Source organism: Pomacea canaliculata, linkage group LG9 (genome assembly GCF_003073045.1).
Source record: "Pomacea canaliculata isolate SZHN2017 linkage group LG9, ASM307304v1, whole genome shotgun sequence".
In the NCBI taxonomy this organism is placed as follows: domain Eukaryota; kingdom Metazoa; phylum Mollusca; class Gastropoda; order Architaenioglossa; family Ampullariidae; genus Pomacea; species Pomacea canaliculata.
In genome coordinates, this window is record NC_037598.1 from 2,071,677 (window position 1) to 2,215,855 (window position 144,179).

The 144,179-nt window shown below is 44.3% G+C and overlaps 5 protein-coding genes, 1 long non-coding RNA gene and 1 other non-coding gene across 11 annotated transcripts; 2 read left to right on the plus strand and 5 right to left on the minus strand.

Moving 5' to 3' along the window:
* Nucleotides 1–3,550: 3,550 nt before the first annotated feature.
* Nucleotides 3,551–15,617, minus strand: LOC112571783 (phosphate carrier protein, mitochondrial-like). Of its 3 annotated transcripts, none has more exons than XM_025251063.1 (9): nt 15,511–15,617; nt 15,235–15,388; nt 10,351–10,392; nt 7,834–7,955; nt 7,372–7,551; nt 6,512–6,693; nt 6,064–6,236; nt 5,801–5,911; nt 3,551–4,262 (listed from the first exon to the last, which is right to left on the minus strand). In XM_025251063.1, the coding sequence occupies exons 2-9, from the start codon at nt 15,380–15,382 to the stop codon at nt 4,105–4,107; spliced, it is 1,116 nt and encodes a 371-aa protein (XP_025106848.1). In that variant the 5' UTR covers nt 15,383–15,388; nt 15,511–15,617; the 3' UTR covers nt 3,551–4,104. The 3 variants fall into 3 exon arrangements, with proteins under 3 accessions (XP_025106848.1, XP_025106849.1, XP_025106850.1); XM_025251064.1 differs by lacking the exon at nt 15,511–15,617 and adding an exon at nt 15,468–15,491; XM_025251065.1 differs by lacking the exon at nt 10,351–10,392.
* On the minus strand, nt 5,285–5,498 carry LOC112573026. Its single transcript, XR_003101135.1, has one exon. It is a non-coding gene; the product is annotated as a small nucleolar RNA SNORA53 (small nucleolar RNA).
* A 4,924-nt stretch (nt 15,618–20,541) lies between the features above and the next one.
* On the plus strand, nt 20,542–22,913 carry LOC112572066 (the record flags this gene model as incomplete). The annotated part of the gene is made up of 2 exons (XM_025251587.1): nt 20,542–20,799; nt 21,395–22,913. Coding segments are annotated over 2 exons (540 nt in total), but the record flags the coding sequence as incomplete, so codon positions are not given.
* A 914-nt stretch (nt 22,914–23,827) lies between these two features.
* LOC112571785 (protein rolling stone-like) lies at nt 23,828–62,386 on the minus strand. The gene is made up of 5 exons (XM_025251066.1): nt 61,975–62,386; nt 61,473–61,783; nt 47,708–47,936; nt 33,312–33,440; nt 23,828–26,077 (listed from the first exon to the last, which is right to left on the minus strand). Exons 2-5 carry the CDS (start codon nt 61,590–61,592, stop codon nt 25,602–25,604), a joined length of 954 nt encoding a protein of 317 aa, XP_025106851.1. The 5' UTR covers nt 61,593–61,783; nt 61,975–62,386; the 3' UTR covers nt 23,828–25,601.
* A 2,698-nt stretch (nt 62,387–65,084) lies between these two features.
* Nucleotides 65,085–76,347, minus strand: LOC112572288. The gene is made up of 3 exons (XM_025251895.1): nt 75,280–76,347; nt 69,430–69,606; nt 65,085–67,060 (listed from the first exon to the last, which is right to left on the minus strand). The coding sequence occupies exons 1-3, from the start codon at nt 75,344–75,346 to the stop codon at nt 66,825–66,827; spliced, it is 480 nt and encodes a 159-aa protein (XP_025107680.1). The 5' UTR covers nt 75,347–76,347; the 3' UTR covers nt 65,085–66,824.
* Nucleotides 76,348–77,236: 889 nt separating this feature from the next.
* Nucleotides 77,237–88,831, plus strand: LOC112572290. Of its 3 annotated transcripts, none has more exons than XR_003100967.1 (5): nt 77,237–77,281; nt 79,418–79,581; nt 80,045–80,144; nt 80,832–80,862; nt 88,814–88,831. It is a non-coding gene; the product is annotated as an uncharacterized LOC112572290 (long non-coding RNA). The 3 variants fall into 3 exon arrangements; XR_003100966.1 differs by having other exon boundaries at nt 77,276–77,347; XR_003100968.1 differs by lacking the exon at nt 77,237–77,281 and adding an exon at nt 77,607–77,629.
* Nucleotides 82,462–87,528, minus strand: LOC112572289 (G-protein coupled receptor moody-like). Its single transcript, XM_025251897.1, has 3 exons — nt 86,453–87,528; nt 86,051–86,254; nt 82,462–85,716 (listed from the first exon to the last, which is right to left on the minus strand). Exons 1-3 carry the CDS (start codon nt 86,640–86,642, stop codon nt 84,833–84,835), a joined length of 1,278 nt encoding a protein of 425 aa, XP_025107682.1. The 5' UTR covers nt 86,643–87,528; the 3' UTR covers nt 82,462–84,832.
* Nucleotides 88,832–144,179: the final 55,348 nt, after the last annotated feature.

Here is a 144,179-nt window from a genome sequence, read left to right on the forward strand (position 1 = left end):
AGGGTGTCAGTAATTCCTCCGGCGATGATGTTCTTTAAAATGTAAAATGAAGATCGTTGCTGCTAATAATTCAGTCATCTTGACCTTCTGACGTCTGCAATATCTGGGAGTCTAATCCTACTTCTAAAAATACCCCTGTTTGTGATTTAACGGCATGTCACGCGACCTGACGTAGCTGGAGTGGGGTTGGGTGTGGTTTTTGGTGTCAAATCATTGCGCGCTAGACCTGACATCATCTGCCAGCGAGCCCAGCCAGCCAGCCAATCAGACATGCTATTAGATAATTTAATAAAGACAGAGTTGAGGCAGCTTGCATGAAGGTGGCGAGCCAATTGATTACTCGCATCAAGAAAGCGGAGGCGTGACGGGAATGTCACGCAGTGTGGCCCGCTGCTCGGCCGGAGTTGTCGACGTAGAACTAGGGCAAAGTGCAAGTTCAGCCAGACTTTGGTTCTAGGGCTCAGCAAGTAGCACTGGGCACACTCCCGGGGACAGTCGAACTCGCCGTCTAGTGGCGCCCCTGCGTGATGGCGGGGACGGCAGGTGTCGCTGCTGGCGGTTCGCTCGGGCAGGTTTAGCCATCCGCCGTGGGGTCGTTGTCATGGTTACAGGTGGGATGCGATTGGTGTGTCGGGGGGGGTCGGGGGGGGGCAGCAGCCGGGGTGGATCCAGGGTGTAGGGTGCCGGAGAGCGTATTTTTATTCCTAAAGGATGAAGCAGCTTTCGGAAGCCTTCGGAACTTCGGAAGCCTTCGGAAGCTTGCTATTCATGTCAGCGACTTTGCCTATCACGGATTTCCCTTCTAAGCCAACCTCCGATCTTTGACAGTAGCTAGAAACTTGTTCTGGGGGCTAATTGTACAACTTTTAAAATACTGTGAAGGGTGGCACAAAGTGAATTGTGACAGGCAAAATAGTCAAGGCTTAAACTGATGACAGGTCAAGGTAAATAATGAGGGCCCATCCAACCAAAGCGACACGATGTTTCTACAAGTACGTTAGATTGCAAAGCTTTGTGAGCGTCGCCTCTGTAGTCTAGTGGTTACATGTGATGCCTGATGTTTAAACGTAGGTGTGTTCGAAACTTGGGGTGGCGATCGTTTTTAGATATGCGCCCGGAGACCGGTGACGAGGAGTGGTGTTTTACGCCGCGCCAGCAACTGAGGCTATATTACGGCAAGGCAGCCAGCCCTGTAAACAGATGCCACGTGCAGAGAAAGAACAGCGTGCCCGAGACGAGAAATGAACTCTGGGCAGCCAACCTTCACTGTATGATGACAGGCGCTAACCGTTGCACCACCGGACCGCTTGACGAGGAGAGGAAGAAGATAACGGAGAGAAAACAAAGAAGCGGATGGGACGGGTGACCATACGTCTCCACGTCAGCATCCGCACTAGTGACGTCACTGAAACACAGAATGAAAGCTTGACAATGGGAACAGTTGACATTTGTAAACTTTTCATAAGATTACCCGACTCTTTTTACAGCCAGAGCTCTTTCTCACATCCGGGTACTTCCTGTCTGTAGGGCTGCTGTAGGTCCTGTTACCCTGCAGCGAGGAAACTGGATAACAGACCGCAGTGGTGTGACTGTTGTGACTGCCGTGACTGCTGTGTGTGGCACGATATGTGGCAGGGCTAGGGGCCATTTATATTTTTGGTTTTTTTCAGATCATTTTTTTAGCGGATACCAGATTATCAAGAGTCACGTGACCCCGCTGTACGGGGTCAAGCCGTAGTTTCGGTCTTTGACAGACCACAGCAAAAGATTTCTGGGGTCTTATGTGGCCCGCGAACCAGCCACTGGCCACCCCTGGGGTAGGACAACAGACGGTGTTATTATGGTGATGTATGTCTATGTAAGTGTATGCGTATGCATGTGTGTATGTGTACGTGGTATATTATTGCAGTTATTGCTGCATGTCTTCTTCATTGCGTGTCGCTGGTAGTCACGGCGGAGTCGTAGACAGTCTACACTGTACAGGCTACAGGAATTAGCAAACAGTAGAGTCTGACAATCGCTCCCAAAGCACTCTTTAATAGTTCGTTTTCTGTAATCAATATAAATCTCATGAATAATCCTATGGTGAATAGATTAAAACAGCCAACTTCTTAAGTCGCGTGTTAATAATAAAAATTCCTGTTAGATATTCACTGTTATAAACGTGACGGTCACAGAGTCTTTTGCTTTAGTTCAGTTTATATCCTTATAATCCCACTCCAACCCTTTCCGTCACTCTGAACTTATGTATTCTTACTGGCAAGTACGAAGTGTGCAATAATAATTCTATCGTAAATGCCGTTGTAGAATGGTGTTTATGGGGTTATTGCTATTTTTGGCGCAAAGGAAGTTCTTTTATTCGCTCAAGGTTGTGAATTTGCTGTGCACGGGAATGGAGACTGGGTGGTGTGTAAGCCGGGTGATGTCGCCACAATGTTGATAACATACTATAACCGCTTAACTGACGATGGAAGCACCCTTCTATAGATAGGTCAATAGATGCTTGACAATATTATGATTTTTGAAGATTAACCCATTAGCTATAGAAAGCTACAAGAGATTATTACTGTCGTTAAGTATAACCACCTATCAACAGATTTATATTCGTTAATATTCAAACAGTATGGGTTTTAAAGTCGCTTCGCTCAGTGACATTAAGAACTGTATGGAGTGAGGTGGGCCTTACTTCGAGGCGGGATCCTGCGAACTCCAGACTAGATGGAAGATCCGACTTTATGAGGAATTAATTTGCGAGCTGCGGTTTTTTGCCGACCGAAGGGGCCAACACCATGGTAACATAATTAATCTGTCCAGAAGAGGCTGTTCGGAGACACGTGAAAGGTAATGTAAAAAAGGTCTTATCCTATGCAGGAACCCATGTCAGCGGCTTGACGGTGTATGTCTGCTACCATCATAACATGTTCACATGCGATGTCAAGCCCCGAAGGACGGCCAGTGGCATGGTGCTAGCTTTACAGTAAGCCAAGCGCTGCTTGCTTTGTGACTAAGTGGTCAAGAAATCGTGTCTTAACCATTTATAATGGAGGTGAGGTGAGTATAACATCTCAATTTAAAGAAATTCATCAGCAAACTGCTGGCTTTTTTCTGTAGATCAGACTCGAAAGAGGACCGATATAGCTTGTCCGATATTAATCCACACACCTCGATCTGTATATTTGTATTTGTTAGCGAGTTGAAAGCCGTTCAATAAATTCAAATTCACACCTATCGCCACAATGCGTTCTTCACGGCGCCTGTAACGTTTCAAGAACCAAATACACACTGCCATGTAATATTTATTCCGTGTCTTTCAAAGGTTAATAGTAACTGGAAAAAAAGTGTCACTGTTAGGGCTGTACAGGTCAGAAATATAGGTTAGCAGCCTGCAGCATCTGGATACCTGATAAAGAAATACAATTTTTGCAAGATTTCAATGTCAACATGAGAATGCAGCTAAACCCCCTTCCCCCACTAAAAAAAAACAAAAAAAACCCAACCTGAAGTAAGGTCAAATATACAACTTAAAAAAATAACAACACCCAACCAACTGTGAAAACTTTCCTAATTTATTTTTATTCAATCAATCTTACAAATTTGTACAAGCACAGCATAACCTGCACCACACATGCAGCCAGTGTAAACAGTTGCATGTAAAACGTTGCTGAACCAGCAAAACAACTTCCAAAATGTACATTATCGCTTGGAATAAATAGCCTACAGGAAATAAAACCTCTACAAAATGACCACAGAGCTCTTAGGCTCATGGATGAGCAGACTGTTTTATCACTATCTTTTAAAGTCCATAACTGACATTGTAGACAACGGTCAACATAAGACAATTGCTCGGTTTTCACACATCTGGACCCAGTCAAGATTTCCATGCCATTCAACCCAAATGTCTTTAATGCTCTATGATTAAGGTCTTGATGTGTCTCCAGCTATGTTTAAAACAAAGTAATAATTCAGACACACACACACACGCAAACTGTGGCCACAGGTCCTGGAATACAACTACTTGCAAAGAACTTTGTATGCATTTTCTTCATTTTCCTGATAAGACTTATGAAAACTGTCATTTTATTCCAAGCACTAAAAGCTTCTTTGCTACTGTACACCTAACTTAGCCTTGAGTGAAGCTGGCATCTCTGGGGGTGGTGGGCGCGGTAAACGGAATACAACCTTGACAGAGTCGTAGATGAACCACTGGAGAGCTGTAAGCGTGCCAATCATGATGATTCTGGGGAAGAGACCCTTCCACATGGCTGAAACATAATAGATAATACATGGAATTTCTGCCCTTTGGAAAACTGTTAGCACATACGACTTATTTGAATAAATCCTCCACTGATTCTTAAAGGGAAAAGAAAAACAGTGACTCCGAATTAAATGACGCCAATGTTCTAAATCAATAAACATTTCAGGCTGAAATGTTACTTACAATTGCATCTAAAATAGCTTTGGACTGATTTATGGTGGCTGCCATGTTTGTGTACTCTTTTTGAAAAAGAAATGTACCTTTAGTGTGTGGCTTAGAGAAGCCATTAGCAAGAAAAGTATTGCAGGATGCTGCAGTAATGTTCAGCTGTGGACCCACTCGACAAGTGTCATGTGATTCTGTTAGCAGTTTTGTCAACTGGCAATTGTGACCTTATATCTTGCAATCTGAGAAGCCCATTCCATGGAAAAGTACAGTTTCCAGGAGAGATATTAACAGACTTGTAAGATGTGTCCTACCGGTGTGTGGATCATTGGTTCTTTTGCATGCAATGATCTGCATTTTTATTTTTTGGAGAAACCACTGGCCCAGTAATTTCTTTTATGTTTGATACATCAAAAAATGCATTAGCATCACTGAAATATTATTGCTGTTCATAACATTATCTGGTCACCATCATCCAGTTGCTCAAACACTAAAATCTGTTTAAAATGTCACTGCATAAATTATAAATTCTAAATCCAGGACTGCAGGGTTCTGATGACCTAAATTCAGGAGACTGAAAGCTCTCATGTGCATTGGTTAAGCAATGGCACCTGACAAACATGGCCTACTTGAAATGCCTTAAAATGTGCTTTAGATGTGATTGCAAATAATGTTATCGTTTTGAAACTTTGACTGGACATATTCAGAATATCCAAATCTATTATTTCAGCTTAACTTACCATTTCCCTTCCAGTCTACCATTAAAGATCAGATTCAGCAAACCATCCAACTTAACCAAAATCATCTTGTCACAGTAAAAATCTCACCCATCTATATCATAAAGATATTTTATTAACAAGATAAATTGTCCGAGCCTGCAACTTGAATATGGCAGAATGACTCGCAGAAGACCAAGCACCAGTCACATTCAAAAAGTCACAGGCTCAGGTGTATTGCTGTCACACACTTATGACTCAAGCACCCCCGATAGAGCAGGCACAAGGCTGCCGGCCTAAAGAGCACCGCCAGAGCTGGCTGATGCCCTCTAGCCCCAGAGGTGGATCTAAGGGAGTGTGTCTCAAATGGCTTAAAGCCTGCACATCAAGTCATAACAGTACAGAAAAGGTTACAAGTTCAAAAAAACAGGAGACAAATGCAAATTTGCTGTGGCTAAGACATTTTTCCTAGCCCAACTTTTTTCACTGTCTGAATAATCAGTGTCCAGTTGCCAGGTAAACAGCAGCTGTAGTCATTGGATCGATAGCAACTTTATAAATAACCAGCCTTTATAAATAGCAATGAAAAAAAGAAATAATGCATGTTTAAGTTTTGTCACTGACTGCAAGTTATTAGCAAATGATATGAGTGCTCTTCACTTACCCACAAAGCCCAGCCTCTTTGCAATCTGAACAAAGGTGGAACCCTTGTCTTGATTCAGCTTGGACACAATTGTGTCAGCAGGATGAGACACAATAGCACAAAATACTCCAGCTGTAATTGAAACAAAAGTAGTGAGTCTCATTACAATACTTCATACAAAAAATACTTAACATTCAAAAACATGTTCCAAAGTAAAAGTAGCAAAGTTGATATATAAAATAAAACCAAAAGAAAATGGTCACAAAAAAAATTTTAATACCCACCAATGTAGCCAGCAGCAAAGGTGACCACTAACTGTTCTGGTTTTGAGCACTCAGAGCGTGGTTTAGGTACAACATGTTTGTAGAGGATTTCAACTGTCCGCTCAAAGCAAGCAAACTTCATCATCGTGTAGGGAATCTGACGACCCCAGAGGGGTACAAGGCCTTTGTAAAACCTGCATAAAAGGAACTTGATAGTTGGTTCTACAATGTAAAATAACTTCTTGAATGAAATGATCCAACTTAGGCAGCAGAGAATTTTTTGCTGGGTTTAGAGAATATTGGACAAGGTCCATGCATTCAAGTAAATGCTTCTAACTTCCTGGCCTTTCCAGCAAATCAACCACCCTATCACACAAACACAGCCACTCATAGAAATAAATTAAAAAATTCCAAGATCGTGTGGTGCTTAACATAACATGAAGTTGGATTTATTTTTGATTGAGCATACCCAGAAACTCCTTCCTCCTTTAAGATGCGAGGAACTCCTTCACGCAGTGTAGTTGACCATCCAGGTTGTGTCTGAATTCGAACTTTCACAGCTTCCATGGGGCAGAGGGCAATATCAGCAAAGAACTCTGCTGATGCACTGGCTGCTAGATACAGTGAAGTTCTCCACAGGTATGCATTTTCCTGTAATGATGACAGATTGTGTCTTAAATATTTTGCAATCTTAACATGCAATCATAATTGTTCTCAAAATATTGCAGTACCAAAAATTATTTATAAAATAAATTATACGTTGGATTAAATCTTAGAGAACACAAAAGCGTCCAGAGTTTTCCACATTTGCCTGTAAATAGTTAAGAGCTCAGGACAGACTAAGGAATTATTAGATTTTGTTTCACATTTTTTTTTAAAGAAAAGAGCTGACTTTTATAAAGATTTTTTTTTTAATTGGGAAAATTCTTAAGTTTCTGAAATATGGTCAAAGTCTTGTTGCATTATTTAATATTTATTGGTTGTTCAAGAATAACATCTGTGCATTGCTTGAAAGCATTTCAACATTTTTCAAACCATTTTACTATCCTGTTAGTTGCAAAATCTTTTATAATCATGCTCGTAAAAATTGTTCATGGAAAAAAACTAGTACAATTCTAGTTGGTACCTAAAGTTATACAGAATGAATTTTTATCTGTTGAAAAAAAAAAACCAAAGGGAGAGAAACAGAAGGGAAGAAGCTAAACATGGCATGGGAACCAACCTTGAGACTTTATGGCATGTGGTCATGCTGGTTCAACTTTATACTTTAGCACATCCCTTACTTGGCCTTATGATTTAAAAAATATATATATACAAACACATACTAACCTCTCCAAGCATGTTGCCATAGAGGATTTTGAAAACCTCATAAAAGCCAAACTTTCCCACTCCCTGCATGGAGTAGCCAAAAAACGTTGGTGCCCATCCTTTCCCAAGAGCTCGCACACCTTCTTCGGCAAGGGTGACTTGGAATCCTTTAACAATGTTTCCATACTTGCCAGGGTTAACCTGTCACATAAGAATGCAGCCTATTTAAACCTCTATATATTATATATTTCGTAAAGTTAAACTTGTAAATACAACATATATGTGAAAAAAAAACTAGGACTGAACTCCACAAGACTTCTAGCTTTTAAATAAACATGAAAGAAAAAATGTTAACATTCGGAACACTGTACTATCTTAAGTGACCAAAGATTTTTTTTTTGGGGGGGTGAATAGACAAGTGAACTAAGAAAATGGCAGACGTGAAAAAAGAAAAGATAAAAATCCTTGTATATGTGCACCAACCTGTATACGGCATTTGACCAAGTCAAGGGGCACCACGGCAGTGTGTGTCAAGCCACAGCTCAGAAGACCACCAAAAGCGCAGTAAGCATAGTAAGTGCCAGAGCCAAACTCACAGCTGTAATCTGTCACATCAAGAGCAACATGTTTCCATCACTTAGCCAGGTGGTCATTTTCCTATAAGGTGCCCTTAAAGAATGAACACTCATAAACCAAATATACGATTGAGATGCCAACAGCTTAGTTTCATACACCAACAAACGGTTCACTCTACTACGACAAACAAAATATTGAACTTTGTAAATAATATATAGATTTTTGAAGTCTGCATGGACAAACAAAGCAATTTTTTGACCTGGAAACCAGGCTTCTCTTGTGATGTTACACTAACATTCGACTGTTTAGTTCTCCTTTCCTCACTCTTCAGCTTTGTTCTGTAATAGCCCATTTGCTGTGGCACTTCTCACAAACAATAAGTACCATTCATTTTTTGTTCCGCATGATATTTCTGGTCTACAACTTTGAAATGGATTTCCAAAAAGTAATTTACCAGCTCTCTAAAAAGCAGTTCTAAAAGTGATCTGTGTACCACGTGTGGGCCGGACGCATAAGTCGGTTCATATGAGGCTGACAGTCATCATATGTCAGCAAAGTAATGTTTAAATCACCAGATACGCTAATTAGCCTAGCATTGATTTTACACGTTTTTCAAATTTATTGATGCCCAACAGCTCATTCGTATAAAACGCTCGCCTTTAAGTACAATCATAGTGTCACTTAACCGTGTCATCCGTTTTCCCTTAAATTTTTTGTACCTTGCAAAGTATGTAATTTTATTAACTTATTGCTATAATACTGTCACAAAAGTAAATTATTTTTGAATTGAAATAAAACAAATGAAGCAATTTAAATTATGATACAGTGTAATTTTAGGCCTTTGTGGTCCACGGTCCCAAATTCCTTGAGAACCACTGCTCTAAAATACCCAACAGCATACTTATTAATATATGACACCCATCAAAACAAATGAAGAAAAGAATACAAATAACAAAGAAATTATAATGATTCAAACATAAACATTGCCTCAAAAGTCTGCTTCCAACATTGACATTTTACATTTTTGCAACAAAAATTACTTCAGATTTGAATAAATGTCTTTGAATGTTTAAAGTGCATAAAGAAAGCCATGAATTTTTCCATGCAGTCAAGATGCCTTGGACCACATTTGGATCCAAATGATACCCACATGCACGACTGTTAAGACAAACACAGTATGTTGGCTGCTACATGGTATAGACAGAATGCTACATGACACTGATAGTATTGCTGAAACAATTTAGCCTGCCAACACCTTGAGCCTCTGAAACTGCTCTTAAAACTGTTGTCATCGCTTTCACAGCTGTCTTAGTTTAGAATAGCTGTTTTAAATTTAGAACTGAAAATCTTTCTTTGCTTCTACCAATGATTTTAAGTTTTAATGTGTTGTGCACCTGGCCTAAGAACCAATTCAAGCCTGGTAAATCAACTAGTGTCTAGTTACTTTTGATGCTGAAATGGGTTTACTTTTTTCATATAGGTCACAGTATGGAAAGAACTTAGCCCATCTCAACAACTGATCTCTCATTGTTTCCCTTTGACCACGTGGATTATTTTGGGACTTTTATCTTTGAGAATTACTCAAGAAAATGAGAACAATCTATCATAAGTAACTCTTGACACCTTTCAATCTTATACAACAGGGATGCACAACCTACGGCCTGCGACGCGGTGCCATCCGGCCCGCGAAACTTCTGCCCACAGTGTAGGAAATAGGCATGTTAGTAATAAAAGAAGACCTTAAAAACGAAAAAAAGGAAGAAGAAGTATTTATCCCCACGTAGGGGCGTCTCTCAATCTTTTTTTCAATAGACGAACATTTCGATTCAGTGCTCCGACTTGGTGTCTCTACGATGCAACCGGACATTCAGAAGTTGGTTTCGGGAAAACAACTTCAAATATTCCACTAATTACTACATAATTAATGGTAAGTACAACTTGTTTCTAATAAAAAATGGTATCTGCTCTATTTTTTTCTTCCTTTTTGTATTTTTGCGGCGAAGTGGCCCGCGACACGGCTGTCCGAAATGGATATGGCCCGCAGGCCGAAAAAGGTTGGGCATCACTGTTATACAACATTTAATCATTGTGCATTGTTACAAAAATGGTTTTGGTCTGGTGACAGTTTTGTCCAGACACTTCTAATTGTCAACTTAAGCCACAAAAGCCATTTTATGTAAAGCTTTAAAAAAGCATACAAATAAAACAAGTTTTAGGACAGTTTAGGAAAAAAACCCCAAAAAGAATCATGTTTGTCACTAGCCAGATATTTGTTTATCCAAGTTCACACTAAACTAGAAAAGTCTCCTGTCAGCAGTGGCAGCAAAAGGCAAAATTTGCAGTGTAGAATGAGTTAAAAACCAAAGAACAGCAACAGATGTAACACAAATGTAACCCAAACATTATTCACATTTCTCTACTTGCCCTCATCGTGGACTTTGGGACGTGTCGAGCTTTCTTCCCCGTCTAAAACGTATGTGGACTAGGTTGAGAACCAGATGCAGTCACACCACATCAAAAGCACTAAATCAGCAAGTAAGCTTAATACTCAAACTAATGCAAAATAAATCTGTGGCAGAAATGTTCCTAGCATCAGCAGGAAATTGAGGAATGTTGGCTACATTAGTCCATATGCACTAATGAAACCACATGATCCAGCAGTTTTCTCAGTGGCTACAAATGCAGGCATGACAAGTTTTAGGGTCTACTTTAATAAAAAGTCACAATCTCGCCCAATGCATGTAATATGCCCGCCCCTCATTCAGTGACATTAACGTAACTGAATTCAATGTATACTGACCAGATTAACTGTTTTATGTTCAATAAGATGGGTGTATTCCCCAATTTTTAAGAAAAAGTCGTTTAGAGGGTGAATGGCATATGAAATGCTCAAAAATTGTTAGATTATATTAATATAATTCATTGTATTAACACAAATGAAGCTTACATATATAAGAAATGCAGTTATTTTTTTCCTTTGGAATGGCTTTTCTAGCAGACACTTTGCTCTCAGATCTTTACTAGTTTTACTAGAAAACATTAGGGTTATTGAGAATATTTAGGATTTAGGTTTAAGTCTTTAAATGTTGTGTTTCCCAGGATGAACAGCTAAAGAATACAGCAGGGCTTCTGCTTATGCAAAAAATTGCATACTGTACGCATTAAAAGTTCGGAGGACCCCTTCAATGGGTCGTTTTCACTCACGTGATACACACGTTAGCAACGAGGCGCTGTCCGCCATCTTCCTTCCCTAACGCTTCGCGTTTCTTCAGCGGCTCTATATCGGCTTGTGTCACGACACCGCTAGCGTCTCTCGAGCACACCAGCGGAGTCGGACAATTGCGTGCTCTTTCACTCAAATAAACAAAACGATTTTGCCTATACGAGTCTGCCTATGTTTATTAATAAAAAAAAAAAAAAAAATAAAATAAAAAACTCTATGAAAACACAGTCACTATAACAATGGCTCTTCCTTTCGTCAAACACATTTACCAAGTCCACCGAACTCCTTGCACACTATTAAAACTCACTGTCTTGGCAATGTCTCCTCTAACACAATCACACAAAATCCTGTATCTATTACTATTCAAACTCACTCTCTTGGCAATGGTTCTTCTAACACAATCACATATCTCCACTGAATCTTCTACACATTATGAAGCACACTGTCTTGGCAATGGCTCTTCTAGCACAATCACAAAAATCCACGGAATCTACTATTAAAACTCACTGTCTTGGCAATGTCTCCTCTAACACAATCACACAAATTCCTGTATCTATTACTATTCAAACTCACTGTCGTGGCAATGGCTCTTCTAGCACAATCACAAAAATCCACGGAATCTACTATTAAAACTCACTGTCTTGGCAATCACACTTCGACTAACACAACCTCCAAACTAAAATGTACTCGATCTCTTACACACTAGTGAGACACACTGTCTAGCAAATGGCTCTCTACTCTTAAACAAGCGTCCACCTCTCTCCGAATCCTTTTCTCTTCTCCCTATTAAAACACACTGTCCCGGCAGTTGCTTCTCCCTTCAATAAGAAACACAATCCTCCTCCCCTTCATTAAGTGTCCAGTTTCACCTCCTCTCACTCACTGCTTGCTACCCCAATCTCCAGTCACACCTTTTCTTTCTTTCTTCTTTAACATCAAACAAGAACTTTTGCACATTCAAATGCATATTTATTAATTCTTTTCAGAAAATTTTTGTGTCTGCTGACAGAACATAGCTTAAAAAAAATCATTACAGGGTAAGAAGGAACATATCAAAATCCCAATCTAAATAACATCACTGATATGGATTACAAAGAAGAACTATTGGTTAGGTAATCTAAAAAAAACAAAGAAGCTCTGGCATCAATATTGCTCTGAATTAGCTTCTGAGGAAGCAAACGGCATTTGCATTCAAATGACAATAACATTTGATTCAATTATACATGTTTGAGTAGCCTGTTAATAAGCAAAAATTATTAACAATATTCTGTCAACAGCAAATATTTTGATCAACATCATACAAAGCATGACATCTCCAGCAAAGAACAAATTCTATATTGTTCACAGTTTCACATCAATTTACCAAGAAACTTATCTGATCAGTTGGATATCGTCATGCTATTATAAATAAAGTGCGAAAGAAAAAGAACTACAGTAAGGTAATTGTGCATTTTATATCTGAGAATAACTTCTATGGTAATGTAAACATATACAGATTGCAAGCATGCAGTCTGAAAATAAATGCTGATTTCAAACTAAAAAATTGCACTATAGCTACTCAATAGGCACTATGGATTTATGTAAATTTACAATGCAGCAACAAAGCCGAACTATTTAGTCTATGACTGGATTATCATCACCAGGCTTTGTTGCCATCAGGTCAATAGGCACTTTAGACTGCAAAATTCCAAACTTTCTGCGAACAAAGCCTATAACTCTCTCAACATGAATTCGTACAGAGGCTATTTTTCTCGAAATTTCAACTTGTAGTGGGTGAAGTTGCTTTTTCCCATGGGTAAAATCTGGAATTATTAATTTAGCTTGATAAAAAAGAACTTCATCTTCAATGTTGAAACCTCTGTCGGCCATAATTACATCTCCTGGTAACAAGTTGGACAACAAAGAAGTATTTTCAATGATGTGTTCGTCTGAAGCCCTGCCACCAAATGCATCTGAAATGTAGCTGATTGAACCTTGTGGTGCGATCCCAATCAGATATTTGGCAGAATGATATTTTTTATAGTTGGAATAAACTTGGATCTGATTGGTTTGGCCCAAGGGTTTCTGTGCTTCAAGTTCAAAACAGTCAACAATAACAGCAACTTTATCTTTAAAGTTTTCTCTAAAGCACATAGGCATAGACAGTTTCAGAGCTTCTCTTGAAGGCCAGTGCAACAAAAAAGACAACCGTGCTATAAGTACATCAAGAGTTCTATGAAAACTCCTTTGCACAGTTGACACGGATACTTTCAGCTGATACCCTATATCCTGGAATTGGTAGTTCAGTCTGATCTTAATTAAACACAGCAGAAACTCTTGCTCTTTGGACAGTGACTGTGTTTGATTAGACATGTATGGCTCTACCGTTCTGAAAATAAGGTCCATTACTGCCAATGAAGGAAGTCCCGTGTAGAATGGAACTTTAGCTTCATCTTCAACATACACCTGTCTTTCATAAATAGAACAATGTTGTCTGTTTTTAACTGAATCAAGAAGTCTGGTCTCAGAGTCTTGCATGATTGCATCTACATTTAGTCCAGTCAAATCTGTTTGAGTGTTCTGATCATTTGAACATGAATCTTCTATGCCACCATGTAAACTTTCTTCGCAAGCACTTGAGCAACCAAAATCTGTTTGAGTGTTCTGATCATTTGAACATGAATCTTCTATGTCACCATGTAAACTTTCTTCGCAAGCACTTGAGCAACCAAAATCACTTTCACATAATTTTCTTCCTGCTTGTCTCACTGCTGATTGATTTTCGCTTCTTGCTTGCAGTATGTAGAGTAGGACAGATGCATTACTTCTTTTGCGAGACACAAGCCTCAAATACCTGTTTTTCGAAGTCTCAGCTTCTGAGCAAGTACTTGATCGCTCATGTCCCAAGTGTAGAGTGGGAAGCCACAAAGGGCTGTTCCGGAAATTCACATATGCTGGCTTTCCTAGACACAAGAATAAAACAACCCATAAATTACATCTTTGTGATATTAACTACCAAAAAATAATAATAATCAGCACTGAAACAAAATAAACCAAATACACGTCTAAAAAGAAAAATAATGAAGTAGAAATAACATTTTTTATCCTCTCTCTCTATAGCTATAGTTTATTAGTTGTGGTCATGCATAATGAAAGTCTTGTTTTGATGTTCACTCAAATCACGTGAACTGTCACCAACCTACAATGAAGAGAATATTTATCGCAATGTGTACAACATGCAGAACAATGTTAAATACTTTAGCAATTTGGTTTCTTACCGCCAACAAAGTGTTTCGAACAGATAACTATTTTGTTCCACTTCTCTTCTGTTGTAATATCCTCTCGGTAAAGCAGACGACGTCGTTCTTCTGTAAGTTTTCTTGTTTCGTCGCCTTGGTTCAAAATAATTTTGGGTATCTTATGAAAAGATACATCTAGATTCTAGAGGAACATTTCGTTTACTGCAGGGCTTGTTTCCGCATCCTTTTATACCGCAGACGACCATGATAACCGATCAGTTGCCAGCAAGCTTCCGTAACCACTGCTTCTGTAGGGAAAGAAAAATGGCCGCTGAAGCAGCTCGCAAAAACTGATGACGTCACGTGAAAACCACCCATTTTCGTCAATGGGGTCCCCTCCAAAGTTGGACGAAGAACAGGGACCCCTTTAAAATCTGAAGAAGGGGGCCCTGGGACCCCAAAGAATTTAGCCTTAGCAGAAGCCCTGAATACAACAATTATATTTTACCTAAACGATGACGGTATGAACAAGTACAAATGTTCAGTGAATGTTTTATTGACGGGAGTCATTGCTGTGCAGAAACAACGTGAAAAAGAAAAATGAGAGCCAGATTGCTAACTTAATGATCAGATGATTGTGGTATGGATGTTTTCCCCTCACTCACTAAATTGTTCTTACACTTATTACGGCATAATTTTCTATCACTACAGCACTTCTCTAGAACTGGACATCATTTATAGCACTCATGGCAAATGACCGCTTTAACCCTCAAACTCGCAAGCTATGTCAAGACATGTCAACTTGTCGAACACAACCCGTTTATTTCATTTTATATAAAAAAATTATTTGTAAACATTTGTAGTTACCTGATGAATCAGCAGCAGCAATGGATCTTTCTTCGTTAACACTCAAAGTTTCTACCGGCTCTTGACTTTCCTCTTCGCCCTCGCATCTGGCTTGAAACGGGCTGGAGAAGATATTTTTCTTCCACGCCGCTAGAAGTGAAGCCGACATGGTGCCCTGTAACAGTGATTCAAATATGAAAAGACCTAGCTACTTCTGGCGATCAAGTATTTTCAAATGCGTTTACTGATCTTACTTTACAGTGAAATGCTAAGCCGATTTGACCGAATGTCCTCTACCTTACGAAGATGGCGTACACCGTGGTGAGGCCGTGTGGGGTCACGTGGACGAGAGTTCAGCCGCGTGCGACGTCACAGTGTCGCTTAAACCTAGTAAAACACACAGGCACAAATCGAAAAGCAGAAAACACATACTTTTTTCAAAGTGAAATATCTAGGAATATATTTTTTCTAGAAAAACATAATCTTTCGTAAATTTCTTATTATAAAAATTAGATTACAAAAAAAAAAAGTCAAAAGACAAAGCACAACAAAGAGCTACCTCCCTTGAACTTTTCGCGCATGTGAGACTTGCGCTTAGCGTAACAGTCAAAACTACTTTATTAATATCCCAGAGGACAGTTAGGAAACAATTCACACGTCAAAGGGATTAGGATCAAAGCTTTTAAAAATTCGTTGGAAGTATCTATTCCTTGACTACCATGCATATTTCGTTATTTCAGCTCTTGCTAACCATGCACGTCGACGATCTGGTAAAGCCAGAGTTCTTTTTCTTCCTTTCAGCCAATCTCGGAAAGTGAGCTTAGGCCTATCATACTCCAGTCAAAGCCCACAACTTGTCCACTGGATCCAGTTCCCATCCCACTACTGGTAGACTGTCTCGACATCGTACTCTCTGTCGTTACAGAAGTAGTAAATGATAGCTCCATATATTCATCATACCCTGTCCATCCAAACCACCAAAATTCTCATCTGTTCATTTGTTCTGTCTAAACTAGACTACTGCAACTCTCTTCTTGCTGACTGTCCACAGTAACCTCATTGATAAGATTCAGAAAGTCCAGAACTTAGCTACTCGTCTCGCTTTCCAAACTCGCAAATGTGAACATGTCACACTACTTCTTCATTGGCTACCAGTTAAAGCTACAATAGATTACTAGCTCTATGCTATGGATTCGTTGAAGGCCTCCCCCCCCCCCACAACTACTTTCCTGAAATCTTGTCTGTCCTCACTTCTGCCCGAAATATCAGACTCGTATACATTCTATCCTCCTTCCCATAAAGACAGTCACATACGGACAACGGACAATGGACGTCCTCCCTCTGTGCTGCTAAGCAGTGGAACTCTCTTCCACATCACATTCGCCACTCGGACTACAAGGCTACATTCACACGCTCTCTGAAAACAATTCTGTTCACAAAGTACTATCCCTGAATTATTATTCTTAGTTCCCTTGTAATAATGTCTGTCAAGTTAACCGTCAAGTATGGCTCGAACTGTTTACGCTATCCTTCATACCTTCATTGCTTTACATTCTGTTCCTGTATCTCATCGTCCACTAACTGAATCTGTACGTCACCTCTCATTTTGCTAGCAGGCTCTACGACCACGTCCGTCGGTCCCTCTGTCCAGACTAGCCGTTGCCGCCGTTGTCACTCAAACTTCAGCATAAACTTCGACCCAACAAGATAAAAGTGTCTGCGGCCAACATACATGGACCATAGCGCCTTGTTGGAACCAGCCTCCTAGAAAAAACGAGGCTTAATATATAAACCGTCTGTTTCGTAACCCTGACGAAAACACTTCCGAAGGAACATTACTATAATATAGGGGGTTGAATGATTACTGACAAATATACAATTGAGACTGCCAGACTAATGCAAATAAAACTAACGAAATGTTATTCATTGTTAATTTCCTTTTGAGTTGGTTTTTGGTTGAAAGACGTAGTGTCTTTTGTGGAGCACAGGTACACAGGTCAGAGGCGATTTTGCCCGTGTTACTTCAAGTTGTAATCGTGGAATAGCACATGAGGCAACTCGATATAAGTGTGTATCGATTTCTCCCGATACCACGTTTAACTTGGAAACACGATAGTGCCTAGTTGAGCGCATGAGTGTAGTTTGATAAATGGATGACTTGTCAAGCTTTAGGCTTGAGCAAATGACATGTGAGTCAGAATGCAAATATTTCTTACACGTCTCTGAGGAGTAATAGTAATCCTCCACTCTGGTCTCTCGGGATCAGCAGTGACATATTTGGCAGATGCAACATCTCTTAGTGAATGTCGGCCAGTGATCGACCTCGTTCCATGTTCCAGTAGCTATATTATAATGCGTGGAAAGTGGTGGCCGCGAGCCAAGAAGATCCAAAGAGCACACTGTTCTCTGGTGACACGAAATGCAATATGTTGGTGACGCACAGTTGTTTCTCTTTATCTTTCTGTCGAATGACGGGGGATTAGGGGCTACATCAAGAAAAAGCAGCCATGCAGCTTTCTAAACAGGTGTCAGACCTGTAAACACATGTCACATGCAGAGAAAGATTGAATAACGAGGAAGGTGATGGCAAGTGCTGCATAAGTGGGTACTCTTTGGAAGGACTGTTATGCTTTGCATTTTTGCTAGCACTATTCATTTTACGCACACACGTCATAGAAATATTTAAAATGTTATATAATCTGGACATGTATCTCCTGGGCTGATGTGCATAAACGAGCTTAAACATGAACTTAAGCTTAAGCTGGCTGACTTAACTTTAAGTATAGTACTCTGGGAAGGAATATTTAGGGGGAAAAAAGCTCAAATTACGTTTGTGTTTTTTGTGTTTGTTGTTTATTCCTTGTTATATTACTCCTCGAGGAGCATAGGGCAGCAACAATACCTCGCCATTTGTGTTTTTGTAAGTGCGATGTTTTATGTCATCCTGCGATGAACGACGATCATATTCTTATCTTCTCGGTATCTTCTTTGAGGGGACTCTACCTCCCACAACCATGCACGCAACTGATTACAAAGTCAAATGTACATTGTCTAAGAACACACACCCACAGAGTGCTGACCTCGCAGTGGTTTCTTCGGGGTTTAGAAGGTCGTGTTGACATCTATTTTATCAATTATATCCTCCTAAGTTTTGATCTTGCCCTGAGCGACTACCTTTGCCTGAAGTCCAAGGCCCATCCTGGGTGTCGTGCTTACACTGGTGACGACACACTCGAGTGCGCATCAACGTGTCAGAGGAGAGTGCGCCAGACATGCTGTAGGTCACAATATGGAAGCCTTGCTAGTCCGAAGGCACCAGCACACATTGCAATTACTGAAGGGATGTACAGCATATCGTCAGACTCAAGGACACGTTGAAATCGTAAGTCATTGATCTGTGATCATCAGTATTTTAACCCCCAAGTAATTGCTTCTCTACAGTAGCTCCTTGCCCAAGTCAAATGTTGAGGCTGAGTGTCGAGTTCAACCGATACGTCAGTAAACTAGATTACTCGTATAATTAATAAATTGTGTTTACATATATATATAAAATTAATAATAGAAGACGTACTTTGTGGTGTGAGGTGGATGTAAGCAGTTATACCAGAGTTTATTACTTAAGTGACACAAGTAACGTGTCGCTTGTGAGCTGCACAAAGTTCGCGCAAGGGAAGGAAACGTGACAAGAGTTGCATCCCTTCCCTCGAGCCGCTCTGCAAGCAAGACAAAACTATATTATGCTGTGCCAAAACCTTTTGGACGCAAAAATAACATAAAATAAAATATTAAAACCAGAAAAGGAGTTTAAACAGAATTTTTAATTGAACGTTTTTGTGTTTCGTAAAATTAATAGCTTAAACTAGTGTTAACACTGACTTTAGAAATAAAACTACAGGGTTAGTCAAAGTTCACATTTAAATGGCAGAGACCATTTATTCACACAACAAATATCATACGGGAAAGATGATTTACAGGGTGGTCTCAACCTGTTCGCCATCATGTTTAACACAGAAACCAGCAATCAACAGTTCCTATTTTGTGGGGGGGTCGAAAAGATGATACTACAGTGTTATTAGTATTAAGATAATTTTGACAATTTTGTAATTGTGGTTTCCCCAAAGAGGTGAAAAAAGAGATAATATTAAATATACCTAACTTAGTAAATCCACACTGAGCAACATTTTTAAAATTAAAAAAAGTTACATTATGTGGTAAACAAACAACTACAATTAGTTGTCAACTGTCAACAAATCATATAAAATCAATATATCATTGAGGGTAAGGAGGGAGTGGATGTACTGGATAGCATTGTTAAAATAATGTATTGGCATTAGAAGAATATCATTAGTACCTTGTGTAGCAATAATTATAATTATCAATATATTTAGTGTAGTGACTTATGCAAGCTGTAGCTTAAAGTGTAATGTGTGTGGTTTAGTAGTTTGACAAAAACTTGAATGTAACTATATTGCAAGCTTGTTTACTTAATATACAGCTATCGCAACCTTTAAAATAAAATTGATTGACTTTTGAAACTCTATTTGTGGTGAATTTTCAAAAGGAGGAGTAATTCTGTATTCTACGACATATGAGTTAAGAATGTTGAGGTTTAGCTAATATCAGAATATATACTGAGTGCATATTGGGAATGCTCAGAAAGTAGGAGAGTGGGGACCATATGTTAATAAGGTGCATTCCTTAATATTTGTTGTGTCATCATTTGACCATTTATTCTGGGCATGGTATGAGCTTACTCTTTTATTTATGGGGTTGGCAATGGGGTGGACTTTTTTTTTTTATACTCTTATTTGGGGTCATAGCTGGACAAATAGCTATATATTTCCTTTAGACCTTTAAGTAATAAACTTTTTATATCTTTCAAAATGGGCTGCTAAAGAAAAGCTTCCCTTATAAACTGTTAAGGGGAAAGAAATAAATAAAAAATATGTTACAACGTAGTTGCTGAATAAGCAATAAGATAGGCGCATGGGCTGTAACTGTAAATAATAGAACTGCTACGTGCAAATGGCTGACTTTTGATTCTAAACCTCAAGACTGGCATGGTTCTTACTCAGGGCATGGCGGTAACTTCTGACAAATAAGTCGTTGCAACCGAAACGGACATATGGCCGACGACTCACTCACTTGGCACCTGCAGCCTCACCTGAGATCGTCCGCCCCCTCCACAAGCCAGGTCAACTCCGCTGGAACCCAAGGAGGATTTGACAGCCCCTCGCTTGCACTCAGCGACGCCGGCGATCACATCGCGCAGCATAGAGGCGCTCCACAACACTGGGAGCGCTTCGATGAAGACGGCGACGACGATGACCCGGCGGTGAAAGCCGGCGGCGCAGAGCTTTCTGGGACTACCCTCCTGCCACCGCCCCGGGCAGCAACATCGAGGCCAAGGTGGAGACAAAGGTGACGTCACATCCGGTGTACTTCGACTGCCGTAGCGGTGAGGCGGTGGTGGTGCCTGGTGACATTGCGGGTGTGGACAGCTCAGGGACCTACGTCATCGCCACCCGAAAGATCCCAGAGCGATGGCGTGACATGGAGCGACCTCTCCGTGCTCGGGAGATGAAGGTGGGACAAGGAAGTGTCACTCCTCTTCTTCCTCTCCACACCCCTCCCCCCACACCACTTCCTGTTAATCCATAAGATTTAAATAATGATACAGTTTATCAGAAAAAAATCTCTTGGACCAAAGTTTTAAGGTGTTGTCCTGCCTTGAACTTAAGTTTACATGATGCTGATAATTTTGACTTGCTCCTCTAGTGGGAAGTTTGGGTTAGCTAAATCGGTCAAGACCTTAAAAAAAGGAGGGAGTTCATTTAGGTTTGGAAGGCTTTGGGAAGCATGGTTGCGGAGGGACTAAGACCCCTGTTAGCACGACAGTAACAATCGGGTGTCGCGGGTTGAAATCTCGGCTTCAAATACCTCTCTCTGAATCTGACACTTTTTTACAGGGTTGACAGTCGGTGGTTTTCTCCGGGTACTACGGTTTTCTTCACCCTGTGTGCGCAAAATGTCTTGAATTTGCAAGACGCATTTGATAATGATAAGTGTGTGCGTAGGACTTTATGTATGTATGTACCTTCAGTCCGTCTTTGTTGGTGGGATGGCACTCTATTAATAATAATAATTATTAATTTTCTTCTCCTCTTTCCTCGTGTCGCAGCTTCTCAAGATCTTCAGCATCGTCGCTGTCTTCCTCTTCTTCCCCACGGGGGTGGCCGCCGTCATCTTTGCTTGGCGCACGAGGCGTGAGTTCGACGAGGGCTTGAAGCGCGGCAACATCGACGGCGCGTTGAAAGTGGCTCGCCGAACCAAGGCCCTCATCATCCTGTCGGGGGTGCTGGCCATCACCACGGGGGTGCTGGTGTACTCGCTGGTGGAGCGCGCGGCACAGGGCTACAAAGTGGACACCGGCTACTTGGCCCATTCGTCCGCTGGTGGTTGACGGCTGGCGGTGTGGACTGGACAAGCTAAAACTTGGCAATGACGATGAGTTCCTGAATGGGAAGCTCTGTGTGTGTGTGTTTGAAGGGGGTGTAGCGAGAGATGTATAAATAAAGTAAATCGACAGCCAAGATGGGTGAAGGTTAGTGACTGGTTTAGGGTTAGTTACGGAGTACATATAGGTCCTTAAGTAGAATATCGGTGGGCTCAGTTTAGATGTAAGGGTAATGTTAGGAGTAGGTGGAAGCATGCGTGAGTGCCTCTGTGTTTCCTCTGATGTGTAGTTTGTGTGTTGCAACACGCCTAAAAATACCAATGTGCAAATATTTCAAATGCAAGTTGGATGTTTAGGAGGGATTGAAGTGGCACGCTTGAGAAATCTGTGTAAGATTTCTAGACAAGCAAATGGGTGGTCCTAAATCCTCGCTAAATGGTTGGGGCCCGACTTGGCATAGGAGTGTTATCCTTGCCGCATAAGTTTCTAGTGTGGCAGGACATCCAGTGTTCATTTGTTTTCATAGCAGTCAGCGAGATAAAAGACTACTTCTGACAGTCCTGTTATTCCATGGAAAATGTAGGGCGAAAACGCAGATTTGTGATATTTCGAAAACATTCCATTTTATGATATTGAAATTCCTGATTCTGGTTATGAATGTCTCAAAGTCTGGTTGTGGTTAGTCTGTCTAGACATTTAATAGTGTACCTGACTCAGTGTGCACTTTTATTGATGTAACTTGTTCCCTTTACCTGTAACGGACGAGGTAGGTGGATAGATTGATAAGCAGGTTACAGTGGGCAAATGTAACTGAATGTTTTTTACCAGTTGGTGTCAAAAACTGGTCGCGCCATTTGCCTGTTTGACCCGTCACATGTTAGTCTTATGGGTGGACGTTGCACGTCCCTATTTGCCTGTTGGCCATGTTACCCGCACCATCAACAGGCGATGCATGACATGAACACCAACCTAGTGTTTAATAGTAATAATAGTGAGATTTATGTAGTGCGTTTCGCCACAAGGAGGCGAGATCTTGACAAGATACAAGATGATGCCGTATAGTCAGGCATACATACACACATGCACAGTGAACATTGTCAGGAACATGAACTTAGGTAGAGAGGAGAACTGGTGAATGTAACAGGATAAACCATTGCACCAGGTATTTCCGAATGAGATGGGTTTTTAGGTCCAGACCAGAAAACAAGTAGCATTCCCCACTGTATGGAGAGACTGGCAGGCCATGCGAGTGAGAGATGGCCGAACCTCTCTCGTCTGATACGTGGGACAGGAGAGCGAACTGACCTGCCAGGCTTTCAGTAGTTTACTATTCCCACTCGCCAACCATACTTTGTCTTGAGGTAAGAAGAGAAATAAAGAAGATCTCAAGTCTTCTGCTGACTTGAGCAACATACTATTTTTGAGAAATAACTGCTGGCTTAGTGTTTGACTTACAGACACACGTCCACACTCACACACAGGGTAGACAGGTCTTCGTCCTGGAGGACATTGATAAGAACACTGCAATATTTTCACATCACAACATACGGCAACATGTTGCATTCTTGTGTACAAGTTTATTTGATGGTTTAAGCTTAACTGCTTCTTTCGAGCTGAATTATGCGCATCGACAGCCTCTGTGTGAGAGGAAATGCATTTTACAAATTATTATTCTGATATTATACAGAGGCTGTATAATTTTGAGATGAATCTCATGTACTGGAATATTTGAATAGTATTTTTCTGCCCACTAAACAGGGTCTGTTTTTTAACCACATTTTTGCAAGCAGGGCTTCATTTCGATTTTTATTTTTCGAGGTACGTGGGCCCAAATTTTGTCGAGAATATCTGTGCAAGACAGTGTCAGTGAATATTTTTGTGATGAATTGAATTCGTTTGAAAAGAACTTGTCATTTTACATTTGAGAGAACATGAAAATATTTAAAGGATTCTGACATCATCGTTGTTCCGTGTTTTTATGTACAGACGAAATGTGCGGAACTCCCTTTTCAATAGCCCTGGTGAAGATCCTTCGAGCCATGCTACGAATGCAGCCTCGTACACACACACACACACGAAAATGGACGCACGCACACCACACACACACACACATAACACACACACACGCACATATGAATGTCAACAAAACAAATTGAGTGCTTTTGGTAATGGTAAAGATTTTACCATCGTCGTCTTATGAGTCCAGTAAAAGTCTTCCAGCACAGAAGATGAACATGCACCTAAGGCCAAGTTTTCTAACAATTAGGGAAGAAGAATAATACAAGTTGAGGGAAGAAAATCTGGAACTCAGAAAAAAATGTCTGCGCCCCGAATTTTTTAATTTACACATTAAGTAATCCAAAAGAGGATTTAATGGCAATATATACAACATCAATTTTAAAGATGCAGACGTTACATTGAAATGTACCAAAACAGTACACACCGACGAATTATTCTCAGCAAGAAGAAGGAAGGAAGGGGGAGTGTGGAATGTATGTTTTGTAAGCACCGAGACATGAAGCACTTGATGTCAATGAGGCTGGCTTACCGACAACCTGCGTACCACACACACACACACACACGAACGAAATTTGGAATGGAGCACCGAAGCCTAACATGTACAGACTGACGCACACACTCACACCAAACATGCGCACGGCCCACATTCTAACTTTCATCTTCGGTCCTCTACCATCAGCGGACCCTCTAGCCATACTCAGTGACCGTTGAAAGGCAAAGCAGATAATGTGTGAAAAGGCAACGTAATGCGAAACCGAAGGCAAGTGGCAGAATGGAAGATCCAACACAAGGACAACAAATATTGAGTTTATCCTACGGCGACTACACACAATGGAATATCTTACTCGGCAGTTGTGGGGCACACCATGGTCCCTCCTCACAAAGGGAGGCATTACAAACTGTAGCTGGTTTAGAGCATCTTCAAAGCTGCAAGACCTCATCATAAAAGTTTAGAATTTCTGTTAGTTTGTCGTTGACCTTTGTTGACGAAAGAAAGTGTTACTGACCACATTATATGAACCTCTGCTAAGTACAAGGATATACTGAGTAAGCCATTGTTTGTTTTCATTGAAAGCATTTCCTCTAGCAATAATAATGCAGTTCAAACAAAATAAACTTTAACCTGGGAATTCGGCATGCCATGCACATTTTCACAGACCTTTAACAAAGCTCGCAGCTCAAAGTTACAGTTCAAAGGTTGAAAGTTCATTCGGTAAGCTAAGGGGCCTCTATGGGGAGTGGGAAACAATCACAGGTAAGAAAAAGGTTAAACGTTTATGAAGTATTTGAATATCCACACTCTATCCTGTACTGGTGATATATCCGTCGTTGTGCATAGCTACAAAAAGAAAAATGTTTTGGTATTGCTGCTTTAGTCTAATCAGTAAAGTTGAACAATTCGAAGCAGGAGTATTACTCTAAAGATAATTAGCAAGGCTAAGGGAGTGCTCCTACTGTCCACTCAATATTTGTAGTCCTCCCGTTAGCTGGTCAAAGGTCATGGCTACTTTCTGCTGTATTAATAGTTTTGCTTCTTTCTCTTTCTCCGATGTCTGTCAAACAAATGATAGCGTGAATAACTATTTAAATAATCCTTAGTTTTTTCGTGTGTCTTCCTCGGTGCGACTGTCGTGGTGTCTACTCATTTTGTAAGCTCGACAAGAGGGATCTCAAAGGGAACCAAGGAAGGACGTGTACTACTGTGAACAAGCTCGATTTCTGTAATCAATACACTCTGACTTTTCTGATGTATGAACGCATACAAACTCCGCCCAAGTAATCTGTCCAAGGGGACATTTTTATGAACAAAAAAAAAAAAAAAAAAAAAAAAAGAAAAAAGAAATGGATATTTTTAACACAGATAGAGGAGAAAGATGCGTTTTCCCTAGTGTTAACTTTGTATACGTTATCATCAATCTATCGTCTTCTCGAAAACGGTTTTTTTGTCTTCGATGGCGTCGTCAATAGTGTTGTAGCTGCTAGAATGCGACAAGACTATATTTTGCAATTCCGATTCCATCCTGGAGGCGTCGCCATCACAGACTTTCTGCCAGATGCATACACGCAGACGGAAGAAGAGAAAGAGTGTGATCTGAGCAAGAACACTCAGAAACACGCCCAGCACGCACGTGATAATCGCTTCAACAGGTTTCTTCCAGTTCATGAAGTTGTAGGCGTACTTGCTGGCTTCCGGTGGCGCATGCGCCATGTAGATGGTGCCTTCCTGCAGGAAGTAGAGGGAGTTGAAGATGACGTAGCAGGAGCCGAGGCCGATAGGGTAGAACATGTGGAACAGGCGGACGGGGGCTGCGATGACCATGAGGTCCACCAGGACGTACAGGGTGTTGGCCGAGTGTTTCATCTCGCTCATGCTCGTCTTCAGGAGTGCTGCAACAGACAAAGCCAAGCTGTATCCCATCCTCATCTTCAGGAGTGCTGCAACAAAGTCAAGTTGTGTCTCACTGGTGATCAGCCCTGGGATCAGGAAGTCTGAGGTTCGACTTCAATTAAAACCTGACCAACCGCAAACTAGTTTCGTGTCCATCGGAGAACTAGGTTTTGCTTCTCAATTTGCTCAAACCTGCAGCTGATGCATCGAAATGTCCTAATGGCGCTTGTGTGTGGGTGGTCAATATTTGTTTTCATCTTCAGATCTCGAATTACAAACATAACGGCGCTTACACGAAACAGTAGTTTTCAAAGATGGTGCTTGAAATAAAATACGATGGAAAACGCCCGAAGCATCTGTCCTCTCACTAACGAAACGCAAATTGAAATGAAACGAACAAGAAAGTAGTAAAGCAATATGGGGAAGAAAAAAGAAAAGCAAAGAAGGAGAAGAGAGAGAGAACATGCACCCTGCAGCTTAAAACATACAAAGCCTGACGCTGTTTGAAAGCCATTAGCAGTGTTGTTCATCTCTGACAAAAAATAGTCCCCATAGCCTGGGGTCGGTTAGTTCGCTTGAAGTTGGAGCAAAGATCGCTGCTCCGGGGTCTGTTGCTGGAAAACTTCCTTTTCCCCATTCAGCAGACGGATAACTTACTTATCAGGAAATGTCAAAGGAAGCGAAGGGAGAAATTCGGAATGCGTCTTCTAGATGCCGTACCCTTGACACGCTGAACCACTTGCGTAAACTATCACCTAGCTTGTGCATGACGTCATACTCTTTCTTCCGACCATAGCGGACTTCCTGGCTCAGGGCGTAGATTACGACTATACGGAGTCTGTGCCAGTGATGCCCGCTGGATATTGGTTGACAAAGTTTGCTAAACTCTGTGAGAACACTCAAGTCGATTTTTCAGTCAACGGCTGCCCCACAACACAGGACGTGAGAAGATAAAGATGGAGACAGTTGATGGGGGTCGAACTACGGCCACTCGCATTCAGGGGACTCGCGGCGGGAGGATCAGAATTTTTTTTTGAGCGGAGATGTGCTCCACCACCCCCCCACCTCCCCCGCTGCCCCGTCTTTTGCTGGCTGAAAAAAAAAAACCCTGGCATCTAAGGGTTCACGAATGAAGTGTTTCCTAGACCCCGTTCAATATACTGAGAAGAAACTGTGGTATGCCTGCCAGACTTTAGAGCAGGGAATTGTCGGTTCAAGGCTCACCAAATTATATGACTAGATAAATACCCTCGCCAAGACAGCAGCAGGAGAAGGGAAAATGGAAATAGAAGGATGGGATCTAATCTCCACATGGCATGCCCTAAACACGTTGAACCACTTAGTTTAAGGTCCGTGCTTTCACTATCGGACCTTTATTTGTGTGTGTGTGTGTGTTGCTGTAGAGAAATAGCGAAGTGTAGAGCTATGGCAAAGCTAAAGACGAATTGTCCAAAGTGTTTCTGTTGGCCTCCATAATCTTTCGCGTATTCCCTTCACCTCCAACCCCGTCTTTTCTAGAAGACGAACGTGACAGTTTGTAATCCAAGGGCATCACTGTCAGATGACAGCGCACAGTCTGTAGAAAAAGAAAGATTTTTTTCCTTTTGCGAGTTTAAGGAGCATTATCCGTCCATAATGGGAGGGGACGGGAAAGGAACAGAAAAGGAGAGTTATTTAAATGTACCCGACTTGATTTCTTGTGAAAGGTATCTAACATCCACCCCAAGACACGTCAGAACATATTTCAAAAACGCGATGTGAAGGGCGATGTTAAGGGCGAGGTATTTTTTTTATTTTGGTTTCCCAGACTAGGAGTAGGCGGCAAAGAGGGAAGGAGGGTTTTTTCATATCCGCCGGCTCTTGAATTAGGCATGAGGCGTGAAGCGTCACTTTGATAAGCACTGATGCACGCAGTCCATCCTGGTCGTGCCAAACGGTTCCAGTCGGTCAAGAGCGACAGAGCCCTCCCTCTCCCTCCCCTAGTACGATCAGACAACAGGACTGTGGTCGATACCCGACAGTAACTGCGGGTCTGTTCTCTCCCCAAGGCTAATCACAACAACCCTTCCCACACAGCATTAGTAGAAATCAACTACCATTTTAAAAGAGCAGAAAAAACAGATGGATTGAGCGAGGACGGACAATAAAGGTTTGTGTTTTGTGAAGATCGATCGGTCGTCACAGCATGAGGGGTCGGCTAATCAAAAATATGGTATTTGGTTGACGTCATCACTTTTGTGGGTGCGATCAATCAGGGTGCAGGGCTTGGGTCTGCATACCCTGGTTGGCGTCCCAGAAATGCCGAGCAGAGGGGTGGCCGGGTGGGTGGTCGTTACCAGAGAGCCGCTGAGTTTTTTGTGAGGTTTGTGGAGTGCCACAAACTGCAATTTATCGAAGGAGTCTGTGCTCTAAAAGAGTTCGTGGAAGCACGCGTGTTGGCAAATAATCTCTGGCCCCGAGTTGTTCTGACCTGCGAAAACCGTCGTTATGCGCAATCAGGGACGCTAACTGCGCAGCGGCATCCACAGCCACGGGTTAGCTCCCTTTGTCATGCTACTCGCGCACTGGAAGAGGCGCGCGCACACACACAAGGAAATAGTCTCGTGATAACTAAATACAGTGATAATGCAGGTCACGCGTCCTGTCTGTCCTGTCTGTCCGGTCTGTCCGGTCTGTTATGTCTCTCAGACACAAGAACCACAACAAAGGACCAAGAGGCGCCATCAGGGTTCACACTCCAATCACACTCCACAAGTTACAATTAATCTCGACCAAGACGTCCAGCAGACAGATTACAAAATGAGTTTATCACAAGAAGTTCGATTGAATGAAAAGAAATTCACGCAGTGGTTCAGGGGTCATAGGTTCCTGAGGTCACTGCTTTAGTTTAGGGGTGGCTAATGGACAAAGCGGGAAAGATTAATGGTTTTCATGCAGCACCAAGTCTTCGACATGGTTTGCACATTATCACACAGGTGAGTTGTTGATTATCGATTCCTTGTGATCGCGGCAAAGACGGAGGCAAAGACAAGGAATAGAGGTAAGTGGGATGAGAGAGAGAGAGGGTGAGAGAAAATGAGAAAGAGACGAGAAAGGTAAAAAACATAGTGAGAGAGCGTTTTCACCCGGCTGTTTGCAATATTTGAGGAAATTTCCACTAATGGATTCTAAAAGGCTCAAGACAAAAATCAGTGGAAAGATGCGACCACTTAAAGTTGATAACACAAACGCTTTTAGTGTGCATAAAGTTTGCTTTTGCTCGTTCAGCCTGATCACAAGAATAGCGAAGGGACGAAGAATAGAAGAAAGAAACAGAAGCTCCCCGTGTTAAATGGAGAAGTTCATAATTAGAGCGAGATTATTTAGACGATCGACTGTTTACGGGATGGAAATGCTATTACGAAGACAGGATGGTCGTTAAACAGAAGGATAATAGTTAAAAAAATGATGAGGGGGTCCCATAACCTTAGAAGGAGGGAAATGTAAGTAATCCACCGTTTCTAGGTGCACCTCGCGAATTAATGCGGAGCCCAGCCAGTTCCACCCCTTTATCTGCTACCATCTGCATAATAACTCGGGTACCCAGTGGACAGGAGGAGGTTTTTTTATTGACACTCATGGGTAAGCCGGTAACTGTTCAGTTAAGCTCACTAACCATCAGGTTACGGGCGACTACCCTATCCCCTCAACAAGTCTGGCTAATGTCCTGGTTTATTTGACAGAAAGTGTTTTCCATTAATGACAATTTGACAAATATAAATTAAAAGATGTTACGTACAGGTGTCACGTATCCGAGACGAGATACGAACCCTGTGACCATCGTCTCTGCAGAGGTGACATACGAGTGTTTGTAATGACTGATGGACTGGACCACAGGATGCCGGTGTGCAAGTTGTCACCTGGTCATTTTCCCCAACGAGCAACAGCAAGCATGGAGGACTTCATGTCAGATCCTTACTTTGCTTCAGAAGTAGGAAGGGAGGCGGAATTCTAGGAAAACTCTTAGCAGACGAAGACAGGCGAACAAACATCACCATCGTCCTTACTATTATATGTATGAGTGGACGAAGGATAAACAGATTTCATTTCTTTTTTGCAAATATACCCAGTACATGGTGTTTACTTATTTATTTCGTCACTTGTTTATTCTTTCTTTTTTTCCATTGAGTACGCACGTGCAGGTGAAGTGAGATCAACGAAAAGCATTTTTCTCCTCTAACAATGCTGTCAGGGCTGTAGAATTATTCCGATCTTTTTCAACAAAATTAGCTTTTCACCGTATTCCAACTGCATTTCAATCAATGACCCAGGTTGCACCAAGTTCCGATCAACTCATTTTTCACTCATTCCGTCAGCGACGAACACACGAGATGCACGATTGTAAAGTCTTCAGCATTTCTACAAACAGCAGACGTGGCATTGTTGGAGAAAGTAATGGGCAGGAATCACGTGACCACAAAACCTGTAACAGAGGTCAGGGTGGTGAAGGGGACAAGTGGGAAAGTAGCAGGGGGGTGGGATAATATATTGTGGATATTGCGCCTTCAGTTCCTCTTCCATTTTTGATTTTCTCTTTTCTACTTCTAATGTCTGTCCATTTTTCTCTCTGTCCTGCTTGTGTTTCTCATCATCTCTCATCATATTCACTTTATAACTGTGCTCTACCTCCCAACGGATTATTCAGACACAAACCGTCCAAACTGGGGAAGCGGTAGAACGCGCCGGTTCGACACCCACCCGTGTGGCGCACAAAGAGAGAGAAGGAGAGAGAGAGAGAAAGAAAGAAGCGAGGTCTGTAAAATCTTCTCACCAAAATCTTCCCTAACCCAAACGACCGGAAAAGGTTAGTGGACGACCGTTACTTTTTACTTACGAACTACGAAAAGAAATTTTACTTTACTGTGAACACAGTTACATCCTTTTAACCGAAAAGATTGTGAGGTAATTCGTACTTTAAATAAAACTCCTCTACATTTATTAAGATCCCATTTTAGATAGATAAAAAAGAAAGAAAATGGCCTGAGGTCTCATGCCAACCCAACAGCCATGTCTTTGGACTCCTTCCACACCCGACGACAGCACGCGCCACGTTCTCTCACTCCGTCTTTGTGAAGGTGCGAAGGACTAATGACATAAATTCAATCAGTTGGGGCAGGTTTTTGCACGGGAATAAATATGCAGAAGAATCTATCCTAGATGGAAAATATGGCGGAAAAAACTCAAGCATGTTCTCCAAATGCCAGAGGGTGTTCTCCAGCAGAATCGATGATCTGGGGACTTGGGGGCTGCTCCGCTGCAGGCTTTTGATAAGAAAAATCGCTTCTAAACAAAGGGACTTTGGTGAGTCGTTAGGAAAGAGAGATTTCTCTTGGTTAAATTCTTTTCTGACTGAGGGCTAAAGAATTTCCATAAGAATGAAGAGAAGAAAAACTGTAGCTGATCAACTTCTTTTCATCTTTATTAGTTTTTTTGTTTCTTTGCCAGTTTCTTGTCCTCTGTGTTGAACATGGTCCTTCTTGTTAAATATGTTAACTCATAGAATGTTGAGTTTCTGGCATCTGTTCAAGAGACTGTTGTTAACTTTAGAGATTTACGACATCTTAGCTTTTCTGCGCTAGTTCAGTCCGCTCTACTTATTGCTGATTCCGTGACCCCAGGTTGACCCTGTGGTCGTTAGCATTTTGATTCCTCATCTTGACACTTTTTTCCCCTGATGTCAGAATGAGGACGCAGGCACTCCACAAAAAATAGTGCAAAGTGACAATTTTTTTTCCTTTTCACAACAAATATCCACGCAAGTAAGCACACGCACATCAGCATATTTTCTGCACACGTCACCAGTAAGGAACTTTCTGGAGATGAAGTCGTCCTGAGGGTGTGCATGGAGTATTTGGCATTGAGATCTGACATTAGTCTACTTACCAACTAATATATACCTATAGACGTCCGTGGTCTACTCACGAGATCTTACTTGTCTACTGAACTGCCGACTCGGATCACGTGATCTAGCAAGCTCCAGCGCAGGCGCGAGAGAACCGCTACATCCGCTCCCCTCGCACATCCGGTCTGGCAGGTTTGCCCCACGGAGACGGAATTTTAGGTAACGCAGATCTTCAATTGTTCTACCAAAAGTGCTTTCTATCAATTGCTATCGATTACAAGATGTGTAGAGAAATGTAAGAACTCGACAGTGCACGATCCGACATGCAGAGGGACGCAGCAATCCTTGCGCCAAGTGCCTGACAGACTGGGGGAGCGGCTAGAGAGAGAGAGGGAGGGTGTGCCACTCAACTCTCAACTCCAATATCTCTAGGGTGGCCGTTGAGTGGATGACATATCTCTTCTTTCCCAAGAACCCCCTTTTTTTTAAATCTCCCTGGCAGCAATTACAATTGGGATTCAACTAATTTTTCACGTGTCAGTGGCTGACTGATGTACTTATTTATTTGCTTACAAAAGAAAACAAACATACTTCTGAGCTAAGAGTTTACAGGCCACAGTTATAAAATTAACTCATTTGCTCTTTTTACGCCGCAATTTAGCATTTTTAAGGTTATGCTTAAAGAGAACCAGTCGAGGGCACGTGAATTAATAGGCTCGTTAATTCGATAAGTGTTTCTGTTTTTTTAAGCCTCTTACAATAACAGAGACACAACTGTGCGCTATAAAGAGCACGACGATGTAGCTCGTCGTAACACTGAGGCTACTGACCCGCTGAAAGCTTTTTAATTCGGCGGACTAATGGTCTGCGTGGGTCTGGTGTGTCCAGTCGTATGTAGGGGAACTAGGGGCAGAATTAATTGTCCTCTGATTGAGAATCGATGCTGCTGGTTCAATATATGCCTTGCTGTATTGCCGTAGTCGGACCGTAGTAGGACGTAGCACCAGACTACACACAAAGCCACTGGACTGGCAGCAGCGCCTACAGATGGCGCTTGACCACTGAGGGCAGATGTCATCTCTCTGCTGCCCAAACTCGCCAGAATTGATGTTTTTCTCCGAACCCGGCTCCCTTCACTGGTCTTTTCTGCGTGGCCCATTCCCCTCCCCAGACCCGATTTTTTTTTCGTGCCCTGCCCTTCACCGATTCTTTCAGTGTGCCCTGTTTTTCATCATCTGCCATCCCATGTTCTTTTCTTGCCCTGCTCCTTCCCTGCAGTGATCTACTTTTGAGTGGAGGAGAGGTGGAGTGGAGAAAAGGTGGAGTGGAGGAGAGGCGGAGTGGAGACTTACGCTCGTCAGCGAAGAGGGAGATGAAGAGCCAGTAGGCCGCGGTGACGACGACAGCCGAGTTGTAGGCCAGCGCCTGCATCGCCCACTGCATCCTCAGCACCACCGGCATGCTGCGACAGTATTGAGGGTCTGTAACAGCCAGAGTACATGGGTGGTGATGCTGGCAGACACTACACAGGTTGTGACACTGACACATAGTACATGGTGCTGACACTGACACATAGTACATGGTCCTGACACTGACAGTACATGGGTGCTGACACTGACACATAGTACATGGTGCTGACACTGACACATAGTACATGGTCCTGACACTGACACATAGTACATGGGTCGTGATATAGTCAGCTGACCTGTGGTACTGTCCAACCCATATCAGTGATGGATAGTACTGAGGGTCAGCTGACTGAACCAAGTGCGAAAGCAAAAACATTTGGCACATAGTGCTTAAACAAAACTACAGGTGGATGATGGACGACGATGATGATGATGATAATGATGATGAAGATGATGATGATGATTTCGCCAGTGCTCGAGTCCAGTAATTTGTTGGTAACAAGATTAGCATCTGAGCTATTAGGTGTACCAGGGACATTAACCGACATTTTTGCCCGAATGCATGCACGTGGATTGTCCGGCCAGTCCGCCATTGCGGTAGCAGCTTCTCCACGCGGAGATGTGACTTTGTTTCTGCACGCGATGGAAGTACTGGGGACCACTTTGGTTTGTCATTGTCGGCACATTATCTATGTTTTACAAGGATCGCTTTCTCCCACGCAAGTGAGCGCTTCCCTCTCACATTTAAAAACGACTGTTCTTGGCCATCGTAACGATCGTCACGTGATCATCACGTGCCGCCATTTTGTTCCCTGGTCTCAGTCGTCACGTGCAGCGTCTGGCCACAAGCTCCCCTTAGCTGCTGGCTCGGCGTAAAACACCAATTCTCACCCTCAAGATCAAACTATGTTCACTGTTCACACGTGCAGGGCTTTGCCCTCATGAACTTGCTCCCCGCTGAACAGATGCAATAAGAGTGCAACTGATGGTGCGACCGACATTTTGAGATAAACACGACAATGGATGATGCGAGGTAAGGAGACCATCGTCTTGGAAAGAAAAGTGAAGTTAAGATCATTAAATGCTTCCTCTAGCTTACCTAACCTTCTGTATTTTTCCCCGATTGTTTCTTCAGTTTTTAACGAAGTAAGCGTTGGTGTGGTGTCACACCCTGCAATTTCTTATTAAAATGGTCAAACTCTCGTCCTCATCCCGACTTGTGATCGACACTTGTCGTCAGGCAACTCGCGTGAACCTTCGGAATTCGATAAGATCGTTTGACCCTCATACATTTTAATGCCCCGGGGTCGACAGAACTGGCTTGGCTCTTCTCACGAAGGGGTCAACGCTTCTACTTAACCTTCCATCTGCTCGGAATGTCGGACCTCGTCTGTTGCGGGGCAACACATCAGCAAGAGGATGCAACAGTTGGTGGGAGTTCCACAGTGGGCAAAGCCGAGATTGTGGAGGGCTTTGGGGAAAACAGTCAGGGTCGTTATCACGAAATTGCATTAATTATAGATCGGCCGTGGGTGCTAGCAGACAGGTGTGCTCCCAGCCTCCCACTCTCTGCCCCACATCAGAGTGCACCAACACACCATCAGCCTCCCTGATTGAGGAAATTAATAACAGGTACTGCAGTTAGTGACAGGTATTGTAATTAGTGACAAGTATTGCAATTAGTGACAGGTATTGCAATTAGTGACAGGTATTGCAATGAGTGACAGGTATTTCAGTTAGTGACAGGTATTGCAATGAGTGACAGGTATTTCAGTTAGTGACAGGTATTGCAATTAGTGACAGGTATTGCAATGAGTGACAGGTATTTCAGTTAGTGACAGGTATTGCAATGAGTGACAGGTATTTCAGTTAGTGACAGGTATTGCAATGAGTGACAGGTATTGAAATAAATTGAAGGCCAGGGAGGATACTCTGTGGTGTCGTGAGATCACAAACATCAAGAAGAGTCCACTTCACAGCTGCGATACCTAGTAACCCATGGAAACAAGTTATCCGAAACAGAAAAGAAAGACAGCCCGGCAAGTTATAATACCTAAAACGTCCCTCAAAAAATATGAAAACCGGGAAAATATTGAAAAGAAAAATTAGGAAGCAAAGAAGAGGAACACGACCGAAGGACAGGACAGAAAGTTGAGTGGCGACTGGATGTCCGCAAGGCACACAACAGTTTCTTTGTATCCATCCCTGGATTCTTCTCCGTGCAAGTCTCATCCTTCCTCTGTCACACACTCTCCCCTTCTCGGCTTGACAACAAAGGAAGAAGGTCCGCAAGGAGCGGAAGCCCCTGGAAGCCTGGCTTGGGAGGTTCATCCATCAGTTGTGAAGCTCTACCCGACAGTTTGCCAAATGACATCAAGGTCTCCTCCCTGCTTGCCAACGGATGTGAGGCGGTCGGTGGCTGCTTACCAACGGATGCACATCTCTCGGACTTCTTGCCGAGTTCCCCTCCATTCCCTGTCGACTTTGTGGGGGAAGCCGACTGTGTCTCCCGTCTGGCTTCCTTCACACCCCTTACATGTCACCCTGGCTTCCCCGTGCTGCCAACAACACTTCTCCTTCTTCTGTGAGGGTGGAAGGAAAGACGGAGGAGAAATCAGACTGGTATATGGAATAAAAAGAAAAAGGTCGCTCCATCAACGAAGACGGACATGTTTGTAGACGGTTGGACAGTAAAAATACTGAACATCTTTTCTCCAGTAACTTTTTTATTGACAGTCTGGGTATTTTCTTCTTCTTTTTAATTTGTACTTTTTTGTTTCGCACTACCTTTTAGGATGTGAACTGACCCGCAGACACCAGATATTGAGCTTTCCCTCATCCTCCCCCTGTCGTTCTCCAACACCCATCCCCCAACCCTCCAGAAATATGAAACAGTATTTGCTGTGACATGTGGAAAGTTCCAGCACTGGCAGTGTGGGGTCATTTCCCAAGACAGTATTGCAGGCAAGGAGATGCCACAGGTTGGTGTCTCGCCACCTGCCGACTGGAACCCACAGACTTGTTGCAGACGACAGCCGCACGAGCAGGCAGGGTGGGGGTGGTGTGGTGGAGGGGATGGGGGCTCAGCGAGATGATGGGTCGAGTGACCTTGACCGTGTTGCGGGTCAGGGGGATGCCAGAGCCAGGGGGAGGCTGGGAAGGCTGTCAGATTGAGGGAGAGATGCATTTCTTGCTGATAGCAGACAGAACTTTGTTGGCGAGATTAGCAGACCGCGGTAAGTAGTTACATTAAAAGTTTGTTGCAGATTTATTTATTTTGTGGACGGGTACATTACAGATTTTATTCATTCACCCCTTGAGGAGTATGGAGAGATAAACATTATACACTATCAGCATTTCACCGTGAATTTTCCTCTTATAAAGCTTGTACAGATATCTAGATAGAGAGAGAGAGCTTGAATAAAAGTAAATATGAGACGGTGTTATATAAAAAGGAAAACATAATAATAGCCTAGTATACAGTGGTAACAGTTTCTCACCTGTTAAATACTCATTTTGGATGGTAGGCAGGTAGAAGTTTTAATTACAGGCAAAAGCAAATGTCGAACCGGCAACCTTCTGTTCTCACAGAAACACGGGGCACGAACCACGGAGACATTCTCACTGACCACAATGGCACCGACTGATGTGCACATTTAAATAAATCAGGGACAATCTACTCTCGTCAGTTAGAAAAGAGAAGCAAATATCTCTACAGAGCCTGACATAGGAGCCGGGAACGAGGCAAGGGACTGGCAGATGAATGCAACACCAGCAGTTATGTTGGGTGTGCCCTGGGAAGGGGAGGATGCTGAAAGAAGCAGGTTTCCAGAGGCTGATGTAAGTGGTCATGTCTGTAACTAATGCCAGTCCTCCATGGAGGGGGAGCTGCAATGGGTGAGCACACAGACGCCGAGGTGACTGAACCCCAGACGATGGAGGCGGACACACAGAACTTAAAGCCACAGTCTCCTGCTAATGAGGCTATGTCGGGGTAGACACCCCGTGGCATTAGAACCTGGCCTCAGCACCGTCCTATAATTTAGCCTTGGGTTAAGAAGAAAGACGAAGTGGGTGGGCAGAAAAAATGGAGGACTGCACGCCCTGGAAGGACGGAATGATAAAGAGAGATCACTATCACAGACGGTTCTGAGGGGCGTCTGGCTGAAAATTAACAGCAGGACAGGGTCCGGCATAATCACAACACTGAAATGGCAAAGGGGAGGGAAATGCAAAAAAGGAGAGAAATATTAGACAACGTTTCACAATATTTTTCCTCTTCTTTCTCTCCCTTTCCCATTTTTTCTGTACAGACAAAATGTCAAACAATGCAGGGTAGACAGGTAGTTCGACAGCTAGACAGGCGGACAGCCATCCAGCCAGCCAGACAGAGAAAAAGAGAGAAGAAGTACAAAAAGGGCGAAGAACTAAGTTGGTCACGAGGTCACCAAAGTACAGGAAGGTGTGCGATGCAACATTTAAATCCACGGCAAACACCTGTCTTGAATTATCAAAGGAAGGCACAGAGTTGTATTGCAGTCTAAAAGATCAACCAGTCCCTTAATTGTTTGAAAGGCAACAGACTGGCAGATAACTGCCACCTACGTCTTCGACCAAAGGGAAAAGCCAGGAGTTCAATCGAGTTTCCAGCAACTTCCCGAGAAGTCAGTCAACAGGCCTGGAGCTCATCCTAATAGCAGGACGGGGGGAGGGGAGAGGTGGGAGGGGAGGCTGTCAGGCAGGTGCTCAATAATTCACACCTCGGCGACCCAGCAGCTTCCTCGTCAGCAGGAGGCAGGGAGATGGGGTACAGTGGTCCTGGGGTGAGCACAAATAATCCTTCGTAAAATATTGACACCCAGTCAGTCACGCATCATGGTGCACGGTCATGTGACACGCACAGGCATCGCGACTCCATCACGGCTTTGCTACGTCACCAAGCAGTTTCCTGCTCACGTGATGCAAACCGCCCCCAAACAAAAACAACCGACTGACCGCCTATAGCTGATTCTTTCTCACAGAACAATATTGTGAAAACCTTGTATTGGCAATAACTATTGCAATATTGATGTTTCTGAGATTGCGTAAGCTGCCTGATGTCTTTTAGTTTCTGAAATAAAGATTTTTGAATAATATTTGGCAGTTCTGTTGTTTCTGTGGTAGATGAGAGCAAGAAAAGCTCACGAGGGTTACATAACTGACTTTTATTAATTCGCGCAATCTCTTCCTCGCAAGACACAGCTTGTAGAATGAGAAGATGCTGCCTGTCAGACAAAAATAATGTTAGCAGCCAGCAGCAGCTGAAGCCATATCAGGGGAGAAAACTGCATTTTTCTGAGATGAAGAACTTGAAGGGATGTCCCAAGCTGCCCCACGTGCCAGGCTGGGGCTGGTCCAAGACCTAAAAAGAAAGATTTATGTGGAGTTAGCTGTCAAAACTGGTGAAGATCAGGCGATTGTATTGATTGCCTAACACAAGATGTCGCTGCAATCCAACTCCCAGGCTGCATCAGATGCTGGACTTTCTTCCTCACCTCTCAGCCTGATGTTGGTCAGATGCTGGCCTGTGCAAGATTACAGCCCAGTGGTGACTGCTAGCACACGGTGCACCAACAAGGAGTCTTTGACTTGGTGCGGCAGGCAGACTAGAGACGGAAGTTCTGTCACTCAGCCAAACAAAATTCAGACGACAAAACTTTTGGTTAAATTAACGGACACAAATCTCAAGCGAGCCACGTGACAGACGTCTTCCTTCCTTTCTGACTTCCTTCTTTTTCTTTCTGTCAGGAGTAGTCTGGTCTTTTGTTGTTTCAAGCGCATGGATACTTGGATGTGCGATAAACTGGGATTGTGAGTGGGTCTGGCTGGTGTCAGTCCGTGTGATGTGATGGTGGTGTTGCCTCTGACCTGTGTGGGTGTCTCTAGCTTCTCAATTATGCGCTTGGAGAAATAAAGATATTTTGTATTGTAAGACTTTTTTCTTTCTTTTGTTTTTTATGCATGTCTAACTACCAGCTTTTCTGTCTGTCTAGGAGTTAGACTGTGTTCTTTGATGTTCAAACATCTCGCCCTGCTCCACTTTCCTGTGGAGTCCCTCAGGACTGAGTATTCGGCTCGGTTCTGTTTATTCTGTACACAAACCACTTTCATCTTGCATCCAGTCTCACAAGGTTTGTCATCAATCATATGCTGATGATACACAGCTGTACTGCTCCACTCCACCGGTCCTCAGTTGTCCTTTATTCGTCGTCAGTACTGTTATTTATTCTATGCTAAGTATGCGCTCTACACATTTTTTATTTATTATCATATGTTGGTCAAGAAGTTTCAGCCTCCATTTCATCCTGACTCGTATATCACAAAAAGATGTTGGAACAAGATGACAAGCATCAGTCATATCTCTTGTTGTATCCTGTGGAATCTGACAAATACCAAGGGAACAAGACCCAGCACTCCGTCTTCACAAGTAGCGCTTTCCGGTCGGTGGTCTTTGTCCTCCCACAAGATGGCGGGACGCCCCCCTGCGAGGTGCAATCAAGGGGAAAACCAATTTCGTGGATAAATTGTGCGGACGAAGTGGTTCTATTGTCAGGCCGTGTGCCAACCTAATAAAATCAGATTAATTAAATTAATCGGTTTAAATAAGATTTTAACTGTCTGTGGGTGATGGCAGACCGTTACGAGCGTTGCTAACGCTGTGTTAAAACTATGAAGAAAAGCGTTCGGCCGCAGGAGGAATAATGGAGGTAGGGGAGGGACAAGGGACTGGAGGAGTTAGCCAGTGGGGTTCATCAATGCCGCGCTTCCTTTTCATTGCTACATTGAATTAGCGGTCAGCGGGTCAGCCTCCAGAGGATGTCGAGGGTCACCCGTTAACGACCACTTTCTTTTCAGAAGAAATATTAGTGGTAGTCTGGACGAGGAGGATGCTTGGAGGGTGCAATCACTAAAGTAGGTGCTGAGTGCAGCTCAGATGTCTGTAGATGAATGGAACAGGGACAAGTGGGAGCGGGATGAGTCTGGATCGACAGACCGTAAACACTCGTCTTTTTGTTCGTCCTCCCAGCTGGCAGTTGTAGCGCCATCTTGAAGTCTCGGGGCTTATTGTGTTATTCTCTTAACTCGTTTGTCTCGTTATTTCACGAGGCAATTTGATCGGTCCTCAGTTATCATCGAGCCTTTCCTCCACATGAGTATCCTTCCACACATCTCCGCTCCCCATAATAAGCTCACCACTGTCTCTTGTGCATCATTATTCCTCTCTGTGCCAAGTAAATGTTTAACGATCTGAGTAAATATGGCTGCTGCTTCTCGTGGACCAGAAAGGTCTCTATTCTGACGTCACGGCTATTAACCAATCACCACCCTGGGTTCTTGTCCCGGGTACCTTGTTTTTGTCTGTATTTGATATCTGACCGGCTGCCCTGGTGTGATAGGGCTTTGGCCGCTTACTACGCAAACCTTCCAAATCCTCTCGCTACTGAGGGGAAGTGGATTGCCGAGAGGTCAGAGAACTGGCGTCCTAACCGGAAGGCGTACGTGTTCGATTCCCGTATGGCGCAGCAAGCTTTCTCAATCGAGACAACTATCTGAAATGAGTCGTGACTCTACAGTGAGTTAAGGAAGGTAAAGGAGCTAGAGGTAGATGGGAATCACCTCCATTTAAAGCTGACCTCGAGAAAGCGAGGTCACTAAAACCTAAATCCCGGACCTTTACTTTGACTTTTTTTCTTCCCACCCAGTGTAATTCTAAGGTTTGGTGCAGCTGCTAGGCTAAAGAATGAGAGACATGACGGTAACGGCCATCTGAGAAAAGACAGCAATGTATTTTGTGTCTCACATCAATAACACCGCCATATAACTAGTCTGTAATCACAACGACTTCCGCTCCCAGAATTCTAGCTCTGAGCTCTGTTCCCGTTTCTAGTTATGCCTGATCACGCCGTTCGAGGATATTGCCCTCTGACCTCCACGCCTGTCTCCATGGTGACCTAACATCGCTTATGACTATTGTCGATAATCGGACCACCATGTCCGCGATGGCGGGACAAATTGACTTGTCAATAAGGACGAGGCGGCGCCAGGGGCTCAGCGTGGCACAGGGACAGGGCACGTGACTGCAACACGTAACTCCAGCACGTGTCGCGTGACTGCGTCAGGATACAGCAGCAGCATCACACGCCTCAGTGGAACTGTCTGAAGACCGCTCCACCGTCCTTGTCTGTGGATGTTGCCCGGTGCTTGCCCCAGCTGCACTGGCAGATGTTTCAGGACCAGCTGCTTCGTCGGCTTCCTCATCTACCGCCGTCTATTCGCAGACACAGTTTTTGAACAGAACATATCCCAGGGTCGGGTCGAGGGCAAGAGCACAAAAAGTTGTAATATGTTCATGTCTGGAGAAAAACCTAGTGAAAGGCGAGTGTAGACTTCCTATTTCCCGTCCCGTCTGCAGTATAGCATCGATCTTACAGTCGGGACGAGCACCTGGCCTGGGAGGGGGTGGTTCAGTTTCAGGCTTGGGGGGGGGGGTCCAGGGCAGCAGACTGCGGCAATGGGAGACCAACCGTGAAAGAAGAAAAACAACATACCAGCCTGAACTCTTGTAATTGTGTCAGGTCATGACCCTGCCATCATGGTAAGGGAAGCTAGTCTGGAGTTTTGTGCTGTGACTTCCAAGAAGCAGGCTGGACAAATGTTGACAGCAAACAACGAGAAGTTTGACAAAAAGTGATTGCAAATCATAACTGTAGGCTTTTACAATTGGTGAAAAAATAATTGGACAGAAAGGAATCTCCTCAAACGTGGGATGCAGCCCCCGTGAAATCACTCGTGAGAGATTCCTCACTGAACTACGTGGACGACGATGATTACGACGATGTGAAGCCCACCAATAACTTGCTACCTTTCTAAATACTGAAATACCACGTCTAGCACTCTTCTTCCTAATCCAATCAAATGCTGAATAAAAACATTTATGGCGTGTCAGCTGATGTCTAGCACTGAGTCTACTAAATACAATTAGTGGCAGCCATGCTGAATACCGCCAGCTGCGCACAGAATATATCGCAAGCTATTCGTCTACTGGACTGTTGGTCTGCGGATGGACAGTCTGGGATGACCAGCAGCAAATTGAGCTTTTGTTGGCCTCGTCGTCGTATCCAGTCCTCTACAGGAGAGGAGACCCAGACCCTCCTCTTTACACTGACTGTCCACACTGTGGGCGACATCGTCTTGAAGAGCACGTCCCTCGGCCACCCAATGACTCCTACTTGTTCGGGGTACACAGCTATTCGTCAGATCAGTGTCATCAGACCGACCCACGATTGTCAGGCAACAAAGAAACTGGTTTATTCACTGGCTCTGTCCAGACTTGATTAGTCCAGCTCTTTCCTCACATAATTGACAAACTACAGAGAATTCTTCAGTCCGCCGAGCGCCTCGTTCTCAAGAAAGTGTCATCATGTCACACTTGCCCTCGGAACACTCCAATGGCTCCTCTTCACGGTTGAGTGGATTACAAGGTGGCTGTCATGTGTCATGGCTTCTTCTGTGGTTCCTCCTATGCCTTCATACTGTTATTGTTTACTTTCCTTTGATACACACTACACTATCTTGCATGTGACAAACTTTCGCACCCAAATGTTGGGGGAGCGATTCTTCTGTTTCTCTGGGCACAAACTCTGGAACTCGCCGACATTTTCAGTCAAAATTATTCCGTGCGATACAATATCTTTTAGCTGCTTGATGCTTAGTTTGCAGTCCTCCATGGCTTCTGGTAAGTTCTGATTGAAAAAAAAACCCCCTGCATTAGCGTTGCCTTAATAAAGTTCTCGATTTTTTTCTTCTGTCTTCAGCTGACCATCAGGCGGACAAGCACGTTGGCCGGTCCAGCACAAGTTTGCGAAGGATTGCAGTTTATTATGGCAGACCAGCTTCTGGACCAGGAGGGCAAATACTTGGGAAGAAAAGTCGCCTGGGGATCGATGTGACTGCAGGAGGGAGGAGTGAGGGGAGGAGTGTGGGGAGGAGTGAGGGGAGCATTGTGGGTGTGGCAAGGGGGGGTGAGTGCCAGAGATGCCAAGGTTTGTGAATCCCAAGAGTCTTCTCGCTAGAAAACGCGAGGAACTCATCTTCCCCAGATGAGATTTGTGAGAGGCTTGTACACGAGGACCCCCGGTATCTGGAGTCAGTCTGGAGATTGGTTCCATTAGTCATCATCTGGCAAAACAAACTTTATACCACGCGCCAGTTTGTTATATCGTAGGCTGGTCAGTTTGCAGGAGCACTTTGCTTCTTTCCACTGTTTGAAATATGTCTTGCCATTAATCAAGCCTACCCTACACATTAATTACTAGGGAACTTAAAAAAAGAAAGTAGGGGCCATACATCTGCATGGCTGTCTGGAGGAGCTTTGTGTCAGGGTGACACAGACGACGGGGGAGGAGGGAGGATTAAAGAAGATTACTCTCAACACACACAACTCAAAAGCTTGATAGTGGGGGTGGTGGTGATGTTGATGGTGGTGGTGTTGGTGGTGGTGGTGGTAGGGGGAGGAGTTTGACTACCCAACAGGAAACAAAAGTCGATAAGCGGAGGTGCTCAGAAACAGTTGGATGCGAGCAAGTGTCGCCGAGCCTCTGTGTCTCGTACATGGAAGCAGCGAGGACCATGATGCATCAGAATCCCGGTTGATTGATACTCTCACACACTCCTAGTCCTGAACTTCTCCCTGCATGCCTCGGGAACATTATTTCCAGTGCTGTTACACTTTCATAACTATATATATCATGCTTAGCAGTGTTCAGGCATAGTACACCACCAGGACATAAAGTGAGGGTGATGATGTCAAAAGAACTAATCACTAATGACTTATAAATATCAAAATAATTTACACGAGTTCTCAATAGTCATGGGGAAGCAAGCTACCTGTCTCCATAGAGGGCTGGGGGAGGTAGGGGGGTGAGAGAGGAGATAGCCACTGTCCTCATATGAAGGTGATCAGCAAAGTTTGAGGCCGAAGAACTTGTGCTGGACTTGTTCAGGGTAACCCTAACCCAGATGAACCACAATTTATTTTTAAAGATAAATCTGGCTAATGTAAAATCTGTCTACAGCTTCATCTTGAAGTCGTTTCTAGAAATTATCGCAAAAGAAACCGTCGCCTGAATCCCTTTTCCTAAATGAACTCGCAGACATTATTCCAGGCTTTCTGTCTACGCGTCCGTTGGACTGTCCAGCCTGTCACACCAGCTTTGTGCCATCACTCACAGCTTAAAGAGGTGTGGGTAACACAGAATTGCGGGTGTGGTAATAGGAAACAGAGTTAAGAACCATTGTCTGATCATTATTTTCTTTTCCTTCGCTTTTCCTTTGCATGCCCTGCAGATTTAATCCTTATAATTACCTCTCTCCTTCTCTCGCTCTTCTCTCTTTCCCTTTCTCCTCTCTCATCATTCCATTGGTTTACACCGACACAGATCCCTCACCTCGTGGCCCTCCTTTCCCCAAGAACTCCCTCGCTTACCAGGGGAGGGACGAGCACCGTGGCAACACGCAAAAGGGATAAAGTTCGTTCAATCTCAGGCTAATTGAATGACGAAGGAGGAATGGAGGAGACAGAAATGAAACTCGACACGTGACCCTGGTGAGAGGCTTTCAAACCCTGCGGCCATCTTCCTGCTGTTGAATAGTCGCATGGTGACCCAACCCCTTAAAACTCCTTCTCCTCGTTCTCCTCCTCCTCATCATCATCCTCATCGTCGTCGTCGTCGTTGTCAATAGTTGTGATTATAGTCAAACGACTAGTCCGCCTGCTCGTCTTTCTCTGCAGGCTACTTCACATGTTTTATTGTCATTATCACAAAGCAAGACAACCCTCTTGGATGAAAAAATAAAATAAAATATAAAATAAAAATAAAATCGGGGTGTCTGAGTGACTGTCGCGCCGCATCCTGCTTACACTTTGTACACTTGACACACAGGTGAACGTTACTGAGCTCGTATATTCTCTAATATAAGAAATATTTAAGACACCTTTCTGAAAGGTGCAACAGAATCACAGATCCTGGAGCCCAGCAGAACACAGATAGGAGGCTGAAATTACAAGCCTGCATTTTAGTGACTGACACTAAATGACACTATGATTCCGAACTTTTGACCCAGCTGTTATCGCTTCCTCACATAGGCAAAATCCAGGCTTTAAGCAACAGGTTGTTAGGGGAGAAAAACATTTAACAAACATGTTAAGTATACAATCAGCCATACATATTGGTGTTTTCTCTGCATGGGTTTGCGTCTATGCAATATTGTCACACAGTGTTTGGTGTTCTACACATACCTATTTACTGTCACTTACAATGTTTTTACACACACCTATTTAATGTTCTGCTGCTGAAATTACAATTAATAATCTTTTTCTGTGGGTAATGGCTGTCTAAATTTCTCAGCAATCTTTTTCTGTGGGTAATGGCTGTCTAAATTTCTCAGCATTACATGGTATCTGATTAGGACAATTAGCATAAAGTTGAAGGACAAGTTAATTCCCTCGTATTTCATAAGAAAACAAATAGTGTGGAAGATACGAAGCTATGCTTAAAGCTAAATCAGTCACTCAAACTGTCAAACCTCTAGCTTCCAATTGGACAAGAGATTCACCTGCAAGTACAATTTTTTTTTTTATAAGCTTTGCAGCCTCTCAGTCTTTTCTCTTTAAAATTTGTAAAATGCTTACATGAACAATAACTTTTAATCTATCGCTGATTTTTATTCCTCTGTAATAATTACACGGCATTAGACTTTGTGCATTAATTCTACTTTTGTCTTGAAACTACGTCTACAGTAGCCTTGTGAACACAACAGTATGTGCTTTTTCTAGTTTTATTTTCAGGAGCCTCCAGCAACGGCTGCTGGGGCTCCCAAGGGGCCAGGAGGTCAATTCCCTGTGCGACGGCACCCATAGCAATTTATCTGAGTAGTCATTCAATTATGACTGAGCATAAAAGAACTTACGTTCTATGTCTATGAAGACTTTTTTCCATCAAGAAACTTCTTGATGAGTTCATGAATTTGAAAATTCAATTGTTTTAAGTCATCATCTGATAGTTTAGCTGTAATGGCTTGAAAATAATGATATATAGGTTCACTCCTGTACATCTTGTTATGCGTTGCTCTGCCTCTTTTTGGCACAGGATATGCTAAAAAAAAAAAAAAAAAAAGATGCAAAAAGACGATAATTTACGTCATCCATAGGTTACCTCCCTTGACTGAGAACTTCAGTGGTTCAGACCGCGGACCCTACACATAAAAACTAAAAAGGAAGTGCGCACTGCTACTTCTATGCTGCTATATTCTACTTGTTTTATAACCATTTAAATAACCCATAACAAATTATCTGAGTAGTCATTCATCTACCCAACCAACCCACAGACCATGTAACAACCCCAGACAACCATAATCTTTGCCAATGATTATACACAATTGGAACTTACATTCCATGTCTATGCATCCTTTTTTCCATCAAGAAACTTCTTGATGAGTTCATGAATTTCGAAGTTAAGTTGGGTTAAATCAGTGATGCCCAACCTTTTTCGGCCTGCGGGCCATGTCCATTTCGGACACGCGTGTCACGGGCCACTTCACCGCAAAAATACTTACAAGAAAAAATATAGAACAGATACCATTTTTATTAGAAACAAGTTGTACTTATGTAGTAATTAGTGAGATATTTGAAGTTGTTTTTCCGTCATGGCCGCTAACTCTTCTGTAATTTCAAAATCGGTTGGTACCGCGAATAAATACCAAGAGTTGAGCGGTGTCAGACGAGTCGGTGGACTCCTCTCTGTAAGAACCCCATTGTATTATACCTTGCTAGAAAGCCCAGATTCTGTATTTTCAATCTCTTTAACGACTGATTCAAATATTAAATAATGAAAAGATCACTAATCCCCTGTGGAATGCGGCGTCCCTCGTTCTCAAACACTGGTTTCCGCCCAAGACGAAAATCAAGAATGAAATCCATCGAAAGATTGAGGGACGCCACTACGTAGGGATATATACTTCTTCTTCCCCTTCTTTTCGTTTTTTTTTTAAATTTTTATTACTAATGCCGATTTCCTATACTGTGGGCAGAAGCTTCGCGGGCCGGACGGCACCGCGTCGCGGGCCGGATATGGCCCGCGGGCCGTAGGTTGGACATCCCTGCTCTAAGCTAAAGTGGGTGTATGTTGTCAAGGTAACAAGCATGAAAGTACAAATAAACATTGGTCAAGGGGAGCTCACTCTCGCAAAATAAAAAAAACCCAAACAACTACAACAACCAACGCAGATAGATTGCAGCTCACCTACAATCCAATGATGTTTCCACGCAAAGATGCCGCTGATGAGGGCCTGGAAGATGGTAGTCAAGGTTAGGAGGAGGAAACTCCAGTTGGTGGCGAAGATGAACCAGCGGCCGATGGTCCCTCCGTAAAACTCGTGAGTTTCGTACGCCACGTCCCCGATGGCCCAGCTGGTGAGCAGGACGCTGGCCACCACCCGGTACACCAGGTACCACCGCTGCCTGCAGGGCCACTGTGGACACACGGGGGGAGAGGTGGCAATAGACTGACAGGGTGAGTGGGGGACAGACACGAGGAACACACCATGTCCTCCTGCAGACAGACACGACGGACATCACACACCGAAGCTACTGATGGAACACACAGCAAGCGATATACAGGTTCATTCGGATGTTGTTATTCATCAAAATGGACAAATATTTATTTGGTCATATATTTGCGGGGCTTAATTTGAAGCAAGGTCGTTAATAAAGACCGTCTTTAACACTTTATATCCTGTTGATTTGACCTCACTTCATTTGGTCCGACTTTATTTGGTTTCTCTTTAGGTCGACATTAGATGATTTCATTTTAGTGACTCAGCCTAAATCGGGTTTGTCTTTTTTATTGTATTAATGTCGCTTCTTCAGTTGATAGAATAATATGATTTGACTCCGATCCAAATTAAGATTTTGCTATGACCCCTGCACTGTCTCCTGAGAGATGAGACCAGGAGGAGACAAGTATTGACACCGAGAGTCAGACTCGCCGTCGTCCCCGTGTTGTGTTTAGTCGCACCGTGTGACGCCGGCTTTAGTGCCAGCTGCGGTCAGCCATGAACTTTGTTCTTCCACACTTCCATGAGTCCTGTGGGACTGCCACGTGGCCTTGACTGCTTTAGGGATGTGCCTAATGAAAATGGATCAGCCTGGCTTGTTGGCATTCCCATGGCTTGGCCTCTTAGGGATTGCATTCAATCTTTTTTGTTTATTCTTGCGGTCTTTCCTTCAATGAATGGACGCCACAGACATGAGACACAAACCCTATATCAGCAAGTTGCTTTAACTTTGTGTTACAACACAACCTTAGGACAGGTAATTCACTTGAATAGTTAATAACAATTACAATATATTGCATAGATAATGACAGCGTGTTTGTATTATTATTGTTTAGTATGTGACATGACATTATTAATTACACTTTGGACTGTTGACATTATAATGGCAGTATGCTATCGTCACAACAGTAATGTGACAATGTTTTATGTGAAATGGTATTGATTGCCTTAATACATATGTACATTTATACACACACATCCTAACTTTCTCTTTGTCGCCATCTTTTTCTCACACAAACTCTCTTGTATATCACAAGCATCCCGTAATGCAAACTTCTATGTAAGAAAATTAAAATTAAAAGCTTTCTTAAATGCAGAAATGTGTTTGAGTAGTACATAGAGGTGCGTTCAACGATGATAGAAAAACAACCTTCAGTTTAGAAAAGACATACAAGCAGTACACACCCCCTACACACCAGCAATACACATGCACACACAAGCAGTACACACACAAACACAAACAGTATACACACACAAACAGCACACACTAGTACACACACACACACAGTACACACACACAAACAGCACACACACACACACAAGCAGTACACACACACACAGGCCAGGCTGCCCCCCGTGTTGCACGTGCCACGTGTGATGTCCTGACGGTTGAGGTCCTTGTCGCTGGCATTGTTCCAGACGCCAAACAGCGAAATATCGAGCGGCTGGAGGAACATGGCTGTGGCAGACCTTTGTTCTCAACCGGTTTGTAGCTTTTTCTCTTTCGCCTTTATTTGTACATTGCCGTATACATCTTGTCCTACCCACGCCAACATTTATACTGGGTGCATACCTCAGGACATGATTGCGAGATCAATGACGAGCTTTCGCCATGCAGGATGTATAAATATATGTCAGAGAGACAGAGAGAGTAAGAGAAGGAGAGAGACAGGGACAGCGGGGAGAGAGAGAGAGGGAGGAAAGAGAGAGCAAGACGACAGGACGAGATGAACTTCTGTTTGTGTCGTGAAACCAAAATAATATATAATAAAACAGGTAAGGGTTTCACTGGTCAGGGATCATCACTACCCCTCTACCCCACAAAAGCAGGGTAGCTTCACCACCAGAGCAGCAAGTCGCACGATAACATCAACTGTCACTTGACGGGTGTGCCGACGATTTCGTTAGGGCGGTCAACAAACAATTTCAATGTCAAGAAAACATGGAGGGACCAGCAGATCCGCTCACTCTGAGGCAGATGGTGAGGAAGATGATGAGCTGAGTGCTGCATACAGCTTCTCCTGACAAAGTTAGGGTTAGACAATTATTAGACTAGAAATGGAATCGCAAGATATTAAGGCCGGAAGTCAGGGTTTGGAGAGCTAATGCTCCAGAAAGCGAATGACTGCATTAGAATAAATGTAGACTTTTGTGAACATGAAAAAAAAGACATATCATGAAAACAAGCCTTAATATCTCTTTTAGAGCAGTTTAGTATAAGATCCGGTCTTATTTTCGGGGAAACACGGTATTAATACAACACCCTTTCCCTTGCATTCAGCAAACTGAATGAATGAATAAATGATGAAAGCCATAAGGGATGGAGAGAGAGAGAGGCAATGTCAATTGCAATTATACGTGTGAACAGATAAACAGATCACAAAAGCGAGAAAAATGTTCAGCAATGTGTTTGTTATCTGGTTTGGATGTTCACACGACACCCTGTCTTGTAACATTGATTTCTCACGGATATCCACCCTGGGTGTCTAGGGACTGATCAAAGGCAGCAAGTTTGTCCTATAAGCGGGCTCTAACTTTACTTCCGGTTTCGAGGAAGTGGACGAGACTGGCCTGCGCAGTCAGTCAGGTGCGCAAAACACGACTGCGCATGTCTAAGATGGCGAGCCAACTCAAAAAAGTCAGGTAGTATGGATGCCGATGGATATTTCTCTCAAAAGGGTCTTGTCCTAAAAGTTTGTTAAAAATTTATATATATAGGTATGAGTCATCATATTCCCTCATCTGTTACCTCTACACAAACTCTCTCTCACACACACATTTGCAGACTAGAGATGAAAAGACGATGAGTTCGCCCTGTGATCATGTAGGACACTCACTAGTTCTCAAGGTGGATGGGAGGAACTTCAGAGTTTGCTCCACTACTCCTAAGATTTATAGGGTAGAGGTAAATGGCCCATCGTCTTGTGACCGCAGATGCAATGAAGGGAAAGTGATTCAGTGTGTCTAGGCCACAGAACCCAGCCACCTTCTCTGCCTCCTCCCCTGCCACCTTTTGTCTTCTCCGATAAATCTGTCGGGTGGCAAAAGGGTAGGCTACTCGCACAGGTCCAAGCGGGCCTCGAATCAGCGACCTTTGGCTCAGCAGTGTAGTGAACTAACTAAATAGAGCTTTGCATGGGAGTGAACCGGTGGCAGCTCTCATCTTGTCTCTCGAACAATTCTGACTGTTTTTTTTTTTTTTTTTTAATCTCGAAGCTTTATTTTCGAAAATTGACCATGAGCACAAAATGTAACTTTAATTTGCAAAGGTGCATATGCAACATGTTCTGACTGCTTAAAAAGTATAAAAAAGTGTGTTTTACAGCTAACACGAAGTATGTGTTGACTGTCGACAAAATATATGTTTTCTTTTTAAAGGAGGGTGTGTCAAATGCTTAAATTGAAATTATGTGTTGTTGTTTACAAAAGTATGCGTTGACTGTTGACATTCAAAATGGGTTTTGACTGTTTACCGAGTCTTTTTAGCTCCGAAAGAGGTTTGTTTCTTTGTGTGGCTTCAATTCTCATTTCTCTATGCGGTCCCCCTTGTGACATAGCCACGCATGCGCATGCGCACTCAGCTTTTCTACAGACAGGAAGTGCTCTCTGAGGGCCGGACACAAAGACACACTCAGCTACCCGACACCAAGATTGTCCTCTCGGGGCCAACACCCAGTCTATAAACAGAGACCTTAACAGTCGCACGCAGGCTTTGAACTCACATCGTAAAAGCTACAAATCGTCGTCTGTCTTCGGAAGAGTTGATTTATTTTCTTGGGGCACCTTACTTTGAAGTCATCGTAGACGCCATCTTTTTTTTTTTAAAGCGCTTTCGGGATGACAGGAGGACAACAGTTTGTCGTTGATGGTGATATGTCATATGTGGCCCAATATGAAGGCAGAGCATCTGTAACACTATCAGTAATACTCACAGCCTACAGCATCTTTGTGTAGACATCAGTGTGGCTGACACTAGTACTCACCGAGACCATTGCACGTGGAGATATTCAGGAGAGGTTTATGGAAATGCTAGAAATCGTTAACATTTATACTGAGGTAATGTAAAAAGACAGATAGACAGACAGAGGCAGGTAGACAGCATGTGAAGATGTACTTGTTGAACCTAACAAGACAATTATCAGATGTTTCAGCAACCCTCGCACCATCCAACTCCCTTCTGGCGAGAACAGGTTCTTTGTGCTTGTCTCTCTGCTTGTGTTTTGTGCACGAAACTTTGGTCTGTCATACAAACTGTCTTGGCTTGAAAATGATTATCCCCGGAGAGCTAACTCGTGCTCGCTCTTTGTGTGCTGCATTGATTTAAGTCCCCCTGACGCTGCTCACGGCCCCGCTAAACACGCAGTTATCTTTCTTGCCTCCTCTGCCTGCAGGAAGTCCTCCACAAGACAGATTACCCGTAAAAATCGTATCATCCCTAAATTGCATCTCTTTGCGGTGAAAATTGATGCCTTCCACGCTCCACCCTGAGAATCAATTTCCCCGTAGACATTCAGCACAGAACTGCAGGGAGGAGGGAGGGACACAAGAAGTGTTAAAGTGCACAGAGTTGGTGGAGGAATACAAAGTTTGTGGAGGAGAACAAGGAGTGTATGGGGAGTGCAAAGAGTTTGCCCAGGAGGACAAGGAATGTGGAACAGGAATTTCTTCTTTTATGTCTTTACAGCAGACGGTAGGCGCTTGGAGATTTCTACGATGTCTGGAAATGTGTCTGGAGGTTGTTGCTTTCTTTTGATCTTTTGTCCTCTCTGTGATCCTTGATTGGGTGAACCAGGAGGAGACTGGCTGAACCAGAGGAGACTGGCTGTGGTTGTTCTCGATGTCAGTAACCCAGACAACCAGTCGCTACCCATCAACACTCGTAAACTGTTCGAAGGAAAGTCGCCGCTCGCACTGTGTCTCTCTCTCCTGTCTCCGAGCATTGATGCTATCACAGAACAATCTCGAAATTTCAGGTTTCTACTGACACATGCATAGCATGCACAGAATGGTCTGGTCACTGTCAGTACCTTCCATCTCGAGTACTCATCTTATCACAAATGTTGTAAACACCAAAACAACATCAGCGCCTAAAGCCGTTATTAATGGGACATGTCTCAGGAACATTGACCAAGTTTGGCAAACTTGTGTAGGAAGGTCACAGGAAACCAACAGTTTTGGGGTGGATTTTCTGGACTTTGAAAGTTTGGTTAACAAGCCGAGCTAAGTTCGTGTAGGTCTGCGAGCTTCCCTTAGAAAAATAAACTTAGGCAAAATTTGGTTCAGAATTGAGGTGAGTGCAGCTGGTCTCATGATTGGTAGAGATGATAGTAATATCATTACAAACATCATCACGAAATGTTGAGGTACAACCATAGTTTTCTCAAGATTGTTTACGTTGTCAGGACTGCAGCCAATGGGAGAGCTGGAACAATAATTATGTTAATTAGTCGTAGATACGGACAAATGTTTCTTGACGAGCTACACCCTTGCTAGTCATGGTGATGTAGGTAGCTGTGTATTTCCAGAACCCAGACTTAGGCATCAAATTGCCATTTACATATTTACACATTCATTAAAACAAATTGGACCCTACTGGAGCTTTAAGATTGTACAAATAGTGTCGATCCCTCACACTACCACTCTACCAACAAGATTTGTTTACATAGTCAAAAGCCCCAGTTTACAGCAATATGTAATGGTGTGTGCTCTCAGGCCATTAGCTATGGACTGCACTTGGCGCACTTAAAGTAAAAAAAGTGTATTTGATAAAAGCAATATCTAAAGTAACAGACTGTGCTTGTTTCACGACCATCATCTAGATATTAAAATGTCTTTAAGGCAGGATGTGCTGTGTACTCGGCAAATCTCAAAAGGCCTTTGGCATCACCCCACTCAGATACCTGAAGTACACTTTCTTAATACTTCTTCTGTAATCAAAGAAGTTTCTCCCCTCTCCCTATTTCGCAAAAAGCAAAGGTGACTGGTATCTGGAGTGAGCAAGCTCCCGTTGTTTGTTCAAGATGGCAGGAGTATTACAAACATTGATTCTCACCTGCCAATGTTTTCCGACTCTCCGACATGCACCTTGTCTCGCTGTTTGTAAGACATGGCAAAGACATCACAGACACAATACTTGGACTGAGGGCATGGAAAGTATGGCTTACATACATTCAGTGCTCTTATTTATAAACCAGAGGTAATTCAGTACCCCCGGGGTTGCTGTACCACCTCTGTATGGCTACAACCCTAGTAAACCTTCTGTCGCCGCAGTTCTGGACCGTCCAACCCTTGCAACCCTCGCAACACTTTAGACTGTGACCATTGAAACTATGGAGATACCAATGTTAAGCTGAGGTCCAGAAAATAATACTCAGCTGGAAGAAGTAAGTCACATGACACTGACAATATTTCAGCTGTGTTCACCCAGGGTGGGGAAGCAACAACAAAGGCACTCACAACACAAAGCCATCAGCCTCATCACCTACCCAGAGTATGCTGACAGCAATCCACAACACCACTTGTGAGGAACTTCGAGCAGAAGAACAGGCTCGTTGGAAGGAACGCAAGAAGAATAACAGAATTAAAGAATAATAATTTAAAATAATGCATCTTTTAAATTTCATTTGAAGTCGCTACTTCCATCCCTTCCTCTACTCGCTCCAGGCAGCCCCCCCCCCTCCCTGTCAGTGTGTGACTCGCTTTGGCTGAATTATTCTCGACAGCTGTGGCTTCGATTACAGCAACGCCTTCAACCATTTGCACATTCAGAGACTTGAACTGTTTCGAGTTTCACAGAAACGCTTTCTTTTTACCACTGGAGCCAACTAGCACACCACGCAATTAATAAAAAAAGCCACAAGCGAAGGGAATAGAACAGTGGGAAAAGAAAGGGAACATACACGAAAATGAAATAAAAAAGGAAACAAAATAAGCGGTGCAAGTCAAGATGAATTTTCTGTTCCTGACACTGGCAAGTGGTTAGGAGCGGCGACTGACGAAAATTCGTACAACGAAAAACTTTATTTATATACAGCATTGCTTTAATAGCAGGGCAATGTTATGTTGGACTATACATCTGTAGAAGGCTTGGACAAGTACAAGGAGGATCATCATCCATCCTCATCCAATAATCGTCATCGTCGTTGTCGTCGTCAAGCCGCACTGGTTGTATGCCTACCACAATTAACTCTGGCCGCGCGCACAACCAGGTCAGAACCCAGGAAATCAATCAGCGATCATTTGTAGTGTCAAACCTCGGGGTCAAGAGTCATGAACTCCAGACTACTTTCAAAGAAGAAACAAACAAACAGTACTGACAACACCTCCAGACACAAAATAATACACACCCCCACAGATGAGCACAGATACACATAGCCACACATCAGAGTAGTACACACAAGCCCCCTGTGCGTGCACACACACATACACACATACAAACAAATACAAACAGAAGGGATGACCAGACGAGGTAGGCAGAGAGGTGCGATACAATTCTCGCACGTGCAGCGGACAAATCCAATCAGTTTTAGACATTAGGGAGGGCGCGTGGGAGGAGTTGTCACCACGTCTACACCAACCAGTCCCCCTGTTGTCTGGCAGATGGGAGGATATCCAAACACTCCCGACGACATGGGGAGCCTTATGTGAAGTCCCCCTTCCCATCCTGCTCCGCGAGAGAACGTGGGGCTACCCTGACCCTCTCTCCTTGTTCCTTAGTGTGGCAGGCCCCGAACAGAGCAATACGCAATCGTCCTCCCTGGAGAAAATAATATTCGGGTTCAAAATCCCGAGGCGAGGGCTCAATCAATGGCTCTGGAGAACAAACGTGGCATTGACCATTCTCGTGCTATCCAAATTTAATCAACGTGTCAAAACATCTAATATCCACAGCAAGGGATCAGCGGCTTCTCCAAACATTCACAGTTAGCCAGCATCATCAAATTAGGAGTCGACACTTCCTGTCAACATGCAAGGTTGCAGGTGGTGGTTGTAGTGGTGGGTCGCCTCGTACAGGCGGGCTGGAAGTATGCATTCACAGAGACAGGCTATCCCTTGCTCAGGGTTGACCCAAGGCAGGGTACATCCGGCTCACAGGTACAAAAGCCAGAAGGTCAAAGTTCACAGGTCTCGTTGCCGTGTCTCTGTTGACCCGCACGTGCCGCTTGCATCACATTCCCCAGCGCAGCATCCTGGACACACGAGCTGTGCTCTAGGAATATCAGCCTGTGGATGTCAGGACTGTCACAGCTGAGTGACGGACAGACTGGCTGACAGCAACTCAAACAATCGTTCTCGTTAGTGACGAGATCTCAGAATCTACGTCACGTGACAGGTCGGCCATGACTGGTCAATCGTTCCCATAGTCATTTCCACTGATTGGAACGGTCACGTGGGCTTTCAGTCCTCCACCCGGACTCATCTCCATCTTCACACCCCCACTCCACCTGCCCGCCTCAGTCTCCTTCCCCTTTCCCCGAGAGGCTGATCAAAGGCCTGCTGCCGCCTCCCTGTCTGTGATGCTGACAGCGAGACGTGGTCTGGTGCCGAGACATTGCCTCCTGCCTGTTGCGTGGGCAGTGTGAAGGAACCCTCTCGCCATCTGCTGAGCAAAGGGGCAGCAGGATGTGTGAGTGTGTGGGAGTGAGTGAACGAGAGAAGGGTAAGGACTCTCTCTCTCTCCCCCGCCTCCCTCCTCCTTGTGCCGCACGTGCTGTGCGAGGTGAACGTGCTGACCTGGCTAATGGCGGGTGATCAATGTCGCCTGCTGTCCGTGCTCAGGCCTGCCTGCCATTGCCTCCTTCTAACTGAAACGTGCAACGTGTACAGGCGACTGTGGTGGTGGTCGGTAGTAGTGGTGGTGGTGGTGATGGTGGTGGTGGAGGTAATAGAGAGGTTGTTACAGTGTAGTAACAATGGTGTGGGTACTGAAGATGGTATGGCCAGACTGCTGGTGATGTCAAGAATGGTGTAGCTACAGGGTAGATTGTGTGTAAGTGTGGTGGGATGGGGGTGCTTAGAATGGTATGGGTGCTTGTCAAGATGCGGGTACAAAGGTGAAGGTAGTGTGAAGCAGACGACGTTGACCACAGAAGGTGGTGCTGAGAGCAGTAAGCTATCACTGTCGTATTTTCCAGCGGTAGATGAGTTAGGTGTTGTAGTCATCGTCTCTTTTACTCGTTAAGCACCCTCCCCACCTCCACACACCCGCGCAGGCACACACACACAAACAAAGCACACAGACATAACAACAGACACACAACACCCACCCAGTGCCCTATGACCTCGTTAACATCCCCTGTCCCCCAATAACACACCCTATCACCCACGTGCACACGCACACCACAAGCAGAACACAACACACACAAACATACACAAACACACATACAACCACGCCTCCCACTCCACCCTAACCCACCCACCCACAACTGACTTTAAATGAAGATGTTAGTTGCCCGAATGATGAGAACAGCAACAAAAGACATTAATTTAAGAAAAACCTTGGTTCTCTCAGAGAAAGCTTTTTTCTGTCTTGTTACCTGATACCTACAAAATTAAATATTTAATCCCGGAATGTGTTTGACCTTTTCTGCAATGATTAATATTCTTCACCTCGACTTTTTGACCTTTGGCCTACTCAGATGGCCTTTAGTTTCCCCTTCACCCGCGTTCACCCAGCAGGCCAGGAGGAAACAAGGGGATGGCATCGACTCCGCCAACAAAATTGAAAGAAAATAACTGGAGGGGCGTGTTTTCTAAAAGTTGTGTTTAGACTTGCAGACAGGAAGTGTGACAAGATGATGGAGTCGGGCTCTGAACTCTCTGTAAACTTGTTGTACAGAACCAGAAAGCAGTGGTCACATGTGTGCACCCGTCAAATGCATGCTCGCACGTGTAAATGTTCAACATTTGGAGATGGCGAGGGCAAGCCCCGTGTAGACTGAGCTTCACCATCAACACAAAGAAGACGAAACGATTCTTGTTCTGGAGTGGACGAATGTACAAAAGCTGCAACATTGTTGTCTGTAGTCTTTTAGTTTACTTCCAGGGCTGTGCACGCTGTCTGGTGTTGCCCAAAAGAAGTAAATAAAAAGTTATGGCAAGTATACACATTTTGTGCAGCTGTTTATGGTGGCTTTCAAAGCCTTACCAACCAATGAACTCTTTTGTTGATGGAAAAGGGAGTATGTCTGTATTATTACTCTCCGTTGCCATCAACAAAGAACTTGTGGGTTGATTATGGAAGTCCTTGCACTTTGAGGCAATTTCGCACTATAAGGGAGAGGTAGGGGTGGGGTAGGAAGCCTAAGTACCGTGAGGAAATAACCGACGACTATCCCTGCAAACACAGAGTGTCGCGACACGAGATCTGAACTCCAACCTTTTAATTGTTGTGGTGAAAAGTGTCTTCGCCACTACATTAATAGGCGCCTAGTACAAGAGCTCACTTTTGTGTCTGATTTTACAATACTTTATTTTGCTATATTTTGACCTGATTTCAAAGATGCACCCGTTTATCATGGCTTGTCCGAGTTCCTCGATTCACGGGTATGCATCAGTTTCTCTTCTGAGATTGTGTTCTGAGACACACCATCAAGTTCTTACGACCTTCTGGTATCCGACTTTCCAACAGGTTTTTTTTTTCTTTCCATCTGTTCTTCGGTTTGTCGTGCCTGTTTCATGTCACAATCTCTACTTAATGTCTTCTTCAACCACGAGCAACATAATCTCCCTGCAGGTGATTTATCCCAGTTACCACTGTTTCCACATTTGAACTTTTTTCTAACACCTCCCCTCCCCAGCATTGCTCGTGCGAGGCTTTCAGAAAACAGAGGCCACCCGAGGTACAGACATCTTGAAACAAATACCTATCTACAGAGCAAAATTTCCTGTTTCTAGTCAGCCGCTAGAGTTCAAGCAGGGCAAGAGCCAGTTACTGCAAGAAGCTAGTTGAAGTGAAGGACAAATTTACATTTCGAGATGAAGCTGCCTGCCACTCGGGTGGAGATAAACCCTCCCATCCTGCATCGTGCAGGTCTAGATGTCGCTAGGTGAGCACAGAGCACGGTGATGGAGAGGAATGTCAACAGATACGATCACCTGCAGACTCAGCCACCCGCCTGTCTTCTTGTCTTGTGACGTCAGCGTCTGTTGTCTCACTAACCACTCACACCGGCAGATGCACTGAGGTCAGCGCGTGCAGGTGCATGCACGTACTCACAGACACGCTGATGCACGCTCACTCGCCTACACCTGTGTCTGAATATCTCCAGACTGCAGCTGCTTAGATGAGATGATTGAATGTAAACAGGTAAACCTTGCTTTGCCAAGTGAAGATGTCGACACGAAAGGTTCGTAACTCACGTAAACCAGTAAACTGTCTGGCTGCTCCTGCATCACCACGGTACAGACAAACGAACAGTAAAGTCGTCTGCATACTACTGTCAGCAAACCCTACTTCAAGTAAACATTTGTAATAACTCTCGGAACGGGTACAAATCACAGACACACACATTTCTTGGATGTATGTCCACAACATGCCGTCCCCGTCGGCCCCACTGGCGGGCCCAATATTTGCAATTTCAAGGAAGGGGAGATCAATAAAGACGAGAAGCAGAAGTTCGATCCAGGAGGAGGTAACTGCCACAGCACGTGGGGTCATTAGTCCAGCCACACAGGCCGGTCAGCAAGTGATCACGTGCTTCCTAAGTACACCCTTGATTAATCGCAAGCTTGTCTAGCAATTAACTCGGTATTGGCTGATGTTTATGGCATCAAGTGGTCGGCTGTCGGACCTTCACAGCATCTGCTGAGTGCTTGACCCTGGTCACCTCTTGCCCTGACTCTCAGGGCGCGGGTGGGTTTATGACTAAGTGAAAGAAATGGAAAAGTCTGGAAAAAAGGGACAGCGGGACATTTTGTTTGCTTATTGCTTTTGGGCCAGACCATAATAGTTGTGTTGCGAGAAAGCCTGGACCGTTAGCCCTTGCCGCCAGCAACAAATACAAACGTGGGCGGCAACCCCGGCTACAACAACAAATTAACCCGAGTGCATTGCCGTTAGGTTTGGAGAAAAAGGTTTACACGTCATTGATAAAGAGGTCTGCTTTCAGGAACCATGGATACGAGGACGACAGCTTGGAACACTGGAGTAGATGAGTGTCACGAGAAGCACAGTGGTGTAATCAAGTGTCACTGAGTATACACTGGTGTAATCAAGTGCCACTGAGTATACACTGGTGTAACCAAGTGTCACTGAGTATACAATGATGTAATCAAGTGTCCAGTAGGGGCCAGCACCCTGCGTGTCATGTTGTCTAGTGTGCGGCTACTCTAACCACCGGGCTACTAGTCTAACCACCAGGCTAGTCGCTTCTCAGCTTCAAACCCACTCACATACCTCACTCAGTTGTGGAGGCCATATTTTCTCAATCATCAGCAATCTGTTTCTCCTGTGATCACGTGATCGATGACCACGCCCCTACCCGATCTATTCTTGTTCCTTGCCGTTGATTGGCCTGATGCTTGACCCGCGGAGTGACCGGGTGTGGAAGTTGCATCATCGTCAACGGGTGCGACGATGACGCGTTTGCCAGTGAGTCATGATGACGAAGTCAGAAGGTTCAGTGCGTCATGTAGGGGTTCCCGTGACGTCATCAGCTCATTGTATATCAAGCCATTCATTTTGTGTGAAGGACAAGCAGCGAGACACGAAACTGTATTTTCCTGCAATCGATGATTTTAAATGCTGAGCCAGGACGGAGCCAACGTCGGTGTTGTTTGTTCTTGTTTCCTCTGTTGTGTTTATTTTGACTTGATTTCGCTAGAAACACCGACTGTCATCTGAACTGATGTTGACTGAAGATCGCTTTATCGAGAACATGTGCAAGGCCTTCTACTAGCTTCCATCGATTGCACTGAACTCGCGCACTTGCTGATTGTCCATATAAATTGACGGTAATGGCATAGTGGTCAGATAATGACATCATACGGTTAGGAGATGATAATATGGTAAAGACATAATAGATATTGCCAGAATAATGTGGTAGTGACACAACAGTGACCTAAGCATACAGGAGTAGACACAGACTAATCTTACGCTAAAGACTAAACATTATCAGATGTTTGAACAGAGAGAGATGAGAACAAAATCATTGAGGCATCAGTATGAACGACATGTATCTCCACACAGTATAACTGTGTATCATTATCAAGAAGATATATTCCCACACAGTAAAACTGTGAATGCACCAAGAAAAATGACATGTCATCTTTGTGACTTGACTGACAGTCTCATTGCTGCCATGGCTCATTGATGCCGTGATGTTCTGTGGTGCACGTGCTGCTCGTGCGTGTGCTAATGTGAATGTGCGTGGGTGGGTGTGTTTGTTTGTTCAGCAATCGTCACAACACTGCCACTGAACACGACGGGAAGAACAAAGGAAAGCACCTTACCTGACAGGTGACAAAGTCTGAAGGGCGGTTATACGTCAGACCCACCCTGTCCGACTGAAACTCTTCCAGAACCGCTTGGCTGCAGGACATCGCAACAGGATCGTCGGCCACGCTGCTCATCTTGACGACACCAACACCGACGATGTTCACTTGACTGATTGATTAAGTCTTTGTCCTGCACCTGCTGCTGGTGCTCGGGGCCACCCACGAGTCTAGACGGTCCACAGGTAGCGGCGATAGCGCTGACGACCGATGAAATGAAGCAGGTTGCTGGCAGTCACCTTAGGGCGGATCCCCGGAGCGTCCTTGCTCTGAAATACAGCAACAACAACAATTAATATCTACCTACCTAACAACGACAGCACAGAAAACACCACAAACAGCTATAATACATAGCCATTGCGTGAAAATGACAAATGTTGATACAGGTTGCTACTAGTTTGACTCTTGTAACAACTGCAGCAGTCAACGGCGACAACTGCCATCACTCCAGGAGACTTACCTCGTGACGTCACTGGCAGACGGTGGGTGCGAGTCTGGCATCCCCGGAAAGCGTAGGACTAGGGGATGTCCTCGGTGCTGGGTGCCAGGAGGCCAGGAGGGATGAGGAGAGAGCCGCTGTACGTGCGTGTCACGCCGCACTCTCACAAGAAAGTGCCGGAGCCCTGACGGTGCCACCGACCCGGCGTCGCCAGCGCGCACGCGCAGTTGCACGGTTCCCACGCGCAGTCCACAGACAGTCTCACCCACTGATCTCCCTTCTCGCAAACCTCGTAGTAGGGACGGTAGTAGCAGCTGCAAGAGGAGAAAGAGAAGGAAAAGAGAAAGAATAGAAGGAGTGTGGTGGAAATTCCAGTTCCGCCGCTTGTCCAGTAGACTTGCCCTCCACCGGCTGCTGCACGAGACGAGACGGGAACCACGGGGGCAGGAGTGAGCGTGGGACGACAATCGATAAACGGGTGGACTGCCTGACATGCGTGCGTGTGTGGGTGGTGCGTGCGTGCGTGTGTGTGTGTGTGTGTGTGTGTGTGTGTGTGTGTGTGTGCATGTGTGTTTGGTCCGTGTGTGTGAGTGCAGAGTTTAGTTCTGTGGGCGAATATTGCGCCATCTTGTGCCCGTTACGCCGCGTTGCTCACCATCTAGGGACAAATAACGTTTGTCTATCAGTCTATCAGTCTATCAGTCTATCCCATCATCTACGTGCAAGTCAAGCTGCTGTCCACGATATCTCCCTTCCAATCGCGTTCTCTTTACAACTACCTACAACCAGATAATTTTCAACTATGTATGCTGTCTAACCGCCTCTCTTCTTACCCACGATCCAACACGTTACAGACAGCTCGAGGTGTCAGTTATCGATGCCTCAAGACATAGGTATAGATACATCAGTACCTCAGAACTTACAGCTATAGATACATCAATACCTCAAGATATATGTATAGAAAGATCGATACCTTAAGACATAGGTATAGATACATCAGTACTTCAAGACTTACAGGTATAGATGTGTGAACTGTTGTGATGACATGTTTAAGTGGGGAAATATCATTTTAAACTGTTTTCTTCATTAAACACTGGCGCACACCAGGCAGTACCCGCACTGAGAGGCAGAGAAGAGGTAATAAAACCATTTCAGTGTTAATAACAAGATGAACAACTACAGAAACAAGAACATTACAACTCGTAGGTTCATTGGTATATTGGGTGGTAAACAGAAGAACAGTTGTAGCAAAGTGTTGATGTGAAGACCTGGGAAGGCTACAGTGGGTGACGTGCATGTGACAAGAGAGATAACTGCGGAAACCTCACAAGAGTTTAGTCTGGACAGGGTTGTCTGCCCTACTTGCTTTTAGTTTTAATCTTTCTGGTGTTTGTGTGTGGATGTGAACGTTAGTGGGAAATCGAGTTTTATATATATATATAGTGTATATGTGATGGTGAATCTGATGTACACTTAATATTTTCTTGTGTACATGTGTTTATACAGATAAACATACACATGTGTATGAGTTTTCTTTAGCACTTATAGAGGCTTTGCCCAATGGGTAAGACATATCCCGCTCAAAGATTCCTTTCACATCACTTATTAATTACTCGAATAAGAAGTACGAATCTCGAGAAATGAAATACAAACTCTGTTCCAATCTGTATTTGACCCTAACCGTGTCAGTCAGCACTGACCGTGACGTCAGAGCCGGTGACATCTGACCCCAAACAACATGGCCGATACGAGGTGCTCAGAAAATAATCCTCTACCTACGTCTATGACCTCAAAGGTCCTGGAGATGTAACAGCCACGTGTGCACCGAGGGACTAGTAAGACAGGTTGTCGCTAGAGGGCGCTGCAGCACGTCTGGTTCGTGGAGACGTGACGCAATGGCGGAGTCTGTTCAGGGAGCATCGATTGTGCTCTCCACTCTAGTTAGGTCCAGTGCATGATGGGATTTTTAGACAGCATCCTCATTCAGCAGCAATTGAGTGTACTGTATTGGCTGTACATCTAGTGCTCGCCAGACATGTCTGTTGTTGTTTAGCTTACTTTATTTACCATTAACCTAAATTACTGCCAGTGTCAGCAAATGACATCCCCCAGTCCCTCCTGGTGTGTATTTAGAGAATCATGCCGAATCACGGATTACGTTTTTCGTAATAAATGTACATTTGACAGATATAGTTATACTTATAGCTATAGATATAGTTATAGTGACTGACAGCACATGATGACGGCAGCTTTAGCTTTGGATAAAGGCGTGTGTTGTGTATTGTGATTACATAATCGTGTGGATGGTGCACGCATGCATACATTGTGGATAAATGTTTGTGCATTGTAGATACATGTGTTTTATGATTTGAGATACATTCTTTTGGTATGTAACGAAGACACATAGTGCTTTATGTGTGCCTGTATATATATATAGGTAAAAGATTATTTATTCTGATATAAAGTTGCTAGTATGTATTGTAGATAGAAGCACGTACACATTGTGCGTACCTGTTTGCGGTTATGAATACACGTCTGTGTATTAATGCTACATAAATATGTACATGTAAATACATGCGTGAGTATATTAAGAGAGCATGCTTGTTTGAGAACTTAGGATACATGCTTGTGTCATTGCTCATACAGGCTACTATTACTTGCATTGTGAATACTACTACGACGACGACGACGACGACGGTGTAACTTGGATAAACTAAGAGAAAGGCAGGACGCTATGAACTCGTACACTGACGAGTACATCCTTCTGTTTACCGTTTATTTACCCAAACTCCAGGGCGGCTTTGATGTGAGAAACACCATGGCAACTTATACGCGACCTCGAAGATACCCGAGCAGCAAGTGCTCTCAGCCTCTTTCCTCACCTTTAACCTTCTTTGTGCTGTAAGTCTGGTTAATAATATATTATAGTCAAGTATTTTATACTTCACGAAATATGTTGTTTACATTTGTCACTCTTGTAAGTGAGTAAGTCTCAAATTGCGAGGAGTATAACTGTGGAGGTGCTTTTTCTGACTAAAAATCAGTTATCTGAATCATAATAACAAAGCAAAGGAAATCATCACCAAATGCCGCACTCGTTTAGTTAACACCGTAGAACTCAAAAGAAAATGCACATTGTATGAAGATGTATTTCAGACTTTCTTTTCTTTCCGAGGGAACCAATAATGAACACAGCAATATGGAAGTACATTGTCACACAGCGCGAAAATATAAACATTCCGTAATGACATGAACAATAATGAGGTTGAATTAAACATAAACTAGAGGTTGACAGAAGTCAATTAACATGATTTATAATGGCTGGTTTTTCCTGCGCTCAGTTGATGTCTCTGACATGTTCTGGCATCAGCGGTGTCAGGGTGGGGCAGGACTGACCAACAGATTTGCGAGTTGTTTTTGTTGTCTCCTAGTGGCATGGAACTCTAACGCCTGTGTTGTACGGTGACATGGATGTGCAATGGCATCACAATCTTGTGTCCACTGTGTACAGTCATGGACTGTCCAATGGTGTGAAGGTCTCGTGTTTGTATTGTCCACTTATCAGCCAGTACTTGATGTCAAAGTCTTGTTTGTGTTGTGGGTATCCAGGGGATGTGCAGGGAAAGAACACAAGGCTTTGCTAGGAGTTCATGATGGAGTTCTACCACCCATCATGCCACCCCCTCGACCGGCATTCCTTCGTCATCGTACATGTTTCTTTACCTTTTAAGCAACAGCTAATAGAAGCTTGAAGGACCTCAAGACTAGGCCCAGCATCCTCTTCCGCTGCCTTTTGCCTCCACTGATCACCGGGTAGCCATCTGCCACCCGCCAGGTTCTCAATCACAGTTCTGCGCAAGACTGTATGCCAAGACCTGCTGATCGCCCTCTTTGAAGTGCTGCTCGAATGCCAGGATGTAACTGAGATGAAAGCTGCTCGTTAACATTCTCTCACGTGTCCTCTGCATCCCTTTTGCTCATCTTCACGAGTCTACAACGACACGCTGACCACTGACACCAGTTTGCGACCATGAAACTGTCCTGTGGTAAAATCATCTTGACGAGAGTTAACCAGGAAGCTCGTCACTGTCCCTGCAGGAAATGACGTCAGGTGCAGTTGCAATGAAGCTGCAGGTCTAAGCCCGTTACATCACAAACACTGATTACGTGACAGGCAAGCGTGACGTCACAGACAGGCGACTATAAAGTCACCAGGACATGTGAACATGGTATCACAAAGATGCTAATAATTTCACGCATAGCGTGATGTCACTGATTGTTAAACGGTGATGACGCAATGGCTGTCAAAGTGACGTCATATTAACCGGCAAAACGCGACGTCGTGATTATTCATAAAATGTCATTACGCAGTGACCGGTAAACCCCAGTGTCACAAGGACCGGTAAACGTGATGTCACAAGGACCGGTAAACGTGATGTCACAATGATTGGTAAACGTGATTTTTATGATGATTCGTAAAAGTGATGTCATAATGCCCGGTAAGCGTGACGTGATGATGATTAGTAAGCCTGACAGATTTGACTAATGCCAGGTTGCAAACATCACTAATGACTGGAAAATAAAAATACGGACATCGACTGACACTGATTACAAAAATAGAAACCACGGGTGACAGTTAATTCGTGTAAAGATCTTCAAACGCTCTGAAGGATGTCGGGATCAACGTTGTACAAAAGTCCACGCGTGTCACTGTTGTAGTCACATGCAGAAGGTCAGAAAGCTGAGACTGGACCTGACTTTACCCCGGGTACACAAGTCCTCGTGTGTTCTTGAATACCAACGACTAGCTGTTGAAACGTCTGCTTTGATTATTTGCTCATTTCTGCTCTCGGTCACCACTCGTTGTGAGGTCAGCCTAGGGGCAGGCGGAATACACAGGTGACCAGCACGGACACCGAGTACAACAAGACTTTCAGCGGCTGTTGGCCGACAGACCCGTGGACGCCCTCAGCACCGTTACAGCCGTTGGTCTTACAGGACATCAGACACCCGTAGTACTGCTCGCTCTGGAAGTAGAAGGTGGAGCAGGTGTTGTCCAGCGTTTCCATCCCGCAGGAACGAACTGTCATCTGTATCCTGGTCCTGACTGAAACACACACACACACACACAAACACACACAGAAACACACAGACACACAAACACACAGACACACAAACACACACACACACACACACAGACCAACATCTTTAGCCAAGATGGACAAGCCATACTGTCATCTGTATCCTGGTTCTGGTCAAAACAAAGCAGAAGAACCCTACAATATCTAGTGAACCTAATGAAATCATTACCTCATTAACTATCCTTAGATGGAATATTTATGTTAAATAATTATTTTAACAAGTTATTCGTAAAATTTGTCTTAACGACTGAAATAATTTGCAGATAAAACCGTCTCTGTGATAATGTGTCATTACGTGCAAAAGCTGCTGTCATGTTTTTAATAGCAAGCCCTCTTGTATTAACATCTTCATCACAAAACAAATCCATGATAGTACAATATTGTGCACGATCACACACACACACACACAGAGTGGAGGAAGCCAGAGAACTCAGGACCTGTCAACAGGTGTCACACCCAGGGAGAGAGAAAGATGGAACCAATTCTGATAATCAATGTGACAGAGACAGAGACGCCAGACAGAGACAGTCTTTCCTTAACATTCTTGCAACAATCAACAAACATAAACAGAGGAACTAATTAACTCACAGTACAAAACTAAAAAGACAATTTGCTTTCCAAGTTAAATTTGTATCTGAAATCAGCCAGGCACATCGAGTCAGTCGGCTGGAAGCAGAGATGATGGATGGAAAGGTTAAGTGTATTTGTAAAGATGTCGGGCAGAGCACATGAAGGAAATCCCCGACCATTAGGTGGAAGAAAGGCTGCAGGTGAGATCATGTAGTGTGGGAGATAAAACACACTCAGTCAGGAACTAGTCAGGTTCAGCACACGGGTGGAATCGCACGGGTGGAATCAGCTGAAAGCTGACGACTTCTGATGGCTTTTAATCGATCGTTGAACTCTTTACAGATCAAAGTTTTGCTCGTGCTTCCGTGTTGAAGGAACTGTAAATATTGAAATCATTTAAATCATCGTCAGTGCTCTGTCCTCGTGCAGCAAGACCGCGAGTAGAGGTGACAGGTCCCGGTGAACTTTGACATTTGACATGTCTTCATGATTATAATCTTTCTCGTCTTCACATCACTGTTTCCTCAACCCTGACAAAACCCTCAACACCACCCAACAGTACACGGTGACGGTAATCACAAGGCAGCAAACAAACAAACAAACAAACAAACAAACAAACAAACAAACAAACAAACAAACAAACACTCTAGATCGTACATTGACAGCTTTCATCACCAAACCGAGACGATAATCTTTGGAAGCTAGGTGGTGCTAGGAACCTACAATATTGAGTCCACAGAAGTTCATGACCTGAGGAAAGCTCTGTGCTTATACATCATTGCATGCATGAATGCAGAATTCCATAATACGAATACATTTCAAGCTGGCATGCTGGGCGACAGCTTTTCCCTCAGGAGTCGTTGTGAGGTTCTAGATGTAAAACAAAACAAAAAAAAAAAAAAAAAAACAAACTTCGTCCTCCTAGAACTGCTGAGTATTTTTTGCTGATGATGCAGGTTGCTCAGCTGTGACCAAGTCCAGCTCCCTGGAACAAGTCCTGAGCTTACAGACATGTTAACTTTTTCGTAACTGAAATGTTCAAAGCTCGTGTAGAAAAGGATCTGATTATACTTTATTTAAATCAGCATTTTCATAAACTTTTCTGTCAAATTCCTGATATAAGTTTTGGAACTTTTCTTTAATTGAAAACAATTTTTTAAATGTCAAACATTTGAAGCTTGATTTCTCAAATTTTGTCGTTTGGGTTGGACTTATCCATACCATCAGTACATAAGCTAAGAATTAGTCCGATGTGATGACAACCTTGTCGAAATTTTACTTTGTTTTCATGATTGAGTGCATTTGTACTTTGGTACATGTGTGCAGGTGCCTGGAGCACCCCACACCCCGCACACTACACCCCGCACACACCCGCACACACACCCCACCCCCACACCCCGCACACTACACCCCCACACACACCCACACCCACACCCCACACCCGCACCCCACACCCACACACACCCCCACACACACCCCACACACCCCCCCACACACACCCACACCCCACACCCCACACCCGCACCCACACCCACACCCCACACACTACACCCACACACACACACCCCCACACCCACACCCACACCCCACACCCACACCCTGCCCGTGTGTACAGCGAGACACTCAAACCTCCTGTCGTCTGCTGCCTCCTGAAGGCTGCTGTAATCTGAAAGCTGAGAAAATTCATGGAAATAAAAATGACGATGAAGAGATATAATGACGATTAACAACGATACAGCCCAACACGTCACGTGATTGCAGTTACCATTAACTCCTTTGATCTTGGTGCAGTACCTGGCCGGGTACTCGCCCTTGCGGTTCTTCATGGTCTGCCAGCACATGCGCTGGTAGTGCTGGTCCGTGATGGGGTTGAAGGGGTCCTCGCAGGAGGGGTCGCTGCCGTTGATGGAGGAGCAGGTGAAGCAGCCGATGCCGGCCTGAACTGAGAACATCCGGGGCTTCGGTCAGTTGGGAGGACACAGTCATGCACAATGATGTTTGTTTGTTTGTGTGTGTGTGGCTGCAGTGGTTGGATGGCGTGCAGGTGGGAATGACTTGCAGGTGATGGTCACAATAGTTTGATACAGGACAGTATAAAGCACGTGTACATGCGCATACAACAGAGCGACTGTACATACAGCGCGACATACAGTGACAATAGTGACAGGACAAATATACAAATATTAAAAAAGGTCACGTGATCATATCAGCTAGAACACTGGCAGTCCCCATACCTTAGCTACACCAGCTAATTACTAGAATATTCAGCTGGAATACAATATTATCTGACGTGTTTATTTTAGTTCAGTTCTAAGAATGACTCTCCATGCCAAGACAGCGAAGTGTGTTGTCGAGAAGAGCATCTCCAGGTACACTTTGTTGTCGACTTTTTAACATTGTCAGGTGAGCTGAGAGTTCAGTGAACATAGATGTTTCCAGTGAACATAGATGTTTTCAGTGAACATAGATGTTGTTTACTGTGAACATAGATCCTGTCTGTCAGGAACGTTCGACGTGTTGTGTTGTTTATGTTTGTAAGCCGGCTTACATTTCACACAGATCACTTAGCTTCCCTCCCCAAAAAGAAGAGCGCGGCCTGGGTGCAAGTATCGACCAGCCACATCCCTGCAGGCGGCCATTAAACCCGACGGACCACTTTTACTGCTTTCATGTAAGGAGAGCTCTCTACACAAGCTTCTTTGCCTTTCTCATTAACCTCGGCCACTTCTCCTTACGCACACATCACAAAAAATGGCGATTGAAGGATGTAGGAGTGAATAGGAACAGGATTTTGATATACTGTCATAGTATATAGTGCACTATCCAATTGAACCATATTATAGCATATTATATTGTTATAGTATAGTGTACTATCTGAAGTACCACATTATAGTATACTATATTGTGAGAGTATATTTTAGAAATGCTTGCAGTAATAAAAATAGAAAATTCCAAGTACAGGTAAACCAAAACCAAAACAAAGAAAGAAAACCACACAGAACCAAACAGAAACAAACAAAAATTAGTATTCCTAAAACTTGGGAGGCGTTCGTGGAGTTGTTTCAGTTAATCACCCCACATTCTGCCCTCCCCACCCCACGGTAAACCTTGAGGGTTTAAACCACGTGGCAATCCGACTGCCACAGGTAATCCCTGGTCACACTGTTGCTATTTTAACACCGATGTCAGGTAGAGAATTTGTCATCAGTGGGTGTCCACTCGTACCACATTGTTTTGACTTATGCGACAAAGATTGGTGCGCAGATCGTAGGAGAGTTTCGTGACCTCTGACCTAGTCGTGACCTAGCTGCACCGTTACGAGACCTCGCTCGTTATCGTCGCTTGCGTTCTCTTGAGGAAGAAGGGCTGACGACATCCGTCCTGAGGTGCCAGGTATTTCAATTCCAACTCGCCTGGTATCTCAGTCCTTTAAACAAAAATTCTTCTTTCCACATCCGTGTGGTTGATGTAGTGCTATCCTCCTGTCTTCCCCCAACCCTCCTGTCTTTATCTGTGTGCTGCCCCAGACCTGCTCATCATGCTTCAGGTCGCCTTCACACAGGTCCTATTGATAAAACAATTTGAACTGCAGTCTCGTGTTCACACAGAGTGGGGAACATTTCTTTACATAAAAATCATTGGACGTGACAACATTGGTTGCCATAGATACGCGCAACCTTAGCCAGAGAATGCATATTACATTTATACGGGCACCTGTTGTGCTTCCCTACTCGCCGCCTCCTGGCCCAGCAATCTGTGCAGCTGCTGCAGTCAGGCTGTACAGAAGAACAGTGTGTGTGTGTAGTGCGCGTCGTGTGCGCGTGATGCCTGTGCGGTGGTGAGGCAGGCTTACTTAGCTTCAATCGCTAATCACGAAATGTTTTTTTCTTTTAGTTTTGTTGTTCATGCCCCCGACTGCTATCATGCAGACCTCACAGGTACGCCAGGTGCGAACACACTACAGGTGTTGTGGCGAGTCGTCAAGCGGGGTTTGGAGAAATGGCGATTGTAGAAGGAATCCTTGCACCGCGCGACTGGTTGCTGCAGGCAGGACGACCCTCCCTCTCTATGAATACAGACATTAGGCCGTGTACAATGCTCGTCAAAAGAAGAAAGGATGACAGATAATTGAATGGATGGACGGATGTACCGATGGATGTAGAGATGGATAGATGGATGCTCTGTTTCGTTATTACAATAAAGCACGATCATAACCACTATCCGCCAACTCATCTTTCACGAAATACCAATCAAAGCATTGTAGTCCATCACACAACAAAGCTTCAGTAGAGGAAACGAATAAAAAAGTTGTAAAAGGATTGTTGATGAGAGCGCTGGCGCCTACAAGGACGATCATGTCAAGCAATGGGCTCCCCACCCGTGCACATGCGCACTCGGGTAGCGAGGGTCTCCATGACAAACGGGAACTGCACATGTAGAGCATCAGCAGGAAGTGACGTCACTGGTTTCCTGCTGCGCTGTGGACTGTCGATGATGCACGGCACGTAACAAAAGAACGTGCAGCGACAAACGGTTATGTTTATCTAACGGTTATATCCTCGGGTTTCCTCCTCAAACGGTTTTTTGAAAGGGAGGAAGATGCTCGAAACAGACAATGACTACACGGCATTTCTCTAAACGCTGAAAATGTCTTCCGTTGACACTAAACACTTACAAATCAAGAATATCACAACTTGATTTGGCAGATAAATATACACACGCTGCAACATAACGATAGCAATTCTAGATAATGTCTAGAATACAAAATATCCTAGTAATCCATTTGTTATTGAGGACTGGGATGGCTGTTGACATCATCAAGCTGTTTCTTGTATGCATTTCTGCGCTAGCGGCGCTTGGGATCGCATTCCTGAAAGTAGAAGCTAAAAAGCTGGGGTGGAAAGGGTGAGTCGGGTGCACAGGCTGTGAGTTGCCAACTTGTTGACACTATGGAGATACGAGAGAGACAGAGAGACGTAGTTGTTTATGCCAATTATCTGGTCAGTCTTGTCTTGTTTTGACGAGGAGGCGGATATAGAAGGCGGCGATGTTAAAAGTGAGAATATTTTCAACAAGGGACCTCCAGAGCTGAGGTAGGAACAGCGGAGAGTCCTCAAACAACTACAGTTGCTGCTGGGTCTTGTTTGTTGATGACGAGGATGATGATGATGGCTCTCACTCTGAATGTTTTTCTCTCTCTGGCGAGGGAGAGGTAGTTGTGTCTTTGGAAAACATTTCAGTTAGCGAGAGTCTCAATGGAGACCACTCTCCAACAAACAAACAAAGCCACGAGCCTGTGGGCGCTGCCGTCGCGAATGGCGCATGACTGAAGGAGATGAGGGCCTCATCATTCCCACAGGTATAAAGAGGAAAAAGTTCAGGCTACAAAGGAGATCATGCAGGTGAACGAAAGGCTGGGTTTAGACAGCCTGACCTAACCCTAACCCTAACCCTGATGCCATCTTTTCTCCAACAGTTACACGTGACCAGATACTGATACACCCCTTTACTTGTACCCAGTTTGTTATTCTGGTCCTCGGGAAGAACAGCTGGACAGGTGTACCAGTGCTGGCAAAATTCGACATCTCACCTTGATGTCTATTTGTCCTGAAAGGTACCCTGAAGGACAGTTGCATGTGATGTCGTGCCGGGTGCCGTGGCCGAACCAGTCCAGCTTGCTCCACTTTATGCGTTCTTGAAGTCGATGATTTGTGAAACGGGTACTTGACGCTCAGTCCGCGATCTTGAAGCTGAAGATTGCTCCAGGCTCCCTTTCACCGATTTTTAGAAATGTTCCTCTGATCACTCAGCGGCTGCTTAGAAGCAACGATCCCCTGAGGTCGTAGTGATGAAGCGAGAGCAAGTCGCTTTCTTAGGGTAAAGTGGGGAACTCAAGGAAAAGTGTTTTGTTTCCGAAGTTATAATGTTCACCCCTTACCCCTACTCCTGGACACCACTTCATGTTTCTTTGTTTCTTTCCCCAAAAGCATCTTTGCCTCGCTTTTTAACTACAGACTCAGGAGCCAAACAACACCTGCGGGGTCTGGACATCGCTTTATAACTTGGGAAACAAGACCTGATCCTTGAAGGTCCCCATGATGACCCGGGGCAACGACTTAACCTCGCTTCATAGCTACTGCTACTGATGGTCAGTTATCCTTATCTATTTATCATCATATAATTAATTTGTGTTTATTTATCTATCTATAGAGGGAAAATCAGTGGCCATCCAAATAAATATCACAACTATTTGTAGCACGAGCAACTGGCTTCACATCAGACAAATTCCTCACCGGGTTGAGGCAAAGCCATCTCCTGGACAGAGCTCGAGAGAGAATATGGCGGCTGTACTTCAACAGACACACGACGGGAGATGTCAGAGCACTAATGGGTCCCTCATCGACCATTCAGACCACATCGACCATCGCTCTTAGGATCAGCTCGATACAGGTCACAGCCTCGTCTACTCAGGTTGCTTGAAGAATGTTTCAATCAGGAGAAAATGGCTCGCATCATGCAAATGACATAAGTGCAAGCAAGACCATTATTTCTGGAGCAAAAGGTCAGGACACTAACTAATCATGCATTGAAGTCTAAACTTTCACAAATTGTTCATTAGATATGGAAGTGTCAATCAAGCAAGTTATTTAAAGTAGTTTTCCTCTCTCACACAACAGGTGAGCATGTTACACATCACCTGCACGTGCCCACCTAATAACTCCGAGAAGTCGGATGATGAAGGATGCCATCAACGTCAAGGAGCCATCGACCACAAGGTGAAACATCAGAAATATAACATTTGAAAAGGGATCAGTTGAAAAAAAAAATATATAAATTTATAGAGATACTGGAAAACTACTCATCCGAGTTATCGAACACATCGGGAAAACAGTATTTCGCGTGCTGACTTAAAATCACACGCACATTCACCTGATGATGACCACGTGCAATAGTCTTTCTATAAATAGACATTCACAAAATGGAAGAAGATGTTTTTTTTTTCTCTTTGAGTGCTGGTGTGGTGTTGGTGACGATGAGGAAGATGATAGTGGCGGTAACGATGATGGTGGCGATGATGATGATTGTGTGGTAGTGGTATGTTGGTGGTGGTAGTGGTGGCAGTGACAGCAGGATGAACCGGAGACCAGTAGAATACACGTGTACTTAATCACATAAAGTCTATTTTGTGAAATAAATACAATTAAAACATTTAATAAAACTTGGTACGTAAGGTAACCTAAAATGTAATGACTAGCTGTAGCTCTCTAAAACACACAGGTAGAGAAAATCCAGTACCCAGCTATTGTCAGCTCTTTAAGCAGGTGTCATATCCCGAGAGATGTGTCTGAGTCGAGATCCGAACCCATAACATCAGAATCTCACTGCTATGGCAGGCACTTTAGCCACTACATCTCATTTTCTGTACACCGTAAACATATATATATGAGTGAGTGAGTGAGTGAGTGAGTGAGTGAGTGAGTGAGTGAGTGAGTGAGTGAGTGAGAAATAGAAGATATTGATGATGATGAATTACTCACCCTCAAGATCAAGTGAAAATAGAGAGATAGGAACACATAGAAAAAGAAGATAATGGTGTTAATGATGAAAGACTCACCTTCAAGATCAAATAAATAGAGCAGCAGCACAAAAATAGCGATGGGGAGGCAGGAGAAAGCGGCCATGGTGTCGAGTGTGAGGACCTTCTCCGTTTTCACCGGGTGGCTGAGGCGAGGCGAAAATTGTGGGCGCTGATGGCGAGCGGTGTAGCCACAAGTCGAGAAGAATGTGGGTGGAGGAAGAAATGAAGCCTATGATTAATGTGTCAGTCCTACCCGAGCATTTAACTCGATAACCTCGCTGTTTTTCATCGATCTAAATCCTCCATGTGATGAAGAGCGCGTGCACGACTAGCCAGCATCTCTCTCTTCTTCACACTCTGTCATTTACAGCTTTCTGTGACCGTTGCCTTTACTTCAAACTCCTCCATTTCACTATTTTTAGCAGAAAACGCAGACCGGGGTGGCGCTGCCCTCGCAAAGATTGAAGCCAGAAGCAGTCTTTCAACAAGGTTTTTCCAGGCGGAACAGAAATGCTTGTCTTGCCTTCACCAGCTTGTTGTTGTCAGTTGTGAGAGAAGAGTGCAACTCGCAGGCATCCACAGGTACTTGCAGCCAGCACCAGCACTCTACAAGTATGCAGACAAGAATTTGGAAACGTGCTGCTGCAGCCGAGCTCTCAGTCGTCAGTTGAAATATCTCGGTGGAAAATGTTTTCTTTGTACGAGCTTTCCAGTTGTACTGATGTCGACGGGGGTGTGGAGGCGGTGCAGGGGTGGCTGGTAAACACACACCAAGTTTCTTGTCCCTGAAATGCAAGGTCTGTGTGAAGGTAGCTGCATCGGTCGGACACAGGGCATGACGTAGTCTCTCGCTGCTTGTAGCATCAGCGGCAGCAGCAGCAGCAACGCACCCACTGGCCAGCACGCGCTTGCACGTGGTCGATGCTCACAGACGCCGCGTCTCACATTTCCAAGGCTGTCGTGGCTGCAATGTGGCGTGGGAATGTACTGATCCGAAAGATGGAGAAAACGGAGGTCCGCCATTAGGCATCGGAATGATTGCTCCCCCACCCATCCACCAACCGTTGGCACCGTCGGCGATTTTCATCCTGGTCTCAGCAGCAGCAGCAGCAGCAGCAGCAGCAGCAGCAGTCACTTCCTGCTTCGTGTAGATGGCGGTTGTGCCCCCTTTTTGTCCACTGTTGTCGGTGTCTTACATCAGTAAGAGAGAGATGGACGAGGGGGGACTTACTCGCTGGCGATGGCAGACTAATCAAGTCGCACTCGGTCAGACGAGTGTTGGGGAACGTGCGACGTCATTCGTGACCCTTGATCTCGGTGCTGCAGGAGAGAGTTGCGTGCCGCTGGGTCCATTGTGTCGCACGCAGAGCTGCAATGGCTTCCCTCCCCTTGTTTGACCGCCTCCTGGTAATTGCATTAGAAAATGCCGGCTTTTAATGTTTTTGTTGTGTTAACCAGATTTAAAAATTATGTGCGTCTTATATCCGAGAGGCGGTAATCAGCAGGCAGACAGAATAAGCTCATGAAAGATTGAATAGGATGGACTCGGCATTTTTGAAGTGTAATGAAATGTGTGCTTGCATGCTCACACGAATGCTGGTGACGTCACGGGGAATAAAGGCAACGGTTCTCTCTCACACACAATCACGCACGTACGTCACACACTCCAGCCCGTGCACAAATATTCTACTTCAAACATGTTCTCTCCTGATGGCTCTCTCCTTCACTCCATCTTGCCCGCCCAGCTGTAGCGCGGCCAGTGTGATGACCAGGCAGCCTCCACACTCTCATGTCAGGTGGCGCTGCGATCGATAGTGGAGCACGGGGGGACCACAGCCCCCTCCTGTACTGCAGCACTCCATTCCTCCCACCTCCCCCTCCTCGCACTGCCCCCGTCCTCCGACAGAAGGTGCGTCAGCAGGCAGGAGGCTTACTCAGCGCCTCTACAATCTTCTCCCCCGGTGCACGTGATAACAGGCTTCGCTGTGAGTGTGTGAGGGTGAATGCTGTGTCGGAGTGAGTGAACTGCTGTGTCAGAGTGAGTGAACTGCTGTGTCGGAGTGAGTGAACTGCTGTGTCGGAGTGAGTGAACTGCTGTGTCAGAGTGAGTGAACTGCTGTGTCAGAGTGAGTGAACTGCTGTGTCAGAGTGAGTGAAATGCTGTGTCAGAGTGAATGAACTGCTGTGTCAGAGTGAATGAACTGCTGTGTCAGAGTGAATGAACTGCTGTGTCAGAGTGAGTGAACTGCTGTGTCAGAGTGAGTGAACTGCTGTGTCAGAGTGAGTGAACTGCTGTGTAACAGTGAATGAACTGCTGTGTCAGTGAGTGAACTGCTGTGTCAGAGTGAGTGAACTGCTGTGTCAGTGAGTGAACTGCTGTGTCAGAGTGAGTGAACTGCTGTGTCACAGTGAGTGAACTGCCTTGTCGGAGTGAGTGAACTGCTGTGTCAGTGAGTGAACTGCTCAAATGCAGCAACATGGCATCACCGGCGCACTCTCACACATTTATAGATGTTTACTATGTGCCACGTACGTGTGAATCTACTGCTGCTTGAAGTGTGTGAATTATTCCGGATATGTACCCGCTCCCGCGCGAACACTCACACACACACACATCTACACACATTCATCTCATTCAAGACGATGTTTAACCACTCACTATGCTAACTTAACCATTTATTGATTCCCCTCTTTTACCTTGCCTCTCACTCAGCACCAGAAGATTACATTGTAAGAAACTGACTGGTCACAGATGTCTAGGGAAGTCTGTCTGGCTTCAAACAATATTTTTCAGTATTAAATTCTCTGAATAATAAAAATAATGATAACAAGAATAAAAGGAAAGTTTATGATAGCTGGAACTCTAGAATTTCTATCCATCAGTTCTTATTGCTATTTTATTAATTAAATCGTTTTTTTCAGCTATTCACACAAATACTATCGGTTTATTTTTATTCAATATTGTATTAAATATCGTGCTAATACCACTCAAGATAATACAATCAGAAAGAGGCGAGCAGACTGCTGACAGTCAAATTCCTCTCCTAGGAGACACAGCCCCATCTACAAAAACTTATCACCCTTGTCCGTCTCCAGGGGCAGTAGTGAGAGAAAGTAGTTTTCTTAGGGTAAAATGGGGAACCCAATAAAAAGTGTTTTGTTTCCGAAGTTATAAAGCTATGCCCAGACCTCCCCCACCCCACACGGACACCTCATCATATTTCTTTACAACCACGGATTCAGAAGCGAAACAACACCTGCGGGCCCTGGACACCTGTGTGACTTGGGAAAGGAGATGCCTCGGGCCAGCGACTTCTATACTACGGCTACCGAAGATTTATTTCTGTGTTATTCTTCGCAAGTATTTCACAAAACAAAACAAACTTACAGTGGTGAAACAAACAAAAGGTAGCATACTTTAACTGACCGTCTAAGGGTCCGCATGGTTTGATTGCTCGGTGAATAGAGAGATCATATGGGGAACTGTGCGGTGCCTTACCTGTGGCTGTGGCTGTGGGCTGAATGGGCTGAATGGTGGCAGTAGAAACACAGAGTATGTTGCTACCCACAGACTGCATTGTGTGTTGCCTACAGTACCCTCAAATCAATAACTGACATTTTTGAGAATGTTTCGCTTGAGAAGGTATCAGGGAAATTTGCGAATGCATCTAGGATGAAAAAGAGTTTCTCTTACCCCATATTACCGTCTAGTAAATGATGATCTGTCTTGTTGAGAATGTGTGTCGTTTGATTGTCCAGTATCTTAGACTTGTATAAATGTTCTAGCATTCGCGTCCAAGAAATAATAGTAATCAGCATTAAGCAGCGGCGAATAAATAAGTTTTCTCTTCCACATTTCACCAGCACAAGTTAATCCAAAATGTTGTATCATTATTTTCCTCATGCTCGAGTACGATACGGCTTGCAGAAATAACAACAGAACAACAGAAATACAATAGAACAGAAGACCTGCTTACTGACCACGCTGGATCGGTTCATCCGATCAATAAAGCTTTCATCCCGATTTGATTTCGCAAGTGTTTGATCGATCACGTTTGACCCCTTCGTACTGAATGGTGCCTACTGCTCTGTTCGATCAAACTAAACTATATCTATTCATTCACTTGTGTGCGTACAGTCTGTTATTTTCTGTGCCTGTGTCTGTGATTGGCAGTCTGTCAAGTTCTACTACACTGGGGAAGCGGATAGGCGAGTGGTTAGAGCGCTGGGCTCCGAACACGGAGAGCGGTGGTTCGATACCTGAGGAGCGCAGCAAACTTCCTTTAGTCGACTCAGCTGGCAAGAATGGGTACTTGACTTCATAGAGGGTTGAGGAAGGTAAGGCAGTGAAGGAGAGGAGATGGGCACCGCCCTCGCGTAAAGATGGCCCCGAGAAAAGTGAGGTCTCTATCATCTCAATCCCCAACGATCATAAAAAAAGAAAAACAACTAAAAACAAACCCTCACACACCACTATCTGCACTTCGAGTTTCGTTGAGATAAAAGCAGATCTGATTCGGTTTCAGTATCAAGAAGTGTTATTTTAAAAACTATAAACAATATATATATAAAAAAACAACTTTGAAAATGGTTGTCATGCATCTTAGAAGACAGTATGCATGTAGCCACACAAGAGAGATAACCCCATTTTCATCTTTCTAATCGACTGCATAGTTACCTCCCTTAAAGATGTCATTTTATTTCACTCTTTACCGAAAGAAACGACAAATTATGAGTAGCTAAAACTATTTGCTTAAAATCAAGTGTGTTTTGTTTAATAAGACAAGCTATACTATTTCAGTTGCAGTTCTCTGTGATGTGTCAATTCCCGAAATAAAAGTCATTTGGTTTGGGACCTTAATCGGAACAGGAAGCTCACATTCTCTTTCCGGTGGCATCAGGTATGGATGTGTAATGTGTATTCTTGTTCCTATAATATTGCTTTTTTGTACAACCATCGACAACATTAACGCATGTAAATGCATATGATATAGTCATAAATATATTAAAATATCGATTTATGGTGTTATTAAGCAGGATCGTGTCTATTCTTTCCTATTTTCCTATTGTCCCATCATAGACCTTTGCGTATAAGTTTCAATGAACAGTTATACTCATTGTATAATGTTCACTATAATATTAGCTGTTTTATAATTCACGTGATTTACATTCATGGCTTATCTATAACACTGGAAGCTTGTCATGAATGGGTTCTGGCTGTAGTACGAGAATACAAACGGCACCACGTTTTGTTTACATCGCCTTTGTCAGTGTTTCGTGGCGTCGATCTAACCATAATTTTTACTTACTTCGGTGCTGTAGTAGTGTAGTGGACCATAATTTCAGCTTGATAAAATTGTTTTTAGCTGAAGAAATAAAATGTCTAATAGGTAAGATGTCAGATTCTTTTTGAAATATTGGGATGTGATGCAATGTACTTACCGTTAGGCAGCGTGAAGGATGTAAGCATGTACAGTTTGGTTGTGAATATCAATAATACACACTACTCACAGATGTTAAAATTGTACTTGAAAATCTTTATTTGATTGCAATTCACTGTTTAAAATAAAATTGTTGGTTTGTTTCAGACATCGTTAAAAATCAGCAAGTCTTGACCTGGTAAGTTGATAAACAATTTGTTAGAAATTAAATATGGCTAGATGTTTGTGGCTAGCCAGGACATAGTTTATCTAGATCAGGGATAGCCATTATAGTGCCCTTGCATGTGTGATGTCCACATTAATTAGCATGCATTCTTAATTGACTCACTCTTATTTTAGGCTAAATGTATTGGGATTCCTAATATTCTTTGATAGTTAAAAAATTTATATTCTTGCCATTAACCAAAGCTAGCACATATTGTAATTGTAAGATTGAATGTTTACAGTATGCAATGGCTATCAAACATTTCTTTAGCCATACTGTCCAAGTTGAGTTGAGCTTAATGTAGAGATCTCCAATCACTAAGTGGTGAAGGAGATTACCAGGTGGCTAGAGTGGTGGTGTCTGAGACCAGAGATGTGCACACTTACTGTTAAGTGAATGAGGCAGTGAACTTGACACAGATGTTAAATAGGTCCTCTACAAATTATGTTGTCTTAATAGAGCATTCCTGGTCGGTACACTGCTTTTTCAGTCATACTGAAATCTTGTCAATCCACACACCTACCCAAAACCTCATCAGACTCCTATAATCTATCCTTCCCACAAAGACAGTCATAGACGTTCTCACTCTGTACTGCTGAGCAGTGGAACACTCTTCCTCATCACATTTGCCACTCAGGCTCCAAGGCTACATTCAAAGACTCTCTGAAAACATCTGTTCCCAACTTACTATCTCTGAATTTGCTATTCTTAACTCCCTTGTAATATTGTCTGTCATGCTAACCATCATGTAATAACTGCATCTTACACTGTTTATAGTATCTATATCCCTTCATTGCTTTACCTTTGTACTTCGTCTGTGTGTTATTCAGTGTCTACTGGCTGTGATCTTTTATTTATCAGTATCAGCCGGCAGTTTTTTTTAACAGAAAATTTTCATGTCCATCTGATTGGCAGCAGTCTTTACATTTTTAGTAAGGATAGGACTTTACCATCAGATTGAAGAAATTTTATATCCTCAGAATTTTTTTTTTTTGGTTTAGTTGGTGACCTTTTTTACACTTTACCCACTCTTATATATTGTTTACTTCTTGTGTTGACTTTTAAAAAATTTTTATGCTTATATCACTCAGGAGATTTTGTCCCTAAACGTTTAAAGGTAAGATTTTTTTTTTTTTTTGCCGTGATATAGCCCTATTTGCTGGCACGGTGTTAAACAGAAAAAAAGCAATTTTATTTATCAGTATTGGTCTGCGAAGAGAGAGCGATCTGTCTTGGTCATGATACTGCTTGCTATAAGCTCCCATTGTTATTCTTTCTGCACTGAAAGCCATCCATAAACTGGCTTCATATTGATCAGTGGTCTAGGTTCCATATCTTAGTCTGCTTGATTGCATAGCTAAAGCATTCGTGATAGTGGCTCCTGTATGTGTTGCTGATGTTGCAGATAATTTTGTATGATCCTTTCTGTTCTTGAGTAAATCAACAGTTTGTCAACACCTTTGATGATCTTGTAGATTGAGGCTAAACACATTCTGATTAGCTGGGATTTTGCAGTAAATCAGTTTAGGCTTGATGTATTTTTGTGTGGTAATTTATGTGCATTTTTTTTGGTGTCGTGTAGTTTTCAGCACATGGCAGATATTTAAGTGTTTGACCATGTTGATGATTGCAAGGGACGCAACCTGTGTTATTTTGAGGGGGGCATTAAGAGTTTGTTACCCTGGCACAGTTTTCCAAATGTCCGTGTTACAAAAAAGTGCGAGATTATTAAAAGCTACCCACTAGAGACATAGAGGGCTGTAGAACGTGTTAGATTGTTTTTTAGCTGTGCAGTACATAACGTGCACTTGAATACAAGTGAGGTTCTGATGTCCATCGCACGCCTACCACGGCGCTGGTTTTGTTCCAGTAGATGGTTACTTCCCTTTCTGTGTATCAGAGACTTGCGTGAGCGATGACTAACGGTCGGTTAATCTGCTGATCAAATTATTTGTTTGAAGTATTAATGACGATTTTGTGTTCCATGAATTCGATTATCCTTAATTCTAAACGGCCGTCGTTTACATATTTCTGCTTTTGCTAACTAGTGCCTGATGGCTAATACGCATCTACCTGTCATGTTTAGGTCTAAGCTGTTTCTTTAAAATAGGTTAGAGAAAGCTTCTGAACTTGTTGAACAGCGCATTTTACAATTTTTAAAACTAAATTCCCATCAGCACATTCGTATAAACATTGCGGCTCCAAAGCATAGGCAACAAAAGAAAAAACTTTTGATACATGGTGCGAGCAGAACTACTGAATAAGTTGTTGACTATTTAGATTAATGACTAACGAGTTGTGAACGTGACGTGCACTGTTTACATGGGGATATGTAAAACGATCATCACACGACTCGACAGGCCATGACGAGAAGAGCATTTAGAGAATACGAATTCTTCCTAAACGGTTGCTGTTTGTTTGTTTGTTTGTTTGTTGTTGGTTTTTTTTTTTTTTTTTTGCAAAAACACAACAAAAATTCTGTGCGCCAGTTCAGAGAAAACCCACATTTAACGTTGCTTGTGGCTAAACGTTTACAAACTTGTTTCTATGAAAAAGTTTAGAAACAAGTGCAGTCGAACTTCCGTCGCTGTGCAGATGGAGTGGCCACGGTGCTGTTTGTGGTGTGACGCTTCAGAGACTGGGTTAGACCTGCGTTAATCGAGCTTCACGAGCGTGAATTCTTTTTGGTTTTCCGCGTGTCATGCACATGTAGATAGACGTCAGGGTCGACAGGAACACGTTCTGTGTTGGTGATGATTCGGTGAAAATTTGGGGACGATCGGTTGTACCTTATATAGTACAAGGTGAAAAATGACTCGTCGAGCGCATTTGCATTAGCGTTGCGAGACATGCAGGTAGTGAGAACTTCACACGCAGCCTGCAGCATACCACCCCGCCACACACACACATCAAGACTCTCTTCTCTTACCCTTCACACAAGGTCCATTCACAAAAGTACTGGGCGTTCGTAACAAAGCTGCATGTTTGGTAGCTTTTATTTCATTGAAGAAAGACAGCCGCTGTCTACAAAGCAAGCACTTCAGGCAGTGAAGGTGGGATGGGATACAGATATGGTCCGATCACAGCACGATGTTGAATGACTTCGCCATTTTGGAACGTTTTACTCTGACCCCGCCAAAGTTTGTTTTCAGATTGAAGATGAGGCATGAGAGTTGCCATTGTTCCAGACTTTTCATTCAAATAACCATACACACGCTGCACTCGCAGACATTCATGCAGTCGCACAGTTCGCTGTAAAGATTTGCGCACAAATTGCGAAGAATTTAACGTGATTTGAAGAACACTTGTCAAGTTTTTCTGTCCCATCCCCATTTTCAAGTACAGAAACTCTGCACCCATCCCGGAATATACATGTATATCACAGCTTTGCCATCATCACTTCGAGCAGTGCTTGTCCTTGTGACTTTATTTTTGCCATTACGCTGATCAATGAAGATGAAGAACCAAGAGCTTTACCAGGCGGTGGTAACAATAACAAAGGGTCTGAGCTAATAACAGGTTTGTTTAATACTTCGCAAACTGAGCATCACACACACGAAGACAGTTGTGAAAACCCTTATGGTCTTGATGAAAGCACAAATGGTATCAGGTTAGCTTTTGTAACTTTATCGGCAGTTTAACACAACCAAAAAAAAGTATCGAGGCTTAATACAATTTGTCGCAAAATACACCAAATGTTTGTGTTGTGTTTGCTTTGAAAAGACTTCAAGTTGTGGGAAAACGTTGGAAAAGTATTTCTCCAGTAGTCTCCAGATTTGCTTGTTTTGTTTTTGAGGGTTTTTCAACCTCATGAAAGCACCATCGTGTCTTTTGTTATGCGCTGAAAGTGTAATTTTTCTGTGCATTCCGTGTTTGTACGTGAATGCACACAGCGCAGTTTTTCGGAGACAACACATTCTGTCTACACGAGAGTCCGTGTGTTCTACTCATTGAGTGTGTCGCTGTCGCCAACCCGCTTGCAGGAGTCCGAGTCCACGTAGGTTTTTTCAGTCTCCGTGCGATGAAGCACGCGGTATTTGCGCGTGCGACTCTCTGGCGACGACATGGGCGTAGGGTCACTGTAGGTGTTCTCGTTGCACCACTGTTGGTCTGCTACCATCTCCCTCCTCTGCGAGCTCCTGTTTGGGGGCAGAGTCGTAACACTCAGGGAGGGATACAAGCTTTTCTCCTCGCCGCACGTGCGGCAGCGACAGAGGAGGATGCTGTAATAGGCGCGGCGGAACTGCGAGTTCATGAGGCCGTAGATGAGCGGGTTGACAGCGCTGCCCACGTACACGGTGATGAGGCAGAACATGTGAAAGCGCTTGGATAGCACGGTATTCCAGTCCACAATGCTGGAGATGGTGCAAGGGAAGTAGGAGAGAGCGAAGACGAGAAAGATGGTGGCCATCATTTTTGTCAGGTGCATTTCCTTGCGCTGGATGTGCTGGTCTAGGTGGCGGTCGTGCGAGAGTAGCCGTCCCTGCCGTACGCGGCGGTGAGAAGCTTTGGTAGTACGGTAGATGCTGAGGTAGAAGTAGAGGATGAGCATGCAGGGGATGGCGGCGCGCACGATAAGGAGAAAGAGTTTGAATGACTGGCTGTCGTGGTCCAGCAGCAGGTTGCATGTCACCATCATGGCAACATAGCCGAAGTGGCCCCACACCTCGAGCAGTGCCGGCGTCAGGCAGGTAACAGGCAACACCCAGGCCACCGCCAACATGGCGGCGATACGCCGTGCCACGAAGAGGCGGCGGTAGCTTGTCAGGTCAACGATCAGCTTGTAGCGGTTCCACGCAATCAGCGTGATGGTCATGATGGTCGTACCTGCAGGAAAAAGCAACCAGAAAGATGTACTACAAAGGTGTACCAGGTTGGGTGGACGACATCATAATAAAGACATTAGGTACGCAGTGGAGCAGATCACTAACGTTAAGTCATCAACTAGTGACGTACAATGCACCGAGCCCCATGTCTGAATATCAAACCCCGTCTATGTGAGGTGAACCGGTTTCTTTTCACACTTGCACATAGCAGCAGTTTTAATTTTAAAATACCGCAATTGCAATTATTTTTGTGTGGGCTGTATTGCTAAATCTGACGCTGGGCATTTATTAGGGAGAGTACAAGAAAGTATTTTACGTCTCATGTCTAGCCTCACCTGTGAGAGTATAGCCTAGAAAACCGACGAATTTGCAGAGCTGTTGGGGCAGGTGCCAGCCGTCCACGACATATGTATAGATGTTGAAGGGAAGGACGACCGTGACAAAGAGGAGGTCGCACACGCTGAGGTTGACTACGAAGGCGTTGGACACGGTCTGTAGCTTTTTGGTGGTCCGCACAGCCACGATGACCAGGATGTTACCTGTAAACAGGTAGAGAACATTTATGTTGGGGGTTCGCTGACATCATGTGGCAGTTGTGAGACTAGCAGGACCATCGTAACGTTTCCTTATCAAGATGTGTATAGTGAAAAGTTATTCCATGTTGTGGTAAAGCACGTGACCTTCTGGCCGCTAGGCGACATGCATGAAATGGATTGACATAACACCAAAGAACCCACCTATACAGCCCACCACGATGACAATGCCCATGAGAGACACCGCTGCGTAGAGGGCCACCTGTGAATGGATGGCGCTGATGACGTGGCTGTATACCATGCTGTCCGTTGTGAGTACTGACGTGTTCTCAGGCACCTCGAACATGGTGTAGTCCTGTAGGTCAGTGGTGAGATCAGTTAGAGACAGCGCCATGTAACGACTGAGAGAGCGTGTGACTACTATCACATTATCCTCGCTAATTGTTATGTACTGTAAACTTCCTGACAACAACAAACAGCACAATCTTGACGTCACTGCACACTAGGAATGACAGGACGGTTGTGGGCTTGTCACACTGTTGTCAGTGTCGGTGACACACAGTCCGTGGAAAGGGTGGCGCAGACACCGATGTTTGCCTCTGGAAGGTTGAAGGCAGACTGAGAAAGCTGCGTGAGCACGCGCACAGATAACCGCACGTGCGCCTTGTGTCGGGCATCCTTCTGGAACCTGGCGCGGCGGGCAGGGCAGCGAGGCGCGCGCTGATTGGTGGAATGGGCTGTGGCGTCAGCACGCACTCATTATGCACTCATCTGCCATTGGTCGTTAGCTGGAGCGCTCCTCTGAGTCGGTGGAGGGTGACGGCACGCGGAGCATCCCTCTGACACTTATTTCACCACCAGAAGGTACTTTCCTAAGGTTTGGCCTTTATTTGCCACGTGTGATTAGCTGAGTATTTATAGGTAGGTGGCGTGTGTACATTAACTGTCGTTTGAATTGTACGCCGGGTAGATTACACGTGGGAATCAGGGTTTTATTTATGTAGGTTTTCAGGTGTAATCAGTCCAGCTGATGAAGTAGGATGAAAACGTGACGTTCGATCACGTGTCGATGGCTTAAATGAATTTGGAGGCGTCTGTGCTGGTCTGCTACAAGCAACGGACGGTGACTGAGGATCTCAGACCAGAGGGCGGCTGCCCTCGTGCTGTGGGCTGGCTGCGACACGTGACCGTGCACTGGAGCTAGGTGACTGAGTTGCTGAGTGGACAGATCCACACACTGACCTCTGGTCAGCTGACGCCAAGTCAGGTTAGCGGGCATGCGCAATGGTGGAGGCGTTGTCGCATCTTGGGTAGGCGTCAGTTGAGTGCGTCTTGGCTACGTGCCACAACGCTTGGCGGGGTTGATGAGCGCGGCACGCGGGTAGATCCTGACTGGCGGAGAATGGAAAGTGTTACCCGATACGGCTGGCTTCCTGCTGATGGATGGTGTGCGGGGGCTGTAGAGGGGCTTCGCACGGCTTCATTTCCATCACCCAGTGAAGGTCTGTCTTCGCATTTGTCTTTCGGGGCTCAAGAATAGTTCCTCCGATGCACGTCACGGATGAGCTGCGTGTGGACATAACTGACAGTCCTTTCTTCTGTCTTTGAGTAAATCTTTGCTAAAAATGGGGAGAGTGGATCATGGGATGGCGGGCATATGTTTTATTGACATAAGAAAGTTTTGTTTTGCAATTTCTTGCGCTTTTTTCTCTCTGCTGAGTGAAATCGTTTTATTTCCGTAGCTTTGACAGTTGATCAAAATGTGAGGACTTTACGGTAATTGTATCTCACTCAAACAGATGACTTCAAAAAATAGTTTTGCGCTCACGTGAAACATTTTACTTTGCGTCTCTTTAACGTCTCTTCCTCTTAATTTTTATCAAAACTTGGAGAGATTTACACATATTCGCCTACACATTCAGTCTTCGAATTTTGCGCCAAGTTTTTGATTTTTTAATACCAACTCCTGCGTGTTTTGTTTAATTTTATGGTGTACAAACAAATGATAAAACTTTTGATTCTTAGCTTGTTGTCTCGTTACCAAATATGCAGCGGAACGAACAATTGCACTGTTGACAAAAATGCTGATTGGTATTTTAAATGTTTGGTTGCAGTTTTGCTATGAAATGGTACTTCTCCGTAATTTAACACGGTACCGAGGTGGTGATTTGTTTTGTTAAGGTTTCCGTGCTCGTAAATATTCAGTGATCAAGTATCTTTTGCGATGACTTAGTACCTTAAGTTGCATTTAGTTCGTTTTAAGGAAAATGCATTTCGTGGTCAGCATAGACGTTCAAATATTGAATAGTCCCCCTCAAAACGAGAAGTCTACTGCGTGTAAAGGTCACATGCATGTGTAATCTCCGAAATTGTCCAGCGATGGCGTGAAAAGGTTAATTAGGACTGAAAACTCGTAAAGCGCATGCGAGTGTACTTATCAATAGACATAGCTCCTCTGTACTATATACAACATGTTTGTGAATATATATATTGACTGTATGTTTTATCTGTGAGTGTCCATACCTTGACTCATTTTCTTTTTTGTTTTTTTTTTGTTTGTTACAGAGCCGAGTGTCATATTGAAGTAATGGCCAAGTCAAAGAACCACACCAACCACAACCAGAGTAAGTAGTGTAGTCCGTTAGTGCATGTTTTTTGTCACATTTGTGGATGTAACAATGGTATCAATAACATCTGTTGATTTTTATTGTATTGTATTAGTAAAATATTTTCCTATATTTATTTTGGCTAGATCTCTTGTTGAAGACGCTGGGAAGTCAGTTTTATGTTTTAAAAGTGTGTGAGTACGACAGAGCGTTATCACATCTCTTTAAGCCTTGGGTAAGAAACAGCAGTGTTATTTATAAAGACTTGTGACTAAAGCGAGTAGTGTTTACTGCGGATGCTGCAAGGCCGTTTTGTTGTTGTTTTTGAGTTTGTGTCTGGCTTTGTTTTAACGCTAGCTCAACTTTATTAAGACATGTTTGAATTATGATTTTGGTGTAAGATTTAATTTTGGATAGAATGAGCTGACAACGATCAAGCGCAGGTTTAAACTGACAACTACTCTTGACCGTTCGTCCATGCGTGAAACAAGTCTGTGTCCCAATAAAAAAAGTTGCGGATTTGCCGTGGGGATTGCGTCGTGCTCCTTGAACTCAAAGATTCAAAGAACACGTGCACTGCTCTTCCTCCTTCAAGTTTTCACCTGCTTCTATTTGGTTCATTCTTTTTCTCCCTCACCTAGGTGCGTAGTCTTCTACCCCGGATGCAGGAGGTTAGGGGCTACGTCAGCCGCGCCACCTGATGCAAGTGTGTCTGGCACACTTTTCTCCGGCTCACGTATTCCCAAGTGGGAGCAGGTTGGTGGGCTGAGGGGTGGGTGGGAAATGGGAGTGTAAGACCTACCCCGCGTGCGTGAGTAAACCTTGGGTTCTGCAGACAAGTGGGTCCTTATCGTGTTTAGTCTGGCAGGTGTTTAAGCACCACAACCGCCGATAGACATCTACATGTTAAATTATCTGTTAGCGTCCCTATCGCCAGTGAATGGCGTCACTGATTCACATCGCCTCTTCCTTGACTAAAGGTGTTAATCTTTAGGGGGTCGTCACGGTGAACAGGTGATGGAAAGTGGGGGTTTGTGTTTGCCAGCACTATATCACGGGGTGGGTGGATGTAGAGAGCAGCGCCCTCGGGAGACCTGAGTGAGCTTTGGGCCTGGTGTGAGTCGGTGTGTGGGTAGTGCGGGTCTGTGCGTGTCCCGGCGTCTCCAGTAACCAGGTCGGAATGATCAGTGCTAGGTACTCTGCGCCAGTCTTGTTGTCTGACATGCATGTCGAGCATCACCACAGAGCTACAGCAGGCTCTGCTGCAATAGTCCTGAACGATCAGTTCAGCTGATTGTAACAGGTAGCCACAGAGTTCGCTCACTGGATCGCGGCAGTCGCTCTGAAAGCCCTCTGACATCGCGAGGATGTTAAACGAAGCCTGTGGGGTGAGTCCAAGGCGTGGCCACTGGTCGGGCGTCCGTCCACTTCAAACTTTCACCCCGCGCGACCTTTATACTTTCACCTCTAAGCTGCTGGCCGAACTATTTTTACTGATGGCGGGAATGAATGGGGTGGAGCCAGAGGGAGGCTTGACGTCTTTCTTACTCGGCCAGTTCTGGTGGTCGAGGTTGAGAACAAAGGGTGAGAAGGGCTTGTGATCGTTGTTTTGAATGCGACGTACATGCGTGCTTCGGCGTACGCTGGTGTCTACACTGTATTATTATTATTTCTTTTAATTTTTATGTGTACTCCCTTACCCCCTAAATCTTCGACCAAGTAGTCCATCTGATGATTTTAATGACCTTTCTATTGGAACGCCATCCGCAATTTCGTGGCGATTACTTGACAAGCACTTCTATCCACACAGTTTTATACTCTACGAAGCACCCTAAAGTCCGAGGCTGGATGTGTGGTGGACGTGCGGGTGGAAGTCTATTTCAGTCCGAACTCTGTACGCCAATATGAACTACGTGGACTTGTGTGGTGGACGTGCGGGTGGACACGTTTGACGATCAGTCGGCAGCCATAAGTCTCAGGAGTAGCTTCTCCCCATGCACCCACCCGGTAGTTACTGGCGTTGGATACCCTTCAAGACCCGCGTGCTTCTTGTTTGTTGTAACGAGCAGTTGGCTTAAACACTGAGGAGCAGAAACGGAATTCTGTTTACATTTACCAGGTCGGGTCCCGTGATTTCCGTATGAGCGAGTCCTCTCTTGTCAGTCCCTGATTTATGGCTTAATATGTCGTCATTGAACGACGAAGCCATAGTGATGTTGCCGTTCAGAAAGAGGCTTCAACGAGAAAAAGACTTGAGATATGGTTGTAGACGATCTTTTTCACTCCCTTTTCTTTCCGTTACTGTCCAGAATACCTGACAGGGATAAAGGTCATGGGATTATAACTGTATATTTTTTTTTCAGACAAGAAGGCACACAGAAATGGCATCAAAAGACCAAAGACCTACAGATACCCATCAATGAAAGGGGTAAGTTCGTTCTTTTTTCTGACATGAAAGATTAATTAAATCATAATGGTCTTACTAGCATAAAAGAAACAATAATGGTACCTAGATGGAGAGAATCTTGCTTGTTTCGACTGGAATGAGTGACCGGCAGCAGGCGGCTGCATGTAGTGCTTTGGCAGTCTGCTGAATGACATGACAGTGCAGTAGTCATGACTTGGTCATGCCAGTTTCTTCTGTTATAGAACTTGTCTTTCTGTTGCAGGTTGATCCCAAGTTCTTAAAGAACCTTAAGTTCTCCAGAAAGCACAACAAAAAGGCTGTGAAGACCGCAGAGTGAATCGACGGCAACATGCGTATGTCTGATGCAACCTCTGTTCCAGTTTGTCTTGTTCGTGCCACGTGTTTTTGCAGCAAAATAAATCGCTTTTGACACGTGATGCGCAAAATCTTTGTCACAAAAGTCGCGAAAGAAATTGAGAGTGTGTTGGTGTGTTAGTGTTCCATGTGACATCAGCCCAAAATCTTGTGTATGTGTGTTCTATATCTTATCGTTTAGTTAATCAACATAGTAATTTGTCACGATAACCAGCTAAAATCTTTCCCCAAAACAGATTGCCGAGCTAGCAAACGCCGTGTCAGACATCAAATGGCCTCCTACAGGTGACTCATAAGTCAAGGCTGGTAACTTGGCAGAAGTGCTTTCTCTCTCCATAACGATCACGCCACCTAGCGGGAATTACTGTCGTTAGCATCTCCCACACCTGAGGTGGGTGCTGTGCGGGGTAGTGGTGTAGGTGGGCTTCAAGCTGCTGTTAGGATTCTGCTGCCCTGTCGTCGTCGCCATCTCCCTCCCTCGCCGATGACGCAGTGCTCGCCAGGGGCGACTTGCTAGTCCGCAAAGGTCGTGCGTACTTGATGACAACAATATTTGTATGCAGTCATCTGATGCAGGTGCAAATCATGTTAATTAAATCATAATTATGTAATCGCGATTGGTGGCACAGAAGTATTTAATGATCTACAAACATGCCGGACCAAGATATCGCTGGGTTGAGAGCTTCGAGCAAAATAAGGACTCCCCCTCCAATGACCTTTGACACATGCGCAGGGAGGAAATCCGTGACGTCACATACCCACCGATGGACTCGCCGTTTCCTTCACAACTTATCCAGCACTGAGCTCAGTTCAAATAATAATAATAAATGTCAAACACGCCAATATGCAATTATAGGTCTGTTGCAAACATGCAGTTCTGTCTGTCTCACGTGACAACACGCCATTACAATCGCAGCACGGGGCTCACGGGGGCGAGGGCTTGGTGGTGAGGAAAGATTCGTGTGTCGAGTTAAACAAGCATTTCGAGGCGATTTGTTTATTACTTTAAAAAATACCAAGAAGTGTGTAAGTCTGGATGATGGTAGTGGGATGCCGGACTATCTGGATTAACTGCAAATGCAACGCCTTCTACCCCGGGATTTGGTGTGACCTGAGAGATTACAGCGAATCTGAATTTCTTTGCCCATTGCGACACTGACAAAAGTATGCTTAGATTGTCATAAATGTCAGTGGGTACATTTTACCACTGCTACTGGTCTATAGCTAAAGGATCATCGAGAAATTTCTTTGCATTTTCATGTCGCTGGCAGGAAGAGGAATGACCACCCATCGCCGACTGCTTTCTTCCAGTGAAAAAAAAAAAAAAAAGACTTTTAGAAGGCAGAGATTTTCTGTTCTTGGAAGTGTAAATACATGGTTGTTGGACAAGACTGCGTGATTAGGATTGGAAGATCAAAATGCAAGATTAGACATTGGGGCTCAATGACCATTTGTAAGCGGATAGAAAATGTCAGGAAGTCAGTTGGCATCACATGACCCTAACTTGCCGAACGGCACAGCACGATGGGATTGTGATACCTGTTGCGGTTTTGCAAATCATTCCTGCTCAGCACTTAATTCAGTCTTTATTGTACTCGTTAAGCGCAGAAGCCAGAAGTGGACTTGGAATTTTCTGGAATCTGACACGCAGGCATCTATTTCCAGGAGAGAGGTGAGCAGCAAGGAGAAGAATTGCGCGCGGAAAAGAGCTCAGAGGAGCTTTGAAGCCCCGGTTGCTATCCACTAATCACACTAATTTGGCACTAATATCCTTATTTCGTTTGCTGTTTAAGGCTCGGGTGGCTTAGCAACTCAGCCAGACAACTGCGTGCTTGTTTACACAACAAAACGGTTGCCTGAAGCTGCCCACATGTTTATTTTGTGTCGAGTGGCTCAGGACTTTACAGACAACACAAAGTGTACACAAGTCGCCTCTACACCTCGTTCTAAAGGCGACGAAAATCTTAATACATGTACATGCCATGTTTACATCCGGGGCACTCACCCGATCCATCTCAACACAGTCCAATCTGACAATCGAAGCATGAAGACAACCCTCCTCGCACTCTCTTCTGTCTAGCAACGAGGTTCCTGTTATCTTGTGACCGCTCTGGCAGTCGTTGAGTGCGTTACTCACAGGTCATCGTCCCTCTGAGGATTGTGGCCCTCCGCATGTCCAGCCAACTAGAATCCATTAACACAAACACACACACGAAGGCCGTGTCGGTCACGTGGTTTCCGGAGTCACAGGGGAGGTACTCCGCGATGACATCACTGGACTAACGGTGCTCCTGGCCCACGTGATGCTGGGTGCTGGACCAAAAGCGATCAAGGAACGGCCCCGGGAGGAGATTCTTCCTCATCCAGAAAGGCTCCAGTTAATCCGCCCATGCGATTAGAACCTGTAACTCGAGGCTACACTACACTATAATTCTAAACAATGTTCTCCAACCCACACATCTTTCTCTCGTGTGTTTGTGTTTACAACTTTCAAACCTACGTGAGTTGTATAACAATTCCATAAGCAAAATCCCCAGAGGACCTAATCTGAAGACAACATGTAATATTTTCTTGTCTGATCGCCATGTTGACGGTGGGAGCAGGTTGGGCGTGAGAAGCAGAGCAACAATATTTTTACACTCATTATCATCATCGTTGTCGTAGTCATCATCATCATTTTTATCACCACTACCACCAGGATCATCACCCTCTAGCTAAATATTTGTCAAAGTGGCCGTCCCTGTGTTCGTAGCTGTTTGTAAGTAGACCTAAGGGTTTTGTCAGCTTGTATTTACACGAGCGCAGTGGCAGAGGAGGATTGCTGCCCACCCACCTGGCTTCTGCACCACTGGAACATCCTGTCTCCCACTCCAAGCACTGGTTCCCAAAGCAGAGACTTGGTGGTCGTGTACAAGAACATTCACAGTCAGCCATGCAGCAAGCTGGGAGAAAGGATGTGGGGGAGGGGGAGGTGCAAGTGTGTTTGAAGTCTAAAAATAGCAACTATTTACCTCCACGGTGTAAGGGGAGAAGGTAGACGTTGGCATGCGGCCTGCCAGTCAGCGTCTAGCAGCGTGCAGTGACCCCGGCACCCGCCCACCATCCCCCGTGTTGTACTGTGTGTGTAGCGGTCGTCTGCCAAAGACTTCGTGTTTCGAGCAAGTGTGGATTCGTTTTTCTTCTAGAGATGAGAGGCCACGATGAATGGCTGTCTGGAAAACAAATAAAACCGACTAAAGAAAGGAAAGAGGGATTTTCTGACGCATCGTAATAAAGTGAAATATACCTTGATATGGTTCTTATCTCTTGTCGGCAGGCACAAATAGTGAAATATGCGAACTTTGTCCTCAAAAAATGAGAATTTTTATTCAAAAATTAATATTATCATCTAAAGAAAATGATCCTTGTGACGCCTGCGACGAAGAGCAAGCACTGTAGAAGTGATTGTGGTGAAACCTGTTTTCTTGCATGTCACTTGTGTTTGTCTTCGTGAATCCAGTCAGCACTTGCCTGATGGCACTTTGTCCACAGAACAAGTGCGGTTTGGGTTCTGACTATGAGGCTGGACTAAAGTGACAGTTACAAGTCAGGAGGAGAAGGTGCAAACTCTCATCGCAACGAGACTTAAACTCTTGTAGAAGCTCTTATCTTCCCTTCTTTCTTTTTTCATTTTGTTGTTCTCATTTTGTTTCGCCGTTTTCTTGTTGGTTCCAAGGAAGGAACACGGGTTTACATGGAAGGAGCGCAAGACGAAGCGATACGGCGGAAACATAAATAATTCCAGCCATAGCCGCACTTTCCCTACTTCAGACACGCCTTCACACGAGACCAGACCCGAGTTCCGCCTCCTTTGAACGCAAGATGAAAGTTGAAAACAAAGAACACAGACTTGCAGGGCTGGTGGCGCCAGTGTTGAGTCGACATCTTGCCGTTCGCCCCTTGGAGTCACTACGTCCTTATCACGTGACGTCCGAGATAAGACAGCAAGCCATTCTGACAGTGTGATGAAAAGAGAGAAGGAAAGAGAGAAGAGAGCAATTTGAAACTAAAACGGGTAGACATAAAAGGTTCCATGACTTCTTTCAAGTCCACAAAGTTTATTCCTCTTTTTCTGTTGGTAGGTTTGTTCTGTTTTTCTCTCACTTTCCGTCTCTCTACACACACCACACGTGCAGTCTATCTTTGTGTGTTTCTGCAATTTTGAATCTTTACTTTAGAAAAGGTTCATAATTTTATGTTTCTGTGATCTCAAAATAGGTGAAAACTATTGAATGACGATTGTCCCGATATTGTACAGTTGAAAACGTTAGAGCGATTGTAAGTCCGTGTTTTGGGCACTCGACTGCTCATTGCACTCAACCTCTGACCGCCTGAGGGCGACCTCCACACTGTGGTGAACCAGCTGTAGATGTGGCACATCACCTGTCTGTGTGGTGAAGCAGCTGTCTGTGCAGAGAGTTGTTGTTGCAGTGACCTCATGGAAATCTTGTACAATGTGAATAGCTTTAATCTTTATAGGTATCTTTCCTTTCCGTTTTTTTTCCTCGAATAAATCTGAGATTGCAGGTCACGTGATTTTTACCTGTCCTGATCGCAGCAAAGAAAGAATAAACCTGTTGACACGAGAGTGTCAAGCTACACGATCAGTCCGTTAGTAATGGATGGAAACACTTGTCATTTAAGACAAAGTATGTTTCATCTCTTGACGCATTTGGAGACAAAACAGACGGAGTCGCAGACGCAGGTGAAGACAAAGGTACAGGTGATGACAGACACAAGCGGAGACAGACAAAGTTCACGGCGTTGATGAAGCTTTCTTCCTGCTCTGTAGACAAGAGTCCAGGTGTTCGCCACACAAGTGACTGTCGTTGGGATGATTACTGATTGTCCTCAGCATCTGATGGGGCCGGGAGCTGAAGGGGAGAGCTCTGCCTCCGTCTCTCTCTCTCCGTAGTCCCAAGGAGCTGCTGGACAGGCCGCCATTACCGCGACGGTGACGTTGCCGGCGATTACGTTGCCGACGTAGTGACGCCCACGAGCGCTATTTGAGGTGCAGCAGGAAAGTGCGGCCGATGATGTTCTTTATCCACAGGACAACAGCGCCAGGAGACATTTATTTATCTGATGTCAGACAAGGGGCTAATGATGCACTTCAGCGAGTGCAGGGGGAGAGAGAGAGGGAGGTAGTCGTTAGCAGAACGCAGAGCCCTGCCAAGGTGGTGGTGGTGGTGGTGAATGTATGGTGGTGGTGTGGTGAATGTAGTGGTTTTGGTGGCGGTGGTGGGCAAAATGGACAATGGCAGGCTATCTCAGACTGAACAAAACGGTTCCTATGGCAATTTCTGAAACAACAATTCTATTTATAGCATTTCTTACATAAATCTAGGTTATAATATTTACATATAATTCTCGCTGCAAGCACATTCTAGAACTACTGTATACATCACAGTGGGAAGTATTTTCCAGACTGGTGTGTACCACGCTTGAGAGACAACATCACTCAGTCTTTAAACTTCTCTAGGAAATCGAGCAGAATTATCTTTGAGCCTGCCCATGGTGGTCATAATTTCTGTTGTACCCTCCTTAGTATAATCACCATGCCACTCACCGCATTATTAATACTTAGTTTTGCGGAGAACCCAAGCCCAAGGTAGGTGTACGCATTCAACCTCTCTAGGTTTGCTTCCACGCAGACTCACCTTTCCCTCATTACCTGGGAACCGCCCTTTCGAAAGACAACAATTTACATTCATGCAATTTTTTTGAACTGCTTGATGCTACGCTCCTATAAGCTGACTTTGTAGTCACAGACAATTGTAGATATTAATGTCAAGTCCTCTGCCATAGCAAGATGGAAAGCTTTAGCTGATGTGGCGTTAATGTCTTGGGTTAGTGAGTTGAATAAGACGAGAAAAAAAGTTGGAGCGAGCACGCAGCTTCTTTAAGTCCTATCAAGCATTTGAAGAATGTAGTGTGTTCTGGTTGCAACTCTATTACATACTTGGACATCTTTGTACATGTTGTTATTATTCTCCACCATTTGCCCTGTATCCCCAATCTTGCTAGCCCCGGTGGTAGTAGTGCTCGTTGCATACTTTGGTGCGCCTCCTGAAAATCTATAGAAATGTTACATAAAGCTTCATTTTCTGAACTAATTGTTTCTCTGCAGCAGCTTACACAGTGAAAATATGGTCTCATTACCTCCAACACCGGCCTGTGCTTCCTCCATTACATCATTACTCTGTCCATTGAGTCAACTTTTTGTTTACAATGAATGTAAAAGCTTTGCTTGATATGTTAGTGAGAGAGAAACCTTTACAAGGGGCCACCCTTCGCCCCTGCCCTCCACACACACATCTCACGAATGCAGACACAGGACTAGAACAAGTGTGTGAGTTGTTGTTGTTGTAGTATCCAGGAGATGTGAATGGCTGCCTTTATGACTTGTCTCTGTTTTTCTTGGCTCCTCTCCTCCCGTTGCTGTCAGCGGAGCGCAGGCCGCGAGATCTCCTCCACTGGGGCTCCTCGTGGAGAGCTGATTATTTGCACACACTATCACCACCACGGACAACGCCAGCTTCTCTGAACAGCAATCTTTATTTGGAAAAGAACAGTTCCAAAGTTTATTTTCAACAACACAGTCTGTAAGCCTACAAGATGCTGTAGCTCTGTTTATTAGAAAGAAAAGAAAAAAATGTTTTGCAGATGATAAATCCAGCATCATAGATCACGCCTGAGTGAAGCTGATAAGACGGGCACACCTAAACTTGGTGTTTGTTTGTTTGTTTTTGCTTTGTTCTTTGCTATAACGTACTTTCTTTATTTGCATTAATTCTTTTTTGCATGGGAAGAGAGAAATTTTGGTTTCTGTTACAGTCCATAAATGCCCAAATTGACAAAAATGGCGAGAAGAATGCATCATTCTATACACAGAAAATCGCTTAACCCATTACCGTATCAAGTTTAGAAAATATTACAGATGTGAAAGCAGCCAGCAGTGATGGATGATGAAGCTGTTTCTGTCTATTGTCTGTCCACTTGCCCGGTGGACCTCAAGCAGTTAAAGTCAAACAAGCTTCATCTTCACCACAACTCTCGGCAGTGTTATTCCACACCCCCACCAGATACATCATCTTAATTTTAGCAAATTAACTTTTCTACGGGCACAGATCTTTCCAAACTAAATTCTCAAAGAACAAGAATTTCTAATTCCGGAAGAAGAAAACTTTTTAAAGTGAGAGTTGGAGGTGGGTGTGTTCAGGATGGACATAGTGATCCGGAGAGTTGCCGCGGAATAAATAAATATGCTTTCATTTACAGACATGAGATTTGACAAACATTTGTGAGAAGTAGATGGGATCATGTGAAACCAATGTAAGCGGCAACAAAGTTTGATTGACACAGAAAATCGAAAAGACATGAAAGAGTGAGTGAGGTGGTCTTGGATTAAACAGAAGCCGTTGCTGTGTCCAGAATCTGGTTCGACAACAAGCAAACATTGTTCCCTGAGTAATTAGACCGAGCAAGAAACACAACCAAACCACAGGACATGACGACAGATGGTGCCAGAGGAAGGTGAATGAAGGATGGTGAAAGCAGACACAAGAGAGGAGAGAGAACAAAAGTCACTAATTGAGTCATTTCCTGTTTCTGCACCTTGCGGCTCGTGACTCAGTGTCAGAGGATGTGTCACCGACTGCGGGCTGCTGTGTCAGGTGGACAGGGATTCCACTGGCACATAATCAAGTGCAGAAGCACCTTTGTCCAGTCCACGACTGATTGCTTCAGTGATTGTGTGGTGCCGGACATCAGGTACACTCTGAGGTCATTAACAGGAGCATCGCAATAATGCTCAGTCTCACCAGAGGCAGCATGTGATCTTGCTGAACTGTCCGCACTTGGTCACCACTTGGCGACTGTTGTGAACACTTGTCAGTCATGTGAACATGTTAGTCCTCGGTCTTACACTTTGCAAGTGTTTGTTGTGCTACATATTCGTCAAACAATGTCAGAAGGTCGTTGACCCCTTTATTGCTGACTACATTTTTTCAAATGTGGATTTATGAGAAACTAGAGCACACATGTTTGTCTTCTTAAAAAAATTTTTGCTTATGGGAAAAAAATTGATCCGCTTTGTTGAATGAGAGACACCCTAATCATAATATAAATTATGGAACCGTGGATGCTCGGCTATTCCAGTCCCGCCGCCCACACCGCCCACACGCGTGGGCGACAAGGAAGGTGTGTCCACTGGGCTGCTGATGGTGAGACACGCAAGCTGTGGATGGCGACTGTGCTTCGTGCATAAAGATGCAACTTGATTGTTGCAGAGCCAAACACAGGATGTTTCCTGACTCCAGGCATCGCTTCCGGAACTCTTCTCGCCTTTCTAGCGCTGTGAGTGATGGGGTCAGGTCATGAGACATGCGTGATGCAGGGGGTCTCTGTGAGTTCCTTCCCACAAGACAGACACCAGCGCCTCAAATGCCATCAAATCAGCTTTCAAGTATATGGTTCGGATCTCCTCTGGAGTCACATCCTCTTGACGTGACACCCGGCATATACACGGCTGGCTATCGGGGTGGAGAGGGTTTCCTGAGTCGTACGCTTTCCTTCCCCTTCACCACCGCATCTCTCCGTCTCCCCTCAATCAAATACCCTACCCACCACTCGCCCTTACTAAGAAGAGAATAAATACATGGGAGACAAAATTAACCAATCAACAGGAAGCGGAAATCAATCACAACTTTTCAATATTTAATATATTTTGCTGTTGCTGCTCAGTTTCCACATCGCCGTGCTGATGTAGTTGACAGCCTTCTGCTGGTGCTGCTGTTTGTCCGCCCTTGTTTTTATACACTTGCGACGTCACGGTGACGTCCCAACACGTTCCACTCAGTTAGCGATGACGTCAGTGTCTGGGGGCCGCCTAACGGTCCGCGTCTCCTGCTCCGCCATCTTCATCTCCGCCGTCTAGCGAGGGACGTGGGGACTCCATTATCTCCTGCATCGCCAGATACATCTTTGTTAGTTCTCTAGCGATGTCGCCTTGTGCACGCGGAGTGTGTGTGTGTGACAGTGTGTGTGTGTGTCAGTGTGTGTGTGTGTCCGTGTGTGTGTCAGTGTGTGTGAGTGTCCGTGTGTGTGTCCAGTGTGTGTGTCAGAGAGAGTAAACACTGTAATAACATGCCACGTGTCTGCAAACTGTTGCGTTTTGTCATCCATTTGTATATCAAACGCCACAGTTTACAGTCAATACTGTCTTTGCTGACAATGTCCACGTCAACACCAACAACATCCACACCAGCACACGGGCCGACACACTCACAAGGGTTATACATATCTCACAGACACACTCACACACACACACGCACAAGCGCACGTTGCTAATGGCTGACACCAAGGTTGACTTCAAGCCATCGCGGTGACGACCTTCCGCCTGGTGTCAGTCCATGATGTAACTTCCGGCGACCACCGTGTGGCGCTGCTGGTGCTAAAAGCCTGTCGGGGTGACGGTGGCGGGGTGACGGGTGGGATGAGAAGGGTGGTGAGACATTTGCTGTTGTTTTGGAGACAGGACTAGACCCTCGGCCATCTTGCGGGGAGGGAAAGAAGAAGGCAACTGGCAATAACATGATTGATGTCATCGTTTCTTTGTTGAGCCTTCTTTCGCGTCCTTTCTCATAACCCTGCACCTGATGGACCTTTGTTCCTTTAGCTTTGTTCTACTGTTAGGGTCACTTACGTCGCTCCAAGGAAGATTTGCATGCTTGTCCAATATTTATTGACTCAGAACAAAGCATTATTTCTCCTTATACTGATGTGCAAAACGCAATACAAAAACAAAAAACAACAACAACAAAAACAAAAAAAAAAAAAAAAAAAAAAACAAACGCATAAATGAGTTGGAAATGAGGGAATTTTGCAAAACCTGCAGACACAGCAGGGGTCTCAGTGGGGAACATAATCACCTCTCGCCTTCCTTCTCTCCTTCCAGATGCTTTCCGACTGTCGTAAGGTTTTAAAATAATCACTTTTCTTTATTCTCTATTTATTTATTAACTTTTATTTTCTCGGTCCGTCGATCTCAATAGGGCAGCTAATATGCCGCACGGCTGGGTCGCGGCTGGACGCAGCAGCTGTGACGACCTTTGACCTCGGACTCACGTACAGAGAGAGGGAGGAAGGAGGCCAGGCATCTGTGCACGTGCTCCGTGTGTCAGGTTCCAGCTTGAAGTGTTCCCCCTCACCTCTCACCCCGCCCCCACCCCCACTACCCTTACTGTGGGTATTTATTGTGGGAAGCCCTCCACATCAGTAGGTCGTTAGCGGCAAGTCTGACTCTCGCGCGGGGTCACTGGAGGGGTCACGCGGTGAACAGTAGGTGGGGGTGGAGGGGATTGTGTGAACCAGTTTGCCCACCACCCTCTTTCTATGAGATGTTTTTAAATGATACAGAAGTAAATCCTTCCATAAGCGTTAAATAATAGATAAAACACTGGACAACATTAGAACTGTTTGATAATATTCTGACATTAACATTACTTTGATAGAATGTTTTTAAAATACAGCCATTGTCTTTGCCAGTCTGCGAGTGAGGGAGGGACTGGTGTTTGTCGAGTAAGTGGCGTTCATTGTCATTTTAGTGCAAAGTCAGCAAATAAAAATTCTGTTTTGGTTCTCGTGCATTGTGAGGTGTGTATGGGTGTGATGTTGTCATCTCTATGTTTTTCCAGCTGAGGCCATCAGACCATCTCCCCTCCTCATCTTTATCACTCTCCGTGCCCAGCTTCTTGCAATCAATGGCGGAGACCTTGCAAATGCCGACTGGCTGCTGGATGCCAGGGCTGGTCTTCACCTTCTGCCTCCATGGAGTCGCTAGAACAGGGCGCAGCCATTATTTGTAGAACTGCTTGTTGCAAGATGTTGCCGCGAGCAGCTTTAACAATCCAATGTTTGAAAATGCGACAAGCATATGTCCAACCCTCAACCCTCACAATGCCCGGGGGGTCAGCTTGTGAGCGTTTGACCTCGCATAGGAGCACGTGACTTCTCTCAGGCATCGTCTTCGCTCAGCTTCCGCCTTAGAAAGAGCCACGTGCCCTGACGCGCGTGAGAAACTGGCGTTAGCAAAGGGGTCAAGGTAAGGTCATACACCCTTTTTTGGCTGTATCACTCCACAGAATGTGGGGTACGGGTGGCGTACGAGGGAATGGGAGGAGTTGGGGCAGTGGAAGGGGGAGGGTGCTGATGTCGGGCTATGCACGTGCAGTCGAGTCGACAGACAGTTGCTGCAAGTGTGTGGTCCGGGTATCACTCCATCGTCTGCACGTCCCTTCCATCAATGCCCACCCGTTCCTCGATAACCTCTTGACCGTTTGGCCAAGACAACTGCGGCTAACCCCGAAAATGTCTGAAATGATGAATACAAGCCTGCAGCGTTGTGGTTGGTGCACTCAACTCCGAACAGACGATCTGCGTGGTGCTGGGCAGTGAGAAATAAGTGGCTCACCGTGTCTAGTCCATCGCATGTCCAAGGTCGAGCCGTTCTCCATTTTATTTAAAAAAGTGAATCTTAGGGAAAACTTATTTTTACATTAAACGTTTAATTCATTAAAAGACAATATTTGTTCAAGTCTGATTAAGTTAGTTCCGTTCAGAGGATACGAGTCATTGAACACGTCGCTTCTCACTTAGCACGTGCTTGATACTGCCACCTTGCCTGCAGCCTGCAGTGATGCCACAAGTTACAAGTCAATTCCTGTTGGATGTTTTCCAGAAAAACATTAAAAATTACATCGAAGCTATATATATTTATGTGAAAAACTGATATCTTTATCATAACTGAGAGCTTCATTTCATGTTTGACTCGTGTCAGTCTGTGAAAGGTCAAGGGTCGTATAGCTCGGTGATGCTAGGGCAGTGACCACCCCTCTCCCTTAACAAGTACAAGTGTCCGAACCCTCTCTTTCTGTTGCTTTTTTTACTTAGTCCTCTTGGTACCTAGGTGGTACATGAGGCATCCACTAGAAACTCCGGGTTTTATCTGTCAGGTTGCCTTTCTAAAGTTGTCTAATAAATCAGGCTCCCAGTCAAATCACAGGCCGGCAAAACTGTCAACTGACCACCCTCCGCAAGACAAAAGCAATTTGATATTATTATTATAAATTGATTCAAAACAACAAAAAGCCATTTATCATTATTATCAGATTTTTGGAATTTCACAATTTGTGGTGAAAACTGTAAATGCAATCTAAATAGAAAACATCAAGGCAAGGAACTGGGGAAGAGATTGTAGTGACCTGGCCTTGACCCAGAGCAAGGGTCATGCTATCATCGCATTTCTCTTTAAATCATCTTGAGGTGCTGGTGTTTATGAGGATTCCAGAGTCCGAGACAAGAGCCCGGATTGTGCTCTCGTCAAAGTCCCGACACATCTTCTCAAAGTGTTTGCGATGCCAGACTCGTCCAAACATTTCACCTGCGCAAAAGAGTAACACATAAAAACATAAACATGCTCTCAGAAAAAAAATGAAAAAAAAAGATGCACGCGCACACCGCCACGATCACGTGCTGGGAGGCAAAGAAAGGAGGAAGACGAGGGCGTGGAGGAGACCTGCTTATCATCCACACCGCTGTAGATGTCGAGATACAAGCCAGCCACAGGTCGCGGGCAGAAAGGCGGCCAGAGCTCCCCCTGGAGGTGAGAACAGTGGCATCCGTCAATCATGTCATCATGTCATTATGTCATCATGTCACACCTGCAGGCCACACACCGACACAGTTCACTGCTAACTGCCGCGAATAGCCAGGTGAGCATCGCCGTCTAGTCATCCTTCCGTTTATCTTTGTCCTTTCATGCATCTGTTTTTGTGCCCTTCCATCTATTTGTTCTTTCAATCTCTCTGAATGCGATTTTCATCCGTTCGTCCATCCATCCGTTTATCTTTGTCCTTTTTTATATTTGTTCTTTCATTCCCTCTCTCGATTTTCATCCTTCATCCATGCATGATCTGTAAGTTTTATTTATTGTCCAAAAGAGTGAGAAAATGTACTGTCTTGGGTAGTTTCTGATCTGATTTAGTTTTCCTTCAGCAGCTTTAACGATGGCAACTGGGTGCAGCCTGCCACACAGGAGACCAGAAGGAGTGAAGGTTAAGGAAGAGACAATGCATGGCAAGAACTTTAATTGCATCCTACACCGAGTTGTTGAGGTGCTCCACTTTAGAGACACAGGTACATTTAGGAAAGTGCTTTGGAGGGCAGAGTACACACACGCACGTACACACACTCGCACGGACACACACGGACACACGCGCACGGACACACACGGACACACGCACATTGCCTAGCAGCAGAGAAGTGCTGAGCATAACACCGACGTTGTTGACGACGATGATGGTCGTTCCGCCTTTGCTACCGTAGTCGGAGTTATTTTTAGGTTTTCCTCCTGCAGATGTCGCAGGAGGGGATCGAGCGATTTTTAGCCTCTAACACGGATGAAGAAAAGATGTCTAAGATATATGTCGAAGGCGCTGATGATAAAATTATCCTTAAAATGTTTTTACGCGCGCGTGTGTGTGTTTTCAAATAAACATAATGTTTGTGTGTGTGTTTGGATGGGAAGGTCAATCGCAAAGTTCACAGAATTGTAGCAAGACACAGCTAGCCTCATGGCGGATGTCAAAGTCTGTTTGTTCAGCCCTTGTCACTGTCTTCATCACGAGGTACCTCATCCTCTCAGACCAACGTTCGCATCTCGCCGTTATCAGCTTTTCTCAGCTCGTCACTCACTCCTCGGGTTCTTCTGGCGACTGCGCTGTGCTTTCAAACCACACAGGAAGTGGTGAGGCATGATGGTCCTTCGCTGTTCCAAAGAAAACAATCCTCAGTTTTCGAATCTCCTCTCAGATTTGCAGCAGCAGCTTATTAAGCAAAGATATTGTTTTCTTTGTCTGCAAAGGTCAGCTGCAGTTGAACTGGCAGGTGGTGTTTCTTGTCAAATCCATTTTTCTTCTAAAAACGCGTTTTTCTTTGTTGTTTTCTTCATTCCTTCTGGTCCTTCTTCTCTTTGGCTCACTTTCTCTCTCTCTCTGTCCCTCTTTTGTAGTTATTTGTCTTTTTAACTTTTGAAAGCGTGGCCTTAGAGAAGGTGACAGTGTGTCTGTCGCTCTGTTCTCTCTCTCCCTGTGTGTCCGTCTCTGTGTAGCTCAGGTCACGTGTCAGGTCCTAGCAGCCACATCTGCCTGGAAGCAGGCGAAGCTCGTCTCCCAGACAACGGTCACAATGGAGGAGGTAAGTCCTACAAACAAAGACATCATGGATGGCGACTGAGCTCTACTCACATGGTGGCGACCCATCCTGGGAGAGAATGGCTCGGCGCCTGAACGTTAATGAGGTGGGCCACGGCCCGGAAGTGACATCGCTGCCAGAAAATGGCGGCTTATCTGCCGTTAAGCGGGCTCCGACCTCCCCGCCTAGAGAGCGCTGCTCCGCGAAGTGAAGGTACCCGTATCGAGTTTGGCATCTGAGTGTTAGACATGGCGGCTGGGAATCTCTGACAGAGTTCATGGCACCGCCGTCTGAGTTCGTGCGTGTGTTCTGTGTTCTGTGTTCTGTGTTCTGTGTTCTGTGTTCTGTGCACATCCATGAACGCCGCAAGGTAACGGCTTGAATGAACTTACTAACTTGTAGATGCACGTTTAGGTGACCCACGATCAGACAGACAAACACATGCTGCAGACGAAGAACTTGCATCGATTGAAATATAGGCACACACACACACAGACACACACACACACACACACACAAAAAACCAACAAATCGACATGACACAGACGCACAGAATCAACACACGCATATACACAAGAACTCAGACACCTGAACACAAAGATATCTACACACGTACACATCGACTTAGACCATCCCTCCCTTCACACACACACAGAACGGAAGAGGCGAGCACAGGGTTGGATGCTGGCTTCACCCGAGTACAGGAACTAGTGGAATGCTGCACTCAGGTGCAGGTGAGTGTGCATCACCCATCATCAGGGAATTTCGTAAAGTGATTCAAATTAGAAACGGAAGCCGCGACTGCTCCCCACAGCGATTTCAAAGACGATTGGCCTGCACGTGACTCCACCGGACAAGGTCTGTCTCTACACCACTCCTTCCTTCAAATGAAACTCATCGCCTTGAAGTATTTTGTGCTGCGAGGACTTTGTGTTTCAAAGTAATTATAAAACTATTCACAGACACAGAGGGAATGACAAATGAGCAGAAAAAAGGCGGCGAACGTCATTAGACAGACGATGTCCGTTAAAGGTTAAATGTCAGTGACAGGATTGAAGTTGATGAGGCAAGGTAGAGATGAGAGGGTGTGGGAATATTTCTCACAATGCAAGTTTTGTTGTCTGTGCTCACTAAGAGGCAAGATAACTCGCTGCAGACTTGCCTCCCCTGCTACAAGGGTTCTCGTACTTGATGTAGGGGGCGCTCGCCCAATAGTTCCGCTGACGATGAACTGCACTCCACGACTCCAGGTGAGTGTATGAAGGTATTTACAGGTGTGGCCAGCAAACATGAGAGCGTATGCATGAGTGTGCGCGTATACAGACACACCCAGGGGCAGAAACACAGGCTTTCCTATAGATACGAGCACGTCCACACAGACACACACATGCACACAGACACACACATGCACACATAAACACAAACACACTTACAAACAGTGTATGCTTGTATCCTTTGTTGTACGTGTGCTTGTGAGTGCGTGTGCGTGAATAGAGGTACGTGTGTGATGTGTATATCTGCATGTGTTCTTATGCAAACTAATGTGCGTGCGTGCGTGCGTGCGTATATGTGTTATTTGTTTGTGTGTATGAGCTCGTGCGCGCCCTCTAAGCTTTGTTTCTGTCTGTCGTGCACTCAGCCTGTCGGTCAGTGACTGTAGACACCAGTGATTGTATCTTATTATCTCTGGTCATGCGAGAACCCAGCACCTCCCGTCCACAACCCTCTGGATCATGGCGTGACAATCAAGTCCTGGTGGGTCGCCTCTAATTTCTAGGGGAGGACATTAGACACAATGCACCACACCACCTCGCAATCAGACAAGCCAATCAAAATGGCTTCTACGTTCCTTGGAATAACTTTCTTTGTCGAGGACGGATCACGAAAGTGGCCTTTGAGCATCAGGTCATCAGGTGAAGCAGCTGCAGCACTTAGGTCAGCTCTATAAATATCCATGACATGCGCAGTGACGACAGGTAGATCACGTGACACGCTCGGTGACATCCTACATTAGCGAGTGTTTAGAAACAATTTCAGAAAACAGACAATAAACATGGACAGGAATCCGATGCTGATAATCTGTGTAATGTTAGAGGTTAGTCATTGCCATGCTTCTTACTACAAATTATTCAGTAACAAATTATTCACATTGACTCTGGACATCTGACGATATTATTTAATTGGCTAATTGTCTCTAAGGCAGGAGTCAACGACCTGAACATTGCTTTGAAAGAAAAAAACTTTTGAAGGTAAAATCCATTTAAATAAATCAAAAAACTTGTTTTTGCTGAACTGAACGCCTGCCTAGCAGGCAAGTCGGGTGGAAGACCTACCAAGAAATTGCTGAAGGAATTTTGTGCTCATTCAGTGTTAAGCTGGCTCCGTCCTAAGACGAGGATGCTCCAGTTTCTGTTATCGAATTAGTAGTTTATTTTTGGCTGCCTAATCAAGGCTTAAATTAACAATCCTTGCATGGATGAACACATCGTCGCAAAGAAGAAACACATTGCAGCGACCTCCTTCTGATGGAAACCTTCCTTCAAAATATGGCGATGAAAATAGTTGTAGGTTCTTGAGGACTTGCACATACTTTGTCTGTAGGCGGACAAGGAAGGAGCTTCTGGATGGATACAACAAGAACTGTTGTTTCTTTTTTGCAGACAGATAATTATAACACAATCCGTTCTTCTGAAATCCCTTATTAAAGTGAACAAAATCAATCACTCGAGACCTAATCCAAAACACCGACCTCATCAAGAAATGTTTGACACCTGTAAATTACCTGGCAGGTGCAAATGAAAAGAAAATGCAAATCGTCTGAAGTAGTTTGTCGCTCATACTTGAGACCAGCCAGGTAGTGTTATTCAGTTCGTTGTAGCTAAGAAGACATAAGATGCGAGGACCGTTTCAATCCTTGGAGACGAGCAGGACGATGGTGTGGCGGTACCACGTGACATCTGTACTAGCGCCACCTGGTGCTGCAAGACTTTACCAGGAAGGACTGGGAGGACTTGTTTCTGTTCACCAACATCAGCCTAAAGATGTCTCCACCAAGACACTAGTCAACTCAGGGCTCGCCATTGTTGTAGTCTGTCGTCTTCACTCTTCATGCCATAGTCGCCAGTGTCTGAGGTTTAGTCTCCAGTCGACTAAACGACATTAAAGTTAAGTCTCGTGTTTGCCAGTCTGTTCGGTAGAATATCTTATCCCCGCATATCAAAGCCAGAGTTCTTACTTGGATAAACCTTTGGCGAAATATGTTTATCTTCTACAAGAGAAAGATTCTGATGGAGTCGTGATACAGGAAAAGTGAGTCCAACATGACCTTCGCACACCCTGGAATCCAACTCCCGGAGATGATGGCGGCAGCCTGGCAGACTGTCAGAGACTTTCAGGCAGGTCACTGCGTGCGCGTGCAGGAAACGCGGCTATTTTTAGATGGACGAGTAGCCATTAATCTCCAGACACAGGTCTGCATAGAAATGAGCGACTTTAAAGGGAGTGCGGTGATACGGATGACAGATGCAGAGAGTGAAAAAGAAGCAAAAATCTCCAAATAGTAAATCTCTTTTGAACTGTATCTCTGCACCCGACCTCTCTCTCTGTCGGTTGCTTTGTGACACAGTAACTTGGAATGAAACACACGGCCTCAGTCTGCACACTCCTAGGCTGGAGCATGACACTTGTTACATCAGTTTCATGAGTTTCTGTGATATGGCCAATATAAAGATGACAGCCGGACAGCACGCAATTTTCGAGTTATTTCTACAAATAGGATGAAAGTGAAAGTTGCTAACATGAGAGCCCCTGTGAGGGACATCAGAATGTCTGAGGACAACACTCTGTAGTGACTACAGAGCCAGCCATCGGTCCATGGCTGTTCCCCGAGTCTGACCTTTGCATGGCGGCTCAAAGAAGTCTCTGAAGAAGTCAAGAGATCAGGCCACACCCTATCGAATAGAAGAAAAGGAATTAACTCTGACAAATGTCTCCCGCCTGCTTTATCTCCGAATCCACTTTGCGTGAGTCTCTCTAGCTTCTTGGCTTCATCAGACAACATCATCGTAGAGGGCGCCACTGCAGGAACTTGCACATCAGTGGAATCAGTGATGGACAGACAAGGCTGCCAGTAGTTGGGGGGTGAGATGAGAACAGCAAAGCCAGACACCATCGCGAGACAGGGCAGACATCTTTACTCGCCCTCTCAACCGTCAAGCGGAGAAAAGGCGGACTACTCTGAGAAAACATTCAAACCATTTGCGGGAAAGTAGTTTTGTAGATTGACATGGTGGCTTTCTTAGCTGATGGTGGTAGAGTTAAAATTTTCCCGCCTCGCAGTATTGGACCAGCATCACGATTATCACGATTGTGCTGAATCTGTACTTTCGTGTTTAGAAAGTTTTCAAAAATTATTAATAACATATCAGTAGTGTAGGGATATGGGAATGAGAAATATGATCTAGTATATATTTGGATTCACGACAGAACATCTTTCGAGATTCGAAGAAAATAACTAATTAAGAGCATCATGTTTCCCTTTCATCACGAGGCGAGGAACTCATTTTAATTCATCTAACATGACATCAGCAAGTTAGTATTGGTGTAAAAAAAAAAGAATTTTACAAATTTGAAATCTTTTTTCTCATCGCCCTTCTAACCAAAATGAAAGAAGCAGCAGGCAGACATCAATCTTTTCTTTGTACTGCTTTTATACTACGGGTACACGTTTACTATATCTATATATATATGTATTGTTATATATAACATAACCCAGCCCCTTTGAGACTTTCGATTTGGCGAATATTTAAAACTGCGTGTAAGGGGCTGTCACTCTAACCCCAGTAAGACTTGTTTACTTCCTGTGCGCACAAGCCAGGGTTCTGTACGTGTGCCGACTATTTCCTCTTCTCTACAACCGTCGTCGACCACTCTATAAAGTAGTCTGCATGACCTCTTAGTGTCATGACAATGATGTGACCTGACCCTGACCTGCGTGCGCCCTTTCTTTGAGAAGCCAGAGAAGTCTCCTGGCCGTGACTGTGAGTGTGTGTGTGCGCGAGCACACAATGGTCACGTGTAGCCATTTGATAATACATGTAAAACATGAATTCATAAGAACTAAGGGAAATAACCTATACTAAGGCGCGGTAACCCTAAATAGAACGATTTAGCTTCTTGATGTCGGTCCTTAGCATCCAGATTTCCCAAAGCAACGAAAGTAGGAAGATGAGCGGCAGACATGAGTTTATTGGCTTGTGTTTGCACGATGCATGAGATGAGGCTTGCGTTTTATAATCACAATGCAACAGGTTTACATCTACTGTACTGGGCTGTACATGAATGTCCGGCCCTTCACCTACTCATTCATTACTACTAACAGAGTGACAGCCGGACAGACAGACGGGCAAGCAAGACAGTAAAGAGATACAGACAGGAGAGCAATACAGACAGGAGAGGACAATACAGAGAAGAGACAGAATACAGACAACCTGCCCCACAACACACTATCCATCCCTACCCACCCAACGTTCTTCTATTCGTCTTGTCCTCGGGAAAACGTATTCACATGACTTGCTCGGCTTCAGCACATCCACATCGACACATCTGTTGCCACATCTGTGACCACCGGGCCTGATGGCCTCCATTGATTTCTGCATGTTTACATACATAGACACTGCCCTTGACCTCCTGTTCTCAGGCCGGTCTCTCAGCTTGAGGAGGAGAGACGATGGCGCCGCCTATCGACCAGAACTCAATGCCACTGAGCTTCTCACGAAAATGCACGAACCGCTCACCGTGAACTTGCAAAATATTTCTAAAAATAAAATGAAGGAAGGTGGAATGGGGGGGATTGCAAATGAACCAAAGCAGAAGCCATTACCACAGCAACACGCAGAAGACCTCGCCACTCGTGCAGACAAGTTTCCGTTTATTGAATACATTGTGACTTTGCACCAAGACATTGAACCTCATTGCCACACTGATGGCGATACAAAGCGACTAAATGTAATATTCTAGAAAGACCAAGACCCATGTTACTGTCAAACACCAGTCACTGCTGTCAGGGAAATTAGGCCCAGAATGCATCGCGCCTGGACAGATTAGGAATCAATAAATTTCGCATATCAAAAACATGTTTTTCTCCCAAAAAATGGCAGGTCCCCTATCAGTCGAACAATCCTGAAAAAAACAATATTTATTTCTAGTTTGTGGCGCGCTCTACTCTTAGATATCTGGGGTTGCACTTCGGGAATGTTCTACAGATGCAAGTAACAGCAAGTAATCTACAATTTATTTATAGAAAGTAAATAAACAAACAAGAACTACACATTTAATATTTGAGTTATTTGCGCCAAGGACACATTTAACGCACTGTGAATAACCACAGTGAAAAACTGATTTCCTGACCCGACTGAAAATTGGTAAAAGTGCAAAATGTTGATCGAGAAATTCACAAACTACAGATTGTTTGTCTGTTTGTTTGTTTGTTGTTTGTTTGTTTGTTTGTTTGTGTGTACGTGCATGATGAGCATGTATATGTGTTGGAGAGAGAGACTCTGCTACTACCACTTTCCTTGGACAAGATAGAGTGAGGTCTTTATTTTAGAAGTCTGTACACTCCTTAAAGGTGATAGCAACGTTTTGTCCTCGTCCCACTCTCTTCTCACTCGACATTCCAGATTGTATCACGTGACGTAATCTCGTTAACGTCCACGAGATGACGTGGAATGTGACCTACTTCTGTCAGCAGCCCCACCCCTTGTGTGGATTAAGCTCCAAACTGGGAAAGTAGTCAGCAGCAGGGGATGGAATTGGTACTCGGATAATCTTTTACAATTAAAAAACATAAATTAAAGAACATCTTGGAGAAAAAGATTAAAAGAAAAAGATTATCAGTGTAAAAATAGATACAAGCTCTTATTTTGAAATACGTTTGTCCACATCGGATTCAGAGCTTTTTTGTCGAAAATAGAATAGCCATGTATATCTATTGATGCGGTAAGTTTACTCAACAGAAGTCGCCTTGTCAAGCATTGCAGCAGGCGGCTTCACACAGATAGAATGTTAGAATGTTACAATGTTAGAATGTTACAATGTTAGAATGTTAGAATGAATGGCAGTTTCAGTGCCACTTGGGTTCCTGCATCTCAGCGAAACCTCAAACCTCCGACACAAAATCCCATTTCGCTGGCAAATATTTTGGGAAACAAGTTTAGACAGCATGTTAACCAAAGTTCAAATGTCCCGAACATTCTCCTCAAAACCTGTGACCTTCGCTGAGAGCTTTGCAAAGCTTGGTCAAAGGGTGGACAAGATTCGCCCGACATCATGGAATATCATCTTTCCCGACAGACATCAGACCTTATTTCTGAGTACAATGAGCACAACACAACGAAGCAGTCGAGGGTCTCTTAAACAACATCTTGCATCATGCAGTGTCTGTGTTCTCATCATCTCAGCAAGGTATACATCTCTCGGTGGCCTTCCCTCGTCATTCTGGTTTGGGCGATGAATAATGGATGCAGCGAGGGTGCGACGAGGCCACACAATCTGCTTTGGGAGGGACAGAGTGAGAAGCAGTCAGACTCCACAGTGTGAGTGGACATCAGGCGACTCCCTGCTCTCTCACAGCCTTTGTGAGGTTTATAGCTTGGCACTGACACAGGGACACAGTGAGACAACAGCCCAGTGCCAAACACTTTGGACATTGTCAGCACGGAGCAGAAACGGACAAAGACTTCAAGCTTCAGCCACTGTCACAGTCTGTGAGGACATGTCACCAGCCACTGTCACAGTCTGTGAGGGACATGTCATCAGCCACTGTCACAGTCTGTGGGGACATGTCATCAGCCCCTGTTCACAGTCTGTGAGGACATGTCATCAGAATTCTCTCTCATGTTGACCACGTAAAGCCCTGGACCTGACCACGTGACAGGCAAGGTTCTCCAGAATGTGCTATAGTCAGCGAGGTGGTGTAGCCAGCTAGTCCGCTATGTGTTGTTATGCTTGATATTATGTTTGTACATGTGGTCGGGTTTGTAAACAAAAGAACAATTTTGTCTTGGACTTCCTCGGACAGACAATAAAGTTTGAATTGATTTGGTTATTGTCCTTGTCTTCGTCGTTTTCATACCTTTCTTCCCTCCTCTGTCATGTTCCATGCCTATGCGTTTATTTGTCTCTCGCTGTGTTTTCAAAATGAATGATGCTGTCAAAGCACAAGCGAACTCTCCAGTTATTTTCTTCCTGTCTGCCTCATCATTCTTTATTAGAATTCTCTCCCCTGTGGATGTGACGTCATCATTGGACACTTCGCTCGCGATGTCCTCACTCTAGGGAGGCTTCCTTTTCCACTCAGTAGGTGGCGCTTCTCTCCCCATTTGACAATCGGTTGTCTCCTCCTTGCTGACCTTATTATTCCTTTCCACGGCGGTTCTTTCTCTCTCTCATATGGTAAAGTCATGTTTGTGTGTGTGTGCGCGTGCGCGTGCGTGCGAGACAAGACAGATGAATATTTAATTGCTTTGTGTCAGAGAACTAAGCAAGATGTATCAGTTTGTGACAAGTAAACTAGACTAACACAAAACAAGAACGCATTTTGGTGAACTAAAGCCACAAACAAACGCACTTCCCGCCCCTAGAGATGTTGTTGCTGTTGTTGCTGTAACAAGGTGACAGCAAGGAATGTGCACTCAGTGTGTTCTGTGACATCACGTGATAGCATGCCGTTGTTCCTCTCAGTCTCATCTCTCAGGTGCGAACGTATCTGCCAGACTCACGTGCAATGTCACCGACTAGTATCCATCATTTGTTTCTATGTTGCCATGGAGTATCAGTCCCACATCCACATCAGTCTTTCATCAAATTGCTTCTAAGTCTTGGCGCTTTGTGATGTTTCCTTTCAATATTTGTTTCTTTTGCAAATTATTGTTAAGGTGTAGAAAATCAGTTCATCTGTAGAAAAAGGGAGGGATGTCCTGTGTTTTGAAAGGCTGCAGAACATTTCGTGTTTGTTGATTTTTGTACGCGACATTTAATACTGAAGTTAGGAGCTTTGTTTGTCTCAACATTTACAGCAGAACATCCATTCTTTTCTCTGTTCTACTAACAAAGTCCGGTCTGGACAACTCAGTGTCAGAGTGCCAGCTGTGTGATGTGATGTCACAGGAAGTGACGTATTCCGTCGACAAAAGATTTTTAATCCATCTGATAAGAAGCTGAGCTGTTATCAGCAATGTTAGGATCCTTGTAGGACTTCAGTTCCCAATACATTATGAAAAATGAAATGACAGTAAATACTTCCCCACGCCAGTCTTCTTTCCTCTCTCGTTCCTCAGTGTTGTAGTGTCATTCTGTCTGTGGTCGTCCCGGCACGACTCCCAGGTCTTACAACATTTCATATTTATTTCCACAAATGGGTAAGTGTTCTCATCCCTAGCCTCGGGTATTATAAAATAATGACTCAGAGTAATGATCGTCGGTATAAAAATAAAACACACTTTAGTCCTTGAACACGATATCTGTCAAAACATAATGGTCTTCTGTTTTTAGGCTGAGGGAATTGATTTTATGTTATTTTCTTTCGCAAAAACCGGCCTCACAAAATGGCCGTTTCTTCATTGCCTGTCAGCAGAGTCTTTTGTAAAAATAATACTGAATCCAAAATGACAGCTTCCAGTGGCAGATTCATAATTATGTTTTTATAAATTATAACAGGGAAAAATATTCTGTTTTGAATACTGTCTGACTTCACTAGGGTGAATGACCGGTAAAGCTGACACGGACTGGACAGGGATTAGGACTCAGACATGACAACAGACTGGACAGGATTAAATGAAGGACAGCAACTTGATGATCTGTGGGGGACATACAGACCCTCAGTCTCTAACATCTAATTAGCGGTGTTGTGATGTTTCGTTTGTCTGTACAGCAGCCGTTATTCTGTGGTTTTCTGTGAGTGATTTAGAATTACATAAAACACTCCTGACAGAATATTCTTGAAAACCTTATTAATCCTCCTCGTCGTCGCCGTCGTCGTTGTCGTCATCATCGTCATCATCATGTAGCAGCGGCAGCTTTGGTCGTTTTTCTAAGACTTTCCCGCGGAAAGGATGCACACAGGGGATGAGACGGAGATTATGACCTTTGACACTTACCCCGTACATTATATCCCCCTTTTCAGGGAGTGGAGGGGCGAGGGAATCACAATGCCATCAGGGACATCTGGCGATTGTTTCTGATGAGTTATACATTTATTCTTCAATTTACTGTCATTTGAGATACCAAATGTTCTGAAAGGATTTACATCGCACGGGGTTAAGAAGTTCTCGTCACTGTCTTAATAACAAGGAAGCATCCTCCTTAAATGTCGACAGATATCAAGTTATTTAGCCTACACAAAGTTAAAACTAGTTTGAAAACTTCAAGAATTCAATGCAATATGATTTGGATTGCTGCTAGATATACAAAAAAGATTGGCCGTTTTGAGTCTGAGAGAATTAATTTCCTGTTAATAAGGGCAAAATGTGGAGAATATCTGCCTACTCACACTCTCACACCCTGTGCCAGGTCGCCGTCACCTACACACGCTCGGACACAAACACACAAAAACATTCACACACACACACACACACACATGAATCAATGTAGTAAATAAAATTTAAATAGACTGTCCTGCATTGATGCAGTGGACGATGCTGGGCTTTGTGGAGGGCAAACTCATGCTGACTGTGAACGACATTCACGTTCTCGCCTCATCAGCACATTTATTGAGGGGGTGACTCCCCCTCTTCCCTCCCCCCGGTTCCTAGCCACTGGATGCTAGAGAGAGGTAGGCAGACAGACAGTAACAAATAAAGAGGTCAAACACGTGTAGATAGGCTCAGGGACCAGTAATGGGCAGACAACACAGAAGAAAGAGGAGCTAACCGATTTTTAAAAAAAATTACATCAACAATTGACCTGGGTAGACCAGCGGGAGGGGCAAAGGCCACCAGTCACCCTCCCCACCTTCCCCCTGGCCCCACAAATCGAATTGCTTTTGCCTCCTGCAGTTTTTGGGACACGTGTAATGAAATCATGGACATGCAGCGAGCTCTGGGGGACACTCACTCCATGTGGAGCTGGTGTCACATGACCTGTGCACTTTTCTGTCTAATACCATTTATTTCCTCCCCTCACTTTTTGTCTAGGATTAAGCTGCTGCTCGGTCTTTCCAAACTGGGTGATCACAGCTCACCGATTTTTAAATATTTTTTTACACTAATTTCTCGTTTTTTTTAAAAGGAAATGTAGTGTTAAGGGAATCCAGATTCATGATAGCATCTCTGCAAAAGTGTAGCAGTTCCAGGAAGGAGTCCAGTGATGAAGACAGATTTTTCTCATTAAGTCCACTTGGCACATGCATGTTTCAGTCTTGTCATTATTTTCCATTCCGTTGCAGATCGATGATTCTGCAATTTCATTAGCTCGGCCTCTTCTTGCAGTCGTGGGGTTCACTGGGACAAGCAGGGATATCATCGGTGTTGCGAAACACTTCTCGGAGGCTGTGCAATGCAGTTTGTTAACTGAATAAATTACTTATTGTGACGATGAACAAAAAGAAGCTTTATAAATATGTTTAAATACCTATTAGAACACGAAATAAAGCGTTCTTACTGTGTGATTTTTTTGACAGCTGTAAGGTTTTTACGAAATGTGAGATTTTGTTTGCTCTAAAGTTTGTCTACAGAGTTGCGTGTCCTTTCATTGTCTACAGTCGACGATGTTGGACTTGACAGTTGACATTTTCAAAGCCTGCGCAGTGGATTTTTATAGAAACCCTGTTGTGGAGTGTGTGACAGGGTCATCGTCTGATTAACCTAACTGCCACCTACCCGGCTTTGATCATGTCAGGATAGTTTAAAGGTCAAAGATCACAGCACCAGTCTCAAGGCCCGCCGTGTGGCTGGTCCATCCACATTTTATTAGCGACTGACTCTCGAGAGATGCAAGGAGGAGGGTTCTGTCGATTCTGACCATTTCCTTCGGGAGGGGGAGAGTGAGGAGGAGGGGCGGCGCTAGTATACTCGTAGAGCAAGGGCTGGGGAGGAGGAAATGGTCAGGATTATTTCCATCACGACTGACAGCTGAGAAGGCAAACTTGTTTTTCTGACCGATTTCCTGACCGCAGTTAGCCATAGACACAAACTGGTGAACCTGTCACTCGTGCTGTCATCTGCAGTGAAACTTCGTCGTCAAGTGAGGACAACTCCCGTCAGTGACGAGCAATGGTTAGTATGGACTCTTGCTAACTGGTGGTCCTCAGTGAGTACATGCTGGCAGTCCCTCAGTTACTACAGACATGGGGTCATGTCATTATATATTGTGGGGTCGGAATTAAGAAACATTTGATCAACTGTCACGTGACACAAGACTGGGAGGGTGGGGACTTACGAGTAAACGTGGGGAAGGCAGGGATCGAGAGAGAGATTACGGAAGTTTCACCTTTTCATGTTCTCAATGTCCCTTCAGAGAGAAATTGTGTTATGATGGACGAAACACCAGTCACACAAAGCTTGAACTCAGACGAAGAGGTGAAGACGAGAAGCAAAGTGGAGGCAATCCCCTCTAGCCAGTTCGCCAAGGGACATCACATCAAGAGAGGTTCAACACGGAGAACGGGCAGACAATCAAATAACAGCGAGTTGTGTCTTTATTGTGGAGCTTTTATGAGGCTTTGAGGTGAAAGGTCATTAGCGGAGGAGCTGTCGCGGGCTTCTGTCGCCTGTCTACACTGGAGGTTAGCGGGTATCGCCTTCTACAAACCCAGTACAACAGATGTAGCAGATCGTATTTAGAGGATTGGAAATTCGATTACAAAATAAAGTTGCCATGGAAAATAAAAAATACTATGTTATAGACAGAGTAATTAAAAGAAATAAAATAACGGTTTGACTGACAAGACATCGGCGGGAGTTTCAGAATACACTCTGACACTGGGGACTGGGGGACAATGATATCCATCGTTTGCTACGCGAGTAAGGAGGCTACAAATGCGAAATGAAAGTATATTTTCAGCACAGAGAAGCCATCGGAGCATTACCGAGAGGAAGGAGAAGAGAGTGACAGACACATCTCCACCTGCTCACCGCCCTTCACGAGATTTGTTGGAGACGAACAGCTGGGAACACAAGACGAATTTCATTGACTCCCCCGGCATGTGCAGTGAGATGACTCAGACAACTAGAAAAGACGAAAACAAAAGTGTACTCAGACTAGAGCATTCCAAATAAAACCAGATTATGTAAGGACGCTGGATGTGAAATCACAGGAGCCATCAATAATCTGACGCCGCCAGCAAGATACAAGAGTAAACAAATAACAAGATGCAAAAAAAGTTGCGAGATTTCTACATACAGATTATTTAACACAAAGACGCCTGGGGTGAGGTTAATCTGCACTCGTGTCAGCCTCCGAACTCTTTTGTCTTAACGTCTCTTTCTCTCTCTCTCAACGCGCGCACACACACGAACACTCCGACACCCCACGCACTCAGTGAGAACACCACACCTGAAGACAGAAAAGGAAGGAATAAAAAGTGAAATAATTATTAATGTTATCATTATTAATTAACCATTATTATTTATAGGAGCCATGTTCGGCGTGTGTAAGGGTGGCGACACGTCACGTAAACACGTCACGTCACGTTTCCATCACGGATGGCGGGAGGAAGGAATGGACGAGAAGTGCTTGTGACTGTGGAACTCTCCTCCAGAGCAACAAGCGGGTATCGCTCTCGTGTCCACGTCATCACTATGGTGAGCGCACCACAAAGGGACATCAGTAGACGAGTCCGCTAGAGTTATTGCCCTTGCTATAGATGGCGTAACTCGGTGTAAAGGTGCCACAACACTTCGTCTCTCCGGCAAGAAGCCAGGATCCTGGGAAACATCGACTACCGCTGTTATCGATGATGAGTTTATCTTGCACCACGCAGCTGCCGGCAAGGGAAGGGGGGAGTAGAGGGCAGCGTTTAGAGTGAACTCCCTTAGCTGAGAGAATTGAGGCGTTCATTGGTGCAGCGTCGCCACGACACACAGAAACATTTTGTGGCCAACAAACGCGTGGATAACAGTTTGTCAATGATGTCCCCATCTTGCTGGGCTGGTGTCAACAACGACTGCAGCAGCTGTTGTCTGCCCTTGGTGTTGAGGACATCCAGGTGGTCAGATGATGGAGAGTGGAAACTGTCGGTGTGTGTGTGTATGTGCAAACAAATCATCATGAGTTTGTGCTTGCGATTGCCTGTTCATATACATGTGTGCGTACGCGCGTGCCTGTGTGCGTGTGTGTGTGTGTGAGCACGTGTTACGTTAAGCGTGTGCCTCCATGTGCAAGTAGGAGGTAAATAAGATGTGTTATGCAATGTACTTTTACACAAATGTCATACTAGCCTGCAGCTGCTGTTAGAATCAAAACTGTGTTGACATCAAAGATGTCTTTTTTTTTTGTAGAGCCAGTTGTTTATGTCAAAGCGCACGAAACTTGTGCCAGCAGGAAAATGCACTCTTCAAATATTGTGATTATTGGGATATTAATATCAGTTTGTAACATGTCACTGTCTATTCCTATGACCTGTGTAATTACTGTCATACAAGATGTATTACTGCTCGCAACAAGTAACAAAATATTTTCTGTTTCTCTATTGTTTACAACACTAATAAATACTAAATAGCATGGACGTAATTAAGAGAATACAGAAGATTGAAGTAAATCGAAACAATGGAGGATATACACTCAACAGTTACTCACAACTCTGGAAACATCAGTATCAACCGGAAATTGAAAATAGTTTTTGGGATCAGACGACTAACTTTGTCTTGTTTGCGTTCAGATTGTTTGTGGCGGCGCCTTCTTGTGTCTTTGACTAAGTTCTTGGTCACAGTCCCGTGAGCAGTGAGCCTTTTGGACTTGGAGTAAAGAACACCCGGGTCCTGCTTCACATCCACCCCATTGGAAAACGATGTGATGACTTCATTGCCCTCCTCTGTCGCCCGGGGCAACGCATTATGCATGCACGAGCCTCAGGCTGCTGCCAGGGGTCGGCGACCTGATGAGGAGCTTGACTAATATTAGCATACATACATACATCGTAGGTCCGCTCCAGTGGAAGACGACAATTCGGATTGTTCCCCTTGTTTACTTAGGAGGTATTTTCTACATGAGACGAGCTGGGAGCCCGATGTTAGATAATGGTGTTTCTTTTTTTTTTTTAATGTATTTTACCGATTTCCACACTTATTGCTCTGTTGGTGGCAAGATAGTTTTCAATGAACAAATGAATAAACAGCTTTTAAACAGCGAATATTACTCTTAGAGAGTGGAAGGAGAAGAGCAACAGTAAGGAAAAGAAGAAAGAAAAAAAATTGTTTGGGATATTATTCTATTTTGTTCTAACGGATTCCTTCATCGACAAGAGGGATTCTGCAATGGCAAGAGCAGATTTTACAGAATGAGTTTCTCGAACCATTCCATCGAAATTATTTTTTGCACTTCTGAATTTAATCAAATTTTGTGGAGGCGAGGACAGGCCTTCAAACAAGAAGTTGATTAACCAACCTCAGCCAAGGTGAGGGTCAAGGTAACAAGAGTGTGTGGGGTGAGGAGGCGACTACTTTCCATGCAAGTCACATGTACCACCCAGCATCTGTGGGGTGGAGTCCACTCGCAGAATGTCTTGGCACAGGAATGCGGAAGAGGCTTTGATCAATTGCTGGCTGCGGCTGTTTGATTGGATGAAGCGAGCAAATCGCGTTAGGCGGAAGTGTAGTTAAGAAGAGAGTCTGACACGTCCTCGAGGTATTGACTGTATCAAGCCACCAGTCTTCTCCCTTGCAGCCTGCTGGTGGGAGAGTGAGCTCCCTTTGGTCGTTTACTACAATACCCTCAACACGCCAGCGTCCTTGTTGGTAGTTTTTAATATTCCTGGCACTTTGTCTTTATACAGGCTACAAAAACTATAAACCCATGAAACTGAATTGAAACGTTGAACACTTCAAAACGAAAAACATTTCATCCCTCGTCTTCTCTATTTCGGAATTCTTTTTCCCTTGTCGCTCAGTACTCTTGCGCCTGTGTGTGTGTTTTTATTCACGCACATGTCATCTAGGGATGTTGGACATCTTGTTGTATCATCTAGAGATGTTGGACATCTTGCTACATCCTCCAGGGATGTTGGACATCTTGTTGTATCATCTAGGGATGTTGGACATCTTGCTGTATCATATAGGGATGTTGGACATCTTGCTACATCGTCCAGGGATGTTGGACATCTTGCTGTATCATCTAGAGATGTTGGACGAGGATGAAAATGAATGTTGTGGTGCTTCAAGGAGGTGGATAAAGGCTGCTGGCTGCTACTGGCGAGAAACCTGGAAACGATTTGGAGGAATCTGATAAAGTTAAAAGCAGCAAAAGTTGCAAAGTTGATAGCAAGGATGAATAATGGAATGATGAGAAGAAACCAAAATTGAAAACCCCAGGAAGCATAATGACATGAGATATAAACATTGCAGCATTACATAATCGTGATTAAAACATGGCGCCATTTCAAATTGAAGAAAAATTCATGTTGCGAGCTCTGATCCGTGCAGACACCGAATCAAAAGAAAAGAGGAATGGGAGGAAGATTATTCGTCAGCAGTTACATGGTATTAATATTTGCTGAGCTCAGAGAAATGTAACCTGTGTCTGATCAGGTTTCATCTGGCATCGACTACCTGACAGCATGATGACAGAAGCAGCGTGAGGTTGTTTTCTCTTTTCCTTTAGCTTCCAAACAAAAACATACAGCTGATAAGAAAAAAACAAAAAACAAAAACAAACCACACACACAGAGAAGAGAAAGAGAAAGAGAGAGAGAACTTACAGAAGTGTTTCCAAAATTCCTAAACTCCAGAAGATTCACTGGAGCAGGTGGACGTGTGCAGTGACGCAGTGAAAACCCAAAGAATTGTATGGGTGCACGTGCACTGCTTACCCTCCCTGCGGTCTGTGAACTCGTTATAATCCGTCTTCCGCAGCCTACCGCACACCTGTGTCATCTGTCATGTCACTGGAACATTCAGGTAGATGGGGGCGCTTGCAGTCTTCATTACAGTTTTATATATCATCATTATTTGTAAAATTCTTGATTGGGCTGGGATATGGGGCTATAGAAGTGCTTATGATGATGATGATGATGATGATGATGATGATGATGATGATGATGATGATGATGATGATGGTTTACCTAAAAGGAGGCTACCTTGAAATGACATCAAATAATTTATATAAAACGAAAAGACAACTCTTAAAGACAGGATTGCGAAACTCTCTGAGGTATCGAGAGATGGCCGCTCAGTCTTATACAACAATGACGCACAAAACGATTACGTCACCGTGCATAAATCATAAATACGTCACGACCTATGATGCATGATCACATCAAGGTGACGTCACGTGTGTAAAGTGCTATTAGGTCACAACGTAGAGCACGATGACGTCAATGCGTGTAAAGCTGCGTCAATGCGAAGCAGCTGCGGAACATTCCAGAAAAGATAACATCACGTGATTGCACAGTAGTTCGTGATGTTAGTATAATACGTGTCACAAAGTTACCGCCCTAGGGGGCGCTGCACAGACAGCGAAATTGTCTTTAAGTCTCGTTAAGAGAGGGAGAACGACTGACGGTGAAGACTTGAGACATGACGTCACGTGGTAGGGAGACGTGCCCTCCTCCTGTGGTCCCTGCCCTCGTCACACTCTTGTAATTATTGAAGAATGGCTTTCACACCTCTGTTGCTTCTACAGTCTGACATCGATCTGTGGAACTAGGCCGACACTTCCTCCACAATCCTCCCTTTGTTTGTTGTCTGCTCCTCAACTGTACTCGTCGAGATGATGTTTACAGAACCTCTCGCTGCCTCTTCCTGCTGGCCTCACGTGTGTGTCTGTGTGAGTGTGTGTGTGAGAGTGAGAGAGAGCGTATATATGCATGTGAAAAACCTTTATTTTTTTTTCTCCTTCTCTTCACTTTCCGATTATGAATTTTTTTTCTGAATCGACAATTGTATGCCACAACTAACCTGGGATTGGTTTTACTCGTGCGACTGTCAGACCCGGACTCACGGCACTTCGTCAATTAGTGGGAACGTGCAAACACGTCCACAACAGTGCTGTCTTACATACTACTGCCAGGCGACAAAAATGTAAATTTGGTTAAAAAGCCCAAAACATCATGAAGTCTGTGGTGCGTGATGAATGTGGCATGGTGGGCGGTCTGTTCCATTTTTTTAAATCACAAATCTTATTTCCGCTAAAATTCTGGGCAAAAAGAAAACAATATCCGAGATTGGGACAATCTTGCTGTCCAAAATGTTTGGGAAAATATTGACACAGTGCCACCATCAGCAAATGCTTGTCGAAATAAAATAACAGTAGGTTCAGTATCGCATGAAGCACGCACTGAGGGAATAGAGAAAGAGAGACTGAACGACATGATGTGGCCTTGTAAGCACTTCTGTCTTCCAGAAGACGAACTGACTCACGTGCTACACCAAGCAGAAGAATAAAGATGTAAATGTTCATTAATTCATTGAGGACATCAGACCCGACTGTCGGTCAAATTGCTCTTTGTAATGTCATCCTGGATGCAGGACCGTGAAGTGTGTGAATGAGATGACGAGGAGCGGCCCACCTCTTTGTTTCAAGCAACTTTTAGTCAAAACTCGATGGCACCGCCCACTGGACATTCTGCGAGCAGCCATCCACTGGTTGTAGTTGCACGTGACCTCTGACATTCGACATTTCCAGCATCCCATCTCCACCACAGGGCACAGCAGGACTTCCTACTGACTACACCACTAGACAAGGTAGACATTGAGTGACATTACCTGGCCATGAGGACGACTGACTTTTGTATTACCTACTTCTCCACTCTGTCCTTTCTTTTCCGTTTTCTCCATTTAGCTATTGTTGATAACCGTCAATACACAAAAATCACTCGATAAGATTATTGAAAGGTAAATAATATTAGCGATTGACAAAACTTTTTTGCAATAACTCTAAACTGTTGAATAGTAAACAGTTTATTTGTCTGGCCTGTCTGTTTGAAGACATCGTTCAGGCGAGGACGGATCTTGTTTTCCCAAAGTAAGAGCTGAACAGGAAGCAGACTTCTGCTAGTGAGTCTGGCAATCCTGGAGTTAGTCTGGTGCCACTGACAGGTGGTGTTCCTGAAATGTTGATGACAACAGCGAGTAGGAAGCGGGGTGTGTCTGTGACAGTCCAAAACTGTGTTTTTGTATGTCAGACAGATGACAGATGTATCTAAGTCTCACAGTCACCATGGTGATAACTGACTGCACTGCGACACAGCAGCCGCCAGGACACGACGACGACGACAACGACGACATTCATTTGTGATACACGCTCATCGGGTATTTTTTTCACTAAGTAATCAAATGAGTTCGGGAAAAGTTTCTCCAGTTTAGCAAATAAACAAACAAGAATAACCAGTAAAGCAACAACCGTCCATCTGTGGTGACGCACTTCCCTCCCAGAGGGGAGGCTATTTACAAAAGTGTACATCAGTCTACTCGCACGAGGTAAGAAACTCATTACATTTGAACATCACTCTCGTCTATCGCCCTAATCAGCTGACCTAGAGTGTATCCAGCTCACTCCCTGACAACAAAAGAATTTTCTTTTCTTTTCTTTTCCTGTGACGACAAGGTGCGCCGGCCCCAGTAGTCGGCTTCCCCTTTGATAGTGTATGTTGTTTGCTAATGCAAGCCTTTGATACAAGCGCCTGATGGTGAAAAAAAAGCCCCAATTTACTACAAATGATGTTAAAAAAACATTTTCACAGAAAGGAGATGTAGGTCCCCTGGTTTCAATGATGTCCCCTGAGAAAGAGCACGTGACTCTCGTCAGCTCGCTGTCTCGTGCTGCTTTAAATAAGGAGGTAGCGAGGGAGGGAGTAGTACACTTGTAAGGTCTGATTTCTAGGTTAGTAAACATTTTCCACACAGTGAAACTTCTGACAAATGTTTGTGACAGAGATACTAATGTGTGTCAGACTTCAGAGACTCGTTGCCCCGCGTTACACTAGGAGACATTCACAAGTGACATGATAAACTATCAAACGGTTTATCGTAAACCTGGATTCTAATTATTGTCATTAAATGAAATCACTTCTTGCCACAGCATTCCTGAATTTATTTTCTTTAAATATAAAATGCCAAGGTCGAGAAGTGTAAAGAAAAGTGGAGGTGGTAAAGGTGAAACATAGTTAAAGATACAAGTCACACTATTTAATTAGCAATTAAAATGATAAACGGGAATTGTGAAAAATACAAATTTTTGTGGACAATTTTCTTGCAAATTAAATTTATATGAAATATATGGTGGGTCAGCAAACTCATAAAAAAATAAATAAAGGACGACAGCCTCATTTGAGGACAGCAGGACAACTGATTGAATCCTGGTTATCTCCGCCAGAGGAACAGCCAACTATTTCCTCGCTAATGTCTTTCTAATTCATCTCTCACAGCTCTCGGCCTCGCACGTGCCAAAGGAATAACGAAATAACCTAATTGCCGAGTGACATCAGGTTTGTTCAAATCACTGGATGCTTTTTTTTCTCCCTAGGTCAGCATGCACTGGTCTGAGGGTCGTGATGGGAGGGTTAGCAGGCTGGCAGCAGGTGATGAACACGGCACAAATACAAGCAAGACAAACATGGACATCAAGTAAATGTGTTTGTGTTTGTGTTTTGTGTGTGTGTGTGTGTTTGTGTGTGTGGAGCCATCAGCGACTATTATTGCAGACAGCATAAGGAAAGGATATACGACTCTGGCGTCTCTGTGAACAGTGAACGGTGAACAAGATAGTCTGTGCCTTTTAAGACAGGACGGCCAAGAAGCTTAACGACAATCTTTCTCTTACTGTAAAGCTTAACACTATTCACAAAGTATTGACTTTAATGTTAGATAAAACTAGATTAACATCAAAGTGAAATATCGAGATACGACTGCCGCTGTCATGAGAATACCTGTCAGGCTAGTGGGTACATGGCCCCCTCTGGCCACCCAGAAATGAACGGGTACCTGTTTGAGGAGAGGATTATCTTTAGCCAGGGACTAGCCACTGTGAACCACTTACAGTTGTTTGGCCCCAAAGCTGCTAGGTCACAGCACCCTGATCTTTGTCACCTTTCATCTACCTGTAAACCCGCATTTCCTCCTACATCGCTACTATGACCTATGACCTGCCTTCACGCCCACCACACACACGTATAACACGAATATTACAGCACGGAACACACTTGTTGCACGTGTGACAAAATCACAGACAAACATATAAACTGGTGGTAAACACGTGATCAATGACGTAGCAGTCGGGTAAATACCCTGATCACGTGAAGCACATGCCATAGACTCCCTGATCACGTGACATAGTGACCACAAGGGTGGCGTGCACCAGAGTGTTATCCCGGGTGTGATCATTACAAATTAACTTACAGGGAGAATTCCGAACACTCATCTGCCTCAGTCTGAGGACGACGACATCTTGTTGTGGCTTATTTCCTCTTGGCGATGAAGATGGATGAGGGCAATAATGAAGTGGCCTGTCTTGGCTCTGAACTGTGACGCAAGTAATTATCTTGTCCACGAGCATTTACACCCCGATCTGTCTGCATAATGTTATAATTCATTACTTTATCGGATAATAGTTTCATTACATCATTCCGATTTGCCTTACAATTCATTAATTATTATTTACACAGCGACTTACAGAAATCCTTTGGAACTAATTATTTTGTCTGCTGTGTGTTACAAATGTTTGTGTCATTAGTCAGTCTGCTGACTGTTAACAAAATAAGAAAAATAAATCAATCATAATGTCTGTGACCTGCAGTGTTTCATACTCGGGCCGCACTAACATGAAACTTGAAACTGTCCAGTTGGCCCGCGGGCCGCATGGTGTAAAGGAAGGAAGAGAAGATGCAAGGCGTTGGAAAACAAACACCAAATAAAACCAAACAAAGCTAAATAAAAATAGATAGAAAAGACTCATACCTGTGTACAAGTATTTATTTTAGCAAAAGTCTATTTACAAATAACTAACATGAAGTGTCATCGAGTGCAGACTTGCGTTGCTCTCGAGAGTCCACTGACAGACACAAACATTGAAGGAAAGACCATTGGCCCTTGACCCCGCCGCACGTGCCGACTCGTGTGCAGAGTTGAGTCAACGAAGTGATGGTAAAACCTGAACAGTCCAATACACTTGTCTTGAGAACATCATCGCCTATTGTTCTTCTAACTAAAGGAGAGGGTGACGAGGTGTGTTTGTTTGTGAAACTGTGAACATCCGCACCGGTTGTCCCATCCTCACTAAATGTGGCAGAACTACAATTTTCGTCCAGAATTTAGCCGTAGACTATGTTTGGTATATTTGGATCGGAGCATGATCATTTTTAATGTTTATTTTCTTTGTTATAAGGGTTTATCACCGGCTCCAAAAGAGAAAACAGTCTGTGAAATTCGTCACTTCCTCACAAAACAATGTTTCACAAGCAAACCCCAACGTGCGAACTCACCTCCCACGTGCAGGTAGATGGTTTACATACGAAAGTAGACACTCACACCCACACCTACCCAATGCAAACACACGCACGTACTTACAACAACCATACATAATTACAATCTGCACTTTTATGTTTCCTAGAAACTTTGAGACCTGCACGAATTTCTTCAAAATTCGGTTACATGTTTGTAAACAATCTTTCAGCGAATCTTCTATGGGAAAACAGTTAGGTAGAGCTAAAAATAGCGCTTTTGAAAGAAGCTAGTGGTTACCCCAGATGATGTTGTTGTCTGGCAGACACCTTCAATCTAACCCGATTCTTACGTGTTTCTGTGCGGATGTTGTTCATACTACGTTCATACTACGTTTGTTTTACGTTCATCCTACGTTTCCTCACAGACTCTGAGATGTCAAGACATGTGAGAGAGCGACGGTCAGTGGGAGCGTACTATACATAACAAATATATTTAGTATACTATATATTGATATACTGTACACTTATACGTCTCTGACCGACTTGGTCTGGTGACGTAAGTTTCCAGCTCAAACTAGTTTCCAGGTTTGTTTACGGCTGCAGATAATAGCAGCCGCTGTATCTAAGATGGCGTGGGAGTAGTCGCTTGGCTTGAAGCCGTAGCAAGTTGTTATCGCGGTCAATGATGAAAGAAGTCTCGTATGGTCACGTGGGCCGAGTACAGCAAGCACGAGCGGGTCGTGACCTCTCAGCTGATGTTAATTTGTAACGAGATCGCGCTCCTGTTTCAGGGGACTTGGGAGAGGGGAGGGCTGTATAGTTCCGAGCACCTCTGTGGACCTCTTCACCTGTCTGGAATGGAGAGCTCTTCCAAGATGGCCAACTCTGAAGTGTCTTCTCATTAAGGATAATCACCCTCTTCTCTGCTGCCGAGAGTGTCGAGCTGTCAACACTCGAGGAAAGGAGTCACCGGCTGTTCTTCATCCAGTACAGGAACGTGTTTGACAAGAAGAAACTAACGGTGTAAGACAATGACTCCTTTGCTTAATTAGTACATAATTAATTCAAGACCATTCAGACATTTTTTTATGATGCGGAAAAGAATTCATCACGTGTCCTGTGTAAAGGCACAAAGTTCTACAGCCTACTAGTCACATGAGCGGTAGATGAAGTGGTTCACCATCTCTAGGACACATAATGTGGAAGGTGGACCTCACTCAATCTTCTCTCTCCTCAACATTGAAATTCCTACTTCTACTAAACATCTAGCGGGTAGACGACAGGAGCAGGCCTTGGCCACCAACCTTCTGCTCCACACTTGAACCACTCACCACTGGTCACAACACATTCAGTGCCGTGTGCACTTTTGTTTTTACTGCCCACAAGTATGAAGTAAATTTTGTGAACATCTGGCTTGCGGTAAAATATATCCCATTCGTCATTCTTCAGGGGCTATTATTTACTTTAAATTCTACTTTTTAAACTGTTACTGTCATGTTAATGTCTTGGGTTGGATTATGTGTTATCGTTATCCAGTCGGAGTGTAGGACCTCAGACCTCGGAAAGTTCATCAAAGGTCTACAGAAGCAGAAGTATCACTGTCTGTGTACGTGTAGTCCGGGTATCAATGGACAGACTTTCATCGCCACCACAAAGTTGTCATCGATACCATCCTTGTCCTATTAGTAATTTAAACTCATTTACTCTGTGACTTTCGTTCGCTCCTGAAGATCGTTAACTAGCCTGCAACCAGTTTTCTCTTCTTTCGCTCTTATAGTACAAAGGTCAAGAGTGTTTCTATTCCATCGTCTTCGTCTGATTCCTTTGTCAATAGCTGGCAGTCTTTCTGTAAAATTTAGTTGTTAATAAATTGGATGAAGACACAAGTAACAACCACTTAGTCTTTTGTCGGATTTTAATGTCGCCAGCGACTTTCTCGACTTTCCTGGGAATATTTGCATTAGTGTCAGTGAGCAAGGGCTGATGGGACGAGGAGGGTCTGCAGGCAGCATCTCATTTCCGCGGCCTGCTCTCCCTGTATAAATCAACTGTAGGGGGCGTTGGCCTCTCATGCATTCAGGGAAATTGCGAGAACAATGAGGAACCTGACAGTGACCCTGGAACCTAGCAGATATTCACCACGCCCATACATGCTTATCAAATGGTGTTTGGTCTGGAAGGTTCCAGACTGCGGCTTAATCTACTTTATCCCAGGCTGAAGGATTTGCCGCTTGTCGCTCGCATTTCTCACCTGACGACATTCATTTTGCTGGCCATCAACTTTCCTTCATTGATGCCATCGTCGTCGTAGATAATTTGTCATCATTGGAAACTGTTTTTGTAGTTACAGAGAACCGATATTTTCCTGGCAGTACCCGGCAGTTTATCAAGCTCATCGCCAAAAAAGCCAGGAGATTATTATCTTAACTCGTCTGCTACTCGCGCCAGCCTGGCTTTTTACCTGTTCATCAGTCACAATTCGTTCCAGACAGGTGCTAAAATGTATATTTCTTTGCCGGATAGTTTTCGCAGTAAAATGTCAAATGGAACTATTTCTGCTAACGGATTTATCAATCATTTGGGTCTTATTACATCCGCTCCTATTCGCTGTCCACAAGGGGTCTTCTCGATGGCTTCTCAACTCTCAGCGAGGCTCAAACGAGCTCATTACAGCAAAGTTTATGACCACGAATAAAGAAAAAAAGTCTATACTTTGACTTTTCTTCGTTGGACTTACAACCTTTAAGAGGTCTTGGAAGGTTCAGGTAAGGTGGACTTTAATCTGAGAGAGTTCACAGTTTTCTCCGACATCGCCGGGAAAAGTGAGGCGTGCTCACTAGCGAGATATTGCATCTACACGAGGAGGACGAGGGATTCATCTAATCTGCTGGACTTTAACATTAAACACCGAATATTCCAGATCTTTACGAGGGGGTAAAGTGGAGGAGAGGCTGAAGTGTCATCAGACTTCATCCGCTGCTTTTGTGGGGGGAAGCAGCCTCCCTGTGCCCCTCACTTGAGGGATGCGCGCTCTGGCACGTGTGAACCTCGCGAATGAATGGCTCTTCTGTTCTGCTCGCCTGACCTCTGAACTCTGCTGACGTCAGGGAAAGAAGGCCAGAGAGTGCGGCTGGCTGCTGCAACAGTTCTTGGCTGCTGATGCCTCCCCACCCTGAATCTACGAACATACGGGTGTTGGACGAAAACGGTCCTAACATGCGAGCGAGCATGCGTGTGTGTGTGTGCATGTGTGTGCATGTGTGTGTGTGTGAGAGAGAGACAAATATATAAACATTGTATCTTGCAATACTAAATATGTGAAACATGTCCTGAAAACTGATTCTTGTTGGAGCAGCAAGTAATGCTCAGCCACCAGGTAATAGTCACCAGGTGATGGTCGGTCGTCATGTGATGCACATTTACCGTTAGCTTCATTTTTGTTTTTATTATTTCCTTGGTACTCAGTTTTTAAATACTGGTAATAACGGATAAGTCTCGGAAACGCTGAAGAAAATTCGTTTGAATTTACAAACTTTCTGTGCCAGAGCTTTTGAAACAATCACCCAGACGAAAGATGCTCTTAAAGGTGTTACAACATTTTTAGAAACTTTTGTTTGTTTGATGAGATGACTGCGGCTGTAGCTTGATAGAGAACCGAACTGAGTTACCCACCCGGTACCCACCCGGAACTCACGCAAGCCACCTATTCAGTTGAGGAGAGAAATAAAGCCTAACCACACAAAGTCCGTAGCCACGATCTTCATAGCATTCAAACACCGACAGAAACCACAACCTTTCCTCAGTTTTCTCAAGCACAGGAGGAGATGGAACAACAGAAGAAGGAAGTGGAGGTGAAGGTAATCTTCTAAGTTTCCCTACGTGCCTGCTCTGAGCCTGACTAATGGAAGTTTTTCCCTCAGGGCTGGTAAGAAATCCGACTTTCCCTTTCCAAAACGTTTCCGTTTGCATTTTCATTAATTTGGTTGAAATTACAAAACGCCAGACTTACATGTCCCCAGCGAAAACAAAAACTGAAAAAAGCCACCGGGAGTGGAATTGCCAGGGCGATCTTTATAGTCAGGTGTGGTCACGCACCCACTTGACCATGTTTGCCGGTGAGATCCATGGCAAGGTTTGTGTGTTGAGATCCATGGCAATGTTTACCGGTGAGATCCATGGCAATGTTTACCTGTGAGATCCATGACACCTAGTGGTGGGTTGTGAGTATTTCTGGGAGGATCAGAAGCATGAAGACACGTGGTAAGACCTAAAACCTGAGCGGCTTTCAATAAACACGTTTTGCTATTTGTAATCTGGTAAATAAAAAACAAGGAATTGGAAAATAGAATCAACTGGTAAACAAAAACGAGGAACATTTTTGGAAAAGTGCAGGTGAGGCTATAAGCGCCAGCATTTACACTTGTGCTGACTACAAACAACCCTTGACCTCAAACATTTGCCGGTGGCGCCCGTTGTACGACGCAGTTGCTGCCGACTGGATGGTCGTCACAGACGAGGGTGTGCTTCCTGTAACAGGTATCTTAGTGGAGGTTGGATGTTGTTTATCACTGGATTATCATCGTGGTGGTCACCCAACTCACACAATGATGATCAGGGCGGAAAGTGTGATGATGACACTGTGGAAGGTTTGGTGACAGAAAGTGGTCAGGTGGTCTTACACACCTGCATCATGTCCTCCCCTTGAAGTGTCAGAGAGCGAACAACAGAGATGACATTGGGTTTGACAGAGTCCAGTGCATTGACAGTCTCTGTGCTTACATGTGGGGGAACCTAGAAACCCTGTAGGCGGGACTTTATTGAAGAACTTTAAAATAATAAATGTAAAGCTGTGGAGGATATGATAGGGGGACTTCCAGAGCTTGGCGGTAGTGCTCTGCTGCTTCACGATTCAGTAGTCTTCACTTTCTCTACTGTGATGCACTTTACCCGGACTGCAGACACTCGTTGCCAGCTGAAAACTCAAAAGTACGGATCTCCCAGGAGAATGTAAATTGGTCTGGAATTTCATCAACTAAGGAGAGTGTGTGCGCGCACGTGCTTGTGTGGAGCGCCCACAACTTTCACGGGCTTTTTGGAAGCTCGACTGCAGCCTCACGTGTCTGACAGTTGAAGGAAGGGTGGAAAAACGTACCAGACACGTGACTCGTGCTATTCCTCTCCTAGTACACGTGAGGCAGGCTTTCTTCCCTGAGAAATCCCAAAAAGGCAAAAAAGTAATAAATAGCCAGAAACCACGGCGCCTTTAAAAGAATGAAGTGCAACAATTAGTCCCTGTGATGCTATGTTTATCTCCGCGGCGCGGCCATGCACCGTAAGGAGGCTTTAACGTCACGTAACGACCGGAAGTAGTTCACGTAGAGCCCGGCGGCACGTGAGGACGTCTTCAATCTGCTGGTTTGGGGCTGTGGCGGCCCTCGGCAGTGAGTCCTCACCATCCATGGTCGCTAGCGTCAGACTGGTCAGGTGGTGGCACATTCTCAACTCGTGCAGAGCCAAGGGGAGGGTGGATTGGTGTTTTACACGGCAAGGCAGACAATCCTGTAAACAGATGCCACATGCAGAGAAAGAACAGCGTGCCCGAGACGAGAGCTGAACCCAGGACAGTCAACCTTCACTGTCTTGGTGACAGGCGCTAACCGTTGCCGTCCGCGTACACATGCAGTAAAATATCTATGGATAATTTTCAATAATAACAAATATAATATTTCAGTGGTCCTCCTTCTGACAAGACATTAAATTGTGCAGATTATCAAAATGTGGCAGAAGAAAGTGCATTTCTAATTGTTTGCACTCAACTGGAGAGGTCGACTTTACAGACAAGTGCGTTTACAAAGATTCCATGACGACTTTCTCGTGGTTATAGTCCACTTTGCCGAGGTTCCCAATGGCCGGGGGGACTGTGTTTTGCGGGGAAACATTCTACAAACCATCTGAATCCTCTAAATTTGTATCTGTTTAATTCTGTACATGCCTTGTCACTTAGTCTGATGTGTTTGTGTGTGTGTGTGTGTGCACGTGCGTTCATGTCAGTGTGTGCTCGCGCGTGATCTGCTTTTTCTCTGTGATGTCTGCACGTGTGCTTTGAATGTGTGTCTGCTATTGTGATGAGTCTGCGCGCTCGTGTGTTCCATGCTTTTGAATACACAGCACTATTATTTTCTAAGTCCATGTAACAAAATTCTCGACATTTTCTCCTTATCTCCCAAATGACAGAGAACACACATATTTTCTCTCCATGGATGACAACTCCAAAACCAGCCATCAGTCCATTTGTGTTATTTCCCCAGACATCCTCCCCTTCAAGAATCTGGTCTGGTGTGACCAGCCTCACTACAGGATCAGCAGGATACAGCAGCTGGTGATAGTCCATCAGCAGGGTTGGAACTCTCTTGACTTGCTTGTCCCGCAGGCTGCAGGTGGCGACAGATAGCAGTGCCTGTCGTCTGACCACAACTTGTCACGATCTATTTAAAAATCTGTTTAAAAATAACCGACAGTCGTAATTACAGAAAACATTTAGAACACAGCAAAAGACAGACAGGGAGGGTAAACGGAAAAGGAAGGAAGAGATGGAGCGAATCACGTGGACTGATTTCCCTGCCGCAATTACTCCATTTCCGTTACTCGAAACCTGCACTCGACACCAAGCATAAGCTGTTAACCTGTCAAGGCAGGGAAGGGACATCACGATCAAGATGTTTCCCTATTTTCACACCGAAGACATCGCCATATTGCGCATGACAAGCTTGACTCCTGTCAAGTGTTAGATCGCAGCTGGCAATGGTCTTACAGCTAAAAGTGGAAGATATTCTGGAGGATCGGCACCGCAGCTAGTAATTAATAATTCAGCAACAGTTAGAATGCTTTACTCTTCTCCTACCTTCAACTAAAAAGCTCTCCAGCCAGCTGCCTTGACTGGGCTTAGTGATGAGATGGGCGCAGGTTATATTCATAACTGAACGGGAATTTATCAAAGAAATTTGATACAAAAAATCGTAAAAGAAGAGTAAGATTAGAAGTGAGGCGGGTGCTCCACCCTGTTTAATACCCGTATATTGTTGCCTATTTTTTTAAAAAATGACCCTGTTGTGAATGCGTACACGACCCTGTAGTCGACTGGAGAAAGAGAATGTCGACCTTAATATACAGACACGAATATGTTTTAATATGCAATAAAATTCCCATTGTCTTTTGAATTATCTAATCAAAACCAAAAAGTCAAATTTTGAATTATTGTCACTCAATACACAGGCTGTGCCTCTATAACAAGGCTACACCAAATCATTGTTAAGGCTCGCCGAGACTAACAGCGGAGAACTTGGTCTCGGCAGACAGACCTACAGTCCACCTACTCACATCCATGCCGTGCCCAACATCTCCTTGCCAACGACCAAAAGGTCGTCCTGAATGTAATGGCATCAGCAACATGTCGACAGAATCAGAATAATAATAAAATCACGTTATATATGCCGACATTAATTAATAATAAAGCGGCGGCCACTCAACTCATTGCTGGACTCTGAACACATCCGAGCTTGTTTACTCCAGACTCCCTCCGTGGACGGAGCACAAGCACGTGCTCATGGCGGCGTCTCAGTCCGCGCTATTCATGGCGGAGAGAGGGTCAAAAGCTCGTCCTGAATAATTAATAAACAAGCAAACATTAGGAGCACTGTCATCCAGCGCTCAGTCGTCGTTAAGAGGCAGCAAAAACAAGTAAGCCTTCTCGGGTGACATGAGGGAAAACAGACAAATGCCATTATGCTGTTAAAACCACCTTTTCTTGAAGAAGTTTGAGATTTCAGTGTCTCTCTGAATACAGGCCTAATACAAAGAAAGTTTCATCAAATAAAGGTTATTTTTAATAAAATAATAGAATGAGTTTAAAAATTCATCTAGGTGAATGAAGTAAAGGTGTTGTCCCTCAGTCTCCCAGCAGTCTGATGTTTGTGTCTGCTACTTTCATCTGTCTGCTAATCACTGCTTAAACAGTCCTGCACCAGTTCAACGATGTTGCTGTGAAAAATGGAGAAAAAGAGAAAATGTCTCGTTAATTGGAGGAACGACAGACATGCAGTCATGAGTGAGTGACTGACACTGTAATGAGAGAGAGAATGGAGGGAATGTCTGCAACTGTTGCTCTCAGCACCGTTTGACTGTTACAACTATTGTAATGTTTGTTGTGTTTAGATGTCTGCTTAAATTTTAACTTGACCTGTGACATAGCTCTGCTCGACAAAAAAGTAAACATTCGCTCCATAAATAATGCTAAAAAAACCCCAAAAAAACAGAAAGAATGTCATTTAGAAACAGACAAAAATCAGAAAAAATGAATGGCAAATGAAAATAAAACTACTAAAGCATAAAATTTAAACCAAAGATATTAAATGGAGAGAAAGAAAAGAAAAAATGAATCTTACGACTGTGGAGAGATCTCAATCGTGGATGATATATTTCTTCAATTAGACAGATGTTTATATTGTTGACGATAAGAAATTGCGAAAAACGAATTCTGTGTAGCTCTTGTGCTCGTTTATTTTATTTGCATATTTATTTCCATTCGTTTTATCTAAGCCCGTAGGGAAAGAATATTTATTTTCTCGCCTGGGTATACGTTTCGCTCATGTGGGTGAGTTGTATTTATAGGAGAGAGAGCAAACTGACAGATCTCTGTTATTCGTTTCTTGCTCAATATTTTCATCTTTCTCTCACTACTGCAAAACGTACTGTACTTCTGGTCTACACACCAAGTTTGTTTGGTTGTTGTTATTTTCTTTCAGCAGTTCTGTCTGTCTGTTTGTCTTTCTTTTTTTTTTTTCTTTTACTTTCTTTGTTTCTTTTTTTCTTTCTTTCATTTTGGAATGCTATTAACGATTGGCATACTGGGGTAAAGGAAACCCAAGCATCGAACTCAATTCGTCATTCACAGCTCATTTCACACAATGAAAAAGGTTTCATGAAAGGAATGTGGAACGGTTGCTGTGGACAAAGGCTGTTTGTTGTCCGCCAAGTCGCTGCCAGTGATGCTGGGCTTCTGGGGGCCACGCGGTCCTGTGTGCACAGCTCCCCCCAACCATCTGGAAGCTGCCAGCCAACGACCTCCCACAACCAAAGCCTCTTCATCTCACATTCCCTCTACATTCTTGCCATTTGCGACAAAGACCCCTTGTCTCATCAGGAACCTGTCCAGGTATTTCACAATCCGCGATGTGCTGTGGAGATGAGACTGAAAGCCTTTCTCTCAAGATCAAATAATGAGAAGCAGTGAACGATATGGTGTAGAAACAATTTTCACATATTTTTGGCAATTATCTGCAATATGGTCTTCCTTTCAATCTCAAATTTTGTTGCCTGACGTACCCTACACGAAAAAATGAAAAAAAGAAGAAAAAAGAGAAAGAAAGCTTGAAGAAGTAAGAACGAAGGAAGACAGAGAAACAGAAAAAAAAGATGGAATGAAGTTTACACAGCTGTGTAATAAAACAAGATGAGAACAAGGAAGACAAAATGGACGACAAAATGTGCAAAGGAGACGTTAATGTTAGCAGCTGGTACACAAGGTGGAGGACTGAGCTGGTGCACAAAGAGGAGAGCTGAGCTGATATCAAAGTTTATATGAGTTGATACTTAGAGAGGACCGATGAGTTAATGTCTAAAGAGGAGAGCTGAGTAAGTTAATGTCTAAAGAGGAGAGCTGAGTGAGTTAATGTCTAAAGAGGAGAGCTGAGGTGTCCAAGGAAGGCGGCTGCTGCACAGAGAGAGTTGTGCTGGTGGATGATGGGGTGAGGCTTTGTCCAACAAGAGTGAGTCTGGTGTGGTGGTATATGGTAACGATGGACATGAAGGAGGGATACTGACACCGCCCAGAAGAAGATCTCTGACTACCGCCTTCTGAACCCACGAAGAGTTTCAAAGGTTACCTGAAAACAAAAGTTACTCTCTGGGACAGTTCTTCCCGACAGTTACTCTGTTCCAAAAGTCTGGTTGTTGCTGTTGTTCTTTTCCTTTTTCCTCTAATCCTGCTTTTCGATAATAGTTACTGCGAGCATGGCTGAGCCGATTCCCAGGTAAGGTGAGGGTAGATAAGAACAAGGCTACATTATATAGATATATCTATGCACGGAGGTGTAGAGGTGGACTGCTGTCTGTCTGCCGAGACCAACGCTTAGCCTCTTGCCAAACTCACAATGAATGAGACTAAACCGGAAGCTTTGTACACACCTGCCTCGTTTTAGTAATTAACTGGAAACAAATCGTCTGCCAGCAGTGCAGTAATAAACTTCGTGATCTATGCGTTTGTAAACAAGGCTAAGAAACGTATTCATTTCTGGTAAAAGGTCAAACGTCCAGGGTCCTTATGAGCAGTGAACCCTGTTCTTGATCCCCTGGTGTATCAGCTACTTGGTGGCAGGAGGTTTCCAGCCACAGACGTAGGCGGGCCTCGAACTCGCGAGCTTTCAGTCGAGAGCGTTAGCCGCGTTCTCCCCTTGTAACAGCTAGGTGCACCTAGGTGCCTCGACGCTAGACGCTTGGCAGTTGCAGGACCGGACATCTTGTGAAAGATGGATGACAGCTGCACATGTCCAAGTAAGATGGACGATTAACGTGGAGAACAGCACTGACGTTCTTGAGAGATGTAGCAGTTTTTTTTTTTTACAGCGTCTCCGACGAAGTGGCATCTGCTTGAAGGTTCCAGTGAAAAATAAGAGCTCGTGAAGCCGGCAGTGATGTAACTGTTAACGTTTAGTGAGAATGAAGATGCAATCAACAAAAATATTTCAAATTTTCAAATTTTCTCTCTTCGTGATATGTTAACTAGTTTACATTCCGCTGTCGCTCCGTTGTTATGATGCATTTGGTGACATTTATCAAGGATCAAGTCTCATTAGATTGTTTGTTTACTGAGGAACCAGTGATGACGTAAGCACTGTACCACCAGGTAAACCACTGGTTAGACTGTTCCCTCGCTACACTCGTTTATTTACCAGCCACGCTAATGACGTCAGCTGTGTATCATCAGGGCCAATCACTCGCTAACCAAGGCCGCGCCCTATGCTCAGACGAACAACATTTTCAAGTCCAAAAAAAAAAGAGTTCGGAGGTCGTAACGTTATTCAGTGACGTCATCTGCTTTTTCCGGCACGTGCGTCAAGTAATGGGGACGATGAGCAGGCACTCATCCATCCTGACAGGAAGTGCTTGTCGGCGTCTTACACTTCTGCAAGTCCGTCAGTAACTGCTTCAAGTGCTGCAACTCTGCTTCGTCTCTCTCTCTCTTTCTCCTTTTTTACTCTTTCTCTTCGTTTCGCCTTTCTTTTCCTCTTGCTATCTTTCCACTCTCTCTCTTATCTCACAATCTTGTCCTCCATCCATCCATGTGTTCTACTTTTCTTTCGCTTTACTTCATTCTCACTCATCTACCTTTCTTTGTCTCTCTCTCTCTTAACGTCGTTTTCCTCCCTCCCTCTCCCTCCCTTCAAATTTTTTCTTCTCAGTCTTGATTTTATCTGCTGTATCTCTCATTCACATCTCTCCGTCTCTCTTTCTCTCTCCCTCTCTCAGTCTGCTTCGTACGCTGATTACGGTCCCCAGTGTTTTTGTTGGCGAGGTGTTGCCTGCCCCTGCGGAGCGGAGAACGAGATGTAAACAGGAAGTAGAACTCAGATGAAGACGAAGAAACCAAAGTTCTTGACTCCCGCGCAGGCGGACTGCTACCCTTCACCACCATCGTCAGGGTACACGCTGTTGTCGTCATCATCAGAGTCACCAGGTGTCCCCACCCGAAGCAGGGGAGACAATACTCAAGCTCTGGACATCTCCTCCCACCTTTTGTGACCCAGTTTTACTGGCAGCCACAGACTGAGTTCAGAAGTCAAGGTCAGATTCTTATTTCGATATATATACATAGATATGTATGTATAAGTATAGGAATATTTATAGCAGACAAATAGCCAAATTCCTTGCATTGATAACATTTTGAGCGGTTATTCCAATCTATAAATGAATGTTGAGCAATCATTGCAATATATATATCTATATACACAAGTTCTACCTGCAAACATAACTGCAAACATGAGGTTCACATCAAGAACAGAGAGAGAGAGACAAGAAAACACCTTTCAAAGTCGGCTCGCCCACTGTTTGTGGTGTGGAGTAATGTACGGGAGTCCACTTTTGAACTGAAATACACTTTTGCTTTTCAAAATAATAAATATTAGAAGGGGGCGCCGCCCGATGGTCTGCCTGCTTGAAGCGGCTCTGACTCGCTGGGTCGCCAACAAAGAAATGGCTTTGTGTGGACTCTGTGGGTGGGTTAGACGAATCCTGGGTACAGAGGCACAGCTCCAGGTAGACATCGCCATCTCACGGCTGTGTGAGGCAGGGAAGTGTTCAGTAAACAAGACTTAGTCACAGCAACAAACCCAGCGAATGTTTGATGAGTTTAGTCTCCGAGACTGTTGTGAAAAACAAGTTTCCTAGATTGTGCTCGAGCTACAGGTGGCTGGTACTCCCACAGCCAGGGAGTGTGAGTAGTGCTGTAAGCTAGGAGTGCGTGTAGAAACACAATGACTTCACTCCATCACAAATACAGATACACACACATGCACAGATACACACACATGCACAGACACACAATTACACACGTCAGCGCAAACACACGCACACACAGATATTTACACACACACACAGAGCTCAGCATCTCACACAACTGTCAATGGCATGGGTATGGAACGTACATCCGCACAAAGGAAAGAGCGAAGAGTTTTCCTCCCTGAATGTTGTCCAAGTCTGGGTTTGGGGTAAGACTCGTTTGGTGGGAGCGGAGTAGGGTTGGGTGGGAGGAGGGAAGAGGGTGGGGACCTATTTCAGTCGGTCTGGGCCGTGTCCTTGACCTTCGGCAGCTTCAGACAAGATGGCGAGTGTTGATGGGAGTCCTCAGCAAGCTCTAACTGCAGATCGATGACAATCAATACCTCTCCCTGCGCTAAAAGCATGTCGTCTTATATTTTTGTGTTTGCTGTCCTCAGGAAGGATTTTGTGTCTAATTATGTTCTTCACCAAATTATGTTCCTTCGTCTCTTCGTCCTTCTCTACGCCTCAACGATCTTACTTCCATTTCCGGATGTGAAGATTATCATTAAGGACAAAATGATTTACTTAACTAGATAATTTCGTGAATCTTGCAGGAATTGAACGACTGCTACTCCGTTATTTTACTTCCCTCAGCCTTTCCTCTCTCTCTCTCTGCTGCCATGTCTTTATCTTGTGTACATGCACGCACGTGTGGATGTGTGCATGCTCTTGGCAGACAATCACACAGCGAGACTGTGTGTGCATGTGTGTATGTGTGTGAGAGAGAGACAGAGCATGCGCGTGCACTCAGATTCCCAAACATCCGGGTCCTTGTCGCAAAGTGAAAGTCAGTACGATACACCGAAGGTTGAGCTTAGTGGCGATGTTTCTGCAAGCCTTGTAGTCCCCCTTGTCAAGCTTGTCGTCGATTCTGGTGACCAGTGAGTGGCTCACTGCACCTGCCTGCTAGGAAGTGGACGAAGACCCAGGGTGACGTCCGCTTAGTGCGAGCGGTTCGTTCTCGTGCGCATCCGCTAATCTAATGGCGAGCTTATGATTGCGTGGGTGTGCACAATATCGCTTAACATGCACTTCTTTTTTTTTTCTTCTTGTTTTCAAGGGTTTTTTTCATTGCCGCCCATGACGAACCATCACCGAGGTCGCCTGACGTGAACTGTGCGCGTCACCCAAAGGTCAACAGCACTCGACTGACACTGCGGACAAAACTTGTCATCGCTCTCATCGGTCGGTGCTCTGGAAGAGGAAGACGTCTCGTCACGTGACTGCTCGAGACGAGGACTGAGCTGATGAATACTCTGTTCTAGACTTCTTGTCGGCCGAGATACAAACATTTCACTTACTCGTCTTCAGCGAAACCAGTTCTGACTTCGCACTTTTATTTGCAATTCAGATTTAGTTTCAAAACAAACTGAAAGAAGTAATAAATTTTGAAAGAATATCATGTCAAAACGTATAGCAATAATAATATAAGGAAAATAGCCGGATTCATAGACTTACTTGGGACTTTAATAAAAGTCGATGAAATATTGACTAGCATCACAATTATTCTCAGTGTAAGTAAAATTTGAAATTTTATACGGAAATAGTTTGATTAACTAATCTGCACATAACATTATTACAATGTAACAAATATATATATAGTCTAAATCTTCGAAGAGAAAGCGAACTTGTTTTATTATTTATTCAATAGTTTGTCAATTAACGATCTTCAGCACCAGGCGACAGTGAAGAGTGAAGGCAGCACCTGCAGGAAGTGGAGGAGTAGTTGTAGAATAAAACTCCAGGTTTTTGTAACCTCGGTCTTGAGACAGCAAACACGGCTGAATGATTAATTTAATGTAACTGCCACACGGCAGACCACACCTGAATGATAGAAGGTCTGAGCAATCCCTCAAAGTCACCAACCGCGGGCTTTGAGCACTCAAGCAAGACTGAATTATTGACCACCTGTCCACCCCCCACACGCCAAAGTCAGCTTTAGTTTCCTTCTGGGAGGTTATCAACAGATACTGCATCTGCTTTGACTTCCTCCCTGTGAAGTAATATCTGATGGTAATTTCTAGACGAATGCACAACACATGGCTAGAGCGCGAACTTGTATTACTGGATTGTTGGCAGACGATTTTTTCTAAAATGAGGCGTGAGACTCCTAAGCTTCCGGTTTATTCACATTTTATGTTTAGGCTCGCCGAGACTAACTGCGAAGAACGTCGCAAGAGGCTAAGCCAGTGGTTCTGAACCTTGTTTGAGGTACCCAACCCACAAGTTTCATCTGCACATTCACCGAACCCTTCTTCAGTGTCGTCACGAATTGCGGGTGTGTCTTGACCTCCGTGGCGGAGGCTCCGCCAAACCCCTGAGACCGACTCACCGAACCCCTAGGGTTCCATCAAACCCCGGTTAAGAACCACTGGGCTAAGTGTTGGTCTTGGCAGACACGTCCATGGCTAGATGAACTGTTATCACGTAGCAGTCAGCTAGGCTACTGTATGTGGTCCGGTTATTTTAGCTGACTGCTTTTCATTAGCCATTCAGCTAGCGCCTAGCGACGTGTCATGTGACTGGCCCCAGAATGAAGCAGTTCGCCAGCAGACGAGGGTCGTTGTCGTTGCCGTGTGCTTTCAGAGATTAACTTGACTGCTCGTTCTCCAGAACCTCTCGCCTGATCGATCTGTTCTTATTCTTCCACAATTGTCTGCCTGTCTGCCTGCCTGCCTGCCTGACTGTCTGTCTGCCTGCCTGCCTGCCTGTGTGCATTCTCTCCTTCCTCAAGTCTCCATCGATTTGTTGTTGAAAGTGGGATAAGCTAAAAATATTGCCGAGTGTCTTACATCGTGTCCCAAGATTTGCCGACACAGTTTGCTTTGGCCCTCGGCCCGCAGTCCGCCCAGAATGCAGCAGACGTGGAGTCTGAGGGCGGAATTCATCCTGGCAACGAACGGAAGCACTCGGCCTTGCTCTGAGTAAGAGCTATTAAAGGGGGAAACTGTAAAATAGAAAACAAAATTGAAAACTATGAAAATATTGTTTTGAACACCTGTAGATATA

Bases quoted from the DNA above. Each gene is read 5' to 3' on its own strand.
- LOC112572289 (XM_025251897.1), bottom strand. From the start codon at position 86,642: ATGGCGCTGTCTCTAACTGATCTCACCACTGACCTACAGGACTACACC. The intron at 86,255-86,452 runs GTGGGTTCTTTG...ACCTGTTTACAG, and splicing joins CATCGTGGTGGGCTGTATAG to GTAACATCCTGGTCATCGTG. The intron at 85,717-86,050 runs GTGAGGCTAGAC...TTTTTCCTGCAG, and splicing joins TCTAGGCTATACTCTCACAG to GTACGACCATCATGACCATC.
- LOC112572288 (XM_025251895.1), bottom strand. From the start codon at position 75,346: ATGGCCGCTTTCTCCTGCCTCCCCATCGCTATTTTTGTGCTGCTGCTC. The intron at 69,607-75,279 runs GTGAGTCTTTCA...GGATGTTCTCAG, and splicing joins CTATTTATTTGATCTTGAAG to TTCAGGCCGGCATCGGCTGC. The intron at 67,061-69,429 runs GTAACTGCAATC...TGTGTGTTTCAG, and splicing joins CAAGATCAAAGGAGTTAATG to TCAGGACCAGGATACAGATG.
- LOC112571783 (XM_025251063.1), bottom strand. From the start codon at position 15,382: ATGTCGGCTTCACTTCTAGCGGCGTGGAAGAAAAATATCTTCTCCAGC. The intron at 7,956-10,350 runs GCAAGTAGAGAA...TTGATGTGACAG, and splicing joins TCCCAAAGTCCACGATGAGG to ATTACAGCTGTGAGTTTGGC. The intron at 7,552-7,833 runs GTTGGTGCACAT...CTTATGTGACAG, and splicing joins TGGTCAAATGCCGTATACAG to GTTAACCCTGGCAAGTATGG.
- LOC112571785 (XM_025251066.1), bottom strand. From the start codon at position 61,592: ATGAGCAGCGTGGCCGACGATCCTGTTGCGATGTCCTGCAGCCAAGCG. The intron at 47,937-61,472 runs GTAAGGTGCTTT...GTGTGTCCACAG, and splicing joins CAGACTTTGTCACCTGTCAG to TGGCCCTGCAGGCAGCGGTG. The intron at 26,078-33,311 runs GTAAGTCTCCAC...TGTCTGTTGCAG, and splicing joins CTCCCTCTTCGCTGACGAGC to CACTCCTGAAGACGAGCATG.